Source organism: Bombus affinis, chromosome 15 (genome assembly GCF_024516045.1).
Source record: "Bombus affinis isolate iyBomAffi1 chromosome 15, iyBomAffi1.2, whole genome shotgun sequence".
Classification (NCBI taxonomy): domain Eukaryota; kingdom Metazoa; phylum Arthropoda; class Insecta; order Hymenoptera; family Apidae; genus Bombus; species Bombus affinis.
Window position 1 is genome coordinate 8874923 of NC_066358.1, and position 126825 is coordinate 9001747.

General features: G+C 36.4%; 5 protein-coding genes across 15 annotated transcripts; 3 read left to right on the forward strand and 2 right to left on the reverse strand.

The window, feature by feature from the left end:
• Positions 1-1187: 1187 nt before the first annotated feature.
• LOC126924670 (peroxidase-like) lies at positions 1188-36554 on the forward strand. Of its 6 annotated transcripts, XM_050739393.1 has the most exons (14): positions 1188-2189; positions 2285-2455; positions 21734-21877; positions 22988-23306; positions 25471-25688; positions 29642-29818; positions 30230-30426; positions 30512-30689; positions 30815-31157; positions 31795-31951; positions 32082-32255; positions 32431-32629; positions 32718-32823; positions 32972-36554. In XM_050739393.1, exons 3-14 carry the CDS (start codon positions 21745-21747, stop codon positions 33057-33059), a joined length of 2289 nt encoding a protein of 762 aa, XP_050595350.1. In that variant the 5' UTR covers positions 1188-2189; positions 2285-2455; positions 21734-21744; the 3' UTR covers positions 33060-36554. The 6 variants fall into 6 exon arrangements, with proteins under 6 accessions (XP_050595350.1, XP_050595349.1, XP_050595347.1 ...); XM_050739392.1 differs by lacking the exon at positions 1188-2189 and having other exon boundaries at positions 2284-2455; XM_050739390.1 differs by lacking the exons at positions 1188-2189; positions 2285-2455 and adding an exon at positions 8227-8620.
• A 790-nt stretch (positions 36555-37344) lies between these two features.
• On the forward strand, positions 37345-38674 carry LOC126924713 (uncharacterized). The gene is made up of 2 exons (XM_050739508.1): positions 37345-37930; positions 38211-38674. The coding sequence occupies exons 1-2, from the start codon at positions 37637-37639 to the stop codon at positions 38433-38435; spliced, it is 519 nt and encodes a 172-aa protein (XP_050595465.1). The 5' UTR covers positions 37345-37636; the 3' UTR covers positions 38436-38674.
• A 145-nt stretch (positions 38675-38819) lies between these two features.
• Positions 38820-62945, forward strand: LOC126924673 (peroxidase-like). 4 transcript variants are annotated; one of them, XM_050739403.1, is made up of 14 exons: positions 38820-38996; positions 50953-51080; positions 53755-53890; positions 53991-54184; positions 57801-57977; positions 58500-58696; positions 59275-59470; positions 60745-60942; positions 61020-61167; positions 61294-61450; positions 61518-61688; positions 62149-62347; positions 62466-62571; positions 62653-62945. In XM_050739403.1, the coding sequence occupies exons 2-14, from the start codon at positions 50957-50959 to the stop codon at positions 62756-62758; spliced, it is 2109 nt and encodes a 702-aa protein (XP_050595360.1). In that variant the 5' UTR covers positions 38820-38996; positions 50953-50956; the 3' UTR covers positions 62759-62945. The 4 variants fall into 4 exon arrangements, with proteins under 4 accessions (XP_050595360.1, XP_050595363.1, XP_050595362.1 ...); XM_050739406.1 differs by lacking the exon at positions 38820-38996 and adding an exon at positions 39108-39340; XM_050739405.1 differs by lacking the exon at positions 38820-38996 and adding an exon at positions 40539-40713.
• A 1823-nt stretch (positions 62946-64768) lies between these two features.
• On the reverse strand, positions 64769-67459 carry LOC126924706 (leucine-rich melanocyte differentiation-associated protein-like). Of its 2 annotated transcripts, none has more exons than XM_050739496.1 (5): positions 67293-67459; positions 65978-66238; positions 65595-65855; positions 65254-65468; positions 64769-65129 (listed from the first exon to the last, which is right to left on the reverse strand). In XM_050739496.1, the coding sequence occupies exons 2-5, from the start codon at positions 66175-66177 to the stop codon at positions 65068-65070; spliced, it is 738 nt and encodes a 245-aa protein (XP_050595453.1). In that variant the 5' UTR covers positions 66178-66238; positions 67293-67459; the 3' UTR covers positions 64769-65067. The 2 variants fall into 2 exon arrangements, with proteins under 2 accessions (XP_050595453.1, XP_050595452.1); XM_050739495.1 differs by lacking the exon at positions 67293-67459 and adding an exon at positions 66775-67257.
• Positions 67460-69282: 1823 nt separating this feature from the next.
• Positions 69283-114095, reverse strand: LOC126924711 (calexcitin-2). 2 transcript variants are annotated; one of them, XM_050739503.1, is made up of 7 exons: positions 113826-114095; positions 76148-76214; positions 72738-72790; positions 72423-72542; positions 72068-72182; positions 71113-71210; positions 69283-71023 (listed from the first exon to the last, which is right to left on the reverse strand). In XM_050739503.1, the coding sequence occupies exons 2-7, from the start codon at positions 76203-76205 to the stop codon at positions 70916-70918; spliced, it is 552 nt and encodes a 183-aa protein (XP_050595460.1). In that variant the 5' UTR covers positions 76206-76214; positions 113826-114095; the 3' UTR covers positions 69283-70915. The 2 variants fall into 2 exon arrangements, with proteins under 2 accessions (XP_050595460.1, XP_050595461.1); XM_050739504.1 differs by lacking the exon at positions 113826-114095 and adding an exon at positions 76899-76925.
• Between the last annotated feature and the right edge of the window lie 12730 nt (positions 114096-126825).

Genomic DNA, 126825 nt, shown 5'->3' on the forward strand with positions numbered 1-126825 from the left:
CAGGATCTAGGAGCCAGTCGAGCAGTATCGACCACTCTAAGCTTTTGCGTTATATCTTGGGGTACAGCCAGTAAAAATCAAAATTTAAAATATTTCCTTTCCCCATGCGTAGGTTCTGCCATAAGCTGTAATCTCGTCTTTTGATTTATCTCCGTTGGAGGAGGTTTCCTTTGCAGTTTCTTCCGCTGCAAATACCTTCACTACCGGTCTCGGTCATTGTCCGTCGCCTGTACGCGGCTTCCCGGCGTAAACAAATCGACGGACAATAAAACAGACTGTCTGTTTGTATAATATGAAGTAACAATCGCCTATCTTTCTCCTACTTCGCTTTAATTAATGCCCTTGCTCGCCTGAAAGCACGCCGAACGATGCTGGCTCGCGTTGTCTCAAAACGCTGGAAGACATTTGGACATTTATGATATTCGGTTTTATCGAGGCAATCTGGCTTGCAGTCATCGATAGCGATGAGTTCGATGCTGTTAAAACTCCAGATCGCCCACCGTACGTCTCCTTCGCCATGCAATTGTACGAAGTAAATGAATAACTTTTCGACTTCTATCGACAGCTTTTGCTATCCTCGAGAGAGAGTAGCTTTCTTTTGACAATGTTAAGTATCTGTTAGTCATTCTCCATTTTCTACAAACTGCGTATAATATCTTTCTAAGCTATATTGTAAATTTTCTTATTGCAGACTTTGTCACTTGCTCGCGTTCAAACGAGAAGCGAGATATTTGCTATTATTTTATCGGGTTGGCCTTCCATGAAATGTAATTCTAACAATCAAGGGACAATAGTTACATGCTAGAATCAATGAAGTTATCATCATATTAATCCATAGCTAAATACGTATACAAATATTTTCTTTCTGTACTCTTTCTGTACTGTTCCACGCTATTACAAACTTCACAGAGTGTGCTATTTTTTTTTTTTTTTTTTTTTTATCGCGGACTGTATTCTAGCTTGCTCGAATTGCGCAGTGTTTTGACGCGATCTGTCGTCTTATTTTGTTATGCTGTTCCTCTTTGTTGTTGTCGCTAATCGAAACCGAAGAGTCAAAGCAGATTTATTTACTTACATACTTGTCCAACGTGCAGTTACAGATAGCGTATTAATTACATCGTTATAATTGACATTTCAATTAATTTGCTCCTTTGTTAATATACATCGAAAGTATTGCACAAAAAGTCAATGTATTTCATACGTCTATTGTATCCACTCGTCATGTACTTCTCGTCTATGTACACATCATAGGTTGTATTTACGACTTCTTGTAACTGATATAGATCTAAGCTAGAAAGCAAGGCGCTACATATTTTTTATCCCGTTTTAATCTTTAGGAGAACTCTCAACAGCACAAGGAAACAATTCATCGTTTTCCTACTTTTCGAGGAATAACACGCGTATTTCAACACAGAAGTATACACGTACAAGGATATTGTAATAAAAATGGCACAAAATGATATACAACATTCACATTAAAATTCCAATCCTACGTTAATCCCACGCAAATCCCAATCCCACGTTAATTTCGTGGAACTGAAACATGTCGATAAAAGATACGATTAATTGTAGAATTAAAATACTGTTCATTCAAATTTTCAATTTCGTAACCGCGATCTCTTCCTCGTGTATGCGATAGGCGAATAAATCAGACGTATTTTCCAGAATGATTAGCAAATAGAAGAAATATAGACACTTTTCTTCTTACGACTATGAAAACATCATTGTGCGAAATGTTCGCCGATAAAAAATTATAAAAACGTCTAGCGTCCTATCAATATCGTATACGTAGTTTACATTCATACAGATACATTCTCACTATCTATTGACCAACGATCTTTTATCCCCGCAATTCGTACCACCGAGCAAAAAAGCGAAAAAATAGTTGATGTTATTTCATGTTACATCGCCGAAAACGAGTCTCGAGATCCTGAAACAAAGTTCAAGTTCACCGTCTCTCCCTCACTCACGAGCACCAGCTTAGCATGGTTCGAGCGACAAGGGTTCGACTATCGTATGGAAATACGCAAACAGAAGACGAAGAGCCACGAACGTGGATGGTAAGACGATCGTTGAATTCTCCGATGTACATGAACTTTCTACCCGGGGTGGAGATCGACCCGGAACGACCCCGCGACGACCCCGCGACGACCCCACGACGACCTCGCGACGATCACGCTAAAAGACGAGTAAGTACACGATCCAATAACCAATGAGAGTGTCAGGCAGAGGCCCCGCTATCTAGAATCACTTGTTGGCCGATAGAGCTCGTCTTCGTATATAGTTGCAGTTGAAAAGCGAGGATCAGCCAGAGGCGCACTAGAGGTGGCACGAATACGAGCTGCAGTCTAATAGAAACTAACCAAGGTGGCTGAAATCGGTGGCGCAGATGAGCACGTCGTCGTGAACCAATCGCCAAGGTTTTCATTTTAAACCTCATCGTTATCGTACGACTGTGAGTACCCTTTCTATAATTCATCCCTGAATTTTAACGCGATCGCCTTGGCACTTTTGCTCGGATCAGGTCGGTTCGCCATCGATTGGATCTCTCCCGCGCTTTTAAAAAATCCTCCCCCGGCGGTAAATCGAAATTATACAAACTTAGAGAAACTACCGACGCGTTCGTATATCGCGGTATTATCATCGTTTTCGTACTGTTTACTATCGTAAATTTTACGCGAGATTACAGGATGGCGATCTACGTCTCGATCGGTGCATCGATGTGCGATTAAAATTTTGTCCCGATTTTCCCCGACCTCGTCCCGAGTGCAAGGAAAGTTTATTTGTGATCGATACGCTTTATATTTTATATTGTATCTATACAATGTTGAATCATGTATCCGCGTGTCTGCCCGTGACACACCTGTTTCTATATCGTACAAAAATATTTGTCATTTTTCGTTGGTTAAGATCATGGCATAGGAAACAAATTACCGGTTATAGAAAGCGCGACGAACTAAATTTTCGACTTTGCTGTAAGTTTCATATATATCGTTTCTTCGTAGTGCGGCTTTTAGTGGGCTAATTTTTCGGTCGGTGAAAGCAGATTCCTCTTAAGTTGACAAGAAAGTTGCATGTCTGATCGACAAAACCGTGCTAGACTATTCGTGGGCGGTAGTAGGAATGCGAATATCAATTTTGCAGTGACCGTCGAGTGACCTAGATTTAATAGTTATTTTTAAAAAACAGTAAAGCAACGGTGAACGTTGATAACGGAATATTATACATTACAGTTTCATTATGAATGACCATGTATCTTATGTTCTCCTGTTCACGAATAATGCAATTTATCACGCTTAAACAATTCTACATCGCTATCGTCTTGTTTCTTACGATGAAACATATTTATATAATATTATACGATCATTTTCACGGGTTTAGTTCAATTTGTAAACCAAAATTTATGGACTATTTTTAAGCAAAGGAATTTTCTAACGTCGATTTAGTCGAAGATCTACAGCGATTTAATATCAGAGTACGAACAATTACGAATAATACATATATACGTATCTGAAAGTCGAGTAAAGTTCAATACCATAGATAGAAAACATGTTACGAGCGAATGAATCGTAATCGAAACTAAAACCATCGAACGGGACAAAAGCTTGCAAAGACGATTTCTAGTCACGTTTCTGTTCCTGTTACTTTGTTTTTATCACGCGATGCTTAAAATACTAATGTCCGAATTCTATCGTTAATCGTAATTACGTTTCGCTACTCGTACAACCTTTTCATAACTCGATGGAAGGATTACTTTCCTTCGATCGTTTCCTGTTTTGGACTTTGGTGACCTAGAAAACGGAATTTTCACGCAATCACGTTGGAATATACGTTCTCGCATTCATTTTCAAATCAAATATTCCCGCTAAAAGTATTGTATTCGCTTTTATCGAACGAGCAGTATAGTATTCAGTTCTATGCTGTAAATAATAGGTGACGCGTTCATGGCATTTTCTCGGTCGTCATCGCACATTGTTATGCAACAGTGAATAGAATGCTTCTCGATAAACGAGGGCAAACAACAGAATACATCACTGCCAGCGTCAATTCATACTTTGAAAACATCGGAGAACTCTGATATTTCTAGCAGTTTAACAACAAAATGTATCAATAAGACATAAACATGGTCTTCGTTTACAACGATAATTGTTTATTGTTTTATGCGATAATGTTTCTATTAGAAATTAACAAGGTGATTCAGTTGGCCCAGAGATAATAGTCTTGATTATCTTGCGATAACAGTGATAATTATGTTCAATGAAATCAAATCAAAACAATGGCAAGAGCATACGTGTTAAAGTTATTACAATTATTATCTGCTCTCATAATTTTACCTGAAACAATAAAACAGCCATGCTAATGCTCGTATAATATTCTTAAATAATAATTTAAAAAATCTGAACTTGTAGAAGTGTTATCTGACTGTCCGTCGAAATTTTTATTTGAATAACAGATACATCGATGCACTATAAAATTCTACACTTAGTCGAAGCTTTTCATTCTCTCATCAATATAAATAATTATCGATAAATTAACAAAGCTTAACCCGTTCCAATTACTAAAAATAACGAGGTTGAAAATACGGCCACGTAGACGGTGAACGTCTACACATACATCTAGCCTACGGTATTTGTTACAGAATGATTAAACAGATGTAATGTATGTAACATGTGTCTCAAAGTAACTCAATTCCTTGGAAACATCGTTCTATCGAAGAGAGGATAGTTCTCCATTTATATCAATTAACTATTCGCTTAATAGGCATATTTCCGTTATGCGTTCTCTGTGCGTAAACAACCGTAATATTTGATTGAGAAATTTTTATAACAGTTTCGTCACAATTTCATGATTCATGTTAAACGATATCGTGACGTACCCATTTAAATATATGACAACACTTTAGTTTCGAGAAAGCTTTATCTTAAGCTTAGAAATAATGCTTATTTATTAATTGTCTCTTAAGAATGACGTTATTACCTAAATAATATGTTTGTGTAAAAATGGATTAAGATAGATTTGTCTTTTCCTGAGATCTCGTTTTGCGTTCGTTACATTTTTCGTAATATCAGTTGGAAACGTACTTATGCTTTTTCATTTTTCAAACGATTTAATTTCACAAGATCTTACGCCTTGCGCAATGGGCCAAAAATCGGAAAATACCAACACGTTATGCAAGGTGAATAGATCTCAACTATGACGAACGAATAATAAAACGGCCTGAGCTATGTGTTTGTAATATTTGTCACGTGCCAGTTTACAATGTACAAGCAGGAAATGTCTTGTGACAATCGTAAACCACACTGATTAGCTAATCGCAACTATATTTCTTCGGGCTTCTTCTGAACTCGATCTAAAGTTCCTCGCTGTGATACTGCTGTAATCTTTTGGCCTTGTTAAGTAGTTACACGCAGTGCACTTTACATAACGTTTTTTAAAAGTAAACGTCGATACAACTTCTTCGACATAGATGACTAAATATGCACATATTATCTTACGAGTTTTTCTGGCCACCTTTTGCAATAAATAGAAGAGCGTGTAGAAGTATGTCATCTTATAGAGATTTATAACACACGAGGCAAATTAGAAGCTTATTTTCTATGTTATTTTTGCAGCTCAGTAAAGTTTATTATAAGATATATATATATGTCGGAGATGGAGAGACACCGGAGCCTTCCGTCGAAAACCGGGGAAAAACCCCTAATATTGTAGTTTGGATTCCGCCATAGCCGTAGTTAAACAATCACCGTCCTTCAGCCCAATTGTAATTGCCTGCAATCTATGAGAATGAGTTTGGGTTCGAGATGACAACCAGTCACCGAACGTAGCCGCGGTCAAGGGACGAACATTTTCTAACAAAGTCATGGAAAAGTCTATAGCCCTCCATAAAAAGAAATAGTTGTAACGGCACTCGACAGTAAGCACACTAATGGTTTCTGTCTCATGGCTCGCCATAAGCAGACCCTATTTTATGGGTAGGTCAATTGCCGATCGTCGAGACATATTCGCAAAACATCTGCAGCCAGCCTAATGACCCGTCATAAGCCCTAAACCTTGATTAACGAAAATAGGCAAACAGTCTTTTCCGTGAAGGACACTTCCAAAGACTGATCAATTAACAACAACGGCAATTTCCCTCACTCTCCGAACGAAAACTTGTCTCCACGAATATAAAAGATTATATATATATTATATATATATTTATTATATATATATTATATATATATTATATATATTATATATATTATAATTATATATATATTATATATATTATATTATATATATTATATATATATTATATATATATTATAAATTATTATAAATTTATAAATTATTATATATTAAAATTATAAATTATTATAAATTTCATTATATATATATTATAAACATTATATATATATATATATAATGATAAAATTTCAACGTCAAATTAATTACCAAAAAGTCAATTATATATATCCATTTCTTTAATGATCAGCTGACCGATGACAACCTTTTTTTCTTTTAATTATATAATTTGTACTTTACAACTTGTCCAGTTGGACATTTGGTAAATTTTTCCAATTTAATTGCTAAATAACATGGCTACGTCCAGCGGGATACCATCTTCGAGTTTGACTACGTGACAACCTTAACGACAGAATGACATTGTAAAGACTAGATTTAAACTCAGATACAGAAAAGGAATTAATTAACCATGAGTCAGTCCTCGGTGTACTTGTGGTTATGATTATGCTACAATGTCTGTATTTGCAATATGTATTTAAATTTTAGTTATCTCAAGGTTCGTTAGAAATAGAACACGCACGCTTTTTCAAATTATGTACATACTAAAAAATTACCTCAAATATAGTTTTATTTAAACAACCGTTATCAAACGTTCGATAAAAACAAGGCAGATTTGAAAATTTCGTTTGAGCGCACAAGAAATTCAGCGATGGATGCAGACAAGAAACGGTAAAGATGCCGGCCGGTCGAACGAGCACGTGATACACGCGTGACGGATAACCATTCCGTACGATCTTCGTACGGTTCGTCTCGTCCTGTTCCCCTACCTTCCTAGGGAAACGGCCGAGTTTGCTATTCCCCTCCCCACTGTTCGGTTTTTACTGGCTTTTATGACGAGGTGGAAGAGCGAGCAATATAGGTAGAACAATCGTGGTTCGTTTTCGTTCGAACTATCCTCTGCACTACAAAAAGCACGCCACCTGGTAAATAGCGAACCTATATTCTTCATTTTTACAATCGTATGGATGGGATTCGCGAAATGCAGGAACTCGAACAAAATGTTCGGAAATGCTCGGGAATTCCACCGAGCAATGCGAATTTTTCATTTAGTCAGGTGTTTCGTTAGAATGTAGGCCATAACGCATAATACGGATATTTCTGTTTTATTTTTTCTAATTCTGTTGCTTGTAATTGACGCACAGACATAAGTTATCTACATAGAATGGTGCAATTAAACGCTTCACGAAGAGTTAACGCATAAAAAGTTCTATTTTCAAATGCGTAATAGATTATTGTCCCATCAAAGCGTATATTCTACAAATCTTATTCTCTCCAGAAAACAACTCTGACCCTGGAGTCCTGGAAAGAAATTTTATTGATGTGATTGTTATATTTCAATTGGAAGAGTTCTTGAGAAATTAGAAAACTTTTTAAGCGAAGTTTGTCTTGAAATTCATAGACAACATTTGAGCTCTTTACAAGTTTAATACTCTAGTTAAAATGCGACCCTCAACTCTATTAAATAAGTCATGGTCCATGATGCTTTACAATTAGCGATGCGTTCGAACCGCCTCAAACTGTGTCGAGCAAACAACAAAACAAACAGTTATATCGATTTCTAAACTCTTTTAGTTCGACAAGAATTTATAAACACTGCTCTATGATTCACGTTACCAAAGTTTAAATTGCAAGATTTCGTTTCAAGCTATAATCATGTTTGCGTTAATACTATAGCGCGAAGTTTCAATTTTACCATAATGCGAGACTTTAATCGTTGCTTAAAGTCATCGCTAGTACGATCGTTTGCAAGTGTTCGCGGTTTAACGTACCTAATTGATCTGTTTGAAAGCCTGCGAAACGAGAAATCGAATCGAACATTTATCGCCATCTGCAGAATGGCTTTTATTGTTGGTACGCATGAACATAGACACACACTGTAGTTCCATAGGGACAAGCGCATGCGCCCTGCAGGATAACGTTCTGGGCGAGGAAGAGGGGAGTAGCAGTATTCCACCGGGAGAGTCGAATTCGGGTAGTCGATCGTACAGGAAGCACTTTCAATCTGTGAGAGTTTGTTCATTATTTATTTTTTAAATTCAACGTTTCTCTGGTTGTCACTTACCGATTCTCTTTCCTATCGATCGTTCCGAATAATTAGTCCAATAATCAGTTGGTAAATAGTGGTTAAGAATTTTCGAGTCGCGTCCGAAAAGCGTTTTATCGATCGCACGGAAGACTAGCTCTGTTGTTGTTCGCCAATTTTCCAAAAAGTTAAAATTGGCGTAGGGCTCCAGCAGCCCAACTATTCTATCTTCAAACGAAAAAATGGGCGTGGACGTGTTCACCTTCCTGTATGAAAACTTGCGAGTCGATCATTTCAAGAAGTCATATTTAGGTAAGTTATGATTACTGTAATGTCGCCATTAGCGTAGGCATTGAATTATGCAGAAATTGGGAGCAACCATTAAAAAAAGAAATTCACACTGAAAGCGCGAAACTTCGTTCATACGTAAAGTGTAGCACTTTTTCTAATTTTAATTTAATTTTTCAGTGTAATTTTAGGAATATTTGTGTAATATAAACTTTATAGATAGTGCAAATTTGATTATGTGGAAAGTATATTTCGAAAACAGTGTTCTCCCGGTTCGGAAAATATGACGCGATAAAACAGGTAATTAAGGAAGTAGATTGATGCGAAACTGCAATTTTATGACGGTAGGTCGGGTAATCGTTAAAACCTTTCTTCGAATCGATGTAACAGTAGAGTGACATGGATGTGGATAGAAATGAGTATGTATGTATATCGTCTTCGTTGATTGGCATAAACAGATGGTACGATATTTGACTTTACTATAGGGATAGTGAACATTTAAAAGGTTGGTCAACATGTCGTAATCAAGAAAGTGTTACTAGTTACTAAGTGATGAGATATGTCGGTTAATTGTTGACAGGATTTAACGTTTTTTTTTTCTTTTTCTTTTACTTTTTTTTCTTAATTTTTATCATGCATATACGTATTACTACAGACCAGTTTGGAAGAATTACTTGAAAGAAAAAACGTTTGCATTTAACTCAAGATATCTATGTGGATTTGACATTTGATCGCTCCTATGTCAACAGACTTTCGTGTATTCAAACAACTTTGTTTAGAAACGAGGAATTCTGAAACCTATACGGCAAACTTTAGTATCTTACTATATTTTGCACAACAGAATCAAAACAATAAAATTCTAATCTTTTTAATAAACACGTTCAAATATACGTCTCAATTTCGTACATCCTTCTTGTCACGTGTGAGTTTATATTCTCAATTATTTAGTTTTAGCTACATTAAAATACGTCTTCAGATTTGAAATTTCATTGTATTAATGTATTATTCTATTATTAAGCATTAATTGGTTGTATTTGACGTATTAATATAGCTTCCTACATTTAGAAATTATTTACCGTAACATGTCTTCGTGGATTTGATGATAATATACAAAAATCAGATATTTAGTAATAACGCGTGTCATATTTACATAAAAAAATCTCGAAAACTTACACTGTAAATATTGATAAAGGAATACCTATATTATAAATAACATTTGATCAGTTGACCCTTGTTACTTCAATTTGTTATTCGACGTGGTAATTAAAATCTTAACTTTATATATAAAAAGTATCCTGCTGGGATCAGAAATGGTCACAGATCGTGGAATATCAAGCTGCTGCATCTGCACTTGCTCCGAATTTCCAATCAATACTCTGACGTTAAAATTCCGATAAGGATGCTTTGACGTCAGAAACAGAAGGTTAAAAGTCTCGTTTAATAATATGAAAGGGCAAACACATAAGTTTTAAACATAAAGTTCAATATTAATCATTGACTGAAGATTTAAATGCATAATATAAATTCTCAATTTTTTCGAAGAGTCATGAGAGTCAACCCGATAAGAAGTTGTATACTTTTATAATTTATGTTCATTATATAAATTGCTTGAAGTGAAATTCGAGAAATGAAAGTTGATTTGGTCATTTTTATGGAAAATTTCACGTCGATAAAGGAGATCGCGTAATCCACATAGCTTTTTCAGTTTTCAGTCATCGATTTTGATGTCGCTGTAATTTCCCTATTAATATTAATAGGTGTAGGATTAGACGCTAGGTTATTCGAACGGAAAATGTGCAAGATTTCTATTTCAGATATCGCTTTCACAGAAAGTAGACTTTCATCGAATACAAAGAAAATTAACGTAAAGAATTAAATTTAATTGGTAAATCTCTCGAATGTATATATAATTTTCCAGATAAAATTGATTGCCACATATTCTTTGCGTTCGGTGGATCTTAGTAGTTCTCTGTATTTCGATCGTTAATAAGTTATCGAAAAAGGAAGTGCCAAGAGGAATCCTAAAAGCGGTATAACGATTTCGCGAGTACACGCGAAAACGTTTTATGATATTTTCAAGGTTAACTTTTAAAATATCAAATGACGATATTTTCAAAATGAAATAGTCTCGTTTTTCAAGTAACGAAACGTAGGATATGCTTTCATAAAATTCATTTACAGTTTGAGTATGAACTTCCGTTAAACTAGTTGCTGTTCTTATTTGATTACAAATATTCTTGACCAACGATTCCATAAATTTTTCAATTTTCTTAATTGAACGTCATTGCCGTAGCCTTTGTACCAAGAGTTCAATTGATAGACACACTCGTGATTCGTGACTCTACTTATTTCACTTCCAATTGATTTAACACTCTCTTATTTATAACTGCGCTCGTCTCATAGACGCATTGATCTAGTAACACAGCCCTTAATCCTTATTCTTAATTTAACATTACAAAACAATTTATTTTCCACGAAACAAATATCACAATCTATTAATTTTGTATAAGAAGAGTATAATAAAATCGAAATAAGAAATATTAGATTTATTATTTAGTACCGATTTTAACCGTTGTATCGTATGGGTAACTACTAGGTTTTGTAAGGAAATAATAGGTACACAACATGTTTCGTTTTATAATACTTTTGGGACAATCTAATAAATCGATTTGTATAGCGAGTATCCATTTGTCTACTTAATTCTGCTCCCTTGTGTAAATACCGGTACCGTGCAGGACAGATAGGCCTCAGTGAAAGCAGTGGAAAAGTACCGGGTCGTTAGTAGGGTACCATAAACTTGCCATATACAGTCTAAGGGTTTGGAAGGGTACCTTAGAGATAAAAGAAAGACAATTTTGGGCACAGATAGAAGAATGCAGAAATTACAATACAGCTTTGTCAGTAATTTGGTTCAATTAGACCAGAGATCCTGGATTTATAATATTGTTTACTTTTCGTATCTACAAATGCCTCGGTGAAATTAGTATGCAAATACCTTTTCAAACAAATATATATGTATTTTTAAATATAGGAAATTAAGGAGAGAGAATCCTTAAATTAAGTGAGAGAAGTGAATTGATTTATGATAGTCGAATACAGGACAATGCTAAAGTTTTTACGCGAATCTGAAATATGTATTTCTGCTGAAAAATTTTCTAGGAATTTACTTTGAGACGAAATAAATTAAATACAGGGCGTAGGAGATTAACGGTCATCTGACCATGAAGAATAATCATCCATTTGTTATAAATCGATGATTTATTGCCAATAACTGTCGAGAATATACAAATTCTTGTTTCTAACGGGACTCAAAAAATTTTCAATTCATCAGTCGAACCCAAACGAATTTCTAATTGAAAGAATGAATGGACAGTTTGCGCTTAACGGTATTTTCGTGCAAATTGAAAGCACAGTAACAAACATTTACGAGCAAACTTTTGATTTCGTGTCATGTTGAAAGATAACTTATGGAAGTTGTAATTTTTCACGACTTTGTTTTCAAACAAAAACCGATAAACTATTGGGTTTATAAAAACTCGAGTGCTTCAGCTAAGCTCAAACTCGAGAACTCGCAATAACAGCGACCACGTGAAAGCCGCTCTCAATTTCACGAAGCAAGAATGATATCGATTATCACTGCTTTAACTACGTACCCAACATCGATCGATGACACGCAAGAATATTCTTAATTATTAGGGATTCGAATCGTTTTTCGAAGACGTCATATCATACGGAACACGTGTTTCCACATCCCCGTTTAGTAAACAGAAAATCATGCGACGAAGAATCGGCCAGCGATAACCTGGAACGGCTGGAACACGCTTACGAGTTGGCATGCAGCGAGAAACGAGCGGTGGGGAAGCCGAACGAGCACGTGTTCATCGAGTGATAGAAGTCTTTTTCTTCGACCGAATAAGGTGACCCTATCCTGATAGTGGGGTCTGGCGAATGAACGAGCGAGCGAGTAAACACATACACACTTGCACGGGCAAGTCGTAAAATCAAGAGAATGACTAGCGCTAGCAAAAGGAAGACGGAAAATTTATGTTGTACCGTAATGTATGTACGAGGGAGAAAGGAATAAAAAAATCTAGAGATTGTAGTTAAACAAAGATAGAAATATGCAACGTGCAGATAGATGAGCGCAGGTATAGCAGTGGTGGGAGTTGATCATCGCTTGCATGTATCGTGCGTAAGAGAGAAATCGAAGTACACGAGCGAACGAGTGGAAGCATGATAAAATGTGGAAGGTTGGTTATCGTACGTGTGCTGTCTGCGCGCACGCATGTGTATGTGAAGGGAGCAAGAGAGAGAAAGAATGAGAGAGGGAGCGAGAGAGGGGCTAAGGAAGGATTGAAAGAGATTTATGCACGATTTTGTATACACGATAGATCTTGCGAAGATCGCTAAGGTAAAGAAAGATAGTAGGAGCACAAAATTTTTCTTAGAAAAAGAAGAGTCACATAAAGACGTATGTAGTATAAACGTGTGCGGGATACCGACGGAGGCGAGAGTAAGACAGTCCAAATGCATGGAACGCAGAATGAAAAAAGCAAAAAAGTCACATAAGTTGCTGAGTGTAAGAGGAGGATGCCATGAATTTGTAAAGGTACATGCGCAATTACATAACGTGCAAACAATCCTGCATTATCTAAAACATTAAACGGGATATAATTATGCATTATAACTAATAGCATCATAGAGCATGAGAAAATTTTTGATTTATAACTTATACTATTTTTAGGAACACAAACTTGCATAGTGCAGTCATCTTATCAGTGTGTATACACCTTAATGCACGCGCTTGAACGAGCAAACAAGAGAGAGACGTGCGCCTGTACGAGCGAATGAAACGGAAATAGTATAAGCTTGTTGCGATAGTATAGAACGTTTCGTGAAGGAAAAAAGGACAAAATTCCCATAAATATATGAACTTCGGAGCAAGACAAGCGTTTAACTACGATGCGTTACTTTCAACAAACGAAAGAGCTTCAGATTAGTCTGTAAGAAACGTTCTCGTGTAATCCAACGTATAGAAACTCTGAAGGAGCGAGAGAAAGAGGGGGGGAGAGAGAGAGAGAGAGAGAGAGAGAGAGACGTTCGTGTGGAGTGTAAATGAGAAAGATGGAGCACTGTGAGAGTGTGTAAGATTCTGAATGTGGTAAGCGGGCACAAGAGAGGGGGGAACATAGAAAAGAAAGAGACGATAGAGAGAATTCTGCAGTCTGTAGCGCGGTGTCGTGCTCGCGTTCAGTTTCCTTTGCTAACTTGGATACCGTTGAATCTTTGGTTCATCTTCAGTAGCTAGTTTTCGTGAGCGCAGCGCGTCCGCAAATATTTTTTTCACTCGTGTGAGTTGTCAGAGGTGAACGCACCTGTACGAGCAGCTTTCAACGAGAATCTATCGTAGAAAGTTTATGAACGAAATCGCTCTAATTCGTTGAACTTGACATTTTATCGAAAGAGAAATATCTTCAATTCGTCGAGTAATTAATCGGATTCGTGTTGGCGCGAGAATTACCAAAGATTCGCGTTGAATGTGTGGAACGTATCGTTTCTAACGCGAACACAGCTGTCCCGCTTTTGCGTGTTGAAAATGTTCCTCGTTGTGCCGGCCGACAACAATCGTTGGGCTTATACGATGCATGGATTGGAGAAGCCTATGGATCACGTGTCCGGTAATGTTGTGTTATATTTTTGATATGCGACGGTCATAAACGATTCTTATTAGCCGGTATACTTACATAGTATGTGTTGTACTACATGTAAGAAATTTTTATGGCTCTTAGTGGTTCTTTTGCGGCCTTTAATGCATAAACGAACGAAAATTGTAAATAACATTTTAGGTACTATCGGTGAAAGATATATGTATGTATATAGCAAGGTCATAAAATTAACCAGGCTTGGAAGTACAACATAGATACATACACCGCTTTTGAACGCAGAAACAGAATTTCTACAGATCTAAAAGGAGATACCGATGGCCAAAGCGCATAGATCTTAGCTGCGGCTAAATCAATCGATGCTCTTATTTAAAGTTTTAAATTACGATCTCAGAATGCTTCTCGCGTAAAGAAATTCAGACAGTTGTTAACCAGTGTAGATAATTCTCGCGGGTTGAGAGATAGTTGTTAGCAATATGGCATTCATATAGAATATAATTACTTATTTTCTAGGGTATTGCACTCATTCAGCTTATGCTTATATTATTTTAACAGTCACTGCCATCATATTATTGAATGCAAGTCACCAAAATGGTAAATTGGCTATCTGTATGACTTACGTTATTATCACAAGTAAAAATGGAATATCAATTTATCTAGAATATGTCAAATACGTATTAAAACGTAAGCCTGCTGGATGAAAATGAATAGTAATATTGATTGCTCTTATCAGCAGTGTTATCTAGGTCAAGCTACAAATTTTTAAAACACTCGATTGTTTATCAATGTTATGGCTGTAGGATCTTAACGTAATACGAAATATGACGTAGAAAATAAGATCTTTGACTCGTATGACTCACTCGTAGGAAAATATTGTGACTAATTATGCAATAAAATTGAAACTTTTTGCTTAATTCAGTATGAGATATAACAAATTCTATTACGATCATTTGACTATCTGTCTTAAAATTATCTAATTATTGAACTGTTTCAAAATTAGCTAACTTTTTAACCATCGTTTTAATTATCCGTTTAACTAGTTAAAACGTAATAAAAACAGTGACATGTTATTATTTAAATGGAACACTCAGCCGAGAAGTAAATTGTCATGTTATTTTCAGAGAGTGAAAATAATTTTCTAGAAAAATACAATACGTAGCAAGAAGTTTATTGGTGTACACTATCGTATAACAGAAAAATGTGGTAATAGAAATGCGGAGTAATGTAAAAGATTTGCAAAATATTTTTACAAGATGCACTGTAGAAACGATTAAATATTTTATCCATAGAATATCTGGTATGAAGCAGTAGCAAAGACAAGATGTTTGAAATATTAATTTTACAACTTATAGACCACATAAATTAATAAAATTTTGAATGAAAAATATGTGCAATCTGTCATTATTATACATACACATATGCAAGAATATAATTTGAAATATGAAAAAAGTATATAGGAGAAGATATTTAAACAAAAAATTTTGTAATACACCTGACGTGCATTTTGCATTAGTAAATATGTAGCCAAGCAATTTCAATGCGATATACAAACATGCAATGAAAAGAATATCTTACCACGTTACCTATGACTTGTTTTTATTCGACTAGGAATGTATTCTTCCATTGCTTTTTTTTTAGAAATTTTCAATGATTCTGAAAATTAATTTCTCTTAATATTAATGTTGAAAAGCTAGTCAGCGATAGTACGTAATTATTCATTCGAACCTTTCAAATGACTATTTTCAATTATCTTGCGTATTTCCCAGTTGATATCATTAAAATATGAGATCTATTCCAACAGCAATCTACTTCATAGAATCGTTTGTTTTAATTGATATTTTTCTCAAGCTTTAGATATATTTGTGCTTGGATAATACGTAGTTCTTATCTGTATAGGAATAAGAAGTGCTCTCTTCAGAAGAACAAATATCTTTAGATTATATGGAAATCTAAATACACGTACAATACAATTCATACTAGGTAAACTTACAATATCTTTTTCAATGGGTGATTATAGTAATTGTAGGTAACAAAAAATGTGAAAAATCCGCTACGAATATTTCAAGCAAACGAAGATAATTTTTATTACGTTTAATGAACGAATCGTCAAGTGTTACAACGCAGTGTTGCTTAAAGTAATTACATGATCGAGGCTTTACGTGACACGAATAATTGCAAGATATTGTAATATCAAGTAGGCATTACATTTGTTTGTTCGTTTATCCTTGGAACTTTGAATTTTCAATATATTCTATATGTTTAATAGTGGTCGAATTACAAGCTTTTTCGAAGTATAATAAAAGAAGGAAAACGAATAAATAAAGAAAATATGATGAATTGTTCGGTTCAGTAATTTGCATGTAAGAAAAATATTTGTGCCAGTTGTCGTTCAATATTCATTACGCTGGATGCGTCGTAGAATATGCTGGATTCGATGTGTCGAGCAATACAAACGAGTTATCTCAAATGCGTTATACAATACCATCTCGGGAATTAATTTAAATTACTTAACAACAAATCAGTAACTGTATGCATAGAGCTTATGGTTCGTTATAATGCAATTATTGTCGGATATTTCCAATATTTACTCGGTGCTATGACGTAACGAGACTCGATTTTAAAACGTTTGACGGGAAACAGGCGTGGAGATCGCGTTTTACTGGAATACGAGGCATCTCGCAAGTTATAAATACCTCGCGAAATTTTCTTAAAGGTCGGGGTAACCGATGAAAAGAACGAAAGGTGAGTTTGCATAATCGTATCTGGCTCGTGAATCAGTTTTCGGTCCTGTGTTGTGAATCGAAACGCGGGGGTACAGGGTGGCTCGATTCCAAACAGTACTTCCGAGTTCGACTCTATTTTCGTTCTTGCGAGGGCGAGAGTGACGGTCAGGGTGCGTAGCCTCGAATGAATCATCCTGTACTATGACCATGCTAAATTTAAATTCGACTACTTTCGTTGAAATGTTATTTTAATGACAAAGATGTATTTACCTTTAAAGAGTGAGATAGGGGAGAAGGAAGAGGATCGAGTATAGTTTCTTTCAGAGGTACCATGGTACATGGCCCATGGTATATGTTTTCAGAGTTTACATTGGCACGAACAGGAAAATAGAGGCGATTAGATAATAATTTGGATGTATACGTATGACGGAGAAACTTTTGGTATTGAAACTTTGATATTTTACTTACGTTTTACGAAATGATGATAGTAGCGAACGGTATTAACGATAGTAGCGAGAAAGAAGATCGTTGATTTCAGGTTTTTCACTGCTCTTTCATATGGATTATGCTATTTACGCTAAACTATTTTTGGGATCCTATCTTAAAGAAACAGCTAGATCGTTCATTCTGGAAAATGCTCAATTTACGCTTATTTATAACGCTGTTCCAGTAAAAGATTGCTATTTCCCGAAAGAGAAGCGAGATATCGAAATTGAATCGGTAGCAGTTACATCTAACGTTTAAAATTTATGTCCTATGTATGTATCTTAGTTTATTTTGGCTTAGAAATAGGATTTGGTTTGCATTTCTTCGTACCCATTCATCTCAATCATATATTTTTCCTATGTCTAACGTGTGGTAGAATAAGAAAATAGAATTTGTAATGTAGCTCATTCATAGTCACGGAAGTTCAATATTTGACTTCTTTCCTCATAGAAAATTTACTTTTATCTATCAATTGTTTATGGAAGACTTGAGGCGTTTAGGCATTCGTACGAGAAGATGTTTAACCTTTATTCTACATTTTTTACACCTTCTTCGTACACGGAACGTGTTATTTCAATCTTACGAGCTGTGGCTGTCCTAGAAACAGTAGTTGTTGCTATACAAGAGTAGTCAGAGCCAGACGTTAGAACCGTGAAGTATAAAGTGAAAGTGAAAACCGTGCAAGTTGTCTACGCAAATGCGTGAATTAGCATCCGTATGATCTGAATAAGACAAAAATCAAGTAGATACATACCTATGAAAGTAATCCATTATGTCAATATCGTTCTCTATCAAAGTTTTATGAAAAATGGTAAATTTTATGTATTTCTTTTTATTTTTATAATCGTTCGAATTTTTCCGTGTTATCGCTACAAGTATAACAAACAGTTACGTTTCATTGGTGCGTGTTATTGATTGTTGATCGATGTTTATATACATAATACGGCTGAATGGTAAATTCCGCTCTGGTTTTATAATGGTTAATTCCATTCCAGGATAATTGATATCTTGATGATAGCGGCGATATCAGTAAGTTGAAAAATACACTTTGTTCTAGTATATCATAAAAGATATAGTACAAGTATTCTTGTATTGTTTAGGTATCAATAAATACAGATCGACATAAAAGTATTTACTTTGAAGATATGAAATAAAAAGTACATTGGATAATTGGTTTAGCGTTAAGCTTCGACACGATCTTTCCTTTTTCAAACATTACATGTAAAATACAATTTATTGCTACGCACGCGTCGGACAGGCAAAATCAAAGGGAATAATTTTAGATTTTTATTTGTTTCGAGATGTTTCTTCGTCTTTTTTAAAATCAGTATGCGGTTGTAGAACTTTTCCAGTTTTTTTAAAGATATACATAAATATTATGACGAAACTCTCGAAAGCGCGCAAACATTTAAAGTATCTATAAATTACTAAAAAAAAAAAACTCTGTAATTATTTAGAAGTCTTGCCACATCACCGACTTCGATGATTCTTGAATATGTCGTAGAAATCAACATTTTCAACAACTTTTCACATATACATGAAAATATTTTTGATATCTTTACTTTGATGCGCGTTGAGTGCCGTTTAGGGTTTCGATTAGACTTATGCATATACCGGCACGATTATATTACGTGTTTACAACACCATGAGTTTACGATCTCGCGTTTCATTCTGTCTGTAAACACAGAATGAGTCAAGAGAAGATTTTTAGTTACGCATAACAGATATTCGAGCGGAGTAAAAAGTTCAACCTAAACCTAAATCGATACAAGTCATCGAGCTTCTTCATTTCACTCGAAATTACTGGACGGAAATTACATCGAGACTTTTTTAACCGCTAGCCGGCATAATGATCTATATTGTATTAAGTTTGAGTTAGGTACGAGCCAACATTAACTACAGTCGCATTTCTTTCTTATCTGCCTTTCACAAATTGAAACTTGAGATATGTAAATTCCAGGCATATAATGTGTATATGTAATTATGTCTGTAGATAAGTCTAAGCCAAACCTAAGCGACATCCAACGCGTATCAAGGTTACAACGCAAAAATATTTTCATGAATATCTCGAAAACTAAGGCTGAGCGGGGAATTATATGCGCGGGAAAAAATTGTTCAGAATGTTGATTTCTTGAACGTATTAAAAAATCATCAAATCGGCGAGGCGATAATACTTTTAAATAATTGCCAAAAATTCTACTTACGTACATATGTGATTCTGTGCGACTACATTTGCACACTTATCGTTTTAACGTTTTGTATACGCATATTATGCTAATCACGTAGCCACTTGTGAATGAATCATTGATCGGTAATGTTATCAATATCAGTATCCCAACACGGTTCTATTATAGTCGCAATTATAAGAATTTGGAAGCGTTATAATCGTAACACGCTGCTCGGATTCTATTTTCGTTCGAGTCGGATCACCTGCAGATTACGAAACGGCAGGAAGATAAATGAGAAAATGGAAAATAATAGGATGTATAATGACTTGGAGCTGTGAAAATATATTAGCAAAATACGAGACGCAAATAGAATAAAGGCGCCACAGATTTGCGATTGTTGTTTCGTATGTATGTCGATTATGAAGCGTCATTAAAGTCAAGGAAGTATCAAGAACGTAGAAACTGTGCAATTAGGAATCGAATTGCGTAGTGTTGGAAATAACGTGGCATGAAAAATGCTCCACTGGAAAATAAACGCAGTATTTATCTCACAAATCTCGAACCTACACTTTCCTGATAAACGTGTAATCAAACACATAGATCTCGCACGTCGATCTTCTCTATGGTATAAATAGAAAAGAAAAAAATGTTCCAATGGTAGTTCTACGAAAACAAGCCGCCTAGACAGTCGATTCATCGATTTTATGCGAATAGTAAAGCGAACAAAATTGACAGTAGAGGTAGCAGTGTGCGTGTCTCGTTCTTTTCTTCGAAAATCATTGCCAGTGGAAATAGCGAACGTTTCAACGAGTTTCACCAACTTAAATAAATTAGAAGACTTTGATGTCTTAGGAAATCTGTATGTTTCAAAGTAACCGGTCGTTTTATGCAATTATTTATGGTTTCATCACGGAGATGTTTGCACGGTTCATTTCAAAAGTCGTAAGTAACATTTCGTGAATTACTATCGTTTTTTGTTTATATTTTCTTGTAAGCGAAAACTGTATGACGACACTAAAACTGTATGTCATACACGACGATGATAAGAAATCTGATAATGATTTGTTTTTCTCTTTAATTTTTTAAACCTATTTATATATTTACGAGTAAGTCGTAGCAATTACATAGAATAATAATAGTAAACGCAAGGTAATCTTAAATAAAACGTATTGACGATTTAATTTTTTTAATCGATAGGATCTTCAAGCGTTTCGATTCGACAGGCAGATCGAACCTCGAGGTTTCGTTGGTAAATAATAGCTTTCGGTCCTCTAAGTTCTAAACTTGCGACTATTTGATCCACAGAATTGGTAGCATATCGCGATTATCTTGTTCGTGCCACCTATTTTGCTTGATATTACAGTATATTTGATAATTAAGCTTTGACGTTTAATTTCAGTCTCTTATCATATGTTATAAAAAAAAGACGCTCATTGGAGCTCATAACAACTGGAAATTAATATAGAAAACAACATTCTATAATTATGCCGACAGCTTCGAGTTTCACTTCGTGCTTACGTGTTTACGCAGAATTAAGCGACGTACATCTTTTGATAACCTTACTATCAATGACGTCAATGCCCCTTCAATCTTTATTTCCTTATCTTAAACAAAAAAAAAAAAAAAAGAAGAAAAAAGAAGGGACGAAGTAAATAATTTCTAAAACTGTAGTTATTAATATAATTTACAAATTCAATTAATTTTTGACGACGTTTTTATATCGCGCTATCTCAGCATACGATTGTCAAGCTGAAAGTATACGTTCGATCGAATCGCGTCTACCAAATACAGAAGAACCGGACAGTGACAATCTCGTAAGAACGGCAATTTGCCAGAGCCGTTTCAACCGATCGATCAATTAATCTCTGCAACGAACCTTAAGCTACTAAGCTATTCCAATAAACGAGATTTATCGCTCTAAACGTAAACACCCTGTTACACGAAATTGCTCGACCGACCATTTTGCAACGTATTTTCGCAATAAAAAAAATCAGTGTTTTCAGTTAGTTTTGTAAGTACGATCGCGTATGCGTTGAATCATCGGTGAAGAAGTCTTTGTAGCGAATAAATAACGAAAGATCATTTGGTTCTGTGCAGCTGGAGGACTAATGGCGGGTTCCGTGGCTACTTTGGCGATTCTCTGGGTGTCTCTGCAAACCATGGGATTCCTTGGGAATTCGCACGCGATCGGTGCCTATAAATTGCCGATGTCTGTGCAGAACTACCTTGCCAGTTACACAGGTAGGTCGTCCACAGTTTTTTTTCTACCTTTTGTTCTTTTCGTCGACGAAGAAAGTTTTGATCCTCTGGTCGAGTAACCAATACCATCGGTGGTGAATTTTATCGCCAACGTCGAGCAGTACGACTATACTTAGCCCACCTAAGCCCATAGGCGAATGTCTTGTAAATATATTTTAACAAAATTGATCAATGCTGTTGTGAATTGCATTTTTGAAACATTATCGAAACATAAGTACAGAGTTGTATTTGATAATTTTACAGCTATTACCGTTTTATCAAATATTTCATTTTTAGGTAAGATCACTTATTACAGACAAATGTTTAGTTCAACGTACATTAAATTTAATACTTAAACATTTTTAACCATCGTCTTCATAATTTTTCTTATATAAAACTACTTATGGTGTTTTAATATGCATTTACGAAGTTACTATTATCAAGCAGCTGCAACGCTTTTTATTGGTTTTAATGAACTTTCTTTTTAAAATAAATTTATAAGCATTTTAACAAATAACGATTCTATCCTTCTTCTCTATTTATAAACAAATATATACTGAACACAATAATCACAGTAAATTATATCCGTGTTTTACAGTTTGAGATTCTATCGAGTCTATACATAAAAGTTACTTCAAAAGATCAATTTATATGTGTTTTATAGTCTATACATCTAAATTTATCTCTATTCTATTTGGAAAACCTTTGAAAAATTAAAGATCACTCAACTTCGCTATTGCAATCTTTTTTATGTAATATAATATTATAAATAAATAATTCTCTAATATTATCAACAAATAATTCTTTCTGTAACATTCGTACATTAGATCTCTTCACGATTACAAAAAAGAAGATACATGATCATACCACACGTAAATATTATCAGAACATAAACAGCCTCTCTAACGATTACACCTACGTAGTTTATTATATTTGCAAAATTCTGCTGAAACGAAATAATACAGAAGACATATATAATGTACTTTTCCTCCTTATGTGTCTTCGATAAGAAATTCATTGAAAATCTTGCACCTTAAATTAAAGCACGTTGCACGTTAAATCGCGACCAACACAGTTGAATTGACTGAACCCATTTCACCGACGTTTTTAAAGGTATCCTTTCAGGTTTGCCGATGTCGAACGACCCTTACGAGGGTGGCGTCGTAGACACAGGTCGTTTCCATAATCGACGTTACCCTCACATTGACGAGGCGGTCTTGAACAACTCGATCACTTTCGCGCAAAGCTTGATCGATCGTATGAGCACCCTCGAAAGGAATATCGCGAATGCTGGCGTCGAATTGATGGCTCACACGCCGGCTGGAAAACAATTCCTTGATTCATATCCTTCCGAGGATGCTTTCGAGAGAGGCCTCGACGCCATTGTGGCGATGAAAGCTTCGTCCTATCTCCTTCATCAGAACTGTCGCAGGTAACATACATCTCTTAGGTCAAAACTCCTTTCGATTGACTATTACGACTCTGTAGGATGTTTCATTACTGGTAAAAGTCCACTTGTGCATGAATTCAGCGTTGAAAAGTGTTTGAAACGTTCCTTCTAAATAAATCACGGCTTTGTTTTTGTTCAGTGTTTACCGATCAATCGCGGCCTTTGGCAGTTTCAAAGGTAAGATCCGACGAGTCGATCTTCCGCAGATTTTTCGAGCGAAATTCGAGTCAAGTCGTTGCGTAGAACGTTTAGCTGGAGCTGAAATTTTATATCGCTGTTTCGATCTCTGAATGTTTTTAAACGCGTTAAATTTATTTTTTGCCTTCAGCCATTATGTCCGCTGCTCCTTACTTTTCAACGCTGAACCTTTCGTTAAAGTAGATTTTGTTCGTAAAGAATCACTTTATTTGCTATATTATCTGGAAGAAGGAGGAAATTGTGCAAAAGGAAGACTATTTTTAGAAGGAAAATGGTTTCGTACTGTTTGAACACTTGGTATATACATATGGTATACATGGTTTATTGAATATTGAATTTTACTCTGCTATCTGTGTACGGTAATTGTTTGCATTTCATTTCATTGAATACATACCCATTATCTGGGATGCAAAGTAAACATAACATATTCTATACACCATAGTCTGAGATCGAAATAAGTCCAGTGGGATAACTTAAAATAACTTTTTATTTTACATAGTAAATAAAATATATAACATCGTATCTTCCTACGTCGTATTTTCAGATCATAATACGATCAAATCAAGTATTACTATCGAAACGATGCAATACCAAGTGATGTAAAAGCTAAAGATATGAATACTTCTTAGTACAATCGAAGAATTTAGATTTAGATATCTCGTTACAATTTTTCTACTAAAAACTACTAACAAAATACTAGTAAATTTGTATCGTTTATTGCTTGGTCTTCTAACGAAAGTTCTCATTGTATTTGCAATTAAATTATTAATCCGAGTCTTATTTTATTTTCATACTCTGCTTGCAACGTTGGATTAACGAGAATGCCTTTTTGCACAATAAAAAGACCATTTGGAAAATTGCTTACTATAGAGATATCAGAAGATGGTTTTGAACGAACGAACCAATGATATTTACGTAATGCTTTGAAACCATCTTCTGAACTCCCAACAGCAGTCCATTCTTCATCTTTAAAGAGAATTGGAATAGCTATGACTGCAAATACTTTTTAATTTGAATATCAGCAGAACATTCACTTTTCTCTCAATTTTTTGTGAACTTTTAATCTTATTATCGTAAATTCACGTAACATCGCTGTTCTTTGTACGATGCATATTAATCTGAACATTGATTTTAAGGAGATGCAGGTGTAATTTTCTCCTTAAACATATTTTCTTTAAATGCAACGAACGAAAGGTAGCTTATTTGCGATCGAAGAAAAATATGGAAATGGGAGTTACCAACAAAAATTCATTTCTATTTTTATTCCATGTAGTATGAAATGTTTCAAGTAAATCTCTATGTATCTGAACATCACATTAACGGGAGAATTCAAGCAGGGGTTAAGTACCTTGGCCTTTTTACGATCAACGTTATTAGTTTGCAAGAAAATTGTTACATACTGTATCGATTAAGATGTTCGATGTACTCTGATATAAAGTTTAAAACTTATTCTCGCCGAGTGAATCCAATTCTTGAGTGAAGAACTATCTTTAATGTAATTTACACGTCTTTATCCCTTTGTGATCCAAATTGCATTTCAAATTTTATCTCAATTGTCTAATTAATTTACGACACGTAATGATTAAGGGTTCGCTCTCTATGTTAAATTATAATTAAAATCGAACGAAATAGAGTATCGAGGTCAGCTCGACGTAGGATCGCAAAGGGTTAATGTATTACGTATCATTATAATATTAAGCTCGCAAGAATTCGTCCGAATATTACCACAACATATCTCTGAAGTACGAAATCTTCGATAGAACGTTGTCTGTCTTATTACAAAGATTAATAATGGTAATACCTTAAACATTCTATAAATTATAGATGATAATATCTAGTTTAATAGCATGTTATTATAACGGATAGTAAACAAGTCCGTGGACGTTTGTCCACATTCTGCTACCGCGTACTTGATATATTTATAAGAAATAACTGGCGTTTGTTACAGATTTGGTTTGGAGAAAGATGATTGCGCTCGTTACATATCGACGCTGTCGCTTCAGGGGACTCCGTTGGACTCAGCTTGTCCGACGTTGCGACACCCGATTTGCGATCTCACGGCCAAGTACCGAAGCATCGACGGTGCTTGCAACAACGTCGAAAATCCAAGCTGGGGTAGTGCAATGACCGCGTACTCCAGAATTCTCTTCCCCCAATATTTTGATGGTAAGGATTATTCCTACCATGTGACTATCAGTAGAGAAAGAAAAAAGAAATAGAAGGACTTGTCTATCATATTTCGTTATACATAGTCCCCATTTTGTGCGATGGAAAGTCGCGAGAATTTCGTACGATCGCGATCGCCGCTACGTTCGAATTGTTACGTCGGTCCTCTTTAAATCGTCGGTTTTTCGATTGGCTCTCACGATTTCGGTTATTAGCGCGAGACGCGTCCTTTTCTCTTGTCTTTAACATTCGTACGCTGCTCGGGCTTTCGAACGGACGAGATAAACGGAAATAGACAAAAGAACAGTTCGAGATATATTTTGGCTTCACCATACCGTGTTTCGTGGCCTCTCGTCGTTATTTGTGTGGAATAATAATGGTACAATTATTTGCAGCCTCTGGTCGCTTGGCGCTTCCTTGTTCTCCTCTCACGTATCCGTCCTGATTCCTCTGTCGTCTATCTATGTGATCGTTTCTTCTCGTTGCCGGTTTCCTCGTGGTAGATTCTTCGAGAGACGATCTCATTTTGTATCTGGTATGCGTCGAAACGGCCGACGATCCAACAATACTTTCGACCACGTTTTCTAATTGTACGCGATGCGCAGTCGCTTCCGTTAAACTTATCAACGAAACGGAGTAGTATTTGTCTGCATAAATACGAGATGCAGTTAGCCAATTATACATATTATATAAGCTGGACACGCATCTTGCGACGTGGGATGTGTCGTTTTCATCTTTTGTGTGTTGCGAAATGTGGCATTTTCATCTTTCGTCTTGCGGAATGTTTCACTTTCATCTGTTGCGTCGTGGGATGTATCTGTCCCTGTACACGCGTCGCATATCTCATCATCTTTACGAACGTTCAGAAAAGACGAAACTGTGCAATTTGGCTGTAACGCTGGAACGTGTACAGGGTGTCCTAGAAATGTTTTAGTATATCTTTATTTCTGTCTGCCTATCGACTTGACTTTTAGTTTACATTGGTACAGTCATACGTATAAACAAATTAGAAATGTCGTGCGATAATACACAAATTGTATGTTTGGTACTTTGGTAGTTATCGACATATACATATAACGTTAACAAATTGTACGATACCGCGACGAAGGCAATAAAAGACAATGCGCGAACGCTTCGCTTAAAGCAATTTCCGTCGAGCAAACTGTTTTCTGCAAATGCGTTCGGAAACTGAATATTTTACGGTCGAAAGTCGCTGTGTTGGTAGAATTTGCAAAGAAAATTATACTTTGGACTAGTGAAGCTCTCAACGACTGATTCTTTTATTCGTATATCGTAGACAAAACATGTACGAAAACTTATAATTTTGGCTGTTACACTTGAGTAAAGTTTCTTTTACGCGTGCACAATGTCGTTGTATATCCTACACGCAACTATGTACGTACGTAGCTGGAAAAATTTAACAAAAATTATTTTAAGCTCATTTAACTTCTGTCTGAAACATTTGTCGTATCGTTAACGATATCTATATGGCTAAGGGAGGTACCTTGTATGCGTATTTCATCGTGTTGTTAGAAGAAGAAGAGTAGTCAAAACTTGAGATAAAGTGCGAGCGTGACCTCATATTTTTGGAACGCATTAATGTACGTACAAAGCGTACGAGAATTTCTAAAGAATTCCTTCTTCCAAAGGTCTACGCTTTTGTGATATTCGTTACAATAATGAATATTTCATGTAGCGCGGTAAACTTCGAACATGGTAAACCTATGTCTCTCGTGATTTTTCCTATTTTCGATCGGGACACGGTAGCATAAACGTCTAAAAAAATAGTATGAACAGGAAAAGTATAATAATACGATCGATTCTCGAGGCTTACCAAGAACAGAGGGGAGATATACGTAGTATAGACACGCGAAGTACCTTGTACATCTCGCTTCGCTGTACTCGAACCTTCGCCGTTACGCGTTTCTGCAGAATAATTCAAGGACGTTGCTCTTATATTTCCATATAAGTAATTTTGATTAATTTTACGACGATAATTCTAGGACACCTTGGACATTACACTGAACTTCTTACGTAATTCTCCGGGGGAATTAAAGATTCCGCCACAATTAATTGAATTTCGATCGACCGCAGGACTGTCAACTGTACTTCGATTTCAAACAGGCTTCTTGCATAATTGCTCGCTTTTTAGACAAGACACGTTACATTTACCAAGGATACACGTAGAATGGTATCATCGCATCTCATGTTCGTTACATCCTCAAAACTCTTCCTTTCATTCGTCGGCCGTTCATGTCGAGCAAAGTCGAAAAATTGGTAAACTCTGTGATGAAACGAAGGGAAACGGGCGACCGTTTCCTGTTGACGACTGGAAATCGTTGCAAATTGCGTGATGGTGCACGCGAGTTACCAGCCTCGACCTACTAACCCACCTAGTCCTCACAATGACACCTTGCACAATTATATACGATCACAAACAACGAAACAGGAGAATCATACACCCATACATATTTATCACACAGATGACAGACGCAAAGCAAAGCTTAAAGAATCTATATATTATATCTCATTTGTGTATATGTAAATATGAAAACGAACACACACTCTGATCCCTGGGCGCTAATGGATGGAAAACAGAAAAAAAAAACGTTCGTCGATTGGCTTAACAAATTATATTCTGTGATTTGCATTACAGTTGTTGTGCGATAAGGCACATAGAGCATAAAATGCCTGAGTGTAGCAGTGAATAATACTGCCTACAATAGGGTGCCCCGGTCGGGAGATTCTATCCAGCAGTAGAATGTGTATGTAATCTAATTCGGATATACCTAATAATGTATCATATTTATTATTGTAACACTAGTTCAAATATTTTCTGTTGATTGCGGTATACGGGTCTCGTTAAAGGTGTCCGAGACAAGCGAATGAGAATTGGGAGTCATTCGCGGTTCTAGGATTTTGCGATAGGGTGAAACGTAGTATATTGAACGTATTGTTGACGATTTTAGTATTTATCAAAGTTTCTATCTAAAGACGTAAATGATATGGACACGATGCATCGCGCATCAAAGAGCTAAGAGATACGCGGTATACAGAAAGCACGATAGGACGTTGAGACGATCGCTCCCAGTTTGATTTTCTCACTTGGGCACCTTCATCAGCCTATCACCTAGATAAGTCACTTGATTCCTTCTGCGAGCGTTCTCGACGTGATCGTTTTAAGAACAATAAATAAGCAAAACTAAAGAATCAGTAGTCGTAACAGAGAATCGAATGTGTGCCGGTTTTTCTTTTTTAATTCGTTCTCAGCGCGCGTGTTTTCGTCGATAACGCATCAGAACGTCATGTCGAGCAAAATAAGTAGAAGACAAGTATTTTGTACTGCTGCTCTGCAGCGCGAGAGCTGCCGCATCTTGGTAGATCCAGAGATCAATCAGGGCTGGGACGTGCGTGATAACGAAAACGAAGAAAAAAACGAACGTGCTGGTGAAACGGTTCGCGTTTGAAAAGCAATTATCGTTGAATAGATCGGTAGACAAAAGACTCCATGATGTCATCTACTGATTGGTCTCTGACGAATTGGTCGCAAGTTGAGGCAGGTTTTATAGGCGCGGTTAGGCTTGGGATTCTCGTATGCAGGGATTTGAAAGCTCGATTTCGGTATACAGAATCAGGCATTGTTAAATCAGTCGCGAATTGTCTCTCGCTCTCGCGCTGTACGAACACTATTTTCACATGCATAGGCGAAGCTCACATGCAAAACCTTGTCGAAATCGGAGTAATCGTAATGTATCGATTCCGACCATTTCATCGTTTCAACTCCGTTGTTCGTCGACCGATATTGTTCGAACAGAAACGAGCAAATTTGTACGATATCGGTGCCGGTTGGTAGATTTCAACGTCATTTTTGCGAAACGTAACTGTGGTATTACTCCGATTTGACGACATATCGCGAGAAAAAACGCGAGGCTAATGCTTCATTTGGCGACCAGGAATTCAAGAACCGAGACGCATGGGACAAATGAGAAAGCCGCTGCCAGGTGCCAGAAGCGTAAGCGTGGCTTTATCGACACCCAACGATCAATCGGATGTCAGCAGAACGTTGACGGTCGTGCAATGGACGCAATTTATCGCGAATGATATTTCGCATACTCCAATGCGTAAAATGGGTAAGTGTTTCAATGATACTTAAGACGAAGAATATCTTTATTACGATAAAAATGATAAAATTCGAGAGACGATGAAAGAAGATTTCCAAGATTTTAATAATATTTCCTTCGTACATAAGTAATTTTAAGAGCATGAAGACTTAAGACCTAGCACGAAGCTCTATAAGATTAGGAAATCGAGTTTCAAAACGACAAGAAAACATTACAAAGCAGTGTACCTCGCATCGACGAGACTAACATAAGATTAATCGATAAGCTCGATGTATTAATTTATACCGCACTGAAAACACCGTAATACGTATTATATGTTAATATCCATTCTATTATATTCTATTAGTCTTAAAATTGTAACATGCTCTTAGTTATGGTAAATTTGTAACTCTCAGACTAAAACGCATGTATTTTCTACAGTATCGTCGGGAAAACCGATCTCATGCTGTCGATCAGACGGGAATGCCTTGTCTCCTCGATACATGCATCCTGATTGTTCTGCGATTATGGTACCTGATCGAGATCCCGTCTATGGCCAACATTACGTACGATGCATGAATTACGTGCGATCGTTGCCGGTTCTTAAGTCAGACTGTACTTTCGGCCCTATAGAACAGGTAAATTAACTTTTCCATTAAACACTGTATATAAATCGTTAACGTTAGAACGTACCAGATGCAACATTGTGATTTTCAACGATAGATGAATCAAGCGAGTCACTTCTTGGATGGTTCTACGATCTACGGTTCTACGTTGAAGAAATCTCGCGAGCTCCGTGAGTTCGAAGGAGGTCTGTTGCGCGTTCACAGGGGCAACGACCACGATTTCTTGCCAATTGCCGAAAACTCTTCGGAATGCAAGGATGGGTGTTACGATTCTGGTAATTATTCGTACTTTGTATTTGATTTGCGATAAAAAATAATAACGAATCGAAAGTATCGATCATGTCACGAAACTAAATATTTCTTAAAGTACTTTTACTACTAAAATACTTCTTCGCTATAGGTGATAATCGTGTAAATACGCATCCACAACTGGCTGCGATACACACTATCTGGCACCGTGAACACAACAGAATCGCCAGAAAGCTCGCCGAGCTGAATCCTCACTGGTCAGATGAGACGCTGTATCAGGAAGCCAGGCGTATAGTAATTGCTGAAATTCAGCATATCACGTATAAAGAGTGGTTGCCGATATTACTGGGCAAGAGATACACTCGTGCGATTGGTCTTGCCATTGGAAATAGCTACAGCCGTAACTACAACTCCGAGGATGAGCCAGCAGTTAGTAACGAAGTCGCGACAGCAGCTCTGCGTTTTATGAATTCCTTGTTGCAAGGAAAGATAAGGTGAGTCGATATTGTATTTTAAAATGAATCGAACGTGTAATCGTTATTCGTATGATGCCGATTAAATTATTCAGATCCATGAATCCAAGAACAAATATTATGCTTCGGTTAAGAAATTGAAACGTTTCATCATTTGTTATATCTGGTGACTCTCTACACAAACCACTTCTCATACCGCGACCAAGATGGCTGCCAGATTGCGGATCGTCGATAATCTTAAGAACTTTGTCATAAATCTTCGCATTTTTATAGTTAAAGTCCTTCAGACCACACAAGTATCTTTTAAGTTGAAGTGTTCGTTAGATTTATTGTTCATGAGAAAACACGGGAAAGCGGTTTTCCTATGTACAATACCATCCACGAGCGAGCTTTGATTGGGGGCGACCAGCATCCATCCTTATCCACCAGCCTTTTTCTTATTCATATTCGAATGTAGCGGGGTCTACGTCCTACTCGTTGAGCGATTATATTGTTTATTGCACAGATACGTAGATACAGAAAAATAGTGAATACGAAGCTAACGATAAGGAACTAGTTGGAGATAAAAGGATCATTAAATACTTAATCTAGTAATATTTTATCAGAGTCAAGACATAACAGGCATATTAACGGTTTTATTTACGGTTTTATGTTACAGCTTGACAGACAATAAACGTCAGATCAACAAAACAGTTTCATTGGCAGAATATTTTTACAAACCAAATATAATAGAGTCGCATGAAATATTCGATGGTTTACTGCGTGGTATGGCTACTCAGACCAGTCAGAAGATGGATATCAGTATGATCGAAGACGTGAGTATGCGTTCCTCTAGTCTAGTGGATCTAACCATCGATTTTAAAACAATAAAAAATAAACGGTCCAAAGCTGAAAATTTAATGCACAAAACGAAGTCGATAAGAACAAATTATTCGTGTTTCGTAGGTAACAAGCAAACTGTTCGCTACAAATCAGGACAGCCTAGGTTTAGATGCTATCAGCTTGGATATTCAGCGTGGCCGTGATCACGGTTTACCCGGATATAATCATTACCGCAAATATTGCGGTCTTCCAGCTGCGAAGAGCTTCGATGATTTTCTAGATTACATTCCAATGGAGGTAAATGTGCCAACAAAATTTTTACGCTTCACATATATATTCGTTATCTTAATGAAATTTAATGAAATTTTTCTAAATATAACATCTTTTGGGAAAAGAAGAAAAGAAGGAAGAAATATTTCAACTTCTAAATTACTTGAACTTTTTAAATATTTGTTGTTTATTCTGTTAACAGATGATGAAGAAATTGCGTACAATTTACGCCCATCCAGATGACGTTGATCTTATCATTGGTGGTATGGCTGAGAGACCAACGGAGGACGGGTTATTAGGTCTAACTTTCCGTTGTTTGATCTCCGAACAATTTTCCAGAACTCGTCGCACCGACAGATATTTCTACGATTCTGCGAATCAGCCACAACCTTTCACAGTTGGTAAGAAATCATTTTTCTGAAATCATCGTTAACGCTTAATATAATTATAAGAGGACAAATTTTAAGTGCGCTGAAATTCGTATTACAGAACAATTGGCAGAAATACGCAATGTAACATTAGCAAGAATATTCTGCGATAATGGTAATAACATCACAGAAATGCAACCGAATGTATTCCTCCGACCACAAGCAGGGTAAGTTGATGTCGAATTATTTTACTAAGTATATTTTACGAGTTTAGGATAATGTCATAAAAGAATAACAAATTGTCAAAGTCTGGAGTTTAGCTCGTGCAACGCTCGACAAACAAGTAACATATGCATTTTTTACATTTTTCATCAGAAACGAGTTGAGATCCTGTACGATGTTTGAAGCGATCCCCAGCGTGGACTTATTTGCCTGGGCAGAAAGAGCCAAGGCTTATCGTTGAACTTTCCCTCTTAATTGGCTGGTCACATTGCCGCATCGATTTGCCCGGATCGCGGGACGGGCGTAATATAGAGGTCACAAGAGAATACCGGCGACTGACTCGATCCTAATCTCGATGTGATGTTATCAACGCGATCGGGATAAAGAAAAAGAAGCAGAGTTTTTGCTGAAGAGCTGCGTGTATCAGTGCGGTCGAACATCGAACAACGGGCACGATGAAGGGAAATAAGACAATTTAGTAGCATGCACACTACGCGAAAATTGATTAAACAAATAAACAATACTGTAAAACAAGATGCATCAAATAGACGTGACTAGTCGATTAAGTGGGCACGCTACGGAGGCTGTGCTATGATATGTGAAGTCGATGGAGAGAAAAGAGTAATAGAAAAACAACTGCCGTTCGATAGAGGGGAAATAACTTCAGATTTCAGATAGACATTTAAATCTTACGGCAAGGCGTTTTAGAATAATTTAGGAATAACGTGGGGCGGAGTTATCTATCATTACACGAGAATGCACGCGCATAAAAACCTAGAAGTCGTAGATACGCTATCTTGTTAATCCTACGCTTACGAGTATGTTTGGTTCTTAGCGACGGATGTTCACAGATCATGCTGCTCGCAGTGACCTATTTGATTCCCTTTTTAGTAGTTTGCAGCTATTAATTATGTTAGGAGTCCCATGCTAAACCAAATTTAAGAAAGTGTAACCTGGCTAGATCGACGTTTGTTAACCTAGTAGGAAATTAATATTTATATCTAGAGATCCTTTGGCTAATCTGTCAAAATATATTCATTTAGACGGTGATTATTGACTTTGTATGTACTGATCGAAATACGCACACTGCAATGACCAGTCTAAAACAGCGTTTCAAAACTTACATGGTAAGCGAGTCTCGTTGGATCCGATTGTTTTTCACGTATTTTAGAAAACGCAAAAATCTTTCAGAATTCGAGTGCTCGATGGGCATCCGAATATTCGGGACAAGCGAACATTTTTATTCCAATCTTTGCACGCTAGCAAATGTATTTTATATAATTCTAATAATCTTTTATCGATCTTTTTGACAAGCTGATAGTATTCTATCCCGTTGCATATAGTGCCATTAGCGTCATGGTAAACCGCTCCTGGCTGTTCGATGAGTTCGTGCTTTATTTGTTGCGTTCGTGTTTTATTTGTTGGTTCTTTGCAATTTGTCCCTCTTTATGATAAAAAAGTAAAAAAGCCAGGAATTCGGCTTTTATATCGGTTTTTTTTTCGCATGTTTCCACATGCAAACGTTACAGATGAAGTTTATTTTTGTAAACCAGAGCGGCATGATATCTTGAATGTTCTATGAGATATGCGAATGAATGTATGAGCGAGTTTTTCTGTTTACCAAACTCGAATCCATTGCGATTCGACGTTCTATTTTTTTAATGATCTGGCGTTAAGAAGTCCAAGTCGATTTGCGATCACAAAATAATTCAAAGTCTGAATATATACTTCGAGGCCGCATTTTTTTTTAGTATGAGATAATGTTTCTACTTTACATATATACTCTTATTTTAACGTATATATTATTAAAGGTAATTAATCTTAATACAATCATGGAAATTATTGGAAAATGAAAACAAATATTCTTTCTTCGTTTTATCACGATATCGAAGACAGTTTATTTATTAGCAATTTTTTGAACTAGACTTTTAATTAGAATATTGATTAAATTCGACTATTAATTAACTAGTAGCAACTGATGCTAGTTTATTAAAAATAAGATAATTTCCATATTGTTCGACTACATCATCAAAATCTCCCAGCTCTCAAAGAATCATACTTTTTGGTAAGTTCATATATTTGATAGCAAAGCATTATTTCATTTTTAAACATTGTACGATGTTTAGCTATTCGTGCATGCAGTGGCGGATTTAAGTCTTTAGGAGCCTGAAGCTAACAATCGTTTTGGAGCCCTTGAGCTAAATAAACATTTTTAAAGGTGTCGCCTGGCTAAAGTGATGTTTGTTAAACCAATAGGAAATTAATATTCAGATTATTAGACACGCTAATCTATCTATATCTATAATCTTTGGCTAATCTATCATGTGATGTGAATTGTATCATGTGGTAAGACAGTCTCGTTGGATTCGATCGTTCTTAGAAAACCTAGGAATATTCTAGAACTCGAGTAAAAAGAATATTTGACAAATATCGTTTTAGCCAAGCTAAAATTTGTATCGCAGTTCATTTGCATAGTAACGAATGTACTTCATGTAATTCTATTCGTTTACTACTCTTTTTGATAAGGACTCTTGGTGTCCCTATAGCGTTCCAGAGCCGACGTTTATAATGTTATCAGTGTCAAAGTTAATTTGCCTCTGCATACGCTTCAAACTTTTAACGAACAAACTCTCTAAAAATAAAAGTATAACGTGATATCACGATGGAGTAACACGATAGAATATTAAGGGAATGACGTAGAGCAGATCGAATATATCAAGTAAAACACGCCGATAATTTCAAATTAATCGAATCATCGCACTCATCTACATAGGAAGAAAGGAAAAGACGACGAGCGATATCGTGACATGATAAGAGTAAGTTTAATTGGATTTATTAAAATACGGAAAGATGAGAATTAGAACGAGCAATAAGTCCTGGGAGAATAATCGATATCATAACAGACGAACCTACTACTCTTCCACTAGATGTATTGGATGAAGTAGTGTTTCAGGGGTTTTAACGTGTTTATGATAGGATCGAAGCGTTACGGAACAAAAGTACAGAACATGCGAGATCATTTTGTAATTACAAAACAATAGCAATACACCTGGTGCACAATGTCTTTCTAACTATGTAGCGCGAGATTTTTACTCATATCGTGAAATAAGATTTAGGATATTGTATAATACTTTTAAGGAAATATATCGTGTAATCAAACTTTTTAAGTAATATATTACTATAATATATTAGCTAAAGTTTAATTACATCCTTTTTTTCCGCATGATAATTCTTATGGCTGTATCGTTTTTAAATTGATAGATTCATTGTTTATAAATCTTGGTTTAAAGCATTCGTCGATGAGTTTGAATCACTCTAGAGTCTTTCGCTCAAGCCGATAACACCGGTACTGTTGAATATCGATGTTATGTGAGAAGATTATACGCATAGCACTTAATATTTACAACGATTGCCTGCCATTTCAAATCTCTCGCGTTCTTCGAATTTGCTCGCAAATTTTTTTTCTCCTAATTATGCTTACTGTTATCGAAAATGAATTTTAATGAAACTCTGCTCGGCGTTTACGTTGATTTGCATGACTGTAACGACTGAAGTACTTTTAGGAGTATACGGAGTATGACTGATTAGTTTTTAAGAAGAGAATAATATTGTTGAACGTTTCGTACGTAATTAGAATTAATTGTACTTACGGAATTCAATACGATTCAAAGTTTGAATTGATTAAGAACGGGATTAATCGTATTGCAAATTTCGAAAATAAAAGATCTTATCCTAATGTGTCGGTATTTTTATATTTTCTTATTACTTCCATTCTCCCTCTATACTTTTTTATATAATTCTCATATTCGTATGTCGCATGCATCAGCAGAATGGATATTTTTCCACGGATGTATACTTACATATGCGTACAATATATACATTTACTAATACACATATAGGTATATACCCATTGAGAAATATGACTCATGGAATAATCATTATTCTCGTACAAAGGATACCACTATTTTTGAAAGCAACAGAATATATATTACGACTGAATATACATGTTGTAATATACATAGATTGGAATATATCGAGATACGAGTCGCGGAAAATCATTACTCTTGAGCAAAGGATACCGCTATTTTGTTAAAACAACGGAATATATATTACGTTGGAAATTCGACGTTAAAAACAGCAACGGTACTTTATCGCAAGTCTGGACGTGAGTTTTATCCACAGATCGATACAGTCTGTAAACAGTTTATAAGGATTCTGCAAGCAATTATTCATAAAGTCCAGTTTAGACTAACGCACATTGTCCGTAGACGGTCTACGTACATCGCAGCCTGACAGCCAGGACGATGTACATACACGCGTATACATACTTTTGTCCGCGATCAATGTATGCGGGTTAGGGATAAAATATTGTTTGTCCATCAGGACTAGGCTTAAGCTTAGACGAGATTCGTGGCTTAACCTTAACCTAAGTCTACATCGACAGAAAATTAACTGCAGACACGTGTCTCGGCCAATCGGCATCTATTGTTCGTAGAAAATCCATTGATAGACAGACGCTGATTGGCTGCGATACGCGTCTGCGGACAATCATCGCCCATCAATGTGGCAAACTTAGCCGTGAAGTTTCTGCGAACATGCGTGCACGAACAAAATACAGGGGCGGTATAATTCGTAAACGGTGCACAGTCACTGAAACAATGGTTTGTTTATGATGGAAGTACAGGACAAGGGAACCGACTACCTGTGAAAAGAGTTTACCATGTGCACTCAGTATGTACGGAAACAGTCCACCAATTGCACGTAGTGTCTAGGCAAACAGTCCACCATTTCACGAAATATCTGTGGACGCGGTTTACCATGTGGACGAATAAAAAGGTTCTATCGTTTATCAAGGATCTGCAGTTAAATGAGTGTTTATGGAATATAGAGAGTGAACAGTATAGAGATCGAAAGGCAAAAAGTGACGCGATAGAGCATTTATCGAGTAAATACGAAATTAGCGTCAGCGAAGTGGAAAAAAAAATTGCCAATCTAAGGTGTCAGTTCCGAAGAGAACACAAAAAATCATCGAATATAAACAAAAGTGGATCCTATCCGAGGGCAACGTGGTTCGGATACAAACCATTGTTGTTTCTACTGCAACACGTGGAAGTATGTGTATTGACTCAAATGACATTATTATTTAAGAATTAATTAGTTTGATTTTTGCGAAGCAAAGGTAAGGAAGGAATAAGTAGAATTTAACGTTTGGGGATATTTATCTTCCCGAAGGATTTTAAACGCGATTAATTACTTTTTGTGTGTATCTAGAAAGATAAAGGAATTCGCTTAATTTTTCAAGAATAAAATATGCGTTATCTCTTCCTACTCCTCTTCCGTCACAAGCCTCTTCTTCCTAGAATAGTTAGAATGCCATTATTGCTGTTTATAGAAGGACAAGGTTCAAGAGGATGAACTATCGAGTAACCTCGACTCTTTCTCCGTAAAAGCAGTCTACAGAGAAAATCCAGGTATGAGCACGGCACTTGAGAAATCCAGGTTCCCATTTCCAAAACCGAAAATAAATTCCGTTAAGAATAACATCGGCAATGAGAGGGAAACTATAAAACGTATAAAGACAGAAATTAGTACAGAACGAGATGAATTTTTAGTTTAGGGGAACACATAGCGAATAAATTACGAAACAGTGGTAGAAGTCGGAAAGAAATCGCTGTCGCGCAAAATCTTATCGATCGCGTATCTTTCAATTTAATAATGGGAGCATACTTCGAAGATAGTAATAGACATTCTATACCGCAACTTAGACAATCGTCTAAGTTGACGCCATTGTTATCGTAATTTAGATAATAGTATGACAGTGTAACGATAATTTGAATAAAATATACAAATTTATACCGATCTAATATCTTTATCCAATATCTTCTACGTTATTTTGCATTGCTTATTATTCGTCGTATGCTAGATAAGCTTCCTCGGTTCGGTTTATTTTACGGTTGCGTTACACGTTGCAGGTCAGTTTGCTCATTCAAAGTGTTAATACAATGTGAAACTAAAATCCGTGCAACGAATCGGGATATCAGTTACAAACGAAATATTCACGTGCTCGAGCACACAAGACAGGCCCAAATACTAACCATCGTTTATCGCATGAGCGCTCGTTCGTGTCAAGGACGATCTGTCAATTCCCAAAATCCCTAGCCAGTTCGTACGAAAAGTGGTAAGTATGGATACCTAAGAACTACGACCGCATCTCTGTCTCGCTAAAATACCACCACCACGTGCATATGTTTATGACCGGTATAGGGACTATAAATTGATTCAAAGCGAAAACGATTTTTATAAAAGTGGAAATCGCGGAGGTGAGAAGCGTGGAAGGAACGTTTCTACAACCGACTCGTTTCTATTCCCTCAATTTCTCTTTAGATCGATTATTATTACGTTCAATTGTTAAAGCGAGGATATCGGCTCTTATACGAGAAGAAGTAAATCCTAAGACGAAAGGGAATTGCTCGAGCGATCGCGTCTTTTTTTTCTCAGCATAGTCGACAGGGGAACAATAAGGTGAGTTCATCTTTACCACATATTAAATAACGAACGTATGAATTTTACATCGGGCATACATATACATCGGACATTTTTAAAATTTACGATTCTCTCTGATATATCGTGCTGATCTAACCGCGTAACAAACAACCCCATTATACTTTAATAGAGATTTCCAATACAGTCGACTGGATTTCCACGTTTCGCAATAACAGAAAATTTTATACGATTCTCCGCGGATAAATACGTTTATCGTCTTGTTAAAACGGAATGTTATTATACGACTTCTGCTTCGCACAGTAACCCCACGTTTTCTCTGTTATCGTTGCAATCTTCGCTTCGATTATCGTCGTAGACCATATTTGTCAACAAAAGCGTCGTTTTTCGTCTACCTTAAAATCTACCTTTTGATTAATTTATATCCGGCTGAAATTCCCAATTAACATGCTTCTAAGGTGTCTCTCTCTTCTAAGGTATCCTTCCATGCACTGGCAGCGCGCCGAGGACCTACGAAACCTGTAACATTTATATTAGTTTTCGTTTTACATTTTAGTTACTATTATCAAACAACAACAAAATAGTAATCTTTCCAACGATAGTTAGGTAAGATTTTTCTCCAAATGCGACCATCGATCGAGCGGACTCTTACGCCGCAGTTAATCGATCGATCCTTTGAAAACGCGAAGCATGTAACTTCTTACGGCATTCACGGCTACTGAAAATTGTAAAACATTTACTGCGAGCGATGACTGGAATTGCCGGAAACATATTACGATCGTACAGCGTACAATCGCCTCTCCAAGTACCTACCGGTTTTAAATATCATTCCTTGAATTAATGTCGGTAATTTTTCAACAGCCTTGGTAGAACCTTTTTTTGCCTAAAAAAGTAACAAACGAAAGAACGTTCAAAGAACAAGCGGTAGGAAGAAATTCTTTGGTCCGCGCCTTTATCCTGGCAAAAATCGAGCGACAGCGCGCGGTCGAAAAATCAATCGTTACATTATTCAGCGTTTTTACAATGCGATCTATTTAAGAAATAATATCATAAGAAACTGTGATCCTTTCTAAACACGAGTATTAATCATTGGAATGGTATACGGTTCGAGCGGTGCTAAAAATCTTTGTAGACCGAGAGCTTTTGACAGCGTGGGGTACCTGCCGATCTACGATCGTAACTCCTGCACTTTCTCCCACCATTTATAAAGTTCGGCTCATATCTCGCACTCGTTCAGTCGTCCTGCCAACACGTGTTTGGAATATTGGCCGAGAATTGGCAGAAACCGCGTATGAAGTGAAGTTCCGCTCTAATATCACCGATTTTGTGCGTCGCGAACGAGGTTCCAGCTGGTCTGGAAAGTTCGGTGTTTTCGAGCAGCCAAAAATCTTCCGGTGGGTCTCAAGTTTCATTTTCTGTCAATTACGCGACCGCAGATCCGTACGGATCGACCGATCGTTCGTTGCACCGGTGAATCAACAGTATTTCGACTTTCGATACCGATGCGACCACTTTTCGTTTGCAAATTGTCTTTCTCGAGTATTAAGGTTGCTAATACGATGGATAAAATCGATCGTTTTGGTGGATTTTGAGCTACTGCTTTTCAACATCGATTAAATTTCTCATCTGCGTATCATTTAGCGGAAGCTTTAGTGGAAGGTAGAACTTACTTCTTTTCGAAATAGAGGGTAGAGCTTTCCTTTTGGCGTTCGAAGGTAATACGTATCTTTTCATCCAGATTTCTCTCTTATTTTGTAATTTACTAGACTTTTATCAATTTTACTTTCTAACGTATCAAAGATTCGTCGTATAAGTGTTTTTACGTTTGAGCACGATAATTATATTGCCGTTGGAAAGAGTTGCTCCGAACGAATAGGGAAAACCAAAGAACGTCCCAACAATGTCAAGCGATAAGTTTATTTTACATTTATTTTTTTTTTTCCCTATTAAATGATTCCCTCATGTTTGTCGTGTTATTGCATCACACGACCTCGTATAATTACAAGAAGCTGACAACCCATTGAAAGGAGCATAGAACGATTGGTAAATTTACAGTCATTTACTTTCTAATATGAAATCAGTGTTGAATCAAAGACCTATTTGTTTCGAGTAAACAACCAGCAGAAGTTCATAAATGAAATATTCGTTTAGCTTGGAAACTTCGATCTCGCGTAAGTAATACGTTTGTTCAATGAAACGTTACAAACTCTTTCTTTACTGCTAGCATTTCGCGTACATGAAAAACGTTCCAGGCATTCGCCTTTATTTTTATCAGAGTTTAGTAAGCGGGTTTGTTAAGTAAGACCGATGAAACGGCGCGAAAGAACCTTCTCGTTCCAAGCGTATACTCGATACTAGAGAAAACGCCTTGGACTTGCCATTTCAGCAGCTACCGTGCGAAGATTCTAGCAATTAAAGGTTAAACAATGCTGAAGCCGAACTATGAGTACATTCCACTCGACGCCTTAGTCGTATTTGCTCAAATTCTTCTTTGAGCGGGTTATTTCCTATCTTCCCTCTTAAAAGTGAAATAGACAAGAATAGCGAGATCCCCAAGAGAATCGAATATTAGAAAAATTGTAAAAGTAAGTCTTATTTATATTCGTGTAACGATCAATTTACAAAACCACTCTGGAAAATGATACTGTAAAAGTTAATTGTGTTTCGTACAACTCGTAAAACATTGTAATACGGTCTCGAATGTTTCAAGCTTCTTGAATGCTAAGCGTGTGTTACTGCTCATAAGATACAACACAACGAGCAACGAGTATAGAGCGACTTATAATACAATAAATGCGACTGTGCGTGTGCAATAATTTTACGTCCCGCCCAATTTTTGATACCGTATAATTGGAAATTTGTATGATTCGTGTAACATTCGTAATTCGTTTCCTACGCTTGTAATTAGCGTCGCGTCGATTCGTTGCATGTCTACTTTTAATGCATCGTTCGGTTTCATGATCGCAATCGTAGAGGAAACGCGCTCAACTGCAAACATATTTCTTATATAGTAATTAAATGTTTCTATCAAAATTTCAAGTTTCCATCAAAACATTAGGGTTGGCTGATTTAATTAAACATCTAGTTTCTGCGTATATATATATAAAAATTTAATTCGATTTACATAAAATTGCAAAATCAATATTTCAATAGACGCGATATAATGTAACAATATCGGATTAATAAACAAGATTACTTACTGGCCATTTAAATAACCAACATGCCAATAGTACATGTACGTAACGTTATCGTGAATTAATTAATTAGTTGAGTAAAGGATTTATATTCTTCTGAGAATATTATATTATTTCAAATGGATATGCAAAATTGCGTAATAAGTTTGTCGTTAAGTACGAAGAAACGTTTACGCCGAAATACGAATACCCGTAAAAATATTTTTAATTTAATTAATTAATTTAATTTAATTTAATTCCGGTGCGAAACATATCAAATTCTACTTGAAGAATAATATTTCAAACTGTCATATCGAACGTACTTGGAACATTAATTACTTTTCATCGCTCCTCTCTTTTGATATGTATCCACTCCGTTTCGTTGGTCTATTATTCATTACAATGTCCATCACGATCGCAATTATACAAATGTATTAACCAACTCTTGCTTATCGTATTCTCGTATTTTCCATTTTACCAACAACGCACAAGATTCACGGAAAAATAAATAATTTCTAATTCCTAATTTGCAATTACCAGTTACGTGCTTAATCTACTAGTCGCTATCTACCTGACTCGGCTGAAATTTACACTTAGCGTTTGAGTTATTCGAAGCAGGTGGAAAGCATCGATTCGTCCAACGGACTTCCACCGCATAAATTAGTTTCCTACGCATCTGTTTGTATAATTATCGTAAAAAAAGAAAGGAAAAAAAAACAGGTGAAATAATTAACCACAGGATTGCACTTCATTTTCTGTGGTCGAAGTTATAGCCAAACGTATCTCTACTTTCTCTTCCTATTATACCAGCGAATTAGCATTTCTTTGATCTTCGCGGAGCAGTTGTCATTAAGGAAATTCCACGTTCATCGTGGACACGCGTCTTGCTCGTTCTGCTCGTTGACCGTTGTTCGAACGATATTGTGACGAAATAGGTATAAAGTTATTGTGAAAATATTTACGCAATAGTACGCGTACGTTTTAATCATTTTTCTATTAGTTTCAGTGTCGTAAGCGTAGTTAATAGGATTTGACAGGAGATTAGTCTTTCTATAGAAGAAACTATTGGTTTTCTAGCGATACTACCTCGTGTTGATTTTAGAATTTTATTCCTAGAGCGGCTTTCAAATTAGCATAGAACGTGTTCTTTTCTCCGTACGATTTGAAGGTCGAACCTGCGTGAAAGTTGTTTTTGAAAATGCTTTGATAATTCACGTTAGTTCCGGGATGTTACACGTGAACGACCAATGATATTCGTGCTCTATTATACATATGTCTCGTTTTTCGAAGGTGGTCAATCGAGTGTGAAAGTTGTTGGCCTTTAAACGATGAGACTAGATTATATACGACGAATTTCGAGAAGTGATTACGTGAACTTTACATAATTTACATTTTCTGTAATAGCTGTTACGACTATTCAAGCGTTCTAAGAATCAGTTAGCGGACGATCGAAAACAAAATCCAGTATTACGAATAGTCAGAGCGCTTCCTTCGAAGGTGAAATTAACGCGCGCCATCGATGATTCATATTAATCCTGAGATTCGATTCGAGTAGAAATTTTGCAACAGTCGAATGAGTAATAGTCGAATATACAGCCGCATGGCTGCGAGAATCGTGACTTTGGAAAATTACGACGACGTTCCTTTTTCAAAAATCCTGACTTTGCTGGCAGACGTCTCAACGATCGTTAAATAAATAAAGCGTTAGAACGTAGAAGGAACAGTCAAAATTATTCGATACTGGCGCAAAGACGCGAAGCGACAAACAGCAGGACTGCGGACACCGAGCAATTAAATCGCAACGTGGACCCATTTCCAACTTAAGTAAGAGCTTCGAGCTGAAGACGCGTAATCACCTGAAAAGAACAGGTACGATCAGTGGCGACGATTGCCATCGATGTTTTGTCAACTTGTAATTACATCCTTTCGTAATTAAGTATCACACGGACGGGAAATCGCGAAATTGCCAGCAGAGAAGAAAAAAAACTGGGACACAAATCGCGTCACGTATCGCGTATCAGCGATGGGTACCTCGTTTCTCATCGAAGAACCCCATTCTGATTTCCGACCGCAGAAAATTCACCAGGTGGATTCTCGATCAGCCATCAGACATCATTTGCCGTTTATCGCGGTTTCGAAACCAGACTCGTTTATGTTATCGGCAAAACTCGTTCGTAACAATCGAAATTGATCGATACGTAAAAATACGAGCGCTCTTCAATTTTACCGTCGTTGGTTGTTGGTCGTATAGGCGTGGCGCGAATGATATCTGGATTTTCATTTGGTCGCTACCTTCTCGTTGGTCTTCGTTGATGGACATCGCGGGATTAAATCTCAGTGGGAAATGGCCAGCTCGTAGCTTGCCTTTTTTCCGAATTTCTAATTAAACGATAAACGAAAATAAGCGTACTTGTACCTCGTAATAATCGCGTAGCTGATATCGATCAATTAACAATAAGACGACCTGTAATTAGTCGTTTCATTGTTACACGAGCTGTTGAATGCTTTTATTCGGGTAAACAGCTCGATGTTGCGGTGAGCTGGCTGGTGGGTGAATGTAATTGCTTATAACGACAAGTATATAATTAGTTGCGCGGTTTCAGGTAGACAAGCCACGAGATCGGATCTTTTAATTATCTTCTCGATTAAACGGATAACCAGCGGTGGATTGTCCGAAGATTTTTACACCTGCGAGTGTAAAGTTTCGATTCGTCGAACAACTGTTAGAAAGCTATCGTAGGTTGTCGAAGACGAGATTTTGTATTTTGCCCTGTACGAAGAGAATACTCTTTCTGAGTAACTTTCGATCAGCGATTAAAGCTCCGATATATAATGATGATAATAATACGAAGCGTTATCATTGAACGATAAGAAAGGAATTTAGCTTTACTATTGCGTAATCAACTGATAATCATAAAGTCGCTGGCAGTTGGAAATTATCAAATTGTTAATTCTTTGGCGAGAGTAATCCGTCTTATCGGAACAGGTAGAGAACAGAGACTTTCGTTTGATCGGTGAATGCAAAATTAAATTTATGCGATTAATCTTCGTCGCGTGAATTTGCGTGACGCGTTTATCAGAAGCAATAGTTGTAACTCTTGATAATGCAAGAGTCAAGTATAATTCTTGGTGGCAGGAAAATTGCTTGTAAATCTTCGTGGAAAGGAATACTTTTCATTTCACTTAGGAGCTCGTACTATTCTATGCGAATAGTTCGTTCGAGATTACTCGATTATCAGATAAACGTACTATTTTGTAACGCGGAAGGAGCTTCGAGGAAAATATCGCTGCGACTTTTCGTACTTTATCTCTCAAATTATATTCAACTTGTACTTAATGAAAACGTTTATATTCTTCGTGGAAGAGTTAGATCACGAGCCGAGGACACCAATTCACGTCCTTCATCCTTAAACAATTTATTATAATTTATTCCAATTATAATAATTACAATAACTTATTTCAATAACAGAGATATTAATATTACAAGGTTGCGAACTTATACAGAGTTTCTAACGCACACGGAACTCTTCAATTTCGCAATCCCTTTTAGGTAGACGATTAAGAAACCACATTTGCAAATTTATACATCACAGGTCTATTTCGCGCAACATCCTTTCCAACAAGTCATCGTTAAAGCGAAGCGAACAAAGCTTCCAAACTCGTTTCTGTTTCCACCATCGCAACGTAATATCGTATTTTAAAAATTCACGCTATTGAAACCATCCGCGAATTATTAAATCTTGGAATTTTTAAAAGACAGCATCACGTTGCGCACGGTACGTTCGCAACGGCCGAAGAATTTGCGTCTCATCGCGATGCTTTCCACAATTTCAAAAGACTCCTTTCAGCTTTTATCCCACTTTTCGTATCAAAGATTCCACGGTATGCCGGCGACTTTCCACAATACGTGTATACCTCAGAAAATGGTTCTCTTGCTTTAACAGTCCACTTCCTTTTGCTTCTGAATAAGTCAAAAGTACTCGAGGATTTCGCGACTTCCTCTGAGAATATCGATAAAGCGATTGCACAATGCCAGTGGACGGAAACAGTGAATCAGCGATCGACTTTCCTATTCTGCCTTCCTGTTTCGTACCGCCGTGACGTTAATTAATCAGAAAGTTAGAACGATTCGGAAAAATTCACGAAACGTGAAAAATACTACATTTACATGTTCCACGGGCGGACGTTGCCGAATCACGAATACGACATTGATGGAAACACGGTGATAATAGGCGTGAAACTCGTAACCTTCACGGCAATGGAAATCGCTTTACGTAATCACGCAATTACGCCGAATGCAACTTCATAACTGTTGAGCTGTTAATTAGCGTGAAAACGCGTGGCAAATTTCCTCGCGGAAAAGCGAGCGAAGAAAGTGGAATTTGCCGGCGCGCGTGTCAGCGTCGTGCTTCTACAGTTAAGTCGAAGATTTATCCTTGTTTATCCTAATTTGCAATATGCTTGGTATATTTATGAATTAGCAGAAAATGTTTTCCGTTTCTTTTCTCGCAAGATTAATAGTCGATCCAAGCTTGTCGTAACTCTGTTAGTCGATGAAACGTACCAAGTATTTGTACACAGGTTGGACATGATTCGTGCTCGTCTTAGTCGCAGTTGCTGCTCGAAGTAACGTACGTTGACTCCGACGAAGTCACGTAATTCGTCAACGATCGCGTTACAAAGTTGGAGCAACAAAGTTGCGCGCAAACATAATTTAACGAGTCAAATTCACGCGATTTATCCGATAATAAATGCAACGAACGATTCATCGTTTTTCCACGTAAGAGCATCGCGTTTCTTTTCTTTGGCAATGCCTCACGATCCTCAGAGACGTTTCACGCTTCGATTTCGTTCCGACTTCTGACTCGGCAAATGTTTTCCTGCATAATTTTCATAATCACGTTACTGCCGTCGTTCGTTTCAGTAGCGCAACTTCACGGTACCTTCCGAAGTCTGGACAAACAAATTGAGGCGGCATTTCTCATCATAGAAACAGTAAGTCGGATTACGAATCAACCGCAGTAATTTAGCGTGTCCAGTTGCGTGATACAAATTACCTGGTCGCAATTACCTTGTCAGTTCACCTCTAGTTTCATCAATCAGACGGGAGATCGATTAGAAAAAACAATTGGAAAAAAAAAGAAACCCGTAACGATCGAGTTCCATAAATGGAGAACAGGTTTCGCTTCGGCATGGCATTGCCAAAACGGTGAGTCAACAAAAAGAACCAGGGAATTCCTATAGCAGAGATCGCTTCAGCCGATACCTCTTCCGTCTTTTTTTTTAAATTATACAAATTGTAGAAAATTATAAAAAATCCTTTAAATCCTAATGATTCGTACTCTACTCTGCGATCATTATCGACGTAATACAGCTTCACATTTCCTGTAAAATTAATAGTAACGCGATCAATTATACATAATCAAATGAAATTTTTCTCCTCATTTGTAGTCGCTCCATAATGATCATCCTCGTTAGTTTTGGTATCCAAATCGATGCGAATAATATTAGATTACAGGCCTTTGAATTTGCAGCTTCAAACCAATCAAATACATTTGTACGTCGAAAGATATACGAACGTTCCGATAGAAATTCACGAAAAAATTAGTGACATGCAACCGGAAGGCGTTCGCGGCACGTTGCGCACAAGTTGCCGAGTTTCTCGTGCACCGTTACTGCAAAATTGCTCAGCTACGCAACTTTGTTTCGATAGAAAACTGCTCAATACGAAAGTGAGAAGAATCGGTCGGTATTTTCGTCGCGTGCTAAGTATTAGGTTGTCCGAAAAGTTTCTTTCGCTTCATAAGCTGATAATAGATAAACGACAATTTCTGTATATTATTTTATCGAATTAGGTATGATCCATTTCCTTCTATTTCTATTCTTACGTTCGTGCATAATTCAATAAGCTAATATAAAACAAAAAACATTGCGCGTCTATTATTTCCGTATAAAACGGAAGAAACTTTTTGGAGCTACCCATGATCTTTTACGCTTAGGATTCTCAAAATATATCCACTTTTCATCGCCAGTCACAATTCGCTGGAGAAATGACTTTCTTTCGTATCTGGCGAGCAGCATTTCGCAAGTGGTTTTTCGGTTTTCCTGCTGTCTTTCATTCAGTTCACGTGGAACCCATTTTCCCACCTTCTGGATCTTTCCCATGGCTTTCGAACGTATGGAGACGGTTTCTCGTGTCACGTTTAATTGATCAGCGAGTCGTTGTTGCGTTTGAGCGTCATCCGCATCCAACAATGCTTGCAATTCGCTGTCTTGAAACTTTTTCGGTGGTCTTCCACGTTCTTCGTTGCTCGCGTCAAAATTGCCACTTCTGAATTTTTTAAACCACTCGAAGCACTGTGATTTACCAAGAGCATGCTCACCGTAAGCCTCGACAAGCATTCTGCGGCAGTTTTCTTCAAATGCTAACAGAAAATCAATGCTGTCCGCAAATCGTAGTTTCCAGGCAGAAAATTCGACATGTTCAACGCTATTACAAACTATGCTGTTGTACGAAACTTGTATTGTTCTGAGTCGAAAATGTTCGTGAGATGTCAACAAAGACTTTTGGCATCAATGACGCAGTTTAGTGATAACTACATTATCATCTACAGGCAAATTCCGGTTTCATACTTACAGATCTGATGTCCGATACGATCTTGTTCCGCAGTTGCAACGAGTATCATAAACTGTATATTGTTCGTTTTCGTTATCGCGATTCATTGGTATGCAATATAATTGATTGTAATAAAACACGCGAATATGTGCGTGATATTTGAGTAGCAAATCGCGTTTGTCCAAACTGTGGCGATTGAGAAAATTTTCACTCGTCCGTCGAAGGATATCGTTGGAGAAACGAATAAGGTTCTTTTTGCGTTATAAAGTTACGCAATATTAAGAATCTTATTTATAAGAATGTCAATATATGAGAATTAATGAACGAAATATTTGTCAAATTACAAAAGAATTCTAGAATTCTATTCCGTAGATTTGGATGATAAAAGAGCTTTAATTAGATATAGCGATATATTATATGTTTTTCAGAAACGTAAACAATGTAAGCGCGTGTATCCGTAATTAGGATACATATTCTGTTGGTTAGTAGGTTGAAATCTCGTAATTATTTCCGTCACGTAAACTGAGATATATTACAATATTAATGAAACCAGTTTTCCAACCTCATATAGATACGTGACATAAAATATGACTACGTTAAAAATCTCTCAAGTTGTTTCGCCTAGTACGTACAGATTGGATGAAAGCCTCGAAGAAAATTTTTATCACTGACAAATTTCACAATTCGTCGTTTATTTTATTTCAGAGCAATCTAAGTCAGTCTCTACGTGCATTAATATGCACATTCAGATTACTTCTCCTACGTACTTGAACAGCAATCCTACGACAATCCAAAGCAATTTCTAAATGTTCAATTTTCAAAAAATGCGAAGCTACTACGGTTTCGTAGAATGGCAGGAGAATATGCAAGATCATGCAAATTGTAATTGGCTGAATTATTTACGTGCAAAGGATAGTATCGTACATGATTCGAACGTATTTCTGGAATGCATATATTCCCGACAAGATGCACCTAAACGTGTCTCAGGCATTACACGGGTTACATTCGAAGGTGTCTTTTTTTTTTATTAATAAAAGAAGGCGAGGTAAACGCATTGGAATAGCATGCATTCAGTAGCGAATCGGATCTGAAATAACTGACAGGGATACGACGTAAACTTTTAAAAACCGCATTTCACGAGACAGATGAAAATAACGTTGAACAAGAGCAACGTCTATAGCCTTTAATATTTATGAAAAGCGTTTACCGTTTTGAATAAAACGATTACAATGCCATAAATATTCCTTACAGGTCTATTAAAATTTCGTATATTTCAATCGTGTAATGTTAATAATTTCTCCATTCAAGAAATTCAACTTTTATATATATGTATAATTGTCATAATTTATTATTCGATTATTTAAAGAGAGTAGATTTTATTATCCCGTTTCAGTCGTTTCGTTTATGCTGTAGCTGGTTAAACTGGAAAAAATATTTATTAAACAAACGTAAAGAGATAAAGTAAAGAGATACATTTATGCGTATATCTAGGTATACGTATAATCCTGAAAGTAGAATGTTCCGCTTATATTCGGACAACGTTCATCGTTGCAACGTTTTTCCATCGCAATCGTATCGAGCCCTGTTGAAAACTATCAACTAAGCGTGTCGTAAACCAGTTGCCTCGAAAATAACTGAGGCTCGTAGAAAAAGTTCGATATCTCGTTTATCGTTTGATCATATCGATGTCTGATAAAAATTTAGATTACTTAGATATTATTTTATTTGCCACATAGTAGAGAATTAAGAAATACTTTGAACAAGTATATTAATTGATGGAAATTTTTGTTATTTTTCAGCTTCCAGTTACTAATTTCTTAATACGATCTCGACCTATATTTCAGAAACATGAAGGGACGAAGAGAATGGCGGACTGTAACAGCTTTCCTTGTTCTGTTACTAACAAAAGAAGCAAGCGTAGCGAACGGCAAGAATATCACGTCCGGGGATGAGAAATTCTCAGAAAATACAGGTGAGGCTCTTCGATACAGTTCTCGCGACATTTTCCCAACTATTTAAAATCACGAGCTTGCGATCGTAGTAACTCAAACGATAGTCACTTTTTAGACGCACAATGAGCGTAATTTAGCATCGTAAACCTATATTTCCGCTGCAATCCTTTCGCGAGTTACTACAAATTGGCATAACGTTCTATCGACACTTTCAAATGTTTAAAAACCACGTGCTATTTATTACAACCAGGTGCTGTACACTAAACGACAGGAATTCCCAACTGAGAAAGAAACTAAACACTCGAGTGCATGTGCTTCACAATGCCAAGCATTTTCTTTTATGCATTAATTTCTTATATTTCCCGGAACAGAGATAGAAAGAGAATTACCAGGAAATAGCAAATAATCAGACAATAATAATAATACAGGAAACCTTGTTAAGTCAAATGAATTTGTTTGCAAAAAATTCGTTAAAATAATAATATTAAGCAGGAGCTGAAATATTATCGACAAAGCCAAGAAGAGAGTAGAAAATGAAGAAAACATCGAATATGTTATATGCTACGTAACATTGCAAACATTAATAACGGCATACGTATTCGCTAATACAAGTTCCTGCCGCGTCGAATGGTTATTCAATAACTAATCGATACTTGGTTCGTGATACTTTCGAATAAAATACCGATAATCAAGAGCACGCGTACAGCGCAAAGAAAAAACCTGCATCGATATCGGAATTAACCCAAATTTATCGTAACGTATACTTATACTTAAATCGACCGCAATTCGTAATACGAATGTGGTCAGGCAAATTATATAGCATGTCTGCCTAATGAAGCGACATTCTACTTCTTGGAATATTAGATACGTGCTAAACATTTATGCGCGTTTCGCAATGCTCAGCGTGTTTTTACGTCTCTACGAGGTTCCAGCTTTTCCTAATAATCAATTAAAACGACATCGTGAATCGGGCCAAGGGACAGGAACACAGGAAGAAAGAGGGGAAAAACGACACACTCGTACGCGTTCGTTTAAAGCGTTTTCTTCGTACATTGTGTCTGCTTTCTCGAATGGCAATTAAAGCGTTGATAAATCAAGGCAAGGGATAAGAGCACGCAGCGAAAGGAACTAGGGCAACGTGTTCATTGAGCAACAAGTGGAAGTTAAAAACAAGAAACCGCTCGCCCGACAGAAAACGATTGTCTCCTTAAGTATCGCAGTATGCCGGAATATCGGTAATTTTTTCGAGAAACCTTTTCTGCGGTCACAAACGAAAGTATCGTTCCTATGACATTTACTTCGCGGTATCCTTAACACGTAACTCGATATTACCAGCGGAGGAGCAGATTCACGCGACTCGCTGCTGACAAATCAAAGCGCTACTTACAAAACCGTTGCCGGGACACGGGACAACGGTGCAGCATCCACGACGGTGTAAATAACAGGGCGCGAGCAATTTGGCCGCCGTCCAAAGCGATACTCGCTGCGCTGATTGAAATTCAAATTCGGCCAAGAGTTTAGCAAGTGCCCTATAGTCAACGTACGCAGTTGACTAGGTTCGTTCATTTGCTGAGTTGGCTGAGCCAGCATCGATAAGATCTGTCTCGTTGGTATAACATTTATCGTTCCGGCTAAAAGCGGTGAAAGGCATCGGGCCGTAGCAACGAGCGTGTTTCACGATCTATTACGTCGACATTGAATCCCTAGGATTTTCCATGTAGCGCAAGCTGCCGGTTCGATGTTATGCGCGAGATAAACGCGTAAGAAATCCGCCGGTCATCGAACAAGTACTTGCATACATAGCCGTAAGTATAATAGGTAGAAATAGGTAGAAATAGGTAGAAATCGAACGATGATCCACGTGTGCCATCTTCATCGTGAGAAAACGGGATTACCTACACCTGATACACGTGGATACGCGAAGAACACGATAAAGCTGGTATTAATAAATCCCTTTATCCTGATTGGAATGATCACTGTTACGCACTGGTTACCGAGGTTCCGGGTAAACGAGCTGGGAAACAAGTTAGCGGATCGAAAGGCATGCTTTAATTACAACACGCTCTCAGATCAACAGAGAGATGGCCAACGCGCAGGATATTAATTGATCAATAGGGCTACATCAACCAGAATATTAATTAGGCATTATACCGTTGAATGTAATAGAAACACCGGCGAATATAGAACGCGCATGATACGTATTGGCTAATGTAAAATTCGTGTTCTCGATCTAGATATGGCTGAAACTGCCAAGTAAAATTATCGCGGAACCATCGTTCGATTCTGCGCGTTTATCTTGATCGTATCGAAAAATATCTTTATTTCTTTATTGAAAATTGTACTTCCGGCAAGTGTCGCGTGTCACTGGCAATTGGTAACTCACACGGTACGCGAACTCGGGTGTTTAACGCGTTAGAATATTTCCATTTTTTCCTTTCTTATTTTGAAAGAAATTCTCGTAGGAAATGCACGTAACGACGGTACGCGGACAATTTTCGTGTCTCGTTGTATCGCGTAAAATCAACTGACGTTACAGTTGAAGTTTACGTAACGCACTAATTAATGTTAAATCCAAATGGATCGCGTTAACTAATTTAAAGTAGTCATGAAAAATAAAATCCAGGGATCTACAGAGTCACGTAACCCACGTATTAGCCAATTCAGTTTCTAATCGGTATCTCATCTTTCTTTCAGGAAACAAGGAGAAACTGTCGGATTTGGAAGGATCGGAAACAACCTACACCTTCAGTTACACGAACGGTTTTGAAAATGCGTATGATTCATTTCCTTATTCTTCCCATGTGTATTCCTCTAGTTTCCCACAGAGTAGGTACGTATAAAACAGATCGTTAACGTCTATAGCATGCGTATAAATGGAACTAAATTCGCGTTTTATCGGCGTTAGAGTAACTTTATCCATACAATTTAAGCGTATCGTTCGACATTGGGCGAAACACGACGTTCGATATTCATCGAGAGATCAGGTGCGGAGATGCTTTCCGGCGCGTTTGTGAAAAAGCGAGATATCGAACGTACGATGGCTCTTGCAACAATCTAAGGAATCCCACGTGGGGTATGGCAAATACGAGATACGGCCGGCTATTGCCACCAAATTACGGAGACGGTAAGAACCAATGAGATTTAATTCGCAACGATTCCATTTCTTCGTTCCAGCTGTTTGTCTTCGTTAAATTCTTCGCGTCGCGATTTCGTCGCTCTATAAAAACCAAAAAGATATATGACACGTAACATTCGATAAAATTGTTGAACGAACCGTTAAATTAAATTTAAACGCGCCTTTCGCCCGTTTATATTTATGCGTTATTCAATGGTTTTTATCGCTATTTCCCTGATTTATAGACAAAAAAAATGTACTTCCGTAATCGATATAAAATTCAGCGAACGTCACTTTCACTGTCTACAGCTCGATTTAATTCGTTCTGACGCACGCCGTCAGTCAACATTTTACTTAACTACGAACAATTATTCACGACGATCCGCTTATTACGCTGCCATAACGAACGCTTTTTTCTCCACTGTTTGTCGATTTCCCCTGTTAAACGTGGTAAGGCGTGTTCCAAATAAAAAGATCCGCGACGACTGTGAGAAGGTTTCGACGAAATTGAAACACCTTCTTCTGTCACATTTTTTAACCAATTACGTTACGTAAGTCGTCGTTTGCATTCGTTTCCTTTGTGTTTACAGTTTTAAGATACTTTCTCACGCGCACAAAAATATGACACAATTACGCAAGTATAGTTGACGAGGTACAAATGAAAATATAATTCCGAGAATCGTACAACTTCCTGATGATTAAATCGTCGAAATATCGTGCTACTCGATTTCCATCGACGCAACGCTTCGGAGAACTTGGAGTCGAGGCAAATTCTCAGCAACTTTTTTCAAAACTGACGTCAATCGGTACAATTCCTTCCAGCGGTCATGCTTCACTTCGCTCTGTAACGAAACGAACAAAAGACTCGACGAAATTATTCCACGCCGACGACGTATTACGTGGATCGTGATACAAAATCTGCCATTTCCTCGGATCAACGATATTCTTCCGTGAATAGATTTTTATCGCGTATGAAGATAATAAAAAAAAAAAAAAAAAAAGGAAATACGAAATTACGATCAGAATTTCTTCAGCCACTTGAACTTGATTCGCATAGTCATAATAATCTTTGATACCAGACACGTACAAAATCCGGGGTAATATCGTTATTTTGACATTAATTTGAATCAATTGCGTCAAGATTATCTTCTACCAAGATTTACGAAGAAACAAAACCGTATCATATACCAGGCAACCTCGATTATTTTTCAAATAACGCGTTCGGACGGATAAACAAATTCAGTAGCGATTGCTCGGATATGAAAGGTGAGATTTCAGATAAATGCAGCTTTTTACATGTAGAAACGAGCATGACGCAAAAAGTAAAAAGTCCAACGATGTAACGTGTTTATACTGTTTTCTAATATTTTCTTGCAAAATTATAGCGCATAGTTCTATGGTATAGTATTGGCATTAATGTAAATAAACCGAGATAAAATCGAAAACAACTTACTTATTATTTAGTTTTTGCTTCGATTTCCAGATTGTTGCACGTTATCGACGGAATTAACAAACTTCTATAATAAATTGGATTATTAGGTGTTGATTATCTTTATCCTTAAACAAACCTGACATCATTTCATTAAAAAAAATGTTGTTATTGCTACCATTGATTGATTGTACCATTGATCAAGGCAAGTGAAAACAGGCTCTAATTTTGTGTAGTTTTTCTTTTTTATTTGCATGTATTTTACAACCAATTCTCATTGAGAATTGTAAGTAAATAGTTTTGTATAATAACAACAACGTTGACACTTTGCTTTTATTAATTATCTTCATTAAAGAATTCAGCTGTAGACCTGTCATTATCGTCGAATACGACGAATCAGTAACGTGTCGAACATAAACTACGTGATATAGTTCGCTTCTATCAATTGTTGAATTTCTTTCCTTTTTATACGCATAATTCGGTGCATGGGCAACGAAACTTGCTGTCGTTCCTACGGTTAACGTTCAACGACGTCTCCCATGACAAATACCGACTTTCACACGAGCTTGTTTCGATTTCAACGATATAAACGCAGCAAACGTGATTCGCACGCTTAAGTAGGAACTAGTTATCCTTCTCGTTTATAAACTTTACAACGTACGAAACCGTTCTGCAACTTTCATACACTTTTATCGCTACCCTTTCATTTTCGACAGTCGAATAAATACCTACTACCTTATCTATCCGCATGATGAAATTATTTTAACTAAACATCCAAGTGAAATTTATGTAACAGGAAATTAGATTCGTATCGTATCTAATTTATAGCCCTATCATATTTTTGAACAGTTATGTTACGTGAAAACTACCACGTGCCACCGACTCTTTCCATCAAAATCAAGTTGTTATTTCGAACGTTTTCGATCATCCTAAAATTTCTCCTCGACTTCTTCCAGTCTCGTCTTAATATTTTCCTTATAGATAGATCCCTAGGATTCGATACCCGTGTATCATAGCAATTCCTCGTTCTGTCGTAATTATTAATCGTTTAGTAACCGTTGATCAAAGGAGACAATTTAACGATCAACGTGCTATTTCGTAAAATTTAGCGTTTCTTACACGCTAATCCGATAAAATTGCTTAAGAATGTCACATGGAATAATGATATTAACCTTTACGACGATAGTTTTAACATTCTCGGTTGGTGGAGGATGGGGAAATAACTGTACAAGGAAATATCAAATCGTGATGTAGTGGAAATACCGATGCAAGAATGACGAATGGACCGCATCCCGTTTTGTTACACAATCGTTGGTGAACATTATGATTTCGTGACAAACAAGTTTTGCAATTGTTCGACTTTCCAAAACGGAATTAGAATGTGTGCGATCTATGTTATCCACGCTGAAGCGACTAATTAAGTCACAGTGTTTTACGATCGTTCGTGTCTAAATGAAAAAGCATTCGCGACACCTGCTAGTTACGACACGATCGTAAATACGACACGTTCGTGAGTCCTTAGGTTTATCTAACTTTATTATAGTTATTAAACTTTTATATTCTGCAAGCTTATATTTATTATTATTATTATTATTTATTATTGCTTAGTCCGTGCCTTTCGGCTTTGGACGAACCTTCGGTTTTACATCTCTTGTACCTATTTCGCTTCTTATATATCTACCTCCCCTCTTATCCACTCTATTATATCGCACTCCCTTAATTATTCTATCTGTAAAAACTAAAAACTAATGAGTAAAAACTATCGCAACTTTTGAACTTTTGCCTCCTTGCTGTGCTTCCTTCCTGTCGTTCCTCCTCGTCTTGTATTGCCCTTCTCTTCTCTATTATTGCTTTTCAAACTTATATTTATTTATGATAGATTACATACGTGGTACGAGGTTTGAGAAACGTTGGTTAAAAGAGGATATCGAGTATGATGAAAGAAATAACGATTAGAGGCAAGAAAGCCCGTGTAGAAATACATTGACAGAAATTGGACGCGAAATATCGAGAATGTTTGTCGATTAAAAATTACGTAAAAGTTAATGCAATGAAGCTTGATTTCGATTTTGCCATGCGATGCGAATCGAATGGAATCCCAAAAGCAAGGAATTCGTATTACACGCACACATATATCACCTTCATGCGCTTTCTGTTACTATACCATAGTCGCTATTAAACGTTTAATTTATGCAGGAATACGATCGCCCACGAAATCAGTAACTGGAGCAGAATTACCACTTTCTCGATTGGTTAGCTATACGTTATTTCCCAAAGTCGATATCGATGATCCCGTATGGACGCTGGTAGCGATGCAATGGGGACAAATTATTACTCACGACATGGCTATGATCGACGGAACTACTCAATCAAGTAAATTTCAACTTTTTATCGTCTCTTTTCCTAATAAGTATACTTTTCATTTCTATCTTTACTTTTACCTTGCTGAAACTTCGGTCATTGAAATAAAATTCTAGTTAGCGTCCGATTAATCGAACTCCTGTGATTAAAATGAACATTTAAATGTTAATTACCAGGCAAACGTGTCAATTAATCGGCGATAGATCACGGCTTATTAGATCGTTCTTAAAACTGGTTTAAAGTTAAACGTTACATTTCGATAGAGTGCTTTGCGACTTTTAAAAGCGCGCGTAGGCGCCTAATCTAAATTACGTTCTAATCTCAACGCAAGGTTAAAGCACAAAGAGAAAAAAAGAAAAAGGACAGGAATAAGCCGAGAAGTATCGTATAGCAAAAAAATTAAAAATTTTTTATCACCGCACGTTTTTCACAATAGCTTTTTTACGTATAGGAAATATTAATAGAATATTTCAAAATCGTGTCGACCTTATCGATATCCAATTGCCTTACTTTTAATTAACTTCTATGCAACAGAACCACACACGACGCAGTGCTGTACCGAGGATGGGCAATTGGTAGACCCGTTGTTGCTTCACGGTCAATGTTATCCCATAATTATACCTTACGATGATCCCACCTACAGCAAGGCCAATATAAGATGTCTCAACTTCGTTCGTAGTACAACCGACCTTGACCGCAGTTGTGCATCTCGATACAAACCAGCAGAACAGGTTTGCTATTTCTTATACCTGATAGGCCTAGTCGTTCATTGCTTCATTTATTACTTCATCCACGGAAATCGAGAGTAATCCTCGGCAACACGAAACGACGTGTTCGATTCGTGAAAATATTGAGAAACATAATGAGTTCGCATAAACATAAATATGAAAGCATCAGCTGCCTTTACTCGAACGGACGTATCAATCATTCTATCGATTACCGATGCACCGTGCCACACTATCATTGACGGTCTGACAAATTATTTTGATTCCACCGTCGATGATTTAAGTGTAATACAATATGTATCTGATTAAGGATACGGTAATTGAAGAAACGAAAAATGAAGGAAGAACTAATTTTTGGATTAAAATCAAGTTTGTCCTAAAAAAAAAAAAAGTAAATTCCTCTAAGCTCATAAACCTGGAAATTACAATTTTTTTTAATTTATTCGACCACAGCGGCTGTAACATTTGGTTAAAGAAACTTTAAACTTCTCTTCGCAGAAAACTCGTTTTAATTCTTTTCTTTAAGCGCGCGTTCTACTCGGTCCCCCGTGGAATTTCACAATGTCGTAAAATAAATCTTTCAGTTAACCGTCGTAACGCATTTCTTGGATCTCTCTCTGGTTTATGGATCCAGTGATCAGCTGGCGACCAGTTTGCGAGCCGGTGTCGGCGGCCGCATGAACGTCGAGATACGACGCAACAGAGAATGGCCACCTATGGCAACCAACAAGAGCCAGCTTTGTGAAACCACGGATCCTAACGAAATTTGCTATCAGGCCGGTAAGCATTGACGAAATCACGCTGCGGCAATGCGATTGCGATGAATATTTGCGATCGAATGTCCGTGTCTAATAGACAAGGAATCGGTATGCAATCGGTTATCAAAAAACGAAGAAATTATTTTCATTAAAAAATCACCGACAGCTTTCGATTAAAACGCTTAATGGATATTATACCGATATCTAGTCAACTGATAAAAAATCGAACAAATAACTGATCGAACAAATAATTATAATAATTATTTTCCAGTAGCGATTAAGATGTAAAATGATCGACAGCGTTAATTGTGTAACATAAGAATAAAATTCATTAACATCTTGTTACCACATTCAATGACACGTTGTATTCGGCTGATTTCATATTCAGCCTGAACGCTCGCGTGTCACTCGTTTTATCATTTGCTTATGTACTAAAACTGTTAACTACTCGAACAGGTTGTCTCACCGACCATTAAACATAATCTTTAATACGTCAAGTACTGTTAAGTATTGACTAATGGCCAAGTTTCGAGCGACAGCGTTATACGAGGCAACGTTCTGATTAAAAGATACCTTTCGGAGATAAAGAAATTTATAGCCACTAATTATTAAGTGGGCATTGGTTAATGAAAGAAAAAATATTACATACATAGCTCGATGGTAAACTTGTTATCTTGGAAATCTAGTATATCGGATTTAACGATTAAAGTGTAGAAGTAATTAATTATCTTAGGATTACCAGCGTTTATGAGTTCATAATTCATAACTATCGATATAATGTTAGTGAAAGTGGTTCTTGTTACTCGAGTAAAATATTTTCCTATACAGCTGTACGGTGTAATTCGCACCGTTGATTATTTATTACATTCTTTAAATCCATTTTTTGATTGCAATTAAATATAGCCTTTCTTTATCGCGTTAGAAATTTTTATTAGACGAATTTATAGTTGTTTAAAATTCTTCTTCTATGTGATAACTGTATTGCATTACATTGACATGCTGTTTCTTCTAAAACAAAGAATTCCTTATTAAATTGGTTTCATAAGTGGTAACCGCAGTATGTATTTCTTATATAAGTCGTTTTCGAAAATGCTATTGTTTGATATTAGCTAAATAACGCTATAATTAAAGGATTTGACATTTTTATTTATCCCCTTTGCCATGTTATTGTATTATCTCCTTTGGGTCGTAACCCAACGCGTATTAAAACATTCCGCTTGTAGTTAATAACATGCCAGACGTGTTTCATGTATCTTCGTTATTCGTTATTAACGAACGATTCGATTTCTATTTCAGGAGACACGCGAGTTAATCAGAATCCCCAGCTGACTATTTTGCAAATAATACTGCTTAGGGAGCATAATCGCGTCGCTGATGCTTTAGCTCGTTTAAATCCACATTGGACGGACGAGACGATATTCCAAGAGGCGCGGCGAATTGTAATCGCAGAACATCAACACATTTCCTATTACGAATGGTTGCCAATATTTTTAGGTAACGTTAAATGTTTGTTACATTAATAGATATCTGATTGTTCGATAATTAATATTACGTAAATATCGCGTATCTAGGCATTGAGGCCACGTACGGTAATAAGATTTTATACAACACCAAGGACTACGTAAACGACTATGATAAAACTGTAAATCCAAGTGTTCTGAACGAACATTCGAACGCAGCTTTTAGATATTTCCATTCCCTTATCGCCGGCTACCTCAAGTAAGTTCGGTAGTATTATCACGGTTAGTATAACGATATTCCAATCGGATCGGAACAAAATAAATTCATCGGAAAGCGAAAAAGATTAAGAAGAAAATTTTGTTTTACTCGTTTGGCGAATCTCAGCTTGGTGAACGAGCACCGACTTTCAAACGGTGCCTTGAGGCTGAGCGATCACTTCAACAGACCAGGAATTATCGAGGAGTGTAACAATATGGACGATTTGACGAGAGGCATGTCTTATCAGCCAGAAAAAGCCAGCGATCAATTCTTTGACGCGGAGGTACATGAAACGTTTAAACGAATCGCAATCAAAATAAGTCAAACCGTTCAACTTGCACATATTTCAGATCACGGAATTCTTATTCAGAAACAACAGACCACTGGGATCTGACCTTCGCGCAACAGATATTCAGAGGGATCGCGATCACGGCCTCGCGTCGTACAACAGCTACCGCGAATACTGCGGTCTACCAAGAGCGAAATACTTCACTGACTTCACAGATTATATTTCTGCCTCGGTAGGTAAATATTTTCCAAAGAGAAGATCCAAAATTGCCAATAAGTTTGAAATACGATAACACGCAAATATTAGATCGAAATGTACGAAATATTCGTTGTTTGCAGATGAAATAAACATGTGCTCGCTTCTCATCGGAATAAGTATATTTTAACGAGACTACCGGAATTACGAAACAATCGTGCAACATCGTTTGTTCAGTCTTACAGAGAACACCTATAACTAAAATCAAGATCCAAGATAATTTGTTTGTTACACAGTTCATAGTAGGATTTCACGCTATTTTTCTTTGCATTTCTATCGCGTAATAGGGCAAAAGTTCGCGATGAATTACACGTATTATATAATGAAGCCGTGATAAATTCTAATAAAAAGTCACGATGATACAATTATCATTGTGAATTGATATTGGAATGATATTATCATGTAACGAATATATACGATAATCTCTCTATTCATAGAACGTGGCAAAGTTGTCTGAACTGTATCCCAGTCCTGATGACGTCGAACTGACTGTCGGAGGATCATTGGAAGAACATGTGCCGGGTACACTTTCCGGTCCTACGTTCTTGTGTATTCTTACCAGACAATTCTATAAAACACGAGTGGGTGATCGTTATTGGTACGAAAGAGGTGACCACCAAACAGCGTTCACTATAGGTAAATGTTTCATGTTCTCATCGATGTCACTATTTCGCAGCTAATAGATAAAGATTCTCAATTTTGAGAAAAGGATTTTTCAAAGATTTACAAGCCTGCGACTTCTATGCTTTTGCAGAGCAATTGAACGAGATTCGAAAGGCCAGTATATCAAGATTATTCTGTGATAATGGCGATCACATCGCAAGCATGCAACTAAGAGGCTTCCAGCAAGTATCTGCATCGTAAGTTTTCTATTTCTATATCACGATACGCCTCATGGTTCGATAACTGCCCCGTCCAATAAGTCTTTTCATTAATTTCAGTAATCCTATCATGATTTGCGACAACATTCCGTCGGTAGATCTTTCGCTGTGGAAGGATTACGCCCCGGAACTGGCAAATCAAAAATACACCATACCTCCATTTTAAACAATAAGAATGATTAACAATTTCCACGGAATAATTTTCTTATTACCAAATATCAATCCGTTAAAAACAATTTAAACGATACGCCTGAAGTATTATCGATAGTTAACGTAAAATTGTAACAGTTTATGTAATTATGCAAGTTGTGCCTTACGTCCTATTAATAAAATGCATTACTTTTTTTAATTTAGTTCGAGCTTCGATATTTTCAAAAAATCGGCAAATTAAAGAAATCAACGGTTCACAAGGGAAAAGATATATTTTAAATGTACAACGTAGAACACGGTGTCTACAATTTTTTATTACGTTATTTAGCGTTGATAATGCGTTTACTCGTAGATACAGAACGTTACTGTCTGCTATACCAAACTGAACACTTAAAAATTTGTTTAAGTGAGCAAAAATTCGTGCTTTTCCTATATGTAACTTTTCAGCTAAATTTAAAGAACGATTAATCCGATATAACAGATAACAAAATCGCAATAGGGGAAAAATATGCGTGATCTTACGTGTTTGAAATCGCCGGCAGATCGACATTTTCCAATAATGTTTGCGAGTAATGAATAGACATGTCGTGTAATATCGGTGGTTCCCATTCGTAATCGTTGAAGCAATTTACGATATCATACAAATATCGGTATCGGCGATAGATAAGAGATTAAACTTAAGATGAAGATAGCTTTCAAAAAAAGAAAAAAAAAACTTGACATAGTTCGTTATTTCAATTATTTTTTCAGTTTGGAAAAAAAGGTACTAATTGTTTGTTGATTCCGTGAAAAATTTGTATAAATAAAATTTTGTAACATATAATGTTACGATATTCATAATTATCTTATCATTAGTTTATTTATAATAAAACGAATGTGGATATAATATGTACATCATAAATTGTGTATGTCGAGTAGATTATTATTATAATATCATAGACTGTTAGAAAAGAAACAATTCAGAAAATTGAATGATGCTTACATTTGACTCGTAAAGTCATCGTAATGAAAGAAGAGAAACATTCTGTCGTGATTCATTGAAGTTACAATGCTTTAATTTGCCACATGATATTACTGTATGCTTTATCAAGTCACCGTTTATTTGCAATATATTCTGGCGTAAAATGGAATTTACGACTTATCCCAACACGTTCAATAAACTTTCTTATCTTACACATGTTTACGACCGTCTGAGCAACGTTTCCTATTAAGGAACGAATATCGAATTAATCTCGAAACGATCGCACTCAAAGGGTTCACAATCAAAAAGCTTCGGAACAAAATTCTTATCGAGATATATGTCATTTCGAGTGTGTAAGATTTCATGCAAAATTAAATACAGATAGTATTTAAAATCGTCGAAGTTCATTAGCAAATTCCTATTATCTTTCTACTTCCTATTATTAATTATTACTAATTACATGCGCATACATATACATTGTTTCGATTATTCATCGCATATAACGAAGGCGTTAAATATAGATCGGCATCGTCGCTTACAAATTATTTCACAGATAACGAAACTAATTAAAAATTATATCACAAATCGGTAAAATCTTCGTGAAATTGAAACTTTAATCAAAATGTATCGTTTGAAAAATATGATTAAATATGTGAAAAAAATAACATCGTTAAATATTCTATTTTAACATTAATTATATTATGTGATATTATGAAATACAGTGCGCTGTAAATCTGTATCAGAAATTCGAGGCGTTTTATGGTTAATATATGGAATGGAAATAGGAAAGTCTCGTGGATATTTTAATAAATAAATTTTAGAACATTAGTTCCTTCAAATGAAATCATCGGAAGATGTCTATAACAAAAGGGCTATTCATATATTTAAACGTATCTGATTGAATAATGATTCAACAAGAAGGTCTAAAAAATGAAGAGAACAAAATATGAATTATACAAAAACATTAAATAATAGACAAATTAAATTGTTAAAATGTTCTAAAAGTTATTTTGAAAAACAAAAGATTGGGATAAATAGAAAGCTATTGATTAAAAACAAGCTGTATATAGTTTCGTAATAAGGACTTTTATTTTTATTTATTATAGTTGGTATTGGTATAAAATATTTCTGAAAAAATACAACAAGTATATGCGTTATATAAGTACGTAATATAACATTTACAAAAAGTCATTGCAAAATTAAACGTACGTAATTCCTGAATAGTTCAATTCTATTTATCAATAACAATTATTGTATAATTAAATACATTCTTGTTGAGTTCGTATGCATTGTAAAATTATTTTTTTCTATGTAAACAAACCAATTATATTAGTTAGATTAGACGCAATTTTTTCTATACTGTATTAAATTATACAATACACTTGTTTTGTTACTGCCCTATGTGGTTGCTTCTGTGTATTTGTTCCTATGTAAAATAAAAAATGTATATCTACCTTTCCACAAATATTTTTTACTGTGACAAAAATGAACAGCTTTCAAGCAATACCATATTACTAAGATAATACTGTCTTAAACAACAAAGTTTGTACCTCTTGGTTTCAACTTATAAGGCAGTGTAGGTTTTGAAAATATATTTGCAATTTTGTTGTGTAGATGTTTAATGCATTCTGGAAGAGGAGCATTTTCAGTTAGATTCTCTAACAGTGGTCGCTTGAAAAGCCTTTTTGCCTCCTGTCGTTGTTCTGGAGTCACAGCTCTATCATCCAGATGTACCAAATGAGGGAACCAAGATATGACGTATAACCTTTTTTTTATAAAAATATTTATAACAGTAAAGTATATGTAATCTGCGTGTTTTCGACGTATGTGATTATTATTTATGTTATTATTAAAGCAGTTGTGTATTTCTAATTGCTTTTTATGTTCATACCTGTATTGAAGATAGTCATAAAAGGTACCACCGTTTAAATAACTTGGTGCTGCCTTGTTTCCCATAAGGCACAAATATCTGAGGTTGGGTAGACTCTCATAGAGATTCTTAATAAATGGATACAATTCTTCTATATTATTATGATTTAACCACAGAAGCTGAAGTTTTGGCATATGTGGAAAAACTGTGTGATCATCTATGTTATTATGGTCTAGGTTTAAAGATGTTAAATTTTCAAATTCTGCCAAAAATTGTAAATTTCTAAAAGTGTAACAGGAAAAGAAATCTCATTCGATTGTATGGCTTTTGATCACTTAAACTTGAACATTAATTTATGCATGTATAATTATATTACATGCATAAATATGTCAAATAATACATACCTACTAAACTTATTATGACTAACATCCAGTGTACGGAGAGTATTACTATAATTTTCAATAATGTCAAATGGCATATAAAAAAGGTTTTCAAAAGCAAGTGATAAGGAATCAACAACATCTACCGATGGTTTATCTGAAGATAAAGAGTTTGAATGCCTACAATGTAAATCTACAAATATTAGTCTTCCTAAGGAAGTCATAGCAAGTTGTTCCACTTCGTCTGCTTCTTTTTGCAATTCTAACTCATTAGTGTAATCCAACCTGCAAAGAGGTTATTCTATTTAATGCAATAACATCCAATATTCTCTGATTCAGAGAAAAACTAAGGAAAAAAAAATTCTTTCGCACGTTTAATATCTTTTAAAACATTTTAATAACTGGTAAGAAATAAAAAGATATTCTCTGATATAAAATGTATACAACTTATATTTGAAAACTATATATTAGTATATGTATGACTAAAAGTTAACATTAAACTACAAAAATATTGATTATTAACATTAGTAAAAATTTAACACTGTGAACATTTTATTCCAGGCAGCTTACTTTTTTCCCCCTTTTTAGTATACATTTCTTTGAACACAGATGTGTTAGCTTATGAAATATGAAATTTCTAAAAGTTACATTACACATATACAATTTTGATAATCTTCTCATTTGTTAATACTAAGAAACCTATATGAACGTATCCATCTTAGAAAATTTACAAGTATATAAATTCTCAATGGACATCTTGGAATGATTAATAAGTTACTGATAAAAAGTCTCACGAAAACACACTTAATCATAATACTTACATTATGCCTCGACTTGTATCACAATACAGGGCAGTAACTTCAAACGAACAATCAACGCGTTAGGATCATGCAATACACTTTTCACTCACTACATTTACTTATACTATTCACCCTAACATTGGTTAAAGCTACAGCTTGCATTGAAAGATAATATTGCGTAAATAGAAGATCATGTAAGGCTGTAAGGCTTCAGTGTAATATGCAATGCATGTAGTGATTAGGTCAACCATAGTGAGTCTTCCTGCAGTTTGAATGATACTGAGCTCTCATCCGCGAAGATAGTACATAAAATTTATCGTTTATCTGATGGCAGTTAACGATAAGATATGGGCGAAACCGATTCGCACTTAAAATACTATCTGTATTGTGAGTGATTCGAACCAAAACGGGAAACATTGAGGTTAGAAATAGAACATTACATAATGTTTAAAATGCTAAGTAATGTATTAACAGCATAAGTGAAATGTTGATCATTAGCCAAAATGAACAAGTAAAAATATATAATACGAAGGACTTACCGAATTTTCCTGCATATCTCGTTTTCAAATCTTCTCACCAAATGAGATTATGAAACTTCGAACACTGTATTGTAGTGAGATGGTGCTGCGTTACCATTTCGAATACTTGTAAACTGTTAATATGGTTGAGAATCGAACGAAACGTTTTATGACATCGATTAATCGTTTTATCATTCTGTATTTTTCAATTTGACGGTAATCGTGCTCACGTCCCATTATTTTTTTTTATTGGAACGAGCTGAAACAACTATATTATTGCTGTTTAAAGCAATATGCGTATTATATAAAAATTTCTGATCTAAAGTTTAAATTTTTATATTTTCCACCCATTCGTTAATTTCTTCAGTAAAGTAAAAATGAAAATAAAGTAACGTTTGTAAGATATTTAATGATCTAAGACCATGATCTTAAGTTAGAATGCTATGGCTGTGGTAGATTTGTAGTTAGAATTTTCATATTTTTATTCGTAATATAAAAATTACGACATTCGTTTATATTATTTAATCGTGTATCAGCGTTTTCAAATCTAATTCGAGAAAAATAATACTTCTGCTAAGTTCTACCATCTACACACACGCACCTTAACCTTTATATCTATTTTTCCTGTATATTACGGCAAATAATACTATAATCCCTTTGTATTAATGTATTAAACAAATTTATATATGTAAAGCCATCTTTCTCTCACGTCTGAAAGATATATCTTACATCACAAAGATCTACCACAACCACAACATTATATTACACCAGAGAGATTATGCTAACGAAATACAAACAAAACATAATGGGAATAATAATTCATTATAGAGTTAAAGTCCATATACATGTTTATTTAAAGAGCTAATGTGCATTTAGTTTTTACATAACATTGCTCGTATCGTTATCGACACGTTTCACAGACAGTCAGTAACACCATTAATATCTACATATAAGCCATACGTCGAACAACAGTATCACACGTGTTGGCGACAATCGGCTGTCATAATTATCGTTTGTCTAATAAAATTCGTGACAAAAAATCTAACGACGGCTTTGTCTTTTTTCGTCGATTATTTTCTTTCGTTAGAACAATCGTTATATTAAACAATAGGTCAGGATTTATCGTCGTGTATAGCGCGGTTGCCTTTAACAGATTATGCCCGACTCTATATGTTCACAACACTTCGACGCGTGTATTTGCACGCGTATTTTCAACGGGCAGTGACTGATAATGAAAGCAAGCGCCAAAGCGAATTTTACAATACCGTCATGCCTTCTACGGTGAAATTTATGACGAGTATTTGAAAATTTTGCAACGACACGCATGCGAATAGAATATTCGTTCTGTTGCTCCTGTAACTCCACTCTCCCCTACAATTTAAATCACCTACGAGACAATTTGGACCTTCTTGCAACGTCTCGGCTCATTCTTAGTACGATAATCTATAACAAGTAGCGTTTCAATAACAATAATGTTTATTGTAATGCGATGTATCGAGATCTGGTTTTAATTAATGGCACAATAAACAGAAGATGGTTATTGGCGGTAAAATCTGCTACATTTCTGTTTCTTTTTCTTTCATTTTTATTGGAATCTTCATCTTCAAGTGAACCGACTTCAAGGCGCGCTTGTACTCTTGTTGATAAAGTGTCAGACGAGTCATTAACACATTCGATGCAAATTATGTGACGTATCTTCGTTCGTTTAAATTGTTTATCTTTTTCGCCCCATTTATTGCCTTTTTCCTTCTTGAAATCTTGAAAAAAGATATGTGATTTGCATTCTGTTTATTTTGTCATGAAAAATTATCTCTTTACCGATTATAGCTTCATTTATAAGAAATTTTACGTATATATCGGTCAAATCATATTTTAAATATTCCAAGAAAAAAAATAAATTACGTTACATTAACAACTAACACGAATGTGCGCGCGACAATAAGGTTTAATAAAATGTTATTCATTGTATCTATTTCGTGTTGTTTAAAAATCGAGGAAATCAATTGCCGTGTTATCGTTTTCAACTTTCTTTTATTGTACATTCAGAGTTACATGACAGGCTATATTAAGTCGCGGAACAACGTTGCTGTTCAATACTTTCAAGCACAAGAAAGTTTTCAAAGATACAACTAAACGTCTCACAATCGTATTCATATACACGTTCATGTTTTTTTTTTATTTTTTTATTTTCATAATTTCTCTTAAATAAAAGGTTCCGACGAACTGTTAATTCAGATAGAAAATATGAAAATATTAAATTTGTAGTTAAAGCATGTGTACCAATACGAATGCGAATATTTTAAATTTTATTCAAATTCGTTAAACTCCTAGTGCCCATCAAATTATTATTAACATTATAGCTATTATCTTGTCGCATATGTCGAATATTTTCTCTCCTTAATATTTATTCAATAACATCGACTATGGAAATGTTATTTAAAGAATTGAAGGTAATACAGAGAAAACTGTACAATAACATAATGTCAAAGTATCGGGCAATAGAAGACTAAGTGGCTTAAAACTGAAATACGTACCGGTATCGTTTAATTCTTCGATTCTGCGTCGTCGAGCCAACATCGATTAAACTTTAAAAACCTCATTAATTATGATTTATTGAAAACTCTGTCGTTCAAATATATATACACATATATACATACACATACATATATATATGTATATATATGTGTGTGTGTATATTCCTGTTGATATACGTGCGTATCTTTTATTCCTCGGTATAACAGCGTATATAATGCCTATACAAGACACATTTAGGGCAATATTGAAACTCGTTTAAAATATAATACTTCATCTCAGTGATATTCCTTACACGATAATTAAGCCAACATTTGTTTGATTAATCCGTCTCTAGTTTATTTCTGCCAATGATTACAAGAAGACATATTCATTTTTTTTTTTTCTTTTTAATTATTTTTAACACTGTTCCACGTTGATCTCTTCTTCAACGTTACACAAAAACGCTGGAACTATTTTATATTTTTATATATGTATATATATATGCGGGTATCTTTTGTTCTGAACAAATTTCGTTTTTAAACTCTGAAAATACCGTCTGTTTAACAATGGAGGGAGATATCTTGTTTGCCAGAGTCAAACGAAAATCGATCGTTCGATTTTTCATCACTTCGAAAGCACAACGATCTTGCCACTGGACGTGAAGGAGACTTGCACAGGTCACGATCATTATAGTTCGTTTTTCTTACATTTAAATACGCTACAGATACAAACATACAATGAGATTACATTTTAATCACCGCGAGCGTATCGCGCGCGGTAAAAGGAGTTTCGCTGTTGCGCGAACGAAATGATATTTATTTGTCAAACGCATCTTGATTCGTGAGCTGGAATCGCGCAGACGATTATTTACAATCGTCGAAAGAAAAAGGAAGGAAATGAAAGAACAATCGATCTGTGCAGATGATGGTAATCCTACGAATGGTTTTTAAGAAATTAAATATTTGCATTTTATTATTCGTTGTCGAACAAAAAGAGCTTGGCTTGTCTCGTAATCTGGGGCTCGAGTAAATTGACCGTGAGAAATCAGTTGAATGAAGAGTAGAATGCGACGCAAGGGAATATAGTATATATTTATGTACGTCGGTCGGTTTTCCGCGAGGCAAAGCGAGTTAGAAGGAAGTTTTTCCGAAAATAAAGTTTCCGGCTGCGGTCGGCTCGTCCGAGGAGAAATATTGCTTCCAGAGGTTGGTGAATTTATCCCAGGTAATTTCCTGACCCTGTACAAAGAGAAACGATTCAATGGAATTAATGTTCCGCCCCGAGGGTCGTATCCTTTGTACGAATCTGTCGCGTGATTTTCACTTACGACTCCTAATTTTTTGAAAGCCTCCCTGGCCTCAGCCTCTGCGACACCGTGGTATCTGCACACGTTACAGAATTCGTTCTCGTCGATCGATTTGTCACCTGACCAACAGAAAACGGCACATTCTTTTGGTTAATCGTCAATTCTCCCATCGAAAGTGACATTAAAGTAACGTTATAACATTTGTTTATTTCTAAGCGACAAATACCTTATAGCTACGTAGAACTTTCTTAGAACGATCTTCAAATAAGAATATCTTTACTTGATTTACCAGATTTGTTTCAAGTGGGTAGATCAATATAAAAAAGAGCGTAATACGTAGTATCGTGAAATAATCGTGTAAAACTTGATCAATTTGTAAGGAGTACGGAGTACAATGCAAGTAAAGGAGGAAGATGCTGAAGGGTTGGGAAATCCCCATGGATCATCGGGTCCAGCGACATGCCCCTGGCCCTTTCGGAAAAGGGGTACTTGGATAGGCCAACGTGACCATATTTGGTCCTGGACGATTGTAAAAACGTGCGTGTGACGGGAGTAGGGAAATCGTTGAAAAGGGACATTTTGTCGGAAAAGGTTGTTGTTGTGGTTAGTCGTTACGAGTTGATTTAGTTGCTCTAGTTGTAATACATTAATTTATTAGGAAATAGTTCTAGTTAAATAATCATAGTTTTCTGTTCTATCATTTGTAAATAAATATATAAAATGAAATCACTATAAGTATGTACGAGTATACTCGTATGTAAGAAGCGAAGGTATTTCTGAAATTCAATATCGCAGGACTTGGTAAACAAGCTTCGAATATTTTTGTATTGATCATCATTTATTATTTTGAAAGTTTCTGTATGGCGTGGTTGCGAAATTCTTTCATAAATATTTAACGAAATTTCTGAAGATATTGGAAAAAGTGTATCCCAATTTTTTTTCATGATTCTGGGAACTGAAAGCATGATAAACTTACCAGATGCATCGAACAACTGGAACGTCACAGACATGTATGCTTGTTGCCATTCGGATGGGTTCGATGGATTTTTTGCGTATTCTTCCCACAGTGAAAACCATTCATCTCGACTAACCTGAAATAAACAGGAGAAACGGAAAGTATGAGTCAGATGTTTCTGCTCAGATCTTCTAACAAAAGCAGTTTTGAGTCGTTTCTTTCGAATATGTACAGCAAAGTTCCACTGGAATTTCAACAATTTTACATCACTCGACGAAACGAAACGAAACACGTGTAATTAGATCTTTAAAATATAATTGAGATAGAAGATCGGTACAACTATAGTAAATTTTATATTCGATAGAAATTCGTTTACCTGACCGTCTTGATCCGTATCAGCTCCTTGCCTTAAATTATCCCACATTTTAAGCAAAGTATCCCTTATACTTTGAGCTTTGGGATTATCGGCGGACCAACCTCTGTTCTCATTGATTCGCTAAAACAAAGTGAAAAGAATCGTGAAAATATCGTTTTCTAAAATATGAAATAAGTTTGAAAAACGTAACTCTTGTCTCTACGAAAGAGTTGAATATTTGTTACTATATTTCAACGTTACTCTTTAACTAACTGTACCGTTTCTTCGACGGTCAAAGCTGAAAACGACTAAATAATAAAATATCGATATGCTTACTTGTATAGCAAGATCTAGATCCTTCTTATCAATTGCACCACTTTGATTGACATCTAGGAACATAAAAAGAAAGCATAGATATAGATGTTATTTTTAATAGAAAGTAAGATAACAAAATAGCGAAAATTCCCTTCCGATCCGACTCTGTCCACTCCATTAACCTTTAATCAATGAAAGCTCGAAGCTATCGTGAACAACTATAACGTAGCTCGTAGTTCGTTCGACTGGTACAGTCGGCGCGAGCCATTACTATCCTCGATATACGACATGACTGAATCTTCTCAGAAATTGGGCAGACAGAAGGGAAAGACAAGGTGAGAAAGAAGTACATAGTTGGTATTTGGCACGAGACCAAGGGAAAAAATGGTAGTGGAACGTACAACGTTTGTGTCAAAGGCATCGCCGCATTAAGTTGACACCGACCATTTGAGATAGCGTTAGCCTCGTCAGCTTATCGTTTCGCACGCGTCGATGATCGAAACAAAACCTTTCCGTGCCTCGTTGAAAACTTTTCACAGGGGAAAAGGGACTCGATCACGTAGGCAGAACACGTGACAAGGAATCGATGTAATGAAATATGGGTATGAATAAGATAAGGGTAGCCAGAGGGGTGGTATTTTGGCCTGTATCCAGCAAGAACTGTGTGCAAGATCTGACGTTAGACCGGTGGAAAGGACGGTCTCGTCGATCGTGCCATTCATCGCTCAGAGCAAGGTCGTTGTCGTCCTCGCGACGTTTGAATCGGACGTCATTAGTTTTCGCAAAGTCGACCCAATTTCGCAAGTCGACTTTTCTGCCCCTTTTCAGGTGTCACCTACTATCCTTAGATTCCTCCGGGATTCATCCCGTTTATTAATTCCAATTTTGCCGAGCGAACCCTTTCTCTTCCGATGCTTTTCTACTTATTTCGCCTACTGTTCCTTTCCGTCTCCATTTTTCTTCTTTTTCTCGCTTTCTTCTATTTTTCCTGCTCTTTGTTTATATTCTCTTCTGCGTGGTTTTGCCTCGGTCGTCTTATCAAATAGTGATTACAATTCAACGATGTAAAATATAGAATTCCGAAACCCGACGGCAGTCAATTTTTACCGAGGTCACGATGAAATAATTTAGCAGAACGAACGATTGGGAACACGCTAGATATCTGGTGGTTCCGTACGACGCTAAACTATGGGGATCTTTTATCTGATGTTAAATTGATTAGGAGGCACGTGTATCTGTCTAATATAGCTTCTACGCTACGTTTTGACCTAGTATCGGAATATCGTGGAATAATTCTCGTCAACCTTTCGTTATTATTTTGCTGCTTTGTATTTAAACAATTTTCCGAATAACGTGGAACTTGGAATATATACTTTAATTTACAGCGACTGTACGAAGTTTACAAAAAGACAATTCTACCGAATCACGCACGAAACAACAGTTCTCTCAAGGAAGAATATATCTAAATTTTTACCTCGATAATTAGAAAAGTCCAGAGAGAATTATTTCACGAAACACAGGGCAATCGTAAATTACGTAAAGATTTATTATTGCAAAGCAGCCTGTCGAATTAATGTATTTATTGTCACGATCAAATCAAATCAATCACGGCAAAATCGAGCGATTCGGCTCCATACGTATAAACCACTAGTTTTCAAACGAAGATTCGCAATTCATCGCGTCGTTCATGGCTTCTCTGGGTCACGGTGAAATACCGTATCGACAACGAAGAACAGCCCCGCAGGATATGTTTAGCAGTCGATCGACGGTCAAAGAAGGGAAGAAAGTAAGGGGCTAATGAGGGCCACGAAGCGTGTACACGCCTGTGACCTCCACACGCTCCACACAGGCAGCCTCATCGTCGCATAGCGCGACTGATCGTGCTAACGCAGTTCCCGATGCGCACGTAACCACACTTACCGATTCTATTCGCAAGTTTCGTTCTCTAATTACGCGTGAAATTTACGTCAGTCTATTATTCGCATCCGCTACACTGTCATCATCCGTGAGAAGTATCTATGCGTTATATACACATGCAAAGGTACTTTCAAAACTTTAACGCTGGAAGATACCCTGTCAGAAATTTTGGCGCTTGTACGCGTCTACGTGAATGGCCTTTCTCGAAAATACACAGAACTACGAATAAGTCGTATGAATGATTGCTCGCGAGTTACACACACGACGAACATAGAAACATTGCACCGGTACGATAGGCGTATACGGTGAACGTGTAATTTCAACGCGACAAGACATCCCCCTTAACCGCGTCCATTGTTTATCTGCTGCTGTTCATACCATAAATAGGTGTCCAGCCTGACTCACTTTTGCTCAACCACGCCAACACATAGGTGCCATAGAGAGACCGAACAAAACGGCCCTGTATAGCCTTGATTCCGTTTTCAGCCCCCAAAAATACCCTCGAGAGGATGTCGTCTACTCTTCCTCCTCCAACCTTTCCGGACCGTATTTCATTTCGCTGGAAGCAGCGTGAATGTTCGCGCTGCTCTCCGCGATAGCCCCGAAAGGGGCCACCAATGGAAGAAGATTGTTAGCTGACCCGACTCGATTCGTGAAAGAGCTACGAGAAACGCGTTAAGATCCAGGGAACGACAATCGGTTTTGTTATTTCGTTACCAGGCAACTGACGACGCTTCTCGGGGAAAAATCGTAACCGATTCGCGATGGAAGCTTAACTATACCAGTCTCGTGGTTGATGGTCGTGAACGTTGGTTCTGATAAGGTGGCCATGAAATTTTCTTGACACAATTAGGTGCCGTTAGGGATGCGTGATGATCGGCATGAAATCCGATTACTCGGAAGCTTAACGATCATGTTTGATATCGAGGAAAACTTTGAACGTGGAATGCGTGGAATGAATTCGTTTAAACGGATTTTTCCCCTATCTTTGCTCTCTCTCTCTTTTTTTTTTTTAGTGTTTCTAGTTGAAGAAAAATCCAATTAAACCTGTTATCTGATAAATTTGCTTTGGTGCTGAAGAAATGTGGAACGTATTGATTTGTTCTTTGTACTATACGGCGATTACCTCGGAGGGAATGTAAACGAAAATGAATTTTAAACGTGGCTTTGAAATAAATTGCTTTGAAATTTTGAAAGCAAACGTCTTGCTAGATTGTCGACCAGGTTTTACGTCAGACTATACGCATAGTACGGGACGCAACAAATTAATTAAAATTTGTCATTCTAACGCAAAGACTAAAAGCTAGCAGCTTCTCTTGTAAATAGATTGGTCGATGTCAATGGGACGGCTCAACGATAGGCGAAGATAATACAGCTATAAGCATAAAACGGAATAAAACTTAACTACGAGGATAATCGACGTGGATCTTTCAAGTTGACACTGTGGAAAATTAGGATTTTATAAGATCGACGCAAAGTACGAAGGCTATCAAGACAATACGTAGTATACTCACCGAAAAAGGTGTTGAAAACGTAGAGTAATTTCGTTTTACGGAACTCTGACAGTGGCATCTTGTCAATCTGCAACAGAGAGGAACAAGGGAGTTGTTAAGCGTGTCCGTACGTTCGTGTGTGTCATGTTAATATTCATTCTCCGATCGAATGACGATCAGGGTCGATTGTCTCGAGCGACCGACCCTTATTTTATCTCGTCAGTAAAAAGTAACCGCGGCTTGCTTTTTATCGAGCTGCTTTGTACAACGCCTCGATATTTACAAGGCCGTCGTGAAGACACAAAGTCAGCTTAATTCAGGTACATCGACAGGTGTTTTCCGATATCTGGACAATAATTAAAAACTTTCGAATCTTATTTTCGTGACAGTCCTTCGATTCGCTAACGAGCCTTCTTAGACATGCGACCTATTTCAGATAATAATGAGAATTCTTCAGACGTTTGAATTACTAATTGAGAAAATTATTCATTGTTACTAAAATATTCATATTCGATATTCCACAATTATCCACTATCGTGGTGTTAGTATACTCTACTAATAAAGGAATTGAAATAATTGTAAACAATTGCCCTGATATCTAAAGTGTCTAATTTATGCTTGTATATGGCTGCTTTGATTTAACAATGGCACAACTCAAAAAATGTAAAGTCTAGAGCGTTAAAAAATTTAGGAAGAGATGTTCGCGAGTCATTTCAACGACATTATAAGGCTGACTTAACACAAGATACGCCACTATTCGCGAAAACGATACCTTCCACTTGTAGCGTCACAAAACAACTGAAGATGTGCCAGTGTTGTTACTTACTGGCCTTGGAGCAAGACTAAAGCCAGATTGATGGCGACATAAGCGATCATTTTTCCCCCTGACGCGGAACTAATAGAATTATAGATACATCGTTTTACATGATAAAAGTATTATAGAAACATAAGGTAGAATTGTTCTTTTCACTGAAAGCAAATATGAACTTTTCTGAGTTGTGCCACTGTCGAAGCGAAGCAGCGATATCTTTACAACGAAAGCATCGAACATGTTTATTCAAGAAAAAAGAAAAATTCGATCAAATGAATTGTCTCCTGATTATTTTAAGCGAGATACGAGAACTTTAACGAGGAGTTTACAAATTGTTCAACTCTTATTCTACGAGACGTGGTCTTACGTTTATTCGGCGGAGAAATTTTGGAAAAATAGCTGCTGGTCCTTCCTTTTGCCCCAAGCCGAAATGACTGACATACTCACAGTAGGCAACCCTTTATATAATAAGATTTAAAAGCCTTTCCTTACCGAAGATAACGCGTCTATTTGAGCGTTTAATGACGTACATTTCGCTATAATGCCACAATAATACTGTAGATGTAATTTAAGATATCTGCAAACATCAGAAATGTATTATTGACCGTAATGTGACGTAAATTATGCTCAAGTGATTCACGCGGAACGAAACATTGCTCGGAGCCTGTTCTTTCCCTTTTCGTCGAATCGTATGTACCTGGTACCATCGATCATCGAATTTTACATGCGGTATAATATTAATCGCATTAATAACGATTCCATTCCGATCACGCATTCCTATGTAAGATACAATGGTAATTCTCCTTTATCGAATATTTGATCAACCTCTGACGTATTTAAGAAGAATCGAAGTATATCTGAATGCTTTGTCGCAAACGTATTAAGCAATTAGGGAAAAATCTACTGCCTGGTTGCGAAACATAATTTTCATCATCTGTCAAGTTATCACGTGCGCTGAATAAATTTGTTACGTTTATGGTTACCGGTTTCCTTGAATCTCACGCATACATATTTTATTGACTATTTTCTCCAGCTTCTTCAGTGAATATCTAGTAGTTTATGATAATAAACTTGTGGAAATAGCTTCTACGATATTTATCGTATTCATCTTTCATTCATGATTTATAGTGTCTTAATTTGTTATACGTAGAAAATATGCGAGTATCGATGATAATTTCCACAGTAAGATATTTTAGAATTTATCAAGATAAAATTAGAATCTTTGACATTGATCAAAGTCAAAGTAATTCTACATTTACGCTTTAAAGCGTAAGCCATAAATCCCCTATTTTAAGAGTGGAAACTTTTCCCTTTCTCTATTGGTTTTTCTTCTGGCGTTTCTTATTACCATTTTCTCGTAATGTTCAATCATCGTTCACTGTAATTTGCACACGTGATATTCAGTTTAGAGAAAGCAGAGATCAATTAACCTCGTAATCCAATTACCACCTATTATATAATAAGGACGTTCGTGGTTAACTTGCGCTAGAAAATCCGAGCAACGATCCTTCTGCACGATGTGAGCATTATTAATCGTCGTATGACTTGTAATAAATAAAAAATAATAACAAGTAATCAGCCCTGATAGCTATCTATTGAAAAGAGCCACAAGAAAGTAGCTACAGCCAACATTGTAATCGTGTATAACTGTATATCATTAGAAGGTGGTATCGCGTCAAGGTGAATGTTGACGTCAATCTTTAAAGTGATTAACGCTGCACGGTAATCTTTTCATTTGAAAATGTCCGTGCTTGTGAACGTTTCCACGTAACTCGTCGTTTATCAATTTTCCAATCAACACTAGCGAAGATTTTACGATCTAAGAGCTCCTTTCACCGTTGATGGTGTATGATACATTATCTTCTAATTTGATAATAAGTAAATTGACCGCGAACTTTGTTGAAGTCGAACGGTTAGCGAATTTCTGCCATCGTTCGAATAGTTTAATAGCAACTTCTAGTCGCCATTATTGGCCGTACAAGTGTTGCTGGTTTGCAAACAGCTCGCCACGACTTGGAACTGGTTAACTTGTAAGCAATTTCCCCATTGATTGAACTTGACTGTAAACTGCAATAGTTTGTGTCGATTCCTGTACGCAAATTTTTTCAAATTGATTAATTAACAAGTGGGTAAATAGAGTAGTTTGTTCGTGTGTATTATGGTGGATCAATTAAAATTGTAGATAATCAATTTGCTTGAATGTAAGCGCACTTGTATAGTTGAAGTTTCCTCCCGTTTATGTCGTGTGTAAAATAACAGATACTTTGAAACAATTTTTGTTTTTTTTTTTTTTTATTCTCGATCCTTCAACAGCCATACAGAAATTTAATTGAAAAAAATTACTTCGTGAAAAAATGTTTTCGGTCAAGCTATTATCCTGCACTGCACTTCCAGTCAATTCTGATCAATAACTGTGAAACTTGATAACAATGTGAAAGTCCTTCCACCACCAAAAAAAAAAAAACAAATAAAAAATAAAAACATGGAGAAAAGAGAAAACTTTTAATAATTATAATTATCGCAAATCGATAAAAGCTTTCAATACACGTCATAAGCAAAAAATGAAGCGTGAAGTAAAAGAGATAATAAGCCGATAAATTGTTGTGCTTGAAATTCGGCGACGTCTGCAAGATAAGGCAGTCAGACAATATGGCGATGCAACACAAAGATCCAGAGTAAGCTTTAAGTCCATTGTTTCCACTAACACTATGAACAACCTCGATTCTCTAGCAACGTAAAATATACGCGAAACCAGCCCCTACGTTGCAGTCTTGTTATCTGCTGCTGCCAATATATCAACCTGTCAATACGCTAAATATTGTACAGATTTGATGAGATACACACGTATATACGTGGATCTCCAATAAAAAACCATCTCAATGATTCTCGTGGGCTGTACTATAACTTGGCCACTATATTGGATTATTTTCTACACTTTTTTTTTTCTCGTTCATTTATTCGCTTTTTATTTGCTGCTCTTTTGTTACTGGAATTGATGCATCGGATAAAATATTTTAGAGCTTCGAATGGATATGAGTAAAATGGGACGATATCGATTATAGACTTGTTGAAACGTAAGTTATCAAAAGAGCTCTTGTTTGTGCGTATTTCCAACGGAAGCCTGCATCATACGTCGATACGTGTAATTAATATTATAATTAATATCGAAGGCTCATTTACGATTTGACAAACTAGGTATTAAATCTGCATATCGTAAACCTTTATCGCTAAATAAAGACGCGACCGTGAAACATTGAAAGGGTATAGTTTATTTTTAGCCCACTGGATATGGAATTTTATTGGTGGAGCAATTACAAGATAAAGTAACGTAGGAACATACCGTGTCATCAATCGAAAGAGAAATATAATAGATAGGTTACGATGAAGATAGATATAGATAATTTTCTAAGTAGAAAACGCAACGACTATTTGTACTTCCATCCGACGACTAACTTTCATTTTAGGATACGTGTGTTTATTTCCTACGATATTTATTAAAACAAAGTAAATGAAGTTTCCCATCAACGTAACGTTTTACGTTGTTGTACAACGATTGATATAAAAATTCAGTTTCAAATTAGCTTCGCGACTCATTATTCAAATCTCTGGATTAAAATATTTCTCGGTGGAGGGCAAAAGTACCTAATCCCGGTATAGTTATGGTCCAAGTTAGCAGAAACTCGTAATTACCAAATGGGAGTTTACGTTATTATTAATTTCAGTATTATTACAACCAAAAAGTAAACGTACTACCCTGTTATTTTGAATAAAAGCAAATGACACATTACACATGGTGGAACATTTTTATATACAAATATTTAATACCAGAGTCAGAAATGTTCCAAATGGTAATATTATTTGTAAACTGTTTTTTTTATTCTCTAATATTATCGTCATCGTAAAATTCTAGTTAATAGTATATAATATATCTCTAATATTAAATAATAATAATCTCGCTTGACAAGAACTTCTTCCCGGAGGAATTTTTTCAATTCTGAGAATAGATGGGAATCAGCGATAAGTATATAAATCTGGCAAATAACGTTGCTGAGGTAATAAATTGTATTTTAAGATATGACACCTGTATAGGGGTATGCATTATCTTGTTAGAAGATGACGTTTCTCTTTGCTAAACTTGGTGAAATTATTTGATGTTTAATATACATATACAGAGTGTCCCGCGGCATCGAGCAACCGATTCAGCGATGGATTCTGGACACGAAAACAATAAGAAAAGTTCGTAGAAACGTATACTCTGTTTGATGTTGTTTGCGAGTTATAGCGAGTTTTATATTGGAATAATTCTATCGAAAGGTAGAAATAGTTGAAGTAATTTCACCTACTCATTTACAAATAGAATTCGATATCTAACGAACAATAGGTGGAGAAATGTCTAACACATATAACACATTGATAAAACGTCTGCAATCTTGTCTCCTGTTCGAATGCAAAAGAGGTCATTTCGAATATCTCTTGTGTAGGTATGCAGATACAGTTTGTTTAAGAAGAAACTCGCCATAACTCGAAAACAGGATGAAATAGTTCTCTATGAACTTCTTTTTATCGTTTCCATGTGAAGAATCTACCACCGGAGCGGTTCATACGGCAAATGAATATCCGTTGCACTAAAAAATCCAAAGCTGCTGTTACTGCTATACTTCGTTCCAAGAAATTTTCAAACGAGCCATATATTTCGGGATTACTTTTTAACGTTCTTTCTTTATTACCACAAGTTCTATGACGTAGGATTTACAATAGTATTTCTTTGAAAAAAATCCTTATGTGAATAAAAATTCCAATTTCTTCCACTTGCAACTTCTTTCCTCGATCACCGTACGAATCGTCGAAACTGGACGAGAGGCGCAAATACGTAAATACACGTACACGTATTTCTGTGCTACTAGTAATACGATTTACATATCTCAGGGAATAAAATATCTCGGAGAAATAAAATTTTACCGATCAAAAGTCGCATGATGATTCGCTCGCAAGGTGTATCACGCCACCTGTATGGATATTATAACGAGCAACGAAAGATATAAGCGGGTCGAGAGAGTTAGAGCTATAAAGGTCGAACTGTATTATGGATTTTCCACGCAAAGTCCGCGAAACGGAAAAACGATAATGCGTGCGGCTTGTAATGTCGATCAAAGCAAACGATTAGACGGTAATACATATTGGATAACGTTGTAGAAGTTAAAGCAGAGCGATACAACGTAAAGGTTATTTTGTTATTTCCTTTTCACTTCCTTTTCTTTCCTTTTTACATGTCAAAAAATAAGTGGGAAGAAATAAAATTTTACCGTATGGATTCGGATAGAAAATATTAAAATATGTTTCCTGTCTTCTTTATTAATTGTGTCCGTATCTAGCAAGAGACGCATAACGCATGATCTATTTCTTTCGTCAGTCGCTTTCAGTGTTTAATTAAAATCGTGTTCAATTTAGTGTAGAATGCATGGCCGTTATCACTAGAATGATCGTATTGTCTCTATAGTTTCGTTTCGTCATGCGGAAAATCCAAAGGCATATGCGAAATCGCTAAAAAATAATGAAATACAAGACAGGAAGTCTAAAGTGAAATTTTTCGATTCCGTGTATTTCCTTATGCTACTGAGTTATTAATGTGATTTAATTTTTATCGTATACATATGGAAATTACAGGTGCACTTGTTTTATCCGTTTTTAAGGAAATGTGCGTTAAGTACGCTATGTACAACAAAATTGGTATAACAAAATTTTCATAAAACGCACAAGTATGGGGCGCGTGGATATGTTTAGTGTTTTCGTTTTAAAATTAACGTCACAGATATCGCTAGTTTACCGCGAAATGTCGATAAATACGATTTAATGAGAAAACTAGGAAATCCGGATCAATTTGTTTTTCATTAACAGTGAGTTTACTTGAGTAAAGGAAATAAAACAAGTTTTATTTGAATCTAATATTCTTCATCGCTTCCAAATTTAATGGAACTTTTTCTTCTTTGCATTTATAAAATAAACGTTTAAACATTTATACGTAACTTTAACGTACATTGGTTTAAAAAATTAATTTGATCATTTCTTTCTTTCAAAAGCCTTTTTAATAAAGAATTATAGCTTGTAACAGTTCCTTTTAAAATATCATATTTAATACTTTTCACGCTCTCTCTATATATGGTGGCGATTAAAACAAAATTTTGTATACAATTAATTTTATATCTAAATACCATCGATTAAATCAAATGTGTTTTTAACGTTCAAGCTACGTGTTACGTTTTAATTATCCTTAGTGACAACCGCGATATAAGCTGCTTAATCGCGATACGAAAATTAAAAACATTTCGTTTCTATCAAAGTTGAAATCAAAATTATGTATTAATAGTTAGTAGTACGTCATAAACTTTCATCGATACGAAACGAAATTGTCATATTTTAATTTTTTCTGGCGATAATTGCACGATACAAATAATCGCTAGTGTCGTATACGAAGCGAACACTTTTCGATTACATTTGCATTAAAACCACGCAAATCTTCGTTTATACGGAACGAATTCCCTGGAACTTTCAATCTCGTCGATGGTAATCAATTTCAGCAATTTAATCTCGCACTGCGCGCGAGCTAGGAACTTTGCAACGCCTCTTAAAACGAAAATCTCGCGTCGATACTTAGGTACGACGCGGATATTTGTCGCGACGAGACTATTAGAATTTCAATTTTCCCGACGATAATAGTTGTGCGTGTAAGGAGAAAGAGCATTTCGCAGAATTTTCACGGAACTACCTACACTTTCCGTTGTGTTCGGCGGGGCAGTTTTCATGATCGTGCCTCCAGTTCGAGCGACAAATGAAAAATTTCAAACGAGAAAGCCTCTTATTCCATGCTACGTCTTACTAACGCTCGCAAAGGAATGAAAGTGCAAATTAAATTGCGTCTCTTGCAGACGATAAAAAATATGAAAGTCTCGTCGAGCTACGGCTCTCCCCTATCCTACTGATTATTACAATTGGAATAAGATGGAAACTTATTCTTAGAGGAAGAAACGTTGTCGTTAATAAAATAGCTTTGCGTCGTAGGTTCTTTCTTCTTCAAACAGGTATCTTATAAACTGGGAAGGCGAAAAGGAACACGAAAGGGGTCGCAAGACGATCCTTACGAGAACTGGATTCCATAGCGTGTCGAATAAATCACCGACGGCCATTAATACTCGACAAACAAAATAAGCAAAACGTTCCGAGCAATTTCATTTCCAGTTTGGATTGCGTTAACGAACGTTTTATGATTTGTCTACATGGTCAAACGACAACGTGAATTTATACTCCTTTCTCGTTTCAAACATATCCTGCGATATGAAACGTTTCTACGTCTCGTATGTGATTGGTAAAATGGAGAAGTTAGATTAGCGAGACGAATTAAGTATTTAAAATCAGACTTTAGAAATAATCGGACAATTTAGGAAGTATGTAAATGGCGGAAGTTCGTAATATCACGAGCCATACTCCTAGCGATATGGGGTTGGTTTGATTGCCTAGAATTGATCACATTTTATTATAAATTTCACAGGAATAGATAGATGTATGTATAAATGTGAACGAGCTAATACGTAGTCGCCAAGAAGTAATAATTTTGAATAAATCTGCACGTTACATGTCTTCATAAATATGCCAAGCGAAGAGCTCATATTCTAGTTATTAAAAGAATCTGCAGACAGTGAGGCGATGAAAGTCTTTATCAACACATTTATGTGAATGATAGAACTTCATTTTCTCTACATGTAGAAGAATGTCTTAGCTCAAAGTATCCACTGGTTTCTCTCGTGAAAACAATATTTCAAAGCAAATCTCCAGTGGTTTCAATATACTGCACCTTCGATCCTAGCGGAAGAAAAATTAGTTTGACTTTTTAATGCGTTAGTCTAACACCATCGCTGATAAATATCAGAGTTATGGAAGCATCCTAGGTCTGTTATAGGAGAATAAAAATTATATTATGTCTGTTTCAATTTCGCAAATCCGTTCTATGGAGGAAAACGCGTGCACTTTCCAAGATTATTATTATGATTTATTTAACAACATAATAAAAATTACATACGATATTTTTTTAGATATCGCTCTCCTATTGTCGCCTCATAAACAATTTTATAGGGATTGCCTCTCGGCTGAAGAAATCCCTTGAGCGATAAAAGAATTGAAAGTTGTTTACACGAGGCGGTCGTGATATTGGCAGCTGACAGTTACAAAATAAGAAGATGGTGAAACTTTGCAATCACTAGTTTCCGCAAAAGCTATTAACAGCTAATGATGTGCTGTTTAAAAAGCAAGAACTATAAAACCTATCTGTTTTAACGTTTCGATAAAAAAAAAAAAAAAAGATGAAACTGTATAAAAATTATACCTTGAACGCGATTCGCAAACTTTTCATTAATTCGTGACAATTCAATACGATCTTTCAAACAACGAAGTATTCGTACAATCAACATCGCCAATGTTTCCTTCATCGATGATAATTTTTCCAACGAGCTTCTCAAATTCTAAACGACGAATTCCGGACGATAAAGGAATCTGTCGTTCAAATCTAGAATTTCTTGTTTCTAGAAGCCCGTATAATCTGTACGGTCGTTCTAAAAAATGGCATCAGCGAAAACAAGGGAACGAAAATCCTGAAACAACGCACGCGTATTCACCGTCCTCGAGGCGTAACCTCGAGAGAGGGAAGCATTTTTCGTTTCGCGGAATGGCATTAGCTCTCATTGAGGGTATTAAAGCGTCGCAGGAATAGCGATTGGCCTTAAATGGAGCGACCGAGAGAGCACGAGCCCAATCGTTGTCGTTCTACACAAACGAAGCCGGAAGTTTCATTTGAATCGTGCCGTGTTTATCGGTCACCAGCCGAGCTGGCAACGACGCGACGGTGAATAAAGTGCACGTGCTCCTTGGCTCCGAGTTAAGAAGCTTACTAAATTATGGCCCTGCGATTCGCTGCGTTTATCCGGGGCGACCGTGTCTCGCTGGCACAGCGCTACGGCATCACCAAGTGTCGAAGGATAACTGCGAATCTGCGTTAAGGGTTCTCTTTTCACTGGCAACCAGGCGACAGCTGCACGAGATTTACGTGCAAACGAGAGCTAACGATTTCGGCTGTTTCGCTCCCGACCGTGAGGCTACCCTACCAAACTTCCCCCGATTCTCCTTCCACGATGTTCCAGAGGCGGTAAGAAATGGGATTGTCGTCTATACTACAGCTCGATGATGAACGGGAATTTGTACGTGCCATGCAGTTTTCATGCTGCGGTTGATCGTTCATTCTGAGATTTAAAAAACTATTCCGTTGTACATGCTACCCTTAACCCAATACAGACGCTGTTCCAGTAAGTGTTTTTAATCATGTCACACGGTATACATTTATTTGTAAATAATTTTGCGTATAACGTTAATTGGTTCTATGTATTTATCTATTAAGGAGTATTACAAGAGTACGATATACTGTGTAAATAAGTTATTACGTTTGGCTATGTGTATCCTAATTCGTGTTACTTCCGAGGAGATAAACCTCACTTTCACGGCTAATGATGATATATGATCGAATTCTGTAGGACGAATTAGTGTTACATAACTACTTCGATCGTTGATAGGAGGAACGTATTACCATACGTGCGAAGACGTATTAATATGTAAATAAATATTCATCAAATTAACATAATAACCTACGGTAAAATACACAGGAAATATGTACACGAAATTGACCGATCAAGAGGTAATCAAAGATTTTATTCAATCGTATTTCTTCATTCAGAAACAGATGGTGTAAAAAATACATCGGCCTCTGGGAGAAGCGTCATGAGTGAAACTCAAAAATGTAAATTTATAGTTATATAAAAATTATGGTTCCCTTGACGCGACGCGAGTAACAATAACGTAGGATATATATTTCTATCCCCCCTTGAATGTATATTTACGTTACGCGCAAGAGTGTTCATAAATATAAGAACAGTGATTTGGACTTAAACCGGAAAGAAGCAATTTCGTAAATAGGGCAAACATGCGTAGCTACCTGAAAATTTTTACTCGAAAAATTATAATCCTGAGCGGAGAACATGTCTCGAAATATACATATGATATACAAAGCATCCAGCAACACTGGAACCGGCGATATATCAGCACCAGCACTTCACTTCTTACGAAAATGTACGAAAATGGCTCGATGACTGGTTTGCCTCAAAAGAGCGACAGTTTTTTTAGCGTGGCATCCACCAATTGCCAGACAGGTGGGAAAAATGTATAGCTAGCTATGGGCAATACTTCGAATAAAATATTTTTGATCATTTTCATACAATAAACGCGTATTTTCTATACAAACATTCCGGTTTCATATTTACATACCTGGTAAATGAGAAGAGAGTGATAATTCTTAATGAAAAAAATATATCGAAGATATACCTACGAAAAATGTTTTCTTACACGAAGTTACAGCGATTAATTAAGGTGGAAAGTATCATTTCTTCGCGCGATGAAGCCTCGTTTACATAATCTATGCATGCTAATGACCATTTATATCGTAACATTTTCTTAATGTACGAAATGAATATCAACTACGATGAATTCATTACGCGCTATGAATTAGGAACATACATATTACAGTGGCATTCTTTATAGGTCGTTCGATGGAACAGGCTAGTACTTTTAATTTCCCGACAACGGCACCTAATTTAATGGCCTTAGATTTCTTTTTTACGAGGTCATCTGATAAAGAAAATTTATGCCGGGATCTTACCACAGAGGCTGATAACAGCCCAGCATGTTACTTTTGAATGAGCCAAAATAACAATGTAACATTAAATAAAGTGCAAGGCAATCACTCGTATCTCAGTAACAAGTGATTTCTAGGATTTTTTTAGCTAACGTGTTAAATAAAAATTAATGCTTTGCCACTGGAAAGTATATTTCACTTATAGGTCACTCACAACTGTAATCCTACAAATCTACCTTAATTCTAGCTCGCGTTATTAGCGACCACCTGATAGTTTCAATTACGTTACTACGTTATAGGATATCTAATTTTATCTTGTATTTTATACCCTATATAACGATGACTATCAATGATCTTTGTCGTCCAAGGCGAAAAATACAAATTTAAATAAAATGAACCATAGCGGTCATTTATGACTCAACGATACTTGTCGAGGGTTAGAGACGTAAGTTTATTTTCTACTCAAGATATAAAAAGACAGTATTATGATCGAAAATGAATGGGAAATTATCTTATTTTAAACCTGTTACGGAATACTTTACAATTTACAATTTACTTACTACTTACTACTTTACAATTTAACGACAAAATAATGCTTCAACGAGAAGGTTTGACTAAAGATTAGCTTCCCAACTTTTAAACAAGACAGTAACAAAGTTACAAAATTGAACTTTACGAGACACGCTCCTGGTAGGAAAAGGTAAATTACACGGCCCGGTTGATTGATCAGTTACAGGCTCGAGAGAACTGTTGATTTACAAACGATAATCGAGAAAGTCTAAAGCAAGATACTAATTAGCGAAACGCGTTTCGAACTCGTTGTCGTCGCTGGAAGAAATTAATTATCCAGAAATTAACCAGTCGGCGCTCGAGCGGAGTTTCGTTGCGCGCACCAAGTACGAGTGAAGAACGACCGCCTTATTTAATTATTTCGGCCGATTGCGTTTCGTCTTCGTCGCTCTGCAACCGATACACTTTCAATTTAAAGCTTGCAATCTAACTTTCCGAAAACTTACGTGTCAGCACCGCCAAAGATCCGTTGGCACGCAGATCGATTTAATTATTCATTCAAACCGTAGAAGGAAGCAGAAAAGTTTCGCGTCTTACGACCGTTGTATTCGATCTCGTGTTCCGATGGAATTTACTAATATCGATATTGCTCACAAAATAGAGAATTGTTTCCTTCGTTTGATCATTTACATTCGCATTTGCATGTGCAGTTCTTACGTTATATCATACGTAAATATCGTTATATCATTACGTAAATGATGATAATAAATAGTTTAATGTTCATTTTATAAGGAAATATAAGCGAAGCTTTCGCTTTCCCGCTAGAAAAGAATAAGCTCGCTTTCATCGCGAAGCTAAACTTGATTGAACAACCGTATCAAATTACATCGAACTACTCTTATAAAGTTTGTACGCCGCTGAGGTGACACGTTCGTTGCGCCGCTTTTAATTCTATGGTTTTCCAATTTTCTAATTTTCTTTCGTTCTTCCTTCCACGCTGAATATGTAGGTATTATCACTCAGCGGGTGCTATCTTTTGAAAATATTGAAAAAATGGAACTTCCACGGACCTGATACCTCCTTAATGAAGCAGATCTGCGCATCGAGTCCCACTGTATTCTTTCATCGATCTTATCGGTTGGTGCACACTCCTGTTTATCACGGCGATTGTAAACTTATCGAACTGTGTTACGATTAATACAATTTAACAATTTTATTTTGTTATATAAAAAAAAAATTTATATACCTTAGTACTTTTTCAAAAAAAAAAAAAAAAAAAAAAAAAAAAGGAAAAGATATATGGCACCCTTTGCTACTTGCAAGCTGTTTCCTTTGTATGGTAGACAGCTGTGGCAAAATCCACTGAATTCTGACAGAGTGCGCGCGTTTGTATGTTTAAAATCGATTTCCTCGAAAGGGAAGTTGAACACGAAAAAGATTCTATTCTACGCGTTCGATTTATTGGTGAACCATACACGAGAAAAAAGATGTTTTCATAGATAGAGCTCTTAATGTTATTTAAATTTCAAAGCAATCATGATCCAAGAATATTCACGTGAATTTCAGTAAGGATTGAGAAGAATAAAATTCCCTGTAAGGGGCGGAAAATCCATTGCGGCACGTAATCCACGCGTTCCCTTCTGACTATCAATTTCCCGGTAATTTATTCAATGGCACGTTTGCAAAATTGCATTATTGTTCATATTTGCGTCAAACGACACCATCGATCAATAAAAATTGGTAAAAATATTAGAAAGCTTGGCGTGTACTGTTTGAAATGGAACGCCGAATCCCTTGTACGACATAGCATCACTGGCGATTATTCGAATTCCAGTAAATTCCAATCTCACGTATATTTTATACCTTCTTTATTTGACCGATGGTCGTTGCTATTTGAACAGTGAACGATTAAACGAAAAACGATATCAAATTTTTCAGGTGAAATAATAAAATGTCAATAACTTTATGAACTATATTGTTACATTCTCGTAGTATAATATAAACAACTTTATAACACAAAAAATAAAAATCAATAGGTTGATTCTGGGCTAAATTTAAATGCTTACTTCTCTGGCGTATTGAATCGGCAAATGATGCGAATAATAAATAATCCTCGCTGTAAAATATTTCGATTTTATCCCTGGGGATCGCATTGTAAAGCATATTGTTCAAACGATTTGGATATTTAAAGGAAAAAATATCTTGAACATAAAAAATGTACTTGATCGAATATCCTAAAATAAAAACATTCGAAAGAAGTAAAAGGCTAAATGTTCCAAGTATTTATTCAGTTTCGGGGACGTTTTGTTAATCGTTTGAAATTATTATAACTTTTTATCCTACGATGCTATTTTAAGTTATATTTAAAACATGATAATAAAAAGTGCTCCTTAGACGGTACATTTTTAAATACGAATAAAAAGATCCTAAACATAGGAGGTCACAAATCAGTTCTGTCAAACCCAGTCCCGGGTATAATTCAAACAAAGTTTTAGTTCAAAGAAGCTATTTTTGAGAGCCAGTTTGCTCTTACCTTAAGCATTTATATAACTTTTCTGGAAATCTCTGTTAGACAGAAATGTTTAATATCTCACAGCTCAACCACTTCACCGCATTTTTCTCCTCAACGCTGTCAAATACAGTTTAAAGAAAGTCTAAGCCCTCGATTTCTAAAATAACGATAATAGTCTTTTTAACCTTGTTTACTTCTGATTTAGGCATCATGGACGTACGAAAATTCACTAGTTGTACGAATTTGTTGGTAGGTATCGCTAAAAAATTCCCGTCAAAGTTATTTTGTTAAAACTCTATCAAAAAAATGGTAATTACAGTATATGACACATGGAATATTTATTAATGCAAAATAAAATCAATACCGTCCCTATAGAGACGGGAAGCTTTTAACAACGTCGATTTACAAGCAAATAAGAATTACAAATAATCGAAACGAAACATGCTATATAAGAATAATACGATTAAATTTAATTTCAAGATACGATACTTTACGAAAATACAGGTACGATAGAAATGTTATTTTACTAGTTAGAATAGTATTTTGTTTCAAATAATAGAAACGAATAAAATCATTTACACAATGGAGCATTGCTATGGCTTTTACCCGAATGAGATTAGTTTGTGAACCAACATTCATACGACATCCTTTGTCTATGGTGTTACGTATCGTATCCCAAAAATACTTTAACCGACTGACTATGAAACGCACCTTGTCACGGTCCTAAACGACACAAATAGGAATTATGCTAAACCTAATTCTAAAGAAGTACACGCTCTTCCATCATTCCCTTATCTTCGTTTTAATTTTGCGCTAATCACTTATCTGGACATTGTACTTTCTTATCGATTATTATTCCGAAAGAGAGCTACAAGACAACGAACGTTCTAAGTCATTTAGCGATGATGGGGCAAGAACATATCCGAGATACAGATGCTATGCACGTGACTGACATAGTTGGTCGATCAGATTTGCAGGAAAATCTAGCGCGTGAACATTCTGCCGCGCAGATAATTATGCTAATCGCGATTATGGAGATAAAGCAGTCAGCGCCATTAATCACGATTCGCAGAGCCATGACACAGGCGAATTAGCCGGCGTCACAGAGGAAATAAAGGCGAGGAACCGTAAAATTTCTGTGAAATTTCTAAACAGAAACGCTTTGGTTAAGTACCTAGTTAAAAGTTGAGCACAAAAGCCTAGAGTTTCGAATTTCCCGGAATTATAACCATACGTTTGATTTGCATGAAATGTATATTACATTTAAACGTTTCCATCGTTTGAAGATTTAAAATTTAAAAGTGGCAGCAGAACATTCTACGTGGATCGTTTCGGTTCTCGGCTCGAGTTTGGCAAGTTTTATTCGAAGAAATTTCTACCATTTATCATTCGATACAAAAGTGACGAGTCTTTTCATCTTTCCATCCTTTGCAAAACTATCTGTTCTCTGTTAAAAAGAAAAAATTATCTCGAAAGTATTCAACGAACAGCACATACTCTATCTGGCAGCAAAAATGAGACAAGCGAATCTCTACCTCCAACCAGAGACAATGACGCGAGACATGTTTTATTGGCAGCATCGAAAGTTCTTTGGCAAAGCGGAAGTGTCATTGTTCGAACGCAACGCTCGAAATTAATTATTGGCGCTGTCACGGGTGTCTTGCTCGGGATGGTATCCTAACGGGAACAAGTTTCTAAGCTTCCGTTGTGCATTGAAATCCCAGGGAGGATTTCTAAGCAATTGAAACTATGCTGTAACGTCTGCTGACCAGGAATGGTCAGAACGTTGGTCTACATTGTGCATTGTTGCACAAACGAACCACGACTCTCGCAACAAACGGCGGTCTCTGCACTTAATGATCGATCGAGGTATATCTCAACGAGGTTCGACCGTTAAATTAGTCGGCAACCTTCAAAGAGTAACTGCCTTGTCCTTTGTACCTTCATTGACCCAGACCATGTCTCCGACACAATACGGGGACACTGTGGCGTTTCTCCAACCTTTAAGGCGTCCACCGCTACTTTGTTCGCACGTTCCAGAATAAAAACAACGATGCCAAGGTTCTTATAATTCGTCTGTCACTTTATGAAATAATTATCGACTTGTTGGCCGCTGCTAAATATCATTTTTTTTTCTTTCTCGGAATAAAAAGAATACTCTTAGTCGATATGGTCTGGTACATTTTTCTTTTTCATCATCCTATCACGTTCGTTAATTTTAATAGTCTTGGAGTCGCCTGGATCATATACGTCAAGGGAACGTCGTTTACGAGGAAGTTTATACGAAGAAAGAATAAAGATTACCGAAATCTTGAACACAAGCGTCTCATAAATCGATCACTGTTTGTTTTTGAGAAGCAAACATTACTAGCTTTCTTATTTCCAAGCTTTAATGCCGTGCTAAAACTCGTTTAAACGCGGTCGTTACGTATACCTCGAGATCTCTTCTTGTCAGATGCAAAGCGTACAATTTCCCCACGACCTCCGAACAATTCGCTCACGCGACAAAAAGGATGAATCTCCGCCGGTATTCTAACTCCTCGCTTCCGCGGCTCGCTTCTGTAATTACAGAGGCCTTTAGATGTTCTTGCAGTTAGTCTGCCCAGTGTGAAAAAGGCTATCATTTTGTCAGGGGCTGGTGTTAGAAATTATCGTAATTTCCTGAACGTTATTTAATTTCACGAATAACAAGAAATTGAAGTGTACGAAAACGCTATCGTAGAAATGGTTCTACCCCCCGAAAACAAGCCGTTTTATCCCAATAATATTATAAAGCGTCCCGATGGATTCTTCTTCTCAAATAATTTACAATAATAAGGATATAAGAATGCTCTGATTATGGTTGGAAATTTTTAATTAAATATTTCTCTGGTTGGGGAAACGCGAGAAAGCCAGGTGGAGATAGACGAAGAAATTGAAGATTGTTTGTGAAGAATATCTTGAAAGTTGAAAGAGTCATGCTAAAATGTGACGAAGTACGATTGATAAAGAAAAGTTGAAAAGACGGAGCACAAAGAATATCTTAATTAAGACTGGGAAAAATTGGAATGGTTTTTTTTTGTTTTGTAGAGATGATAAAGCGAAGATTAAGATTGATTATGCTAAAATGGTAAGTTCTCGAACAAATCTGTTAGTTTCCACGAACCATTAACTCTCCGGAGTTTTCTTGCAGAAGAAAATTACAATGCAAGGTTTTGATTGTGTACAGTGATCAGTGGACAGAGTGGATGATTTGCAAACATAAATTTTTTACTTAAAGTCACTCCTTTTTATAAAAATAACAGTTCGTTTACCCTTAATGTTCTAAAATACGTACACGTCTACCGATGGAACTTGAAGTTTAAAAAGATGTTCGTTCGAATCGTAACTTCCCCTAATCAGTTATCAGATTTGTCTACTATATTTTTTAACTTTTCCACCCTTTGTAGGTGAATCATTAACATCATTCTATATTCAGGGCTGAAAGCATTTTTAGTCAGAACGGTTTAAATCTGTTTTACCTTGTAAATTTCCCAGGCAGAAAAGTGTGTCAAAAGTTCGTAGCAAAATAATTTGTCGATAATCACATAGGAAAGCTAAACTTGAAGATCGATTTAAAACTTCTGCATAGAACTTTCATCCCTGCCGCTCTATTACGGGGAATAAAGATGCGTATGTTTGTCGTACAGCTTCGATATGAAATATTCATCGTAATAAACAAATTAAAATGAAAAAACGATCGGTCACTCGTGCTCGTGTCATAGGTTCTTTTATTTTTCTATTTCACTGTAGTTCGCAGTTTGCAACGTTCATCGATTTGATTGACCGTTTTTATTTGACCGATATTTTTTTCTACGCTCAGAACGACAGAGAAAATGTTGGTCAGTTCTACGACATCGCTTAAAAATGGACAACAATGTGATTTCGAATACCACTGCCGCAAACTACCTATTTTTATTCTCGTTTTTTAGATGCGCCAATGACAATACCGCATATGCATAAAACTGAATCTCCTGTTGTACAAATTTCCTGTTTCGAACGAGCATTCCGTTCATCAACATATAATCATAATCTAACAGTTTGTACATACGTACATGTAAATTGTACCCGTTTGATTGTGCAACAACTTTCCATTTCATGGACAAAGATTTCAATTGAGAGATGGAGCGCAACCATCAATTGAATAATTAAGAATACCACTTGTATACCTTTTTACGTTGCATTCATTCTGCAACCTACGTTTTCCTCTTTATTGTGGAGCTAGAGTGCAATAAAGATGCACGAAGCACGTTGCGCCATCTCTCGATTGCTTTTAATCTAATATTAGACAGGCTTAAGAGCTTCTTATCAATTCAATGTTCGTGATCGTTTGACATAGGAGTTACATAGATTGCATTACAATTGTACAGCATCTAACGAAGTTAATGTTATACTGTAACCTCCGTTATAACAATCAATTGTGCCTTGGCTCTGTTATTGAACGATGCTTTCAGAAACGCCACCAGAATCTTATTTTCCACGTCACTTTTGTTACTTTTAAAGGAGAGCGACGCCATGTTTGATGCTCGTTGAGACGAGTATTCGTCTTTTTACGATGTAGAATGACCGACGTAAAAAGAAATTGTAAAAGAAGTTAATTTTTAAGGGTGAATAGAATACAAAGTTCAGCGTTGCGCAAAAGAGAGATTACAAAGCAATCTTTGAAAAATATGTTCGGTAAAGATCGGTCAAATTTAGTTATATATTTAAACGAACCGCCGTTTAGCTCTTCGAATTGGATTTTAACATTTTAACAAAGATAACGTGTTAACGGATGATCGTGGTCTCTAACTCCGTTTACAATTTTACGAAAATTGAGAATTTTAACTTCGCCCCTACAACGTGAAAATTTCGTTAAATTGATTAGAGGACCAAATTTTGTCGAAAGCGAAAATGTCACATATTGAAGGAATTTAAAGTACTCGCGGAATTCGCGGCCTCTATTTCCACTCTGGCCATTACTTTGACATGATATTCCATCTTCGAATATCTATATTCAAAGGTCCCAAGATTTTCATACAAATTCTGTGTTAAATTCGTCTATTATCCTTTCAAAAGGTAGATGCTGCAATACTACAAATACTTTTACCGCCTTAAAGTAATTAATTTCATTATTTATAATATTCGACATTTTAACGAGACGTCTTTTACGTTATTAAAGCGATACGCGTTTTATAATATTCATAGTATTTCATTGAAAGCTGTGGCGGTCACATTTTTATTCAAAAAATTTATACAAGCAAATACCATAAACGATGAAAGGAATGTGTGTAGAAAGATTGGTTTCCATATAACCTGGATTCGCAACCTGAGAGTCACGATCCCCAAAGGGGTCGCAGAGCTTTTTCCAGGGGGTCGTCACGTGTATTTTTAGTCGTAATTATTTTTATACAAAATTGTATCCTTAAGATTTTCAATATGAAAAATTATTATATTCTACTACCGGTTATAACAGCGAATTTTCAAGAATATAAAATAATGGCACGAGCGTGGAAAAAAATATCAGGCTTATAAAAATTGACATGTCGATAAAATTAAAATGTCTCTTTCGAAATTCTAGCCTGAAGCATTTCTGACGCACTGGTTTCCAATTTTGCACAGAGGCGAAATTATTTCATGCATAACTGCGTTTGGTATATGAATCCCAAAAATCATGAAAATGGAACAGGATATTACCTTTCAATTCAAATACAATGTAAATGTAGAGTAAATGTAATGTGAAGTAGAACGTGTGTGACAAAGTTTAATATATTTAATATATTCTTAAATCAATGATATATAATTGCATTTCCCCGTGATAAGCTTTATATTTTTCCAAGAATTCTCAGCGTGTGCTTTCAAACCATGCTGATTTCACTACACGATTTTAATAAACTGGATCATGCGTGTAATAAACGAACTTTTATACGTTTATGTTATATAACGAAAAATAAACAAAATTGATTTCTCTCATAATTCCATTTAAAAGAAAAACACGGGCTGCGATATAGTTGGGTTCTGTGCTCGGTGAAAAATAGATTATATTAAAGAAAAGTAATTTTTTCGCAATATTTTATCTTCCTCGGAATAATATTATTTTGCTTAATAATTCACAAATGGAATTGACAAATATAACGCAGAAAATTTGTGTTATACGCGAAGATCGTATTTATTCCGTCATTTCATGGAAATTTTGAAACCTCTAATTATCAAAAAAAAAGTTGATATAGTTGGGTTCTGTGCTCGGTGAAAAATAGATTATATTAAAGAAAAGTAATTTTTTCGCAATATTTTATCTTCCTCGGAATAATATTATTTTGCTTAATAATTCACAAATGGAATTGACAAATATAACGCAGAAAATTTGTGTTATACGCGAAGATCGTATTTATTCCGTCATTTCATGGAAATTTTGAAACCTCTAATTATCAAAAAAAAAAAACGCAATTTATTTTCCTTTAATTCAAAGTATTTTATTTCGCTTTTATTTTTGTTGGCAAACAAGTAAAATCGCCAAAGCAAGTCAAATATTTAGAATTAAACGTTTCATATTCAAATCAATAGAGAGCAGACGCTGTTAGATTGCGACCAAGCGATAGCAAGTTGATGAAAATTTGTTTATGCTTGTTTACCCGAATTCATTGGCTTCTGCGTTCCATAGCCTAGTTTTTCTCGCTAAATTTTCATAACCAATAATAAAAGGATAAAACGACACGTAAAATAACTATAAAATATATGGCCAAAATATATGACGTAATACGTTGGGAGAACTCAACAGATGAAAATGGGGTTCGCAAACACGCCTCCTAAAATGCTTCACAAAAATTTTATAGATACTCCTACAACACTTTCTTTATGTTCGTAAAACGTAGACATGATTTATGTACGATGATGCTTGGTCACATTTTCCTGGCATTAGGTATTGGGAACGCTTAATATCATCAAAAGTAATGCACTACAAGCTCTTATATGTAGCTGTATAAAATATTAACTATTCATACTTTTTTATACGATTTAAGAACCTTTTCAAATTTATCTTCGTGTTGTATTATATTAAAATCAGAATGATTTGAACTGCTCGCCATTTACATGATACAACATAGGTATGGGAGACGAAAGTGCTGAAAGCAACGCGGAAACCTGTTGATACAACTGTTATCTCGGTTAAACTTCTAAAATGCTATTGAAACTTCCACTTTATACGAAAAAAAAAAAAAAAAAAACAGCGAGGGTAATTACGTTTAATGGTTGAATGCGATTCGGCTACAATTATTGTTTTCCACCTTAGGGGCTTGAACAGTTTCATTAAACCATGACTTCGTTTAGAGCGGAATGGCATGATTTTATCCTGATCTAGTCGCTTGCCTTATATTTGTTTAACAGTCTACGAGGTATATTTAAATTTTTAACTCCGTTTTGGGAAAATACTTTTTTTTTTAGAAATGTTTCGTGTTACGAAAGAAATTATTTTATCTTACAGTGAAACAGATATTACAAGAAATTCTCACATTTTCCAAAAAATCGAAAACTAATCTGAGTAATCCAATAAAACGTCCGCCGTTGAAATATCGTATATACGCGATACGATAATTGCCGGCATAATTAGACATAATTGTTTTAAAACCAGACAGTCCGGATAACATCGTGGAGAAATTAATCAGCTTGTACATACGTCGTTAATTAGCGAAATTAAGCGTATCCGGTATATCGAGGACCGCGGCTAGGATAAACCTCGATATTGTGCTGTATTTTAAATAGGTCCAAGAATTTTGATGGCCGCCCGTGCATTTATTACACGTTGGCTTGCTTTATCGATCGTGGTGTTTAATTATTTTTAACTACGATGTGCGCCAAGTCATTAATGCAGTATAAACTTTTCACCGTCGCTGGCTATCTGAAACCGTGAAGTGTGAAACATCGATACCGTTCAGATCTCTCTTTCTCCCTCTTAACAACGTGAACCGTTGTTGTTGCGTTAAAAGAGATAATAAAATTGAGAAATCGGAAAACGTTCATCCCTTGTTCCATTTATTTCACGCACTTTATCTTGATAAAATAAGTCTATCTTTGTGGCATATATACCGCGATATTTTATCGATGATCTATCTAAATGCTATGAGCAAAGTGTTGCTTAATGCCCATAAAGTGCCGCTTAAAAGGTGTCGTTATGGTAAAAGTGTACATAATACACAGAAAGGAATTTTCAATTTTTATGGTAAAAGCTTATAAAACCAGGGCATCCGCGAAAAGCCATTGTGAATTTCACATCTACCGGTCATTATTCATTTGTACCAAAATGGACTGTATCGAGTACGTTCTACCATCTTCGTAAATTTTATTTGTATTAATCTCTGCGGTTTATAATTTAATCAACTCGTTCAAAAATGCTTTTCAAAAAGTGCCAATTATTTTAATTTTGGATTTTTAATTAGATTACCAAATATATCGATTAAAAGAATTCCTTCTTCCATTTCTTTTCCCTTTCCTTTATGTGGACTTTTTGTTTGTTAAATAACATTTAATGATAATCAATTAAGTATTTATCCGAAGTAATACTTTTATTTTACTAAATCTCAAATACATATACGCATAATGCTTGATATGATTAAGCAGAATTCAATGTGATTAATAATTAACGACTACGATTATAAAATAATTTGTGGAATGAATGATGCTTGTGATCATTGGATAATTAATAGCCATGATTACGAGGTAATAGAATTCATTCAAATAGATACAGCTATCGAACACAATTGATTCGATAACTACAAAATGCCAACCGTGAAATCATACAAATCACAGGGAAGCTGTGTGAACTAACAATGCCAAAATTCGAATTCCCTGAACGCTTCTTAGAGCTGAAGATTTGCGGAGTTTGATTAGTTCAGATCAAATAACATCATCGGCTATTAGCTTGCCCCCGTCATTTGCTCCAATATTACTTGTATCAAGAATATTGTATCGAATCCTCGAAAAAGTACCTCGACAAGCGTAATCACAGAACGATTCACAACTGTCTCTAAAGGTAAAAATCCTACAAACACATATCACGACGCAATTAACGTCGTTTCATCAGCCAGATCCTCAAATTGTCATTTCACTGGCAAACGTATTTGGCGAAGTCGCTGCGTTCTAATTCCGTTTTGGAACGTGCTAAACAGGAAGCAAGCCTTCGTTAGTTACAGCAATTAATGGAATTGACTGGACACGAACTCTGAGAAACAGGTTATTTGTGTCATTGCACGTAGCATTAGAGAAAATGATAAACCGGACAGGTTTCGATAACATGGAAATTATTAATGAAATTCCGTTTGGATTATTTCGGTCAAACATTTGTAATTCCATGTCGGAAGTATGTCGGATGAAGCGTAATTACAGTTGAAGTTTCGCTTTTCTCTGTCAATCGATAATAATCGGTAAAGAAACGTTGAATTTAAAGATAATAAATAACGTTATGGTGAAGTACATGATAGCACGACGCATAAGGTATGACAATAAGCAATGATAACGTTATCTCGTATAATGCAACGTTACATATAGTAAGCGTAGCACAAACTGTTAGCCTTAGAAGCTGATCCTACTACATTTAGTAGAAAAATTATTGCTAAATGTATCAAACAAATAGATCTCTCTATGTAAAGGTGAAACTCAATTTTCATGAAAAGAAATTGTTTTATATAGGAAGGAATATAAAAGTTTAATAATGTAACTACCATACAGAAATAACGTTACAGAGAGATTCTGTGGAAGTTGAAATCGTTCTTTCTCCGCTGACAGAAGCTTATTTTCTCTGTGGGAAAGCTGACGATCAATCATTGTTTTTCAATACCTAAATTACATTCACCACAAGTGACTGATGGTATTTATCTAGTATGGTGGCTTATATGCATCCCCTAGATAAAGGGGTATAATGGAACACGTGTTGCGCTCGCTGCTTCTATCTTATCGAGCTGAATAAAGTACAAGCAAGCTGTTAACGTATTTTAAAGAACCAGATGAATTGCCTGCCGCGTGATCTTCGAGATACATATGTCACGAATAAATGAACGATGATATAGTCGTATATAAAAAATATTATTACTTCAAATAAAGACGTACCTGATTTGAAGAACGTGGTTCTGCAGCTTAATAACGGCGAATAAAAAAAAGTTAAAAGTAAAAGGAAGTGTTTCTTTTTCGGTAGGATGCAAGTTGAAGAAAATAATTTCTGAAGTTGTTGATGCAGGGTAATGGAAAATCGTCGAAAGTTTTCAACTTAAAGTTCATAGATTTCGATATTGAGGAGATTTAGGAAAGTTTGTAGAGCAAAGTGAAAGTGATAAAGCGCAGGTTAGCAACCCGGCAAGGAGTTACTTCGAGGTCATCGATACTTTAGAAAATGACTCGGCAACTTTTTCCTTTTTTAACTGAAAAAAAAATTTGCCCCGGGTACATTCAACGTAGAATTTTAAGATTAAAGACGATCTTGCGAATCATCGATAATTAAGAATTTTATCCATAAAATATATTTTAATCTACGCTGAACCTTTCTATTGAAAACTTGCGGAATTTTATGAATTCTAGTTTGCCTAGGAAATTTTACATAATCGCGTAACAATAGCGCATTGTTGTTTTATTTTCTAGCCAAAGCTACGATGAAATTTGTAATCTTATTCCGAGTCAATTTATTTGCCAAATTTAATATATTATAAACGATATATCTATAGATATATGTATAGGTGAATACATTCATCTCGTCATTTTCATCATAATAAACGTGAAACCTTATGAATTTCTGTATTATACGTCATTTCCCGGTGAAATCAGTTCTATAACTCACGCTGCCATACATGCGTATGTGCATAATTAATACAAATCTATATAATAGCCCTTCTATTTTAAAAAATGCATATAATAATTTAGTTTCGAAATTGAAACGAGAATACACATACATAGGTACAGCGATAGTGACGTGTTACCGTGGTTTTGCATATTAGTTCATTTAGGTATATAATTATTAATTATTGCAGATAATTGAATGTAATTGATGACAATTGACTGAGTAAATGCGAGTTGCAGTTTTGATCTAACTGGGAGGAGACGTGTATATTGAAAGATGAAAACCGGATCGATTGAATATCCATTAGAGAATCCGAAAAAAGAGGAAGGGAAAAGATGAGACTGTAATTTGATTAAAATACAATTTCTTTGTTTGCAGGTATTCTTCGTGTTCTATCCTTCTTTTTTAATTTAATAAAGAAACTAAAGAATATTTTTATAAAATTATATCGCATTTTTTGATAAAATTGTCGTTTCATGTTATTCACGCGTTTTATGATTCGGTGCATTTATAGGTCAATTTGAAATATTCTGCATCATAACATGGGAAGAAGTACGAAATATAAAGATAGCTAAAATCAACTGAGACCTCTTCGTTGTTTTAGGCTGCAGAAAATGAAATTCTCGCTTTCTTTTAAAATAAAACTTTTTTTTACGAACTACGAAAAACGTCATCGTGAATTTACAACGAATAAATTTTCTCAATCGGTAAAACTCCTCTGAAACGTATATACGTAAATATTGGATCTCCTACAAAATTAGAATATTAGCAGACTAATATTATAGGCATCGAATTTTGCCCCATCGATGTTCATTTACGAAGGAGCTTACTAACCAAATTAAATCGCACAAATATTACTATCGTTGGTTACTAAACAATTGCCAATTTTCACCACCGATATCGTCGTCAGATGTACTAAATGCACAAACACATTGAAATGGCAAAGAAGAATGCGCTACGAAAGGGCAAGCGCTTCGCCGCGTAATCCCGATACAATTAACTTCGTTCAACTTCGTAGCAACCGAGTTCGAAACAAAAGTAGCAATCGCACGAAGCAACTGCAAGCAGCGATATTCGCACGAGAACGGCCGTCCTCCTTAAGGACATCGTCTGACAATGAGAGGAGAAAAACGGGCCATTGAAAAAATTGGCAAAAAAGATAACGCAATTACGTTCTTCCCTTGCAGTTCACTGGAATCCTGCGTCGTCTCGCTAATCACAAGTCGACGAGTTTCGCTGTTTAGAAACGGCTACGCTGTAACGACCAGCCAGGGTCCCATTCAGTGAGCACTCTATTCCCTTTGGCCATTTATATTCAGTCAAAGGTTTCCGTATATACCTGGACCTATGATGAAATTTCAATACGGCGCGAATTGCAAACCGGGGTAGATACTAAATTAAAGTAAATTAACAGACGAGATGACTATGGAATGAAAATTAATTTGATAGATAAGCCTTAATCACGATTAGTTTAACACGATATTAGCTATGACGCGTTTACACGATTCACTATGTATAAACATGATTCATGATTTTATAAATACAGGGTGATAAACGACCAAAATGGAACCGTACAAATTTTCTCGCATTACTTCTTTTACTACTTCCGCGGTTTATTCCACGTTGCTCCCCTTCCAGTTAACGCATTCACAAACATAGCTGTTATAGTTTCGCGGAAATAGAATTGAAAAGGGAGACATATTGTTGCCCATATTATCCAATATTAATAGCATCGGCTGTCGCCACGCGTGTAAAGAACGAGTTCCAACCAAGATTTCTCAAGTAGCTTGCATCTGTTAGAAAACTTGGAGAGCAAACCGTCGGTAATTTATGGGGGATACAAACGGTTCGATCTCTTGCTGGCTTTGTAATATATCACGTAGAACGCAAAGGATGCTACCACTCGGTGTCAGGTGTAGCAGATTTCACCACTGTCGCAAAATGTTGGTTGTAGCGTTTGTTGTTTGTTGTTTGTTGTCCGATACACGTCTAAAGTTTTTATAATGGTTTCTCTCTCTTTCTCTCTCTCTCTCTCTCTCTCTCTGGCGATTCTCACGCTTCTGAAACTTTTGTTGAAACTTTTTAAAATCCAAACATTTTTAGTGGACGCATTATCATTTATGTAGATCTTCTGTCTATGACGCGTACGCATCTTTCGACACGATTCTATCGTCCAGCTAAAACCTCTTATTAATAATCGATCCTCGTAACGTTAAATTGTGGCAAAAGAATGTGACCAGAGGTTACAGATAAAAATGTCGGGCATTTTTTAAAGCGAAGAACACCCCGCCGAAGGAATCTCTATTTAAAAAATTACCCGGTCTAGATTTAAAGAGCGAACTTTCACAACTTTCGCGGCAAGATTTATGAAACTTCGAGACTTCTTCCAAAACGCTTCGGTACGTGAAGACGCTCGGTTACGAAATTGCTCATGCGTTAGAATTTAGCTAGCTAGCTAGTTCCGTGGTGAGATAATATTCGAAATCACTTTTGAACCGTCCCTGCAGCCAAAATTCTTTCGCGTTTGTAACTTCTTGGATTATAATTGATTTCCATTTATTAATACGCGTCAAATAAGCACGAATTTTCGGTTTCTTCTGTCGCTGGCGACAACCGATTTTTCCAACATTCTTCAATTATTTTCGGTCGAATAATTATATTTAAAGTATGCGAGCTATTTTTATCATTTCAAAGAAACTCGCTTTTGTGCAGTAAACGTAGTACATTAATTTGTTCTTAATGAAATTTCTATTCAAATTGCGATTAAATTAACAACTAGAAGTTCGATAGAAGCAATAGGATGGAAATTATGGTGGAATATTCGAAGTATCAGATCGATGATAATTAGAGACATCGTATGTTACAGATATCGATCTACGCTAATGAAATATTCTCTAGTTTATGAATGAAATATCGTACACTAAGGAAGTTTCGTAAGGAAGTTTCTTACCGATACATCGAAATCATTAAAAATTGTCATGAGTTTAAATTTCATCTTGAGTTACGCGATGGAATCTAAATCGAAGCCAATATTTTCTCGTTAATTGAGAAAAGAAATAATCACGTTATATCGGCCAAGGTTTATTTACACCGAGTCCTTCATTGTAATCCAACATTTATGGCGATCAGGCCATCCGTCTTACCGAGATATATCCTCGAGGGCAGATCTGGCCTTCCCGCGGATAAATCATCCCGGAGGCATCGGGACAGATGTCTCGTCACGTCGTGTCGACCTACCCACCGCAACTCACACGAGGAAGAAAAGCAATCGGTTACACTACCGGACAATCGGTTTTAGTGTATCAGAAGTTAATGTGCAATAACGATGATATGATTATCAGGGTAGCCTAATAAAAACGTGGAATAGAATTTCTTCCAGTCTTTTACGGTCTAAGATATTTATCTCCTTTTTTTTTTTGGTTCATAATTCGGAAATATTTGAATTCTAGACGTGAGAATTGGCTTTCGAATTATGGCAAATAAGCGGTACGATAATTTAAGTAATGTGATGGTTAACGTGACAAAATGTACGAAAGAGGCGAAGATACAGAAGATGGCAAAAGGAAAATTTTCAAACAGTTAAGTAAATAAAAGTTTATGAAATAGTAAAAAGGAAAATTAAGATAAAGCCTTTAAACGTGTTAAGCGCAACAATCTACCTACCACGACACCTAATTTAATATCCAGCTTCTCGAGTCGGAATCGTATCAGGCAGTCACGGCTCGAACGAACTTTTCCTGGATATTTTCCCGTTAACCTCGCCTATTCTGGTCGGTCCAATAGTCAATTAACAAAATGTTCACTCGAATCTCTCGGGCCTCGCCTCTCAAATGAACCCTTAATTGTATATTTGTACGTGCAATCAGTGTGTAGTTCAACTGATCGTAGCAGCTAAACGACACTCTGCCAGGCTGTAATCGCCGTTTCGGCAAATTGAAGGAAACTTTAGCCATCCTGGTTATAGCCACCTTCGCAGGTGGACTCGAATTTCCATTCGAAACAGGCGAAAAAAAACTGCTCTTGACTTTCATGGCGTGTACTACCGTGGAATTGATCTCGTTGTAAATTCGCAAAACGGATAACATTGTATGAAGAGAACAGGGAGTATCATCAAAGTCAGTTTTATTAGGAAAATGGAATATTAATACTTTAATCTACCGATAAAGAAAGAAGATTCGGTGAATTTAACGGTACCGTCAATGATATCAAGTTCATTGGGAATAAAAGAATTATTTTACATTATTATAATCCATTTTAGTTAAATTTTAGTTAGATCCAGCCTTGTTATCGATACTGTAACGTAAACTTACACCAATCAGAAATAGTAGAGGCAGGTAAAATGAGGTCATTCCTTGTTTCGTTGCAGTGAAGGATGACCTGATACGACATAGATATTTCTGTTCTGCAACCCTTTGTGATCTGATAGTTCTGTAATTGCAGTTGTCGTCGATAAAATCCACTATACGCTGTAAACTTATTATCCCTGATTTTCAAATGATTAAAATTCTAATATTAATTATTAATATCAAATTTCTAATTGCCTTGTCGCGTATGCAAATGTTAAAGTCGAAGTATACGTTTAATTTAAAACGAGAACAATTCGACCCTTAAATTGCTGTATTTTCTTTTGATATAACATACGTTCGTAACAATCATACACATACGTGCGTTAACAAAGGGGTAGAAAAGGTAACGGTAATGTCCTCTTCTTAATTTGGATTTCTAGAGAATAGTTGTTACTCGGACCAAGGTACACAGAGCTCCAAATATTTTATACTTACCATCGGTGTTCCGCTTTCCAACATTGCTCTTACATTATTTATTCGCGATCTTCACGAAGGAACCAAAAACCTGTTCAAGCTGGGAACATGCTTTATCACTTTAAATACTTCGTCGATGTTGATATATGGCATAAAACCAATCTCTTCCGAAAGGGTTAACGATTTCACTATCGTTCCAGACTAACGCTTAATTTTTGAAACTCGGGCGCAGAAGCTCGATCAAATTGCGTTGCTTACTCGAGAGTACATTTCGCACAATTCGTTGCATAAACCTCCTTCGGCTATCGTAACACTTTGCAATTCACAGCTACATTCGATCCAGTCGAAAACCAGAATGAAATTCATACGTAGTTACGAACGAGACAACTGTTTAGTCTTCTCCGTAGAACGCGTGAAAACTTCGACGCGTATAGTTAGCGAATCGTGTCAATTTTGAACGAGCAACGTTATATCGGCTCATGCTGATCCTCGGTAGTTGTAGAGAACGTCTGAACATTAGCGTCACACGTCGCTCTCTCTTTCCCTTCTCTCACTTAAATTCTATGGATTCTATCGTCCCGAGTTAATTGAACGACACTGTGTGTATCGTTTAACTAAACCAGATACAACGGAACAATTGTTAGAACGTATACAAGGAATGATCGCGTGAAATTTTCCGCAGTCTGCTCGGGAAAACTCAACAGATACAAGTTTTATAATTAAAACGGAGGAATAGCTGCATCTTACTTCAACCATATATTTGTAATTTGAATTTGATGATTTATTAAATTTAAATTTATTCAATTGTACGATTAAATTATGTCGTTGTATAATATCGGATAATTACGCCAAGATAATTAAGCAAGTTGACGTTCGTAAAATATTGTAGATATCTCGAAGTTTTAATAAAAATAAAAAGAAAATAAAAGAAATAAGAATTTTAGTAAAATGTTAGAACGAAGAAATTTACAAAAGTCTCGGATCTTATCTTGTCTGAATCCTCAAAGTACAGCGGATTCGAAACTTCATGGGAAAGAAAATACGTCTGGAAGGTACTTTAGCATATCGTCGAACATACAAATCGCTGGTCGTATAGAAACCGCGCCATTTGAAAGTTATCCGATTATGTACTCAAAGTCTTACTTTTAGTAAGTATTTAACAATGATCATCGGCAAGTAGGAATAATCGCCATAAAACGGAAGAAGTTGCTCACTAAGAAGGACCTTTGCATTCTCGTGGCACAGTAATGTCATTAATAGGATTTTTAAAATAAGAAGACGGAGAACAGAGGAGGCATTTTTAAAAACCGCAGCAAATATAGGGTTTCGTATAAGAATACTTCTTGTACTTGTTCTCAATCTTTCCGCAATTGTTAGCTGAAGAAAAGATGAAAACCTATTAAGTATTATATTAATCTTTCCGCGCAAAGAGATGGCTAATATTAAAATTATAAATCCACTTGTAAAAAAACAGATGTAAATTATGAGTTTACCATCTTCTTTCTGACAAATATATTTTTTGTATTTTCATTCAATATTGTGATTGAATTCCAGACTGTTCTGGAATATGATACACTCGGGTATCGATATTCTCGTTCCCCCACGTTATGTTTTCCGAGTCATCGATAAAACAGCAGTATCCGAAGTTTAATTTTTCAAAATTATTTCCATTTAACAGCGTTCAGCAATTACGCGCAGAATACCTATTACAAGAATAATATTTTAATAAAAATTTATTTCAAACGTTTTTTATTTCAACAAGCAACGATTTACTAATACTTTTTGCAATTATTTTCACAATTAATCCTCGGAGAAATTGATTTTCTTTCAGACAAATAATTCGAATATTAAATGAGTGAAGTAAACGAAACTGTGGAAAGGGAGTAAATATTTCACCTACTCGATATGTCTGTTACAAAAGAGATTTAACATAGCGACGCATAGTATAATACGAAAGTAATTAACGTAACACTTTTAACACAATTGAAGCGACAGCGTTACATACAGCTACTACAGAATGCCATGGTCCCTTTCGAATTTCGAGCATGTTTGCGTAAAACGATTGCTTCGTTTCACTGGATCATTATTTCCGCCACCAATTCGCATTTATGTACACGGAATGAGCTGTACCTGTGACGATCGTAAAAATCGCAGGAATTCGAATATCATTACCAGATAATATTAGTCACGTTTATCTACAGAGTTAAATGCAGTATGTAATGGACAAAAGAAAGTTTAGAATATTAATGACTTTTTTTATCACTTTGGTAATAGCCGTCTGTTCCGCAATATATCGCTCTTGTCAGATGTAATACCATTTTATAAAATTACATCGGTTTCCGTACGTGTGCATTTATTGCATCATGTTCATGGAATCATTTTTTACTTTATTTTATTACTCTTTCGTATCATCTTTTCCGGAGACACCGAGTAAAATATATATTATGTGTATAATCCAGAGAATACACCGTATCGTGTCTTCTACTATAAGAGAAAAAAACGTGTTTAAATAATGGTCTAACAAATTTAGATAACAATGTTCAGGTAATAGAGTATTCTATTCATAATGAAGTATTACGTCGTGGGAAAAGGTGTCCAGCTTGTAATATACAAAGACACGCTTCGTTCTAGATACTCTTATGCATGTTACACACGTTAGAAAGTAGTCTATTAATTAACGAAACAATATTGCGTAATCGTCGTTCCTCTAACAATAAGTATGAATAAATAAACGAACAGATTTTAAAAGTGATTCATTAAATTGAAAAATATGTATGATCTGCAATGTGGACATTGAGAGATATTGATGAAACTGCAAGATTTGGGATCCAAAGTGTATATTTAGGATGCAAATTTACTTTACAGAATAGAATCAACAACTCGAGTTGATATTACTCGCGGACGAGGATTAAAATATGAAAGATATCGAAATAATAATTGCAAAATTATAGATGTTTTTATATTGTTAGCTGTTTAGCGTAGATGCGAGTTTCCGTTTTGTCACGTCAAGAATGTCGACCCTTTCTACTCGAAGTATACATCGAGCTCGTATTCCACTTCCAGGAAGGTGTAACTCGAATTAAATTCGTCCCACATCGAAATAATATATTGGAAAAAACTTCGAGTAACTTGCTACAAAATTTCCTTCTCTACGACCTACTTCGCTCGATTCAAATTCTGCTTCCGCTGGAAGAAGAGATGGATGATAATAGAAATTCTGATCTTTTAAGACCCACCACGGTATGTCTTTTCAAACTCAAAAGAGACGAGCCACGCAGCGAATATCAAGAAATTTCTGTGATCGAAAACAAGAACCTAACACCAATTCCACTTTCATTTTTCAGAACGAACCGCAACATCGACGTTGCGCCAAACGGATTCGAAACGAGCGGCAACTACACGCCACGGGAATATCGCGATTTGCTGCTGTGAAACGTTGAAAGATTACAAAAATCACGTGAGATCGCCGGAAAAATTCTCGAAATTCGCACGCTAACCAAAGGGATACTGCCTTTAATTTCGCCACTCGGATAGATTTTCCATTCGCGGAAAAAATTTCTCGGTTGTATGTCGGGCAGAGTTGATTTACAGCGGCCGAGGTTTCTCCGATGGTCGACTGTTCCACGGACCGGAGCAATTCTGTCGGTTGGTGCCGCGGGGGACTCCGCGTTGTGCTCACACTTTGCCGCCGAATTTCACTTTTTATTCGCTGCAGCCAGACGCAAATGCATCCGGGGAGTTAAATTATTATTTTGCAACGGAAGTCGGGGAATAAACCCCACTGTACCTAAGCCACGCGCTCAATGAAACTTGGAAAAGCTGCAGAACGATGGAAGGGGTGGAAACAAAGAACGCAGCGCATGACGTCCAACCATCGGCCATTTATACCTTCGCGATATTGTGCATCGTGGCGAGGAGAACGGGGCAGAGCCAGCAGAAAAAAGCGGGGAGAAAGAATTAAGTAAGATTAAATTGATAAGCTGCATAACAGACAACGTCAAAGTGGCGTTCCCTTATCGAACTTTTATATCTCGGCCAAGATTATCGTCACGGAGATCGACCATGTTACTTTCGTGTTCGCCAAGTGTACGACACGATAAATATGCGAGCGAGATGCGATTTCGTTAGTAATTTTAGAAAATTTTAACAGAATATTTGCATGATCGCGATAAAAGCTGCTGAAATAATATAATTATCCGTTGTCCGAAATATTTGTGTAGATTTGTTTAAAATGACTATAGACACGAAATATAATGACGATTAAATTAATGAAATTTTAGTAGTGGGAATATTTATATTTCCTGTTTGGGCATTGCGATGAATCAGTTTAATTAAATCTGTTATCCGATTGTTAAACGTCATTATCGTTTTATCGAAATTATATTAGAAATTACGTGAATTAATTCTACGTTTATATCGATCACAGTTTTAACGACTTGCGCGAAAAATAAAGTATCAGTTTGTACGTACATCGTGCTTATCGAACTGTCATGTGTTTTATTGGATAACGGATAACGCGAATTAAAATTACTACGGCCGTATCAAAAAATATGGAAAAATTGAAAATAACGTATTTACTATATTATCTACGATATATTCTTCTTATCTTTCTAGGCCGCTTCTATAAGAAAGCTCTATAACGTAAGCATAATTATGATCAGCCGGAGATACAGCAGTACGTACACTTTGGCCTAAGAGCAGTTTAGCGTACGAATTTACGATTATTTTTCATTCTAAATATTCATATTTTACGATGACCCCGTTTCTACAAAGATTTTACGTGCTTTTGTTAAAATCAAAAGAATATTCGAATCAGCTATTTTTCTCATAGAGTGCCTATAGTTTTACTAAAATTAACAAGAATACTTCCGCTTCGCCATCTTCGCTCTTTATTAAATGTCACGGGAACGTGCACCCTTGCGTTACATAAATTTATGCGCTATTTAAAATAACTATATCATCATCCGCATAAACGAGATGTCCAATATTTTGAAAGTTGCGTTACGTAAGCTAGATGCTTCTAAAAAATGAAACTTTGATATTATATATTTACTTTTCATATTTAGTATTTTATACTTTATCCAGTTCATGAATTCAGCCTAATCTCCAATTATCTTCAGTGATATGCACAACTTTATTAAAACTAAACATGAAATTTTGCTAATAATAAATATGTTAATTCGATGCTGTCCTATTTCCCTTATTTCTTTTTTTTTTTTTTTCGTTGAAGCTACTTTCTCAACTATTAGATTGTTACTACCTGACTGGAATTCACTATGACGCTTCAATCTTGTTACTTCAGCACCTTTTTCTTCGGTTAAACGTCGCAGGAAAATGCATCTTTCCATATTATAAATTTCTAACGTCATTAACACAACGCTTCTAATAGAAAATTCTAATAATCTATTTTTAATAAATACCAAGCAAATATCTTTTTGATAATAGGAGAAAATTATAGCTTCGGTAAAAATGAATAGCGCAACTGTCTCATCACTGAACGTCGTAGAAAATTGTATCTCTTTGATCCACTACTGCGACGTAACTGGATAATACACATCTCGTAATAGAATATCGCTGTTTGATATTTATTGACAATCATGCTTTAATAAGTGCGATTGCAAAAACGCGTCCCATTGTTCTCCGTTCATTATTATCCACACGCACGATAGTACCGTATCATTGAACGTAATAGAAACAACATTTATTGAAAAACTGGAAATGGATTCTCGCTGAGATATTGCAAGAAAATATTGCCATCGATGGCGATCGATAGTTTGATAAAGTCAATAAATTTTGAATATCAAACGTTTCGTTTATATTTTATATAAAATAAACGCGTTTAACAATTTTCCAAAACGAATATAAAATTTATACATGGACAATAAATGGTTAACTATTAAGTTGTAGTATACGATGTTCGAGACTTTAAATGGCCCATAAGTTGTCAAATAAATGCGAAAGCCTTTCCAGTTAAATGAAAGTTTCAGCTTAAATTTCAAGATTCAGCTTCTCGTTCGTAAGAATAAAATTTATTCAAGGGGAAGAAAGGAAGATATAAAACACGGCAAAATTAATCGTCTCAGAAACCCTGGACTAACGAACGTTCTCATCTTGACGACTGTAATTCTTCGATTTAAAGAAAGACAGTGAAGCTAATCGACTGTGCAGTCGTTGGAAAACCGGTGAAACTAAATCTGATAATCAGAAAATCAACGCTTCGTTTACCACGATAACTTCGAATAGAACGAGGCTTCCCCGATGACCGGAAAAGAATCACCGGAAGCGATCGCTGTGTTCATTGCGGCGCAACTCCGGCAAAGACGACCGTTAGCTCGAAGTATGCAGAATTTTCAAACGCGTTAGCTTGCTCCAATATTTCGCCGCCCAAAGACAACTTTCGAACTGGAGTATTTGCCATAATTGAAGGTTCGAAATGGCAAAGCCGATAAGTGACTTTGGTGGTTTCAGGTGTTCGAGTAACGTCATATGCGTGGAAGGTCGAAAGGATCGCAAAATTTTTGACAAAATATGGAAGTTACGTGGCTGTCCAGAAGCTTAAAAGCCTTCAGCGACGATAGCGAATTTTCGTGTTCCCGAACAAAGTTTAGAATCGTCTAATTTTATCGTTACGTCGATATCGTCAAATGCCACCGATTCGTTTAATTTCAATAAATTTTTGTATCAAGAAACTAGGCTTCTTGAATTTAAAATTCCTTCGATTCGTCCAAAAGACTTTTTCCTCAAAGTAGGTACATCAGGATTTTTAAACGAAACTACCGTCACATAGCAAACATGATTTCTTGACTTAATAAACTGGCTAATCAACCAATTGCAAGGTTAAATTGTCCGGAATGCGCTTTAACGTTGCAGAGTTCTTAAATTTTCTTCGCGATAAAGTAACCTCAAGATCGCTCAACTATGTTTGACGAGTATACTCGCTCGCATCGAAAACGTATACAATTACTTCAAGTAGGATAAAGAACCGTTTAAATATCAAAGTAATAATTCATCGGGGTGTATGTAATGTGTAAGAAACAATAGGATAAGACTTATTAAAAGTTTGCCTCGATATAATATATTCCCGATCGAATATAACGCAGAAACATATCCGTCTGTTATTCTAAACGCTTTTCAAATATCTTCCTGTCTTTGCTCGCTACTCAATGTCCATTTCTACATCTATCCTAACGCCATTTTCACCTTTCGATTGAAAACGAGCTCGGTAATAAATCAAATTAATTCCGCTGCGTTCAACAAAAGATAAAACTAGCTTCCATTCTTTACCAACAAACGTATCACCAGGTTAAAACCGTTCGAGAAATCTTTTCCCGACTATAATCCCTCCACTTCCTCGATTTCTTCAACGTCACTCTCTCCTCCGATCCTGCGAAACTAGGATAAACCTATTTTGCCCGTTGTGTCACTCGGAACCACAAAATCACTGATCCGTGTACAATCTCAAATATCTCGAAATTCGAATCGTCGCAGGTTTGCGCGATTTCCACGCAAAAGCATCGAACGAACGTCCCTTAAGAGCTTTGATAAAAGTATTCTCTGCACCTACCTGGATGAGCCGAGCTGGATCGTCGAAGTGGAAGTCGCGAAGTAAACGCGATGAAACGAAGGAGTGAACACACGAGGGCGACAACGACGACAAGGCGATACTGCGACGGTGACAAAGACAACGAGGAGAAGCTGCAACTTGGCCGATTCGCGATCCAGTGGAAGAGAAAAAAAAGACGAATCGAGCGGGCTGATCACCGTGAACAAACAGCGAACGAGCGCACGACGCGATTGACGGACAGATGAAGCACAAAGTGCGCGCAGCGAGCTCCAGCTTCTCCTCTTTATACCCTCGAACTTGCACCTGTGCTTGCGCAGATCGGCCTCTTAAGCTTCGTCCACTCGGTTTCTTCGTCCGTTCGGCACGGGCCACCACGTGCTCTATTAAACGCGTTGTGTATCGATGCCTCGTGGATATTTCAAATCGAATCTTTCACGCTTTTCAACGATTCCGCGATTCTCGCTTCAACATTTACCACCGACCGCTGCACGGCGCCCCATCTTTCAGCCTCGCGTTGCTTTTCTCTCTGCTTTCCAGTGCTCTCCATTCTTCCACGAGTAGCTGTTTGACTTTTCTATGTATTTGAGCGAATTTTAATGACAAAGGGAGACTGGAATTAGGCGAATAAGAAGGTAAAGTGATCGGTTTAGAGAAGCGAGGATCCCATGGTAATCGAAAAGTTTTGCCGGATAATGTGCGGAGTCCGACGCAAGTTTCCACGTATACGGTGATAAATCAATAACAAAGGAAATTAGTGAAAATAATGGAATTTTATTTTTCCGCAAACCGAGGCAAACCGGGTGAAATAAAATACAAATTTTAAGAGACATGACCGAACGAGTCGAAGTAAATTATTTTACACGCATAAATTACGAGTTGTACGAAGTACTATGTTCGGTACGATCGATATCCGCTTCGATAAATTCTTCGAGTAACGAGATAATATTTGGATAAAATCCAAGAATTAATTAGATAAGTAGGTGGAAGTAATCGTAGCTTGTGTTTGGCAATTTGTGGCTAAGTTTATGAATAATTAGAACTTTTTTTTTTCGTCTCTACCTTTTCCTTTTTATTTCTTTGCGTTGACCTCGCGGACCAGGATGGGCAATTAGCCAAGGACCCAGTTTTAGGCAATGTGCGCCACGATACGCACATAATTTCCAGTCTGTTGTTTAATAGCGGCTTCTTGCACACCGTACCACCACACATATTTTCGATTACGCTCACACAGAATATATAAACGTCTTGCGGACTTTAAAATTCTAAACACCGAATGAAACATAGCCCTTTGAACAACGCAAAGCTGTTTAAGATTTTAAGCAGAGACGCGATGGCTGCAAGTGAGAACACGTATTTCACGCTCAAAGTAGACTATCATAGAAATTATTCTTTCATTTATTCCGAATTAGCGCCTCTCGTGGTAAATATTAATAAATCCCCTCTGGCAACACTTCTTTTTATTCTAATTCCAATGCGTTCAGATACATCGAATATAACTAAAATATCCAATTTTTTCGTCCGAACGTATTAGTCCGTGTAAAAGCTAACAGGCGACTTTGAAGTTTCTCTTTTTATCAAAAGCCATTTTATCGCTCGAGATACTCGTTCGCTAAATATTTATGCTCTATCAGATTGCAGCATAGCGCAAAATAAAGAATTTATTTTGTAATTTTAAGGCTACTTTTCTCGTACACCCTTTTTGGCCTCATTCCAAATTAATACACCGAGCGAATAAATAATGTCAGCTGGCTATAGATTCGCGACAACGCGAAGATCGACTGAAATTTAAAATTAAAGCAAAATACACGATATTTATCATCGCGGTAATTAACATAGTTGAGCTGTATATCGCGTTACGTTATTAAAAATCTGTCATAATTGCTTCGTTTATTTTCAAACAGTACACTTTCGATAGCTCGTCCTCTTCTAAATTTCATTCCAATTTTACTTGCGAATGATATTTAAAACATCGTAATTTTCAGTCACCGTTTAGATCGCGTGAAAATGTTAAATCATCTTCTCGGGAATTATTCAGAACAGTCGCAAATGCGGCTCTCTCGTTACCGTTGATGCGTCTATGTCAGTTTTTCAGCTAATTCCCTTCTCCGGATGTAAAGGTAGGAGAAAGAAAGGAACTCAATTAACATTACGTAAGAGCGTCTTCCGTGTCAAATACGGTGACCACATTGACTGGCTAGAATTAAAAAAGCGACAAAAGATTCGCGAGAAAGGACGAACAAGTTGGAACGGAGCCACGTTAACAAGTTACGATGTCAGGACAGAAATGTTTGTTAAGAAAGACCCGTGTAACTGAAATCGCGTATCGAGAACAATGGAACCAGATGGAGGATCGATCGGTTATGCATTGCCGCTGATACGTTGATTGATACGTTGACGGATGTACAATGAAACGTCGATTAAACAAACTAATTGATATCATAACGAGGTCGTTCGAATGGCTAAAAATTTGCCGTAAGCTAGAAAAGATTTTCGCAAAAGCGCAGCATGTTTAAAGTGTTTTCACGCATCAGCCATGGATGTTCTTCTTTTCTCGTGGCAGACGTTTATCATTTCCGATTTATCTTCCCTTGGATATAATTCACAGACTACGAAATCGAAACTAAAGTTGCCGTTTAAACTAAACTCTCTTCTTTACGTATAATCGAAATCATAATCCATGCCATGTGTGTGACATTATAAAGCGAAAGGTTAATGGCGAATGAAATTTGCCGATTCTGATTTAACGTTTTTCGAGCGCAAAGGTGCAATAATTTGGAAACGATCCATAACGAAGGGGGAGATTACAGTCGTATTACATACGACCTAGGAACGACAAGATTCTCCATATATTATAAATTTATAACACACGCTATAAATACAAGCGAACACGCACTTGTCAAGAACATAAGTGTGCTCGTAATTTCACTTAAGAAAGCGAACGTACACGAAGCTAATGCAAAATAGCTTTATATCGCTGTTATTAAATTACGCGATAACTCCGGCAACGAGTTAATTCTTCTTTTTCCAGTTAGAAGCTTAACATCGTAGTTAATACGCTATTTGTCGGGCAAACCAATAAATGAAAGGAAGAAAATTTGATCGCATGACATTTTCCAGACGACAATTTTATTCCTTCCGCTTTTTGTCGTCAGATTCAAATATGTGCAGCGTATAAATACTTCAAAGTAAGAACAGCTATGAGAATTTCTCTCTGTCTCTCTCTCTTTCTTTCTGCTGTACAGAACAGCTCCTAAATATAATAATAATAATTACGCTCCTATCGAATAAAGTTAAATATTCCACAACGAATTATAAACGTTTCGATCGTACTATTTTTTAGCGGATCCTGCATAGTTCTTACTTCTTATTACGCGAGGTATTCGGATAGCACGTGGTATATGAAAGTCGAAAGTTAAACTTTTAATTAAAGGAGAATTTAAAAATAACGAATAGCGAGGAACCGAACGCTCCTTTACAGATAGAGCGTATTATAATGCTGTTAATAGTCATTTGAGAATCTATACATTGGAGAATCTTCATAAAAGCAATTAGCCAAACTTATTTTAAGTTGGAAACGTAATACGAGGCAGCTTACCAAGGATCGAGAGAAAATATCCGTTTTCAGGCGAACGGCTGTACTTTGATGATACCAGGAAACGAAGTATTGTAATTTATCATTGACCAAAAATCCCCTAAAAATACGCCTCGATTCCTCGACCAGAATATCAAAAAAAGACACAGGAAACGGTTAAATTCGCTGTATGAAATTTATAATAGCGCAGGAATAATTATGCCGTAACTTAGAAATAGTCGCATACTTTGCTGTTAATTATTCATTTATTTGCACGTTCCATTATCATCCGTGAAAAATGACGAAACTCTGCCCGTATGGATGTAGCAGTCGAACAAACGCAAGATCGCTCATTACGCTAGTGAGAATACGATCGTTGTAAAACGAAGATAGAATAGCATCGTGAAAGATTCTATCGTTTTCGTAGATATTCTGGTAAAACGAAAAGAAAATCCCGATCGGGAGAAAAGCATTGGCAGAGGAAACTTGGACCGATCTAGGTTTCAAGCCTGTGTATGACATCTCCGGGAAGCGATGCTCTGGTTTGCTGGCTTCCGTCAATCAAACCGCAACTTACCTACCACCTTCGATCGCGGATTTCATGGGTTTCGGTGCACGTCGAGTTAACTCGATTTATAAGAGGTATAAATTGCGATCGTCGCGACAGATCCGCGTACGTAATGCCAAGATCTATTAATTAGAGCCGCGCGATATAATTTTGCGACGATGAACGATCCCGAACGTGACACAACGCAAGAAAATAGCCAACGAGCGAATAAAATACGATCTTTTCTTCCAGATAACTCTTTACAACGATCTTCTGTGCTCGCATAAATTCATCGTTGCATATTTCCTATCAGGACATCGCATGCAAACTATTTTTGGTTGCTATGGATCTGGAACAGCTAAGGAAGATCTGACGAATCAGCATTGGAACGACAGGCGAGAAATCGTCGGATTGGATCAAGGATCGGCTATTAGTTCTCGAGCCTACTTCGCGACCTCGAAATTGCTTTACGTTTCGTCGCATCGTCGTTGTCGAGTCAGCAGTCGCACGCGTCAACGATATTTCCAAACTGTAGAATTCTTCCTGACCACCGGCTTTCGTCTCAGCGAACAGCTGATCGTATCACGCTTGTCGACAACCTGCAGTAGAACTGGCCCCCGACCCCTTCGCCTTAAATTACGTAAGCAACTTTCCTTCCTTTTTCTACCTTTTTCCTTTTTTTTTCATCCGTCCGATCTTTTATCGCGCTCTTTTGCTTGCTTCTTCCTCGAACGCTCTCTTCCGGCCTACGAGGAGATTCACCTTTCTAGTGCTGATGGTTTTAGGATAAAGGGTGAAGCTTTTTGTTATTGCTTGTTTTTCCGACAAAAAGAATGTTACATCAAGTAGAGGAGAATCGGAGCGCAACTTTTTCGCATTTGTTCTTCGTTTATTTCGTACCGTGTTTAGGAATCGTAAGTTACGAAAATACGTGGACGATCGATTTAACATGGAAATATGAGAATAGAAATAGAATTTGTTGATTGTATTTGGCAAAAGATTAACGCTCCGTTCTGGATCGTTAACGTTTCTGTTACGAAGGATCGATCGTCTAATAATTTCGGACGAGTGTAACCACCCCACCAACCTCCGCATAATATCGGTGCATCGCGTCATTGTTGACGAGCGAATTTTGGAAAGTAAGGTGGTTGCGATTGCACGAATACGAAAAGACGCGATATAGAAATTTTGTAATGCCTTTTCCATCTAAAAAGATCGTTGGGATACAAAGCTGCTCGATCGCTACATCCTCGGTCATACTCCGGACGATCGATTTTCATTTTACTCCGTGCTCGGATATTCAAATAAGTATTTGCATGCTGCATAATTAGATAGAAAAAAAGAAGGAAACGTCTAACTAATTTGATAGAATATCATAAATCAAATAAAAGATTTTTGCCGGATGATAACAGGTTCAGCGTTAATAACTTTCTTGCCGGTATAATATAAGACGGTTACTTCGTCGCAGATATTTGCCTCGTCTCGTACAGGCGAACTTCAAACTGCTCTGAGCAATGTATTTCGCAGAGTGCAGTTTGCCTTTATAGGAAGTTTGGTAAAGAGGAATATAGTTTGCACTTTGTCACGTATCGTAACTGATAATAATCTCTAAGCAGGTTCGCGGAGTAAAGTAAGGTGCGGGTAGCTGGGGCTCGAGATTTATTCAGCGCTGTAATACAGACTCCTAAGAACAAAATTGCTTGGCTCACAACTTTCCATCGTAACGTCACCCCCTTATATAGTCGCCTCCGGGATATAACGGACTTCATTCCCTTTTTTATATCGATATTTCACGACAGTAAGCGCCAACGTCACGCTATGTTTTTCCGTTCCTTGTTCTGGATCATCGCTCGAACGATCGCCACCTCGTATTTAGCGACAGAATGTGCAACTATAGGATTTCGCCTTTCATCCTGAATTATCCGTTATATAGGATTTTCGTAGCTTTTATAGAACGAACGTCACGCCATGAATCAATTTGTGGAAAACGTGTCACGAACATTTACCACCGGTGGTAATACAAATGTGAATTACAAATTAGAGATCCGCTGGCTCTCTCGATGCTTCAACCGCATTAAATCGAATAAATTCGCGCGGAATATACGACGAGTAGATGCGAGACAGGATGCAATCTGTTTTATTATTTTTAGAGATGCACATTTTTGTAGAAAATTGATGGTAAAGTTGCAAGTGAAGTAACAATTTTCCCCTTTGAAACTATCATTCGCTGTTTTCTTTTCTTGTTTTATATCGGACTAATTAAACTTTCTGATCCGTCTTATATTTACTCGAATTTATAAACGTTACTAATTCGCTACAGTAATAGCTAATACTATACGAATCGCTTATACAGCAGCATTATGCACTTCGCAAGCTTCAGTGGTTTAGCAAGAGATTTAACCATCGATTAAGTATAGGATAGACGTTATAGATATAGGGCTTCGTGACTCAAGTTCTGAAATACCGACCTGGAAAAAATTCGGAGTGTTTCTTACGCCCTCTATGATCTCTTACGGCAGATATAGAAAGTTCAAACGTCTATACACGTGTCGATAATGTCACTCGCCTGCGACAGTGTCTTACGTTTCACATATCATCTGCCGATAAATTCGATTAAGCCACGGTCGTTGGTAACTAAACGAGAATTATGTACAAACAGAAGAGTTTTACTAACCGAGTAGTAAAATGGCGAAGATATCGTGTATTGTTAATTGCGGGTTATACTACTGCGTACTGGTGCTGTCTTTAGCATTGAGCTGAGCTACTGTAGCGTCAACAAGTGAATTTAAACGATGAATACGTACTCGGCCTAATCGTAGCAAGATCAAAATCGGAAACTTTGTCCTTTACATTCGCAACTGTAGAAAATACCGACGTTGCTTCTTGAATACTTATAATTTGACGAAAAATGAGAAGGAAATTTATCGAGTGACAGAATCTATGCAACCAAAAACTGTGAAGCATCTTTTAACGTTAATTCTCACTCTTTTCTTATACGCTATTGGTATTCCTAAGAATATTACAAGTTCTACACGAAGTACTTAACGATGTTACACAGAAATCATTATATCGACGGTCAAAGAGATTCTACGTTGAGTAAGAGTCGGACGAAAATTACGTATCTGTTGCTAAAAATCGAAAAAGTAGAATACCGTTTCCTGAAATAGATCAGTGAAAAGGATGGGCGTAGTTAATAACAGGTCACGTATTCTCATTGCCAGATTGTCATTCGGAATATGTAGCCGAATGAAATCGCGAGAAAGGCTTTTGACATCGCTTTTCACTCACCATGGCTGATTTCACATTCTACGTATTCGCAAAATTTGAATAAGTACGATCGACTCTGCGCGCTACCTTGTTGTCTTTTATGATGCCTCTGCGATGTTTAAAAGATGCAAAAATCTCTGCAATCTGGCGAAAGTAATAGGAAGCAATACCCGAACGGTATCCGAGTTCCTCTTCTTTTTTTTTCTTTGTTTAATCGTTGATTAAGAATTCGAGGACCTTTCTTTAACTCGGATATTATGCAAATTTTTGTACATTTTTCCGTACAATACTTTTACTTTCCGAATAATAGAAGAATTTAAACGGTGTTATATTCTCATTACCAATACCGAACGAGTTCTATGTCCAAACCTAATCTACATACAAAAACACGAGTATTTCATAAAAAAGTAACGGCCAACTTTCTCCCTTTGATACTTGGAATCCGACGAAGACGTTTCTTATTCAGACGATAATTTACGATGTTAATGCGCAATCGTGTTCGTTGCTTTGAGACAAAAGTTATTCCTGTCACTGGAACGCGATAAGGGATCTGTTCTATTTAAACTTTCGTAGAATATTACTTCGATAAGCATAGATGATTAATTTATGAAGCTTTCACTTGGAAACTATATATCTGGAAATTGCAGTTCTTTCGTATTGTTATACCTGTCTCGATTTCTTCCCTACAGAACTTTTCATCTTTCCTATTTTATTTTCCAAAGGTAATTGAATAAAATCCAATAAAATAATCCAAATAAAAGACGCGCCGATCCGATAGTTGTCTCGCATAAAATTAATAGCGTTCGTGCATATGCGTCGCGAAATTCGAGCGTCGAATAACGTAACTCTCCTTCTGATTGATGATCGGATGATCGATCATTGTTGGACGGAGAAGTCTACCATGTTGTACCTTACTAGTGACGTGTGCCTCGGAGGTTAATCAAGAAATCAAACGAAGAAGATTTCAATTGAAAATTCGTGAAAAATAAATTTAGCTTATCGTCGTTGAACTCGATAAGGACGTGGAATAAAAAAAAAAAATCTAGAGGACACGCATATTCAGTTAATCGCTGACACAGACCGATAAAGTTATCTCTCGTTGAAACGATGACAAGCTTATCGCGTTAAATGATACGCGTTAAGTTGAATATTCATGTTCTCGGTCATTTTCCAGCGATTTCGAACGATAAATTTATGCAAAACGTGGCCCATCCGCGCGATCAGTCGCGCAAAGTCGAATTCACGCGGACGAAGAAGCCCATTTAATCCCGTGCATTTGTAAAAATAAAAGAGCAACGGCGCGAAACACCGCCCACGACGGTGATTGACGCGTTGCGACGTTTCACGCGCCTCGTTTCTCTCCCTTTTTTATTGCAAATGCATATCGAATGTTGCGGTGCAATGGCTTGTAATGCAGCCAAAACGCGTAGTCCGGCGTTGCGACGAAATTCCCTGCTTCTTCACCCGCGTCGCGTCCATCCCATTGTGTTGCCCCGTGTTCTATGTTTGTACTAGGTCAGTAGGATCGTAAACTTGAGATTAACTCTTGGTTGAATTGGGATTAGAAGACGGTGAAAGGAAAATTGACGATTCGATCGAAAGATAATCGAAACGAAGATGGTAAAGTCTACGATTGTTGTCCTAGGTATAAGTAACTTTTAAACGAAAAGTTCTTCCAATAAGACGCCGTAAATGATTCGAAGCCCTTCGATAGCTTGTGTGCTTTTCGTAGATCGTCTACGACGTCCCGACGGTGATCTTTCGCGTTTGAAGAAAAAATGCAGATTCTTCGATAACGTCGAAACAAAAGGAGGCTTTTACGCGTTCGATCGTTGGCGGGACACGACCCAGCGTGAAAAGATTATCCGACGAGAATGACAAAGGGAAAGCAATAGCCGTTAATCGTGGGTATAATGATCGAAGAAACATTTATATGATTTCATTTTGTGGATTCAAGTTGAATTTCCAATTATCGGCTCGCAATCTCCGGACTAAACGAATGGTATTCGTTATCACATCGATTCAGAAGTAGTGGAGAAATATACCGGAGGGCAACGTATCTCGGCCAATTAGAACACTTCCTCCCTTTAACACGACTTACATATTACGCTCGTTGCTCAGCGAACACGTTCGATTTTGTTCGAATTTCGAACGTTTTTTTAACAGACGTACATTCCCACTTGTAAGCATCGAGATATTTGCTAGTTTCGTATAAAATTGACACAGAAAAAAAGAAACGTCGATTCTGAATTCTAAAGTAATCTTCTATCAGACGTGTTGAGTAAATACACGATTGCCATCGGCTGATAGAGGTAGAAATTACACTCCGATAACCGTCATATCGAGTCCTAAAATATCTTTCGAAAGAGATTAAACGAGAAGAACGCCATTCCTTATTGCGTTGTTCACGAGTGACGAAGTAATTGAGCACGAAAGTCAAGCTGCTGCTCTTCCTCCTTCTGATGACTTAGGTTTTACGACTATCACGAGAATGTGCTCTACGATAAAACCTTGTTGACAACGTTTCTCGCGTGATGAGAATCTCTCAGACCCGATCTGGTCTGTTCTTTGCCAAATTTTTACAGTGCGAAAATATAACGATCCAAAGGTATCCCGTTCATTTCTTCCTTGGTGCGAAAGAACGAAGGAAATATCGAGGACATATATATCGTATAATAGCTTATTCAACGATTCTTCGAAATTTTACTTCATATTCTTTTTCGTGCGATATTATTAGAGGCAATCGATGTATAGTTATCGTGAAGCTTCTCTAAAAAGAAATCCTTCTTTCGCGAATATTTCGCCACGTAAACCACGCGCATGGCTTAGAACGTACGTTGGAAAAAGATGTAACATATGGGCAGGAATCTGTAGCGTAGAAAATTAAAGGGGAAAATTTTCGTCGTAAAATTGCCAATATTTAACTTGTTATAACTTCGTAACAAGAAAACATACAACGGTCATTCTGCGCTCATTTTCGAGCGTAGAGCCTTTATTTTCGCAATTCTTTCTCGTTTCGGAAATGTCACAAATTCAACCGATTCTACAAGTATTAAACAATTTTTCTGAAGATTAAAATCACCACGGATTCGAAAATTACGACGGAGGATGATGCAGTCGAACCTCTGTGCGAAAAATTAACTAAGAATTCTGAGAGCAGAGGCTTGGCATTTTGAAACGAACCTAAAATGATCTTTGTGCGTATATATATATATATATATTTTCGTTTTCTTTTGTTACAAAGTTATAACAGTTAAAATATTTACAACTTTTCGGCGTATATTGGACGTTCCTTTAATTTCGCACGGCAGTTTATATTCATACAACCAACGGGTACAGCTATTCATATTTCACAAATTATAATTTTCACGTTCAGCTTCACGCTGTAAAAGCGCTACATCGCATTGCAACTTTCTAACATATTCTGCATATGTTATCGAAGCGGCAAAATTTCTACGTATTTGGATGGTCGTCTGATTCTAGGCGCTGATTCCCACGTACTTAGAGTTTGAAAGTTCGAAATTTAGAAGTTCTAAAATCCAAGGATCAGACAAGAAAATGATGAAATCTTAAAGTTCGGTAAAATGCTAATTCTCGGCGAGCTACGATTTAACGTGATATAAGAATGTTGATTCGGCGAAATAAATATTTCTTACTCGAGAGAATAAAACGAGAAATGAAAACTGTCTAATTACTTTGCCGGTTTTAGCGTTTCATGCACCGGAGCCAAAGCTGCTGCAGGACATCGTGTGTGTAATGTTACTATGTTCTACACAGTCGTTACAAAAGTCGTTGCAGAACCAACGTCCAGATCTAATCAAAAATTGACGACACAATAGCAACTGTACGATACGTTTTCGCTCTAACCGGAGTTTTGACTCGTATTTTATTCATCGATACGATGATCCATATAATTAATTCACAATCTGAAATTTTTTCTTTACTGTAAGACTGCGAATTTAGCATTCCTTAAGCGTTAAAAGATTTTCGATAAAATAGAAAGTTCCTTTAGCATTCTTCGTAATCAAGAGATATCAGTAGAGAGAAATCCGATCGCAGATACCTGCAATTGTTATAAATGGAAAGCAAACAGCGTTCTATCGTACATTAAATACCGATTCATCTTATTTAAACGAATGTGTCGCAACAGTATCGCCATTTTGCATTGTTAAATTACAGCGAATAGGAGGATGACACACTCGGATAAAACCAGATGAAATATTAATAAGAGAGATTTATGATCCACGTAGATATAACGATCTTGGCTTAAAATAACTGGCTCCAGGTGTGCAACTACGCGACTTTATGTCACGCGGTCGGACTGTGAACCGCCGTTACTACTTAGAACCACATGGCCGAGTCAAACGAAACCTCTACCACTTACTCGTTCTCTAAATAAAGCGTGTTCTAACCAGAATGAAATGAAAATTACAAATTCGTGTAATCCATCTCGACCGTGTTTATCGATGTTTTCCCTCGAATTCGTGTTGTTTACGAGCCAAATTCACGTTCCGATAGAAAACAGAATTTTACGTAAATACACATCGATTATGTACACTTACCCATCGAATAAAATCTATTCTATAATTCAAGGATATAATTAAACATCGGCAATTTCATGCGCTATAATCCAATAATAATATCGATGATAATAACTACGTAATCTTTAATGTAAATAATATTTGATCATCGGCGAGAAACGAAGCAAGAACGACACCTAGTGACAAGACCGCTTCAATCTCAGTAAGAAATCACAATTACCGTGACCATAGACGCTTTAAGTATTATAACACAGGAGTAAACTGAAGGTTGACGTTAAGGGATGTCGGCGATTCATTATCGCCGTTAACGATGATGAATTTTTGTAACTCGTGGTCCATATAAATAACACGGCAACACCTTTAATCTTACAAACGTTGATAGTAACGGTTTTCGTTATTTATCGCGCTTGATTAAGGGATAGGTTCATCGACAAAAGTTTACGAAGCTAGCCATGCTCCTTTCCGTACTTGGTTAATTACGAACTTCTACCAAGTAAGAATTTTTTTACAACAATTATCTTTTACCTCGCTTAACGAAAATGACTAATAACTCGCGTTTAAACTCCATTTACGGCAGGAAAAAAAAATGTATGTATAATATTCTTAATTTTGAAAAGTTCTGCGACGGTGTCTCGAAAGACAAAATTAAATAGAAGGGATGCAGCAGGTGCGTCTGTCGAAAGTTACAATTAGTCGAATGGACGTGTTATATTTCTGGAAATTTTCAAACGACCTTCTCGAAGGAGAAGATAATTCTATAAAACTTCTTCGTCCTCGATACGAGCCATATTTCATTTTGTATATTCGTATGACATTTTTATTTTTTATGTAACTACGTTTATTAACTCGCTCAACGCGTATTAAGATATTCCTCGATAATTTTCCCCATTCTATGCTTCGTATCTTTTTCATTTTTCTCTGTGTATGCGTTTTCTGCGTGCGCGTGTTTGCGTGTGGCGGCAACGATTTTCCATCTCGTTCGCGAACAGCGAATCTTTCGAATTAATCATTTCGAAGAACTTCTTGTTCCTTGTGCCGCATTCTTAGACGTAACACTAATGGGTCCGAGGAATT

What these genes read in the sequence shown, in the direction of transcription:
- LOC126924670 (XM_050739389.1), top strand. Translation starts at nt 14,193, where the DNA reads ATGTTCCTCGTTGTGCCGGCCGACAACAATCGTTGGGCTTATACGATG. An exon ending in TTGTTGCAAGGAAAGATAAG is followed by an intron (nt 31,158 to 31,794) that starts GTGAGTCGATAT and finishes TTTATGTTACAG; the next exon opens with CTTGACAGACAATAAACGTC. An exon ending in GCCACAACCTTTCACAGTTG is followed by an intron (nt 32,630 to 32,717) that starts GTAAGAAATCAT and finishes TTCGTATTACAG; the next exon opens with AACAATTGGCAGAAATACGC.
- LOC126924713 (XM_050739508.1), top strand. Translation starts at nt 37,637, where the DNA reads ATGTGGACGAATAAAAAGGTTCTATCGTTTATCAAGGATCTGCAGTTA. An exon ending in TTCTACTGCAACACGTGGAA is followed by an intron (nt 37,931 to 38,210) that starts GTATGTGTATTG and finishes TGCTGTTTATAG; the next exon opens with AAGGACAAGGTTCAAGAGGA.
- LOC126924673 (XM_050739402.1), top strand. Translation starts at nt 47,661, where the DNA reads ATGGAGAACAGGTTTCGCTTCGGCATGGCATTGCCAAAACG. An exon ending in CTTATCGCCGGCTACCTCAA is followed by an intron (nt 61,168 to 61,293) that starts GTAAGTTCGGTA and finishes GGCGAATCTCAG; the next exon opens with CTTGGTGAACGAGCACCGAC. An exon ending in ATCAATTCTTTGACGCGGAG is followed by an intron (nt 61,451 to 61,517) that starts GTACATGAAACG and finishes CACATATTTCAG; the next exon opens with ATCACGGAATTCTTATTCAG.
- LOC126924706 (XM_050739495.1), bottom strand. An exon ending in AGTCATAATAAGTTTAGTAG is followed by an intron (nt 65,856 to 65,977) that starts GTATGTATTATT and finishes TTACACTTTTAG; the next exon opens with AAATTTACAATTTTTGGCAG. An exon ending in TTATAAGTTGAAACCAAGAG is followed by an intron (nt 65,130 to 65,253) that starts GTACAAACTTTG and finishes TATTTTACATAG; the next exon opens with GAACAAATACACAGAAGCAA.
- LOC126924711 (XM_050739503.1), bottom strand. Translation starts at nt 76,205, where the DNA reads ATGCCACTGTCAGAGTTCCGTAAAACGAAATTACTCTACGTTTTCAAC. An exon ending in ATACGGATCAAGACGGTCAG is followed by an intron (nt 72,183 to 72,422) that starts GTAAACGAATTT and finishes TGTTTATTTCAG; the next exon opens with GTTAGTCGAGATGAATGGTT. An exon ending in CTTTCAAAAAATTAGGAGTC is followed by an intron (nt 71,024 to 71,112) that starts GTAAGTGAAAAT and finishes CTCTTTGTACAG; the next exon opens with GGTCAGGAAATTACCTGGGA.